Source organism: Chelmon rostratus, chromosome 10 (genome assembly GCF_017976325.1).
Source record: "Chelmon rostratus isolate fCheRos1 chromosome 10, fCheRos1.pri, whole genome shotgun sequence".
Taxonomy (NCBI): Eukaryota; Metazoa; Chordata; class Actinopteri; order Chaetodontiformes; family Chaetodontidae; genus Chelmon; species Chelmon rostratus.
This window is the reverse complement of record NC_055667.1, coordinates 6424437-6543035: the sequence shown is the minus strand read 5'-3', so window position 1 is coordinate 6543035 and position 118599 is coordinate 6424437. Positions and strand designations below refer to the sequence as shown.

General features: G+C 42.4%; 4 protein-coding genes across 10 annotated transcripts; 3 read left to right on the top strand and 1 right to left on the bottom strand.

Moving 5' to 3' along the window:
• The first annotated feature begins 5088 nt into the window (after nt 1-5088).
• Nucleotides 5089-21032, top strand: cdk11b (cyclin-dependent kinase 11B). Of its 5 annotated transcripts, none has more exons than XM_041945442.1 (20): nt 5089-5116; nt 6146-6276; nt 6570-6709; nt 6899-7026; nt 7790-7931; nt 8743-8918; nt 9195-9320; nt 9446-9544; nt 10354-10485; nt 10568-10642; nt 12675-12910; nt 13022-13112; nt 13199-13320; nt 13418-13523; nt 13672-13793; nt 14957-15064; nt 15442-15558; nt 16384-16532; nt 19602-19791; nt 20260-21032. In XM_041945442.1, the coding sequence occupies exons 2-20, from the start codon at nt 6166-6168 to the stop codon at nt 20350-20352; spliced, it is 2463 nt and encodes an 820-aa protein (XP_041801376.1). In that variant the 5' UTR covers nt 5089-5116; nt 6146-6165; the 3' UTR covers nt 20353-21032. The 5 variants fall into 5 exon arrangements, with proteins under 5 accessions (XP_041801376.1, XP_041801378.1, XP_041801374.1 ...); XM_041945444.1 differs by having other exon boundaries at nt 5090-5116; nt 8782-8918; XM_041945440.1 differs by having other exon boundaries at nt 5091-5116; nt 7787-7931.
• A 959-nt stretch (nt 21033-21991) lies between these two features.
• On the bottom strand, nt 21992-30510 carry mmp23ba (matrix metallopeptidase 23ba). Its single transcript, XM_041946200.1, has 8 exons — nt 30207-30510; nt 26569-26705; nt 25524-25663; nt 24900-25067; nt 24638-24802; nt 23651-23761; nt 22473-22599; nt 21992-22392 (listed from the first exon to the last, which is right to left on the bottom strand). Exons 1-8 carry the CDS (start codon nt 30339-30341, stop codon nt 22218-22220), a joined length of 1158 nt encoding a protein of 385 aa, XP_041802134.1. The 5' UTR covers nt 30342-30510; the 3' UTR covers nt 21992-22217.
• A 2407-nt stretch (nt 30511-32917) lies between these two features.
• ubiad1 (UbiA prenyltransferase domain containing 1) lies at nt 32918-36848 on the top strand. The gene is made up of 3 exons (XM_041946296.1): nt 32918-33085; nt 34211-34830; nt 35943-36848. The coding sequence occupies exons 2-3, from the start codon at nt 34269-34271 to the stop codon at nt 36428-36430; spliced, it is 1050 nt and encodes a 349-aa protein (XP_041802230.1). The 5' UTR covers nt 32918-33085; nt 34211-34268; the 3' UTR covers nt 36431-36848.
• Nucleotides 36849-38937: 2089 nt separating this feature from the next.
• On the top strand, nt 38938-86048 carry mib2 (MIB E3 ubiquitin protein ligase 2). Of its 3 annotated transcripts, none has more exons than XM_041945928.1 (19): nt 38938-39075; nt 51270-51662; nt 52776-52947; nt 62881-62987; nt 64360-64554; nt 64790-64932; nt 65267-65374; nt 65501-65605; nt 66860-67022; nt 67678-67811; nt 70157-70305; nt 70866-71022; nt 72164-72318; nt 78775-78901; nt 79116-79376; nt 81921-82099; nt 82214-82407; nt 82704-82769; nt 83244-86048. In XM_041945928.1, the coding sequence occupies exons 2-19, from the start codon at nt 51440-51442 to the stop codon at nt 83483-83485; spliced, it is 2880 nt and encodes a 959-aa protein (XP_041801862.1). In that variant the 5' UTR covers nt 38938-39075; nt 51270-51439; the 3' UTR covers nt 83486-86048. The 3 variants fall into 3 exon arrangements, with proteins under 3 accessions (XP_041801862.1, XP_041801861.1, XP_041801860.1); XM_041945927.1 differs by lacking the exon at nt 38938-39075 and adding an exon at nt 40190-40306; XM_041945926.1 differs by lacking the exon at nt 38938-39075 and adding an exon at nt 45086-45196.
• Nucleotides 86049-118599: the final 32551 nt, after the last annotated feature.

The window sequence follows — 118599 nt, the reverse complement described above, 5'->3', positions numbered from 1 at the left end:
CAAATCATTTTTGGACAGATAAAGTTTTGATTACATGATATTTAAACTGTTAATTATGATATTTGACATGACTGATATATATGTCATGTCAATTATCATAATCTTAATTTCTTAGTTTTAATTTAATCTTGTTTTATATGTTATCTGACATCTTACATCTTATCTAATGCATGTGTGTGTTTAATTTTGATCCAAGCAGAGACACTTTTCTTTCTCAGTGATGTAATGAAGCAAAGCAGCCCTTCTGTAACATCATGCATACATGTTAAACACCTCAGCACTTTGCATGGTCTCATAAGAATGTATTTAAAATGAAAATGAGATTGCTTGATGATTTGTGTCTTGTTTTTATTGGACTTTGAACATTGACTGACTACACTGGTTACACAGGTAAGTGTTGCTTTATTACTACCGGGATTATATTTACTTCCTTTATGATCATAATTGATCTCAGATAAGAGAGACTTTCAAATGATATGCTGTCATAGTGATTTGGGCCGGACATAGTGAAGCTGATATTGGCAAACACAGAAATGAACCCAATAACTCAACTGATATGCATGTCAGCTTTTCTAATGTGCCACATAGTCATATTGTAGACTGAGATGTATCTAATTTATGGTACAAGTATTTATTATATACACATGCCATAATATAGATCCACACCAGGCAATAAAAAAATCCTTCCTTCCTGTTCTTTCAGTGCGAATGATGGAGGGAAAAGTATACAACAAGGTTTATCTGAAGCTTATATGACATTCAGCAGTTTGAGCGAGTCAAATCTAGTAGATTCCCTCTTTGAGTTTCCATAGGCTGCGGCCCATTGGGCTGCAGTGGAACGACAATGATAAAAAGATGGAATTTGACACCGAAGACTGTAAGTTTGGAAGATATCCACCTGATACGTCTCACTCAGGCCATTGGAACCTCATTTTATATTCACATGTATGAATGTATTTTTGCAAGAGTCTAGGCCTGTGGATTTTGTCCCCCATCACGTACACTGAGAGCATGTTAGGATCTGATCTCCTTTAATGTCGCTGGGTCCAGGACTGGATCTCAATCTTTATTGTTCAGTCTTATACTTCAAAAGTCAGAATTCACCTCAGTGGTGAATGTTTCAGAGCTGTAATAAACACAAACACCTCTCTGGGGTCAACCTCTGGACCTGGTCTACCACATGGTGATGAAATGCATCAAAGGAAATTAGATTGGATTTATTTGTAATACAGAAGTGACTTTTCATTGAGGAATAAATCCATTTCAGTGATTTTGAACCAATTCTTTAGTTCTCTTTTTGTTGTAAAAGCTTGTTTTCACAGTAGGTGTTGAGCACTCAGCTTAGACCTATTTCATGTTAATGGAGTCTGGGTTTCTGTTTGTAGTGCTTTATTCTTGGTGGGGTTTTAGTAGTGGTAATAGTGGATATGATGTGGTTATCACAGTGGTTGCAGGTGCTGATACTGATTACCCAGTTCTTTGAAAAAAGCTGTAAAAATGGATTGCCTCCTGATCTGCGTGATTATCCATTAACTTCCAAGTTGCTGCAAAATCAGCCCAACATGGACACATCCTGACTAGGTCAAAACCTCTGACGGGTTTGTGTGAACCGAGACAAACTATGACTGCAACAGCCTGCTGTCAGAGGATGAAGCATTTATGACAGCCTGGAACGTGCTGCTGCTGTGTTAGCAGAAGAAGTCAGCCTCGACCAAAATGTACAGTATAAAGTCCAATAACTGTGAAAATATTGGTTTCATGTGCTGATTATACAGTGAGGAGAAGCAAGGTCCTTCAGGCCAACTCCAGACTCTTCTCAAAGTAGGATAGGAGGATAATCCACAGGAGACTGATTTGATGCATTATTATTATTGCTGCTATCACGGCAGTAACAATACTGTGGTAGCAAATATACAGGAAATGCACATATTGCCCATGCAGGACATCATTTGATATTTAAACTTCACAAAATTCAGTTGACTCTGTATCAATTCGTGTTTGCAACACTGCAGCTTTATTTTCATCATAAGAAGTCACATCAGAATAAATTCATTTACAAACTTGTAGATAATCTTCCCATTTCTTAGAATGACATGGCTTCTGAATCACCGTCAGTTTTATTTCCCTTCAACGTAAAAAAAGCAAGACATTTTAAAATATGCGGTTTATTCAGCACTTTTTCTTTGTCAGCGGGGCTCCACCATCAGCACTTATGGACGTAGTATCCTGTCACATATCCTATGATGTAAATGACCACCAGCGCAACCAAAGCTCCCACTACCTTCACTGCTATTCCAGTGCTGCCGACGCACATTCTGTTGTAGAGCCTGTGAGGGGAAGGGAAGAAGAGTCAGGTCAAACAGCATTTGGTCGATCATACCAACATTATTTCATGACCTGGCTTTACCACGTTATCTCTGTATTTTGACTACAATGGCTTTACAAAGCTTACTAATCTAGCATACTTTAGTGTATTAGATATGTAATTAAAGTATGGAAAAGTCAGTACAAGTACACCTTTACTTTTTGTGCATAATTTTTTTTGTGATCAAATTTTTACGTTATTGGCAGATGCATATGCAGCAATACAGAAAAAGATGACAACCAGTGCCTCTGAACAAGAGCAATATGCATGCCAAGAATAGAACAATAACAATAGAAAATAAGACCATAAAAGGAAAAAGAAAAAGAAAAAAAAGGAGAAACATCCCACCCCACCCCACCCCACCCCAGTCCAGGCCACTACTCCTAGAAATAATTAGTTTAAAAGGCTTTTGAGGTGTACAGACAGTAATTGCCACATTTCTATTGTTTTCTCTTTTGCCCCATGCACTCGGGCTGTTGATACTTCCAGGTACACAATATCTAGTGTGGAGGCTTCCAGCGCTAGGCCACCAGCTTTTTTGCTGCTGTGAGTCCAGCTAATAATGCTCTCTTTTGGTGCAACGTTAAGCCCAAATTGGAGAGATCTTTTTGTGCATAATTTAAAGTATAATTGGCATATGTTTTAAAAGGTGTACTTCTAAATAGTTGTCATTAAGTTCTGCTTTATTGTATTAAAATGAACATACTAATTCCGCAATATGATACTAATAATACTGTATTTCAAAGTAATTTTTACTAAAAAGTTGAGTTTATTGTAAGTGTATTATAATTTTTACTTAAGTGTTCTTTTAAAAAGTGTACTAATTTACAAATACTGTTAATAATAAATTGCACTTATGAGAAGCATACTAATTTTCAAGGTCTTTGTAACAGACTATTAGCATGCTTACTTAAAGTGTTCATTAATTTCACGTAATTTTCAGTATATTCACAACACAATGATATAATACAATTGTACTGCAAGTGTTTTGAACACTCATGAATCATGATTTTCACTGGTGTACTTCAGTTCACTTAAAGTTGGGCCAATTTAGCAACTATTTACACTTCAAGCATACTCAGGTATTACTCAAGGGGTCCTCAAGGACTACTTGACTGCACTTAAGTATGCTTGAAGGTGAGGAAAAATACTACAAAATGTACATCAATTAGTATACCCTTCAAAAATTCTAAATTAAGTATAATATTCTTTTACCGGGGTCACCCTCAGTGTAAACAATATTGTGTACTAGGATATGGTTATACTGCATCCACATGTTCCTATAACTCTGTATTCTTTCTTCAGTAGCATCAGAAACTTTTCAACAATATGATAACTTATATATACTGTATCTTTTTTATATTTTTTTATTATTGCATCTTTTTGTCAGCCGTCATTTGGTCTCACCTGCTCATAGTAGACTGTGATGCCTCTACGTTCATGTTGATGTTGTTCTCGTTCCAGCGGTCATATTGCACGCTGCCGGCACTGTTGGATTCCATGTGGGAAGTCTTTCCTCTCCTCTGAGCTTTATCTGCTGCCTGGAATCACTGTTCACTCACTTCTTCACTGCTCAGCCTGGACACATAAACTCTGTGCTCAGACACACTGAGGATGAACAGTTGTCTGAGTGTAACAAAATGTCTAGAATGCATTATGAGGCATCTCGACCACAGTAAAGACAAGAAAAGGTAGAGTTGATATATGACCTCATTGTGCGTTGACCTTAAAGCTGTTTGATTACTTTGTACCTTATTAATCTACTTGTAATCATAATCACACCATAATGCACTTAAAGCGTTACCAACATTTAAAATTAGTTTCGGTGCAGATGAATTGTACCAATCAAGCAGTCACAGTGTTTAATCAGCCCAGGAGCTAAATCAGACCGCACTACAACTAAAACAATCACAACAATTTAGACTCAAGCAGTGATATGATTATTGTCACCTAAAGCTGAATTCACTTTACATCCCCACAGTCAGATAAACTCAAGCTGTGCTCACCTGCACGAGTCAGAAACAGTCAACAACCTGCCTGGAAAACTCTGCTTTCCTGCACTTTTAAAGGCTCGACTGACACTGAGAGTCATGCCTCCTGCTTGGTGACAGACCTTGGCCATAGTTCATGTCTTCACTAAGTCAGCCGGTCATAAATCTGTTTGCTGTACTCCAGCTTTTGTCTTTCACCTCCTTATTATATGACTCTTTCTTAGTGATAAAGGGCAGTTAAAGCTCTGTGTGATAAAAGTGTTATGAAATTTAAATCACTATTTTGTTTAAATGATTTTCTCAGACGATAAACCTCCCCCCTCAGTTTTTAAATGTAAAGTAATACAACAATCTCAGTCAAGCACTCACTGTACAGCTGTAACTATAGGAATGTATCAATGGGGTGATGATTTACTGATCCTAAAATATCAGATAAAGCCCTGTCAGATTCCATGTGGTTTCTGTTTGTTTAGACAGATTACATATGACCATTGAGAAGAGTTAAATACACTTTTGCACAATTAGAGTTTCACTTGATTTTGGTCTTCATGCTTGAGAAAATGAGAAATTATTGTTATAATGTATGTATTACCTGTTAGCTGTTACACTAATGTGAGGCCAAGTGGTTCAAAATATTATATTATATTATATTATATTATATTTTGGAGCAAGTCATTGTTTCTAACCGGAAGTTTTAAAAACGTTACTAACACGTTGAGACTTCCGGTGTGCCATAATACCGCTGCTGCGCATATTTCAGGTTGGTGTGACTATTTCACCTGTCCGCTGGTTAATTTCATCATTTACTGTACCTACGCTTTTAACTGGAAATACGACCACAGTTTTAGGTTCTCCAGTTTATAGTCCTACTAGCTACATTATCTGTTTCTTTCAGAATCATACAGTTAGCTTCAGAAGTTGTTTGGCAACATTCGCCCATGCTAGTTTTAGCTAGCTAACGTTAGCTAGCTAATGTATTGGCGTGAACCGCTTTACCAACAACATATCATGTTTAAAGTGAGAACTAATGAACTCATCCACCATTTTTCTTAATGTGGGGGCATATATAGCTACCTTACTCTTGAACCGTTTGTTTATTCAGAAGCCAGTAGAACATCAGTGGGTTATTGTCTGCCTATCGGGCCTATTAGCTAACGTTAACGTTACATTAACATTGTGAAGCACCGCAAACTTGAGGTAAGCGCAGATAATGGGATACCTCATGCCAAACCTCACCGAAGTGTGAGAACTTGACTCTTGTCCATCTTTAATTATACTTATATGCCAGAATATTTGTCGTAAACATGACTGCTGACCACGTTTGTAGTAAAAGTGTGTTGGTCTGCAGACATTTCGGTGGGAGAGCGCTGGGAAAAAGAAGCTTGTAGTTAGCTTTTAGAGCTGAAGTTTTATGAACTCATTGCTGCGTGAATGTCAATTTCTATTTAAAGATTTTATGTCATTCTCTTGCCGATATTATATAACCGCTTGCAGCTGATTTATAATGTTTAAATGTTCATATTTACTGTATAAACCAAGAAAGTAAATTCCAGATTATTAAAGATGCTGTAAGATTCTAATAATATAATTTTCCAGTGGTCTTAATGTGACAACGTTAGTAAACTGGATGACAAATGGAAGAAACAGGGACACACAAGAGGCAGGCTCTGGATCGTGGATCTGTTCTGCATAAGCCTGCCTCTTTATGATTCAAATGAAGCTGAACTGAAATGACATGTTTTGAACACTTGTGTGTGTTTGTGTGCGTGTGTGATGTGGTGTGAAGCAGGCGGTGGAGAGCGGCTGCTGATGGGGGACGAAAAGGAGACCTGGAAAGTAAAAACTCTTGACGAAATCCTACTAGAGAAAAAACGCAGAAGAGAACTAGAAGAGAGAACAGATCCCAAGCGCCAGAAAAATGTAAAGTATCTCAAACTCAGTTAAAGACCCATAATATCTACATGATAATACAGTGTATAAAACAATTGTGAATGTCTCTTTTATTTGTTGTCAACTTTTTGTATTCAGAGCCATCATGGTAAATTTCAAAATACATGATTAGAAATGGCAGATTGTATAATGTGTATATATATATATAGCAAGATTCCAAATGTTCCGATGTTTGTATTAACTCTTTTATTCCTCATCTGAGGACATTTTAATGATGTCTCTGTAGCTCTAACCTTATATTCTGCCCTTTTTGTCTTGCACAGTTCACACAGGGCCTTGTTCCACAGGCGGATGATCGGGAAGCCAAACGAGACACTCCGGAGGAAGGAGAACTACGGGATCAAAGGATGGAAATAACAATTCGTAATTCCCCGTACACACGGGAAGACTCAACAGAAGACAGGTACGTGGAATTAAAGGAAGGAAACATGAGTAAATATGTTTAAGTTGACTGGAACATGTATTTTCATGGTTGGAAAGTGAGCATGTAATAGTTTAACTTCAAGGTTAGTATGTCATGGTTTAAAAATTGAATGCAACACAGTTGCTGGCTCTCTCAGTGTCTCACAATGTTTTCTTGACATTTACACAGGGGAGAGGAAGACGAATCACTAGCAATCAAGCCTCCACAGCAAATAGCAAGAAAAGACAAATCTCACCACAGAAAGGAGGAGAAGAGAAAAGATAAAAGACGTCATCGTAGTCATTCTGCTGAAGGAGGTGAGGGACTACTGCTTAATTACACAATCACAAGCATATGTTTTACAGCTGAATACAACACATTTGGAGCTGCTTTATATGCCTCCGTGCTGGCGACTGCTGTGGCTGTATGAAATGATTAGACTTTGGTGCTCAAAGGTCACTGTGACCTCACAAATATGTTTTTGACAAAATTCCACAGAAATGTCTCGTAGGATAAAATAATGACGTGAGGACATTTCATAACCAAAAGGCTACGTTACATCATGACATCAGAATGTTATGGAGAAAGACTTTTCTGGCCATTGTTGAACACCGTAACTCAGAAACAGGAGGGGAGGTTGTGACCATATTTGACATTTGGTCAGATACTGAACTGCTCACACTAATCTTGGGTGTCCACCTTGAAACTGTGGTGATTGTATAGATCAACTGTGGTGACAGGTTGAAGATACAATTGTATCCGTATTTGAACATTGTGGTTCAGCACAAGCTCATTGCTTCTGCTGATATTGAGCTTCAAGTGATTGTCGTTGCACCATGTGATGAATCTCTCTTGTCAGTCCTCTGTACTCTAAGTCTCTAAGTGAAGACGACATGTTTCTCACTTAAAATTATCCACTGGAATCATACATGTCAATATAGTGAAAGCTTCCATTTCGGCAAAAAATACACTACCTTTCTGTAAAGTCTTTTAAAGCATTAATTACATATATGAGTCTGTGAGGCGGTAATTCCTGGTTTTCAGATCTGCTTCAAGTTAAGGTGTTTTCTCCCACAGCAGGGAAGCATGCGCGACCCAAAGATAAAGAAAAAGAGCGAGAAAGTGATCGCAGGAAGCGACAGTGGGAAGAAGACAAAGCCCGGCGAGACTGGGAGAGGCAGAAACGAAGGGAACAGGCCAGAGCTCATTCACGGAGAGAGAGGTGAGCACTGATCCCGGTGAAGCACCACATATTATAATATGAATAGCTTACATCAATTCAGGCACGGAAGTATTTATCATTTTGATTATTTCTCATGTTTAATCAATGTGCATTTTTTCTCATGCAAATGCCTCTTTTGTTATTTTTCTGTTTTGTTGTAATATTCCGTGTGTCCCCTAAGTTCTTTTCTTGCCAGGATGTTAACGCCTCTAAGCAACATGATCTCAATGTATTTTTTCTTTCTTTTTTGTGGTTTGCAAGGGTTGAGCTAGCTTCATGTGCGTTCAGCCAAGCCCTAGATGATTGTCTAGGTGCACCTGTAGAGTAACCCACAGATAGGGTGACTTATCATGCATGACTTATTTTGCACTGAGGAACATCCAGCATGGACTGGAACATTTACACTTCTGCGCTCCATGCACTCTGTGTGCAAGAGCTTTGTTGTTGCAATTTAGGTGTACATATGCATATGATGTCCCACACAAAGCATGTGAACTTAGACAAAACATGAGTTGTTAGAAATGACCATAGTTGATACAAACTTTTCTTAGTCAAATCTACATGTCAAGATTGTAGGTGTGTTTTCTCTTACAGGCAAATTAAGTCAAGCCCATGCAAACAATTCAGACTCAAATGGACACTCAACAACAAACTGTGTGTGATTGTTATAGCAATATGTTAATGACTGAATACATCTGTGAAGATAGCAGAGCAATCCTGCAGCCATAAACTATATGTTTGAGAAAGCTTTAACAACCAACCTAAACATGACCAAGCAATGACAAGATTGGCCTTTTGGTTGTCTGGACAGACCTCGATTGGATTCTCCTGGGTTTTTTTTGGACCACAGGGACCGGCTGGAACAGCTCGAACGCCAGCGTGAACGGGACCGAAAATTGCGTGAACAGCAGAAAGAGCAACGCGAATTGAAGGATCGCGAGAGGAGGGACGAGGAGCGACGCAAAGAGCGAGGTGCTCGACGAGAAGGTCAGTGAATGAGCCCAAACGCCTTTTATTTTAGAGCCAGGTTAGTTGTGTTCCTCTGCCTTCAGTCTTAGTGTTAAGCTAGGCTTAACATGTCCTGATTCCAGACCTTCTTCTCTCACTCTCATAAAAAGAGAAAATAATATTTCCCAAAAAGAAGAGCAAAATCCAAAGCATCCATAGTTTCTGTCGTATTGCCAGTCATACTTGTTTTTTTAAACCCTATGAACTGTGATTCTAAATCTGCAGCAGTGACTAATCAGGCTTTTCTGTCTACAGTCCCATCTCACCACCGGATGCTACCTGACGAGTATGATGACAAGCCAAAACAAAGTCACCGCAGCCGAAGTCCCATGCGCGTTTCCCGGGACAGATCTGAACACAGTGAACCACGCAAAAGTGCAAGTGAGTTTACCAGTATTTAGCAACCTCAAAAAAATCTCTAATTTGCTTTTATTATGTTCATGCTTAATTGTACTGTGTCCAATGACTCAGTTTTAGATTATAATGTATAGTCATTTTGTCTGCAGCTTCAAAGGAGGAGAAGCCAGAGGGCAAAGACCTGCTTGCAGACCTTCAGGACATTAGCGACAGTGAAAGGAAGACCAGCACAGCAGAATCCTCCATGGGTAAAGGATGATATAAACTACACTTCTAGCAGCCAACAGACATGATCATTATACGACAAAGATGTAGTACTGGGGTTATCCATTTACTCTATTACTGTAAATGGCTAAACGGTCTCAGGAGAATTCTTTGGTACAACACTTTCAGTCTGGATCATGATCAGGAAGCGGGGATAAGGATAATCACCCGCTCATTATAGCTTTGAACTTTACAAGAGGGGATAAGTGGATTGGAAGCACTGCCTGAGTTCTCTGGTGTCAACACACAATGCAAAAAAACAACGTTCAAAAACAATGAAAAAAGCAGGAGAATGGAGCAAATATTACAGAAAATAAGAAAAAACTATCTGCCACCAGAACAGGACAATTTCACACACAGGTTTTTGAAGACAGGTAAAAATATGTAGTCTCAAAGAACCCACAGTTATTTTAGAAGCAGTGTAACCAAGCTAAAAAACGAGTACATTTGTCTACAAGAAAGTACAAAGATACGAAGAAATTCTGACATCGACAAAGCAGTTTTTCTTGTGTTGCTTTATAATCCTGAAGATTGTAGTTTCAAGCATAAAGTCACCTAGAACCAGTAATGAAATCTCACTACTACGAAACTGTAATATGTTCTTACAATAAATGAAATGCTCTAACATAAAAACTGTCTGGTAAGAAGGTGTGTCCTGTCAGACAACAAAGAAGCATGCATTGCCTTGATGTAAGATATTTCACCTTAATTAGATTTAGTTTTTTAGTTTGCAGAACCACTAGAACAGCCACAGATTTTTTTTTTTTAAATGCATCTTATTCACTTTGTCCAGCTTCAGGATCGGGCTCTGAAGACGAGGAGGATGACGATGATGAAGAGGAGTCTAGCAGCCAGAGTGAGGGTGAAGAAGAGGAAGGGGAAGAGGAATCTGTCTCAGGCTCGGGAAGGTCTGAGCAGAGTGCAGGTAAAACTGTGACACGCTGTCTCTGTGTTAAGTCCAGCTATGCAGTGTGGCCGTTTTAACGCAGTGGCTTCATCTCTTTCAGAGGACGTGAGTGAGGACGAGCAGTCGGATGATGATTTTGAAGACGAGAAGGAAGATGGAAATCACATACCTGCAGGTGGGTGAACAGGTGTGATGTCTGTGAAGGTAGTTGTGTTTCCAATTCTAATGTGAGATGAAAGTTATTCTCACGATTCAGATGTCCTGCAGTTTGACTCAATTCTAATTATTTGTGTTGAGAGTTCAACATTTTTTTATGTAAGCAGTTTTTATCTGGAAATATTTTAGATGGAAGAGGTGCACGGCCACCAGACAAATAGATAAATCATGTTTCGATCAGTAAAAGCTGAACTTGGTCAGCTGAACATTTGAGAGTTTTGTTTCTACGCCTTGCCAGGACTCATCTCTGCTACCACCAAAAGCTCTGAACACAGGACCAAAACCTGATGTCAGTAACAGGGAGTACACTACACTAGGCAACATGTAAAGACAATTGAGTGTTAAAACAGTTACTCCACGGCCCTACAATTACATTTTCCATACAGTGGAGAGACTCACAAAAGACAGATCAGGTCTGTTAAGGTCAAAATCAAAGCGACAGAGGTTGAGATAGCATGCCATTTAGCCCCAAGTATTAGGTTTAGCTCCAAAACACTGGGTTCTACAGTTCCCATAGTGCCACTCAACAGTTTCTTCCCCTCCTAGCTGCTAAATATTCACTTCTTTCAAGTGCCAACTTTCTGTTTAAAATGTCTCAAGCCTGAGATAGCCCTCATCACATTTAAAGTGGTTTCTTGACCTTGGAAATAATAGTTTGACAAAAAATGTAATGTAAAGTCCAGTTACTGTGTTTTTCCAGATATTTCTGCACCTTCTCATTGTCTTCATCTCAGTGGATGGAGAGTCATATGTGACCGCTGCAGCTGTGCAGTGTGCACGTCTATATCTTAAAAGAGTATTTGTCCAGCACCACTGTCTGTGTGCTTGATGATATGAAAATGAAAACAGAACTTTTTGTTAACTATGTAATTTGTCAAAAAATATCAGTCAGAAACAAGACAAAAAGACCTGGCTATGCAGAAGTGATCATGATTGCATGTGATGTGACAGCTTCTCCTCAGAAGGGAGAATTAGAAAAAAACACATGGCGAACGCAAGCGAGTTGCTCCCCAAAAAAATGCAGCTGCTGCAGTTTGGCAGCATTTAGGACGAAGATGAAAATTGCAGTGTGTCGGACACACTTTTAAACCTGTTTTCGATACTGCAGTTTAGTAGTTTTATTGTTATTTTGTTGTTATTTAATAAGTATTGGATTGTCGCCATAGACAATTTATTTCATCCGTTTTGGTTGAGAGATGCCTGAGAATGAATGTCATGTCCTTGACCTGTTTTTTAGTTACCTTAGGCTAGTAGATTGGTGATGTTATTAACATTTGCTATTTCGTTTCTGATGTTCAGAGAATGAAACTGGAACATATATCACATTTTTGTCATGTGATGTATGAATAATAGTGATAGACTTTAGCTACAGTTAAAATGCTTTACAGCAAAGACATTACGTGCACTAAATGCTTCACTGAAAATCAGACATAGAATTAACATGCAAAACATGTTACAATCAGTAATGTAACATAAGATGGGAAACCACAGTTGAAGTGCACTGTTGACACATTGAGGTAGGAAACAGTATCACAGCGATTGGCAGCTCCCTGACTGTCCATCACCATGACAACTGAGCAAACTTCAGCTGCTAATGAAGACAATAAAATTTGGTTGAAAGCTCTAGAAAAAGCTGGCAAGCAACAACATTCAGATTTTTTTTATTGTCAAATCAACTAAAGGTAATCATTCATGTTTTCTTGCTTTCGTAGTCGTTGCACTCTGTTTCTGTCTTCAGTGTGACTTTGCTTCCACTTTAGCCAAATTCTGTAGGGGAGGAAGATAAAATTTTCCCTAACCTATCACATCTGTCTGAAGACTGGCCATCCCATATCCAAATTCAAACATGAACAAAGCCACAAGACAAACTGTGTTGGTCTCAGAATAAAGGTCATCTTCCGGGTTGCTTTGAGTTTTGACCTCTCCATATCTAAACTCGTAGCTCAAATGCACTTACTAACGCTAAACTGACTTCACCTGTCGCCTCACAGTGCCAGAGTCCCGTTTCGATCACGACTCTGAGGAGAGTGGTGAGGACATGGAGGAAGAGGAGGAGGAGGAGGAGGAGGAAGAGGAAGAGGAGGATGCAGGAGAGGGTGACCCCACGCCTCACTCTCAAACTCATTCTCGCTCTCCAACGCCTGAAGAGAACTACATCCCGGACTCCCCCCCAATTTCACCTGTGGAGCTTAAGAAGGAGCTGCCCAAATATCTGCCTGCTTTACAGGTCGGGACCAACATGTTCAACCATCTAAGCCACAGACTATGTATATTTAATCATCTCATGCAAGTTAGCTATATCTTGAGGCGTTCATTTAAACTGTGTGTTGTTTTTCAGGGTTGTCGCAGTGTTGAGGAATTCCAGTGTTTGAACCGAATAGAGGAGGGAACCTACGGTGTGGTGTACAGAGCCAAAGACAAGAAAACAGGTATGAAAATAAACACGTAGGCCCATTTGCTTTTGCTGTCACAGATGTGTCTATTCTTGAAACAATGGTTACGCTTATGTTTGCAGATGAAATTGTGGCCCTAAAAAGGTTGAAGATGGAGAAGGAGAAGGAGGGCTTCCCCATCACATCTTTAAGAGAAATCAATACGATCCTGAAAGCTCAGCACCCAAACATCGTCACAGTGAGGGTGAGGGAACTTGATAACGACTTATTGCTTTGATGGGCTAATGTGTGTCCTAAAGTGTTCTGGTTAAACGTAACCCTCACTTTGTCTCCTGTATTAGGAAATAGTTGTTGGAAGTAATATGGACAAGATCTACATTGTGATGAACTATGTCGAACACGACCTGAAGAGTCTGATGGAAACCATGAAGCAGCCTTTCCTGCCAGGTAACGTGAGATGTTGTTGAGCTCTGGTCCATTTCTGTGAAAAATTGAAAAGGGTATGGTTTGCGATAATCTTGTTTATTGGTTTAGCATTGAATGTCTCTCCTTCGCCTCAGAGCAGCTCCATTAAAGCATGATGTTTGTCCTTCAGGTGAAGTAAAGACTCTGATGATTCAGCTGCTTCGAGGTGTCCGACATCTTCACGATAATTGGATTCTCCATCGTGATCTGAAGACGTCCAACCTGCTGCTGAGCCACAAGGGCATCCTCAAGGTATGCAAGGACTAAAGGGGATAGTGTTTTGTTACCCTGGCTATAACTATCGTTCCTGGGGTCTGTGAGGGCAACTCACAACAATAAAAAGCTGTATTCCACCATAATGTGATGGAATTATGTATATTCAGATAATAATGTAGGTTTTACCTTCACTGTTTATTTTTTTTTTATTTATGTCAAGATCAGTGGTTGAAGTCTGATTCTTAGGGACTAGTTGGTAATCATCACACACACAGCTTTTGATTGACAGTTCAAAATGTACATAGCTCTGGGAGTTGTTAAATGGCTTTCTGGGTAATGTAGGTAATACTCATTGAAGTAGATGAAGCAGACTGAGAGAAGGTGGTTTGGGTGCAATAAACATCACAGATTATTGTACAACAGCAATGCAAATGTGTAATACTGGATACAGGCTCCACCCTCCATTACATGCCACTAGTAAATAAGGTTGTCACATTTCTTGTCTTATGAAAGGTTGATGCAAGAAAATATGCATTCACTTCAATTCAATGGGTCTTTGTGATTTAGACAAGTGGAATTCATATGTGAAAAAGTGTTATCTGCTATAGTAACTATAGTAGTTCTGCAGGGTCAGATTTTTTGTTAAACAAGCGGAAGATTTATCTTTTTTCTGAAAAGTTGGGAAATTGATTATACTCTGTCTTCCAGCCCTGGAATTATGATTTGATTAAATACTACCTCAAGCCTGAAATAAATAAAACATGTTTGCTTTTTAAATATCTGTCTATAGTTTGTAGAGCATAGAAACTGGAAAAGTTTTTCTTTTAATCCATCTTTCGATGATTCACAACTTCCTCCCAAGCTAGCAGCAGTACAGCACAGTTGAACAAACAACACATGATTACTAAAAGTCAATCAGAGCATGAATTTCTGGCTAAATGAACGGCAGACAGAGTCCATGTGTAAATAAACCAGGTTTTTACAGACGTTTGTCAGTTGAATTTAATACAAGCTGACAATAGAAAATATGAATCACACTGCATCTTATAACTTTTCAGATGCAGAGTGTATGGTCATTTGATCAGGAGGATCAGGAATTAAACAGCTTCGGAGGAATCATACTAATGCTGGGGCATTTTTCTTTTACCCCAAAATGAAATTTAATGGTGTTCATGTGAGCCAACTCTCTCTCACTCTAGATTGGCGACTTTGGTTTGGCCCGAGAGTACGGTTCCCCCCTGAAGCCCTACACCCCTGTAGTGGTGACCCTTTGGTACCGCTCACCAGAGCTGCTGCTTGGAGCCAAGGTGAGAACACAACTTCACACTGCTTCCACAGTTCAGAGGAAACATACCAAAGCAATAGCTGAAACTACAGATATTAAAGCTGATCTATTTTTCAGAGAGGTGGTTACATCATCTTGATTGACTGGTTTACCCAAAGACATTTTTCTAAGAAAAGATAACATCTGTGAAGGATTCGGTTTATAAGATACCAAATATCACTGAAATGCTATTTGAGTTTTACAGTAAATGGTTTACACAGCCAGACGGCAGAAGTCCAGCAGCCCATCAGAACACATCCACTTTCACACACGAGACAGACTTTAGTGTAGAGCGTGCCAGGCAGACTGTCTACTTTATGTTTCTGCGGGCTGCCACGGTGTTTGTTCTTCTCTCCGCAGGAGTACTCCACAGCTGTGGACATGTGGTCAGTGGGCTGCATATTTGGCGAGCTCCTCACCCAGAAACCTCTTTTCCCTGGAAAATCTGAAATTGACCAAATTAACAAGATTTTCAAGGTAAATGCCTTCAGCGCTCTCATAACATGAAGTAAATCCTCACCATAAAGGGTAAAGCTCTTCTGTTTACAGCCTGTAAATCTATTGACTGTGTTGACTGACTGAGTGGGTCAGCATGGAGTTCTGCAGTGCACCACAAGGTGGAGCTGTTGGCAGATGTTACCCCAGCTGAAGAAGTTATTATGAAACTGAGAAACTCACCATATAGGGTTTTTCCATAGTAGCAGAGGTAGTCGTGCCGGGCCATGCTGTGAACGGCTGCAAGCAGTCAGGCTGTGCTGGCACAGTTTCGGGTTTTTCACTGCACAAAACAGCAAGGTAAAGATGGTGAGGACGTGTTGGAGGTGTACTAGTCACCAACCACAGTAAGAGCCTGTCTCCTGCCGTCCTTTTCAGCTCACCATGGCTGTGTTTATATTATTTCTCCCTGCAATGTTTCAAACCAATCCCTAGACCAAGTAGAGCAGAATATGTCCATATCTGGTTGATTAGACCTGTTTTATTGAAGAATAGCAGTGAAATTAAACTCCAAGCCACAGAGATTCAGGTAGAAGCTATAAACTAAGAACCAAAAACCATTAGAAACCTTTAAAAACAGAGCTGTGTGGACTCCCACAGCTGTGTGGACTCCCAAGTCGTTCTACAGTCTTTACCAGTGAAATATTAATGTACTTAAGGGTACTTAAGTACATAAAGGTATCTTCTTAGGACTGGTTTATGTATGTCTGTGGTTGAATACTGTTGCCAAAGTGGGAAAATCTCATCTCCATCTCTCCTTGGACTAACAGTTTGCTGTCTGCTCTCCTGTGTGTGTGTTGTCTGTAGGATCTGGGTTCACCCAGCGAGAAGATCTGGCCCGGCTACAGCGAACTGCCCGCTGTGAAGAAGATGACTTTCACAGAGTATCCCTACAACAACCTGCGAAAGCGCTTTGGAGCGCTGCTCTCAGACCAAGGCTTTGACCTCATGAACAAGTAGGATTCTCGAAGGCTGTCTCATTCCACAAAGCATTACACCTCAGTTACACTGCACTGCGTCTTTACTGCACTACAGCCAGTCTGACTGTGGTTTTCTAATGCTTTTCTGTCTGTGTGTGCATGTGACTGTGTAGCTGTGTGTAGATAACTGTATTCTTGACAAACCACTGTTACTGTTAAGGCATGAGGAGGAAAAATCACTCGCTTTAAAGAATCTGGTTTACTGCTTTTAGTATTATTTGACATATTTCACAAATTTTGTGAGAATGTCGAAAATATTGAATTAGTCTTTCAAAAAATCTACATAGACATTGTATTGTCCTCCATCTGTTATTGATAGAGCACAGACCAATATTAATGAAAGGCACATATCAACTACTAATATCAGCAACAGTAAGCCTGTGTCCTACAGTGGAAATTGCCTTACTTGGATGAACGCATTGCTCCCCTGTCAAATTCTGTTACTCTTTCCAGCTCTTTTTATTCAGTCAGTGCATTTCTGGCAAGCTGACTTAAAACATGACAACGGTAGCGGACTGGTAATTCATCAACATGCCTCAGCAGCAGTCCCGTTCCATCTCCTTGTTCCGTTTCTCTCTCACACACACGCACACACATGCTCACCATGGTGATGCTCCACACGACAGGAAAATGTTTTAGAAAACACTCATTTAATATGGAAAAAAGCATTTTCACACAGAGAGTGATGCGTTCAGAATTCTTTCTTGCACATTCCGAAGACCAGCGTTGTTTAGCAGCTGCGAAGAGCGGAGACGAACTTTTCAGCTCTGTTCTCAGATCTTTACCCACCCACGGAGCCTTTTTGCCTACACCTGTAAATGACAAAACCATACCGCTCTGCTACCTCGCAGCTGCAGTGGATGGTAACAGCATGTCCGCTGTGCTGCCGCAGGGATCACGGTTCAGTGGAAGCTTGGCGTCTGTCCAGTGCAGCTGAAACCTTCCAGCTGTCAAAAGACTCATGAGGCGTTTACCCAGGGACAGATTCAGACTGCAGGAGGTCAACACGTAGAGAGGTGCTGTTTGAAAAGAAACTTCAGGCTTTGTAGTAGCTTAGAGGTACAGTTTGGCAGGTAGACATCGCAGAGCTGTTTGGAATATCACACCCTCCTGTGTAGGAGAGTGTTTGAACATCTAGGCCTTAGTTATTCAAACTGAAGTGGGCCTTCAGCACACAGTCGATTTCTATGCAATGCCAGATACAAGATCTTGATTTTAATGCTGCTAGTTTTCTAACCTACTAAGAAATTAGTTTCCATTAGCTTGTGTCCCAGGTATAAACAGGTCTGTGTGGCTGGAATGAGGAGGAGGAACTTCACAGGTGCAAGGAGAGAGCACATTCTTGGAATTCTGGAAGAAAACAATGATCTGGACACAAGTGCAGCATTGTCCCTTTCATTGCTAGTATTGGCCCCATGTGTCATAAAACTGGTATTAGTCTGATCCCAGTCAGCAAAAAACGATGTGTTTGATCTTTTCAGTCTGGTGTTAATCATTTACCATACTGACTGTGCTCATGCGTGGAAGATTCCAATCAGACACGGTTAGAAAGCCAATTATCACAATTGAGCAGCTCCGCATTATGCTGTGTTGAGCCTGTCATATACAATTAGGACTCTGTGCACAAACCCACTGGCCCCTCATCTCAGGGCTGCATCTTGTGTGCAGATTTCCTGTCTAGATGTAGTTCAGTTAGCTGGGGTTGCTGACATTGGGGAAACCAGCAAGAGTAAGCTGGATTTTGGAAGTATCCAACCTAAAAATCTCATCCTCTCCCTTCAAGCCTCCCTCCAGAACCACCCACCTAGAACACATGAACGCACACTGTCTGACTACTCATGAGAGAGATCTGGGGAGAGGAGTAGTGATGAGAAGACTGGTTCTTTTAATAAATACGTAAACAAACAACTCTGTTAAATGCCACAGTCATATAAACACGAGCAAAATGGCCATCAGTCTTTGAGTCTGAATCTGCCTGGCCTGGCGGTTACTGCTCACCGCTGTGGCCGTGTGCTTTGTGTTACTGGGCTAGCTGCTGAACGAGTCTGTCACTGCTGCAGCGGCTCACTCGTTCTCAGGGGTTTGCACATTCACACGTGAGAAAACAGTTACGGTAACATTATGATAATGAATGGAAACAACAAATGTGGCTATTGTACTCACATCTGGCAAGCTAGCACGTTAGCACTGGGACATTTTGGCTGCACTTTCTCTGCCTTTCTTGTGTGACTAGCTTGCTATAGCTTTAGCACTATGTCTGCCTGGCCTTGTGAAGACTCCGGTTATGTGCAATGAAAGCAAGGGCAGATTTTTTTTTTGCGTTTAATATATTGATTCATGTCTGGATGATTAGAGAACTTCAACAAATTGAACAAAAAATGCTTCTAAAATGCAATACCGAACCAAGCTTATACCCACAGCTGATGTTCAAGTGACACCACTTTGCCTTATATTTTCAAACTGGATTTTTCTGATCTTAACAGGGATTTGTACACATATCACATCATCTGCCACTATTTACATTTTACACAATTAATTTAAAACTCAGCTAGTTCATTCGCACTCTTCAAATGTACATTTCACAACAGATGCACATCGGACAGAACCATTTCAGTCGAGACAGAAGCGGTTTGTGCGAGTGTTAGCCAGCTAACTTGCAGCAGCTTGTATAGCTGCGTTAGTCTCATTCCGGCTTGTGTCATTTTTGGGCCATTCTGTTGTCACTATTTTTCTGGCTCTGGCACAGAAAGATGACACCTCCATAGTTAACCCCTCTTACACAGCCCTGATTGGTTTTCCACCTGGGGAAACGGCTGTCAGTGAGCACAACACCAGGCCTATTTCAGTTTCTGAAAAAAACGGAGATGAGAGCAGCCACCTCTGTAAAACTGAAGCTGTACAATTTTTAAGCAGCACTCCACACACAGTCTTTCATATAAAGAATAAAGGTCCACACAGCAATCCGAGCTGCCTGTTTAGCTGTGCATCTTAATTCAGATGTTTTTTTGCATCTCTATATGAACTCAATCATTGACTGTTTTCCAGGTTCCTCACCTACTGCCCCAGTAAGAGGATCTTATCAGACGAGGGGCTCAAGCACGAGTACTTCCGCGAGACGCCGTTGCCCATCGACCCGTCCATGTTCCCCACCTGGCCGGCTAAGAGTGAGCAGCAGAGGGTGAAGAGAGGCACCAGTCCTCGTCCACCCGAGGGAGGCCTGGGCTACAGTCACCTGGTAAGGACATTAGGCTCCACTTTCTCCATTACATACAGCTACCAGGCTTTCTGAACGCTGTCTGTGTTAAATAGATTACAGACCTACAGGCCTCTGCTTTGTGTCCGGGTATTTCCTCCTTGTGTTTTCCATGATGAGCGCCTTTTAGTCCATAATGTTTTCAGCAGTGGTCCTACCCACCCAGAAGCTTACGGCTGATATTGATATTTTTCAGTGAATGCTAGCGTATTTACCGCCTTACTGACGAATTAGGCTGTTTCATCCCAATGCCGTTGTTTGTTTAACTCAGCTTTACTCTTGTCATTCTTGTAAAATAGATCGCTGTAAGGGTTTTCCCAAAGGTAACCAGTGTAGCATGGCTCAGTCAGTTCTGTCATAAATATGTAAGAAATGAAACTCCATGACATGAAAAGATTGATGAATCTGGTCAGAAACCATGAGTTAACTCTGTTTCCATAATCTCTCCAGGGTGACGACGACCTAAAGGACACAGGCTTTCACCTGACAACCAGCAACCAGGGAGCATCTGCTGTTGGTCCAGGATTTAGCCTCAAATTCTGAGCCCGAAACCTGCAGGACACCTGGCTGTCTCGTTGAGAAAGAGGGAGCTAAGAGTTCTGGGACTGGTTGTTCTTTTGGAACTGGACAGTGTCACTGGTTTACAACTGTAAACCTGATCATTACAACTGTTACCAAATAGTCAGGACTGTCTCACAGCAAGACTAGTGGCTCAAACACGTTGAATTTCCAGAATTTCTTCTCTTTTCTTCTTCTTCTCTATATTTTCAAGCCATTTCACCATTCTAATGTGGCCATTTTAGCTCTTAAAGAGGAGACACAACCATACATCTGTTAGAAGTTTAGCTCTCATGTTTGACTTTTGTTTTATTTTCCCTTTTATACTTCATGAGAGAGGACCAGATTTTATAAATGGTTGGTATTTCCTGGCTGCCTGAGCTACTGTATAATGATGCAGCGCTGGCCGTGTTTTCAATCCAGCATTATGTTAGAAATTTACTTTAGACTGTCAGGTCTTTTGATGACAGGGGGACGATGCCTTTGCTAGAAATAAAGTTTGAAACTGTATTTTGTCTGCTGCTCTCCCTGTATTTACAAACTATGTCCAAGCTATGCAAACACAACCGCACGCTGCCAGAGGACCACAAAAAAAAGAAGGGAAGTGGAGCCTTAAAAAAAAAAAAAAAAAAAAAAATCCAGCCTTGAACCCAACTTGGTAATCGCTGTCCAAGAGTGATGTCATTCTTTGCACTGCACACTTTGTCTCAGTACTTTGTTCTTTCGGGGAAAAAGAGGCCCAGATTTCACTCTGCCTTTGTTTTTAAATGGCTCTGCGACTTCAGAATTAAACCAATAAATTCTTTGATTTTGAGCCGAAGAAAAATTAACAGTACAATTTCATTCCCTGCAAGACCGCTCGCTGCTTTCACTGGAACAGGCGCTGAAAACTCCCCTGGCTTTGGACGTCTAGAGCCAGCACTAAATGGAAATGTTCATTAATCAGTTTTATCTATCCCCTGCCCCCACCGGAGCCCTTCTGCAGATTATTACACCTGATGTGTTGAATAAGCTTGGACGGGGAACTGCTAGTGGAACTGACTGCTCAGTCTCTGGAGGCGGACTGCTGGCTTCACTGCGAGGCTAGTAAAGTAAGCGAGACGTCTGAGGTGTTCCATATGCGGTTTAAGGTCCAAATAGTTCCAAAGGCTGTAGACAACATTGCTTATTCTGGCTGCCGTAGCTTAGTTTGGTCAGTGCGTAAATTATTCAAATGGCATCCATCTAAGCAAAAGCTTCTGTTACTTTTTCAGGCTCTTCAAAAGAAACTCATTAGGTACACGGGTATTTTTTGGATATCGCTTTTCCCCAGGGACCTATAGAGGAAGATTTTGCGCTCATTGTATGTGAGAAGATACATTCTCCAACTTGGCTAATATCTTCTGATTTGAACCACAGTAATCTCTGATTAGTTTCCATTTTGCTGGGGACACCACAAGGACCCACGAGTGGCCTTGCACCCCTTTACTGCCTTAGCAGCAAGAGCTTTGAAGAACTCCAGACCTGATGAATCCAGAGCAGACGCTATTGTCCCGAGCAGCTGACGGGGGCTGCGAGGATCTTTCATCACCAAATAAAATGTAAACCGCAACATCTGTCAGGAACAGCTTTCACAGTCAGGTAGTATTTTCACTAGAATTGTACTTGTCACGGAACATTTATTATTTGCACATATTCAAACGCCTTAAAACAACGACAGTCAACAATAGACAGTTGTCTGTTGGAAGATACAGGAAAGACAGTATTAAAAAAAAACAGAAATATGTGCCCTAGTGAGTGAGGTCTCCTTGTGACCGTGTTTGTGAATGCGTCCTGTTCAGTGTGCAGAGGAGTTGGCGCCGGCGTGGCCTTCAGAAGCGCACACGTACTCTCCACGAGTAGTTTGTGAGAACTTTGTCTTTTTTCTTCACAATGCAGGTGTATGTGCCTTCGTTGATGGCGTTGGCCACTATGGTGATGTGGTCATCTTTCAAGGAGATGTAGTTCGGGTGAGAGTACTCCAGCAGCTCCCCGTCTTTGTACCAGCTGAAAGAGGAGTCAGACGTTAGCCGGTGCTCAGTGACAACATGCCGCATCATGGCTGCGCTGAGGTGGGAGATACTCACTATACTTTGCCTTTCTTCGATGCTATTTTTTTCCCGCATCGAAAGGTGAGCTTCTTGCCCTCGACGACCAGCTTGTGCTTGGTCCTCGGGGGTGTCGGGGTGGGAGCCACGGTGGGGAAAGGGAACTCTGAAGAGAAATGAGGGGAGGCGTTTAAACTGATGCTCCAGAATAAGACATGCAAAGATGAGCGCTTTAATGATGTTACAGTGATCCCGACCATGCAACAATCACCTGACAGCAATCTGCTGGAGACAAAGAGAGATAATCCCATACCTCAGTGCACTTCACAGTCTGGAGATGTCTCAACTTCCCCTCACAAACACCTCGCAGACACGCTGATTAATGTCAGAAGTTTTGATATAAACCCCATCATGTCCCACACTTAATACGCTTTTCACAGCCCCTGACCTGCCGGCGCCGCGGCCGTCTTATCAATGTAATATCTCCCATCTGGCTCCTGACGAACACAACAGGCCGCCTTGTGATCAACTCAAAGTCTGCATAAAAAGCAGTCGCTCTCGTTAATGCCGCAAAAATCCAAATTGACCTTGTGTGTCTCTAACCCTCAAGCCACAGTCTGAAATTCCAGCGGTTTGGAGTCACTCAGGAATTTTCCACAGCCGTACAACGTCTCCCAATCAACAATGAGGAACAGATTACTGCGAGCCAGGAATCGTATCCTCTTGCCTCTCTCCACACTGTCCCTTGTTGCTGACAAAAATCTCAGAAAGCCGCAACAATCTATGGGCTGTGATGGTTAAGAGGAGCCATTTCCTGTTGTGCAACAGGAGACCTCGGGACCAGCGCGTCGCACAATAAACCTAGAGGGGCTTAGGCTGTCAGATTGCTAAAGTGTTATCAATATTCAGCGTGGAGACAGCCAACAATCCGCAGGTACCTGCTCTGCTCTGTCAGCGTTCTGGGCCAAAACACACACCGCCTCCCTGGGGACTCTGGTATTCTCCAGATCTAAACACAAACTCCTCCAGTGGCAAGTGTAATCTCCCTTCAAATCAGATTCTTGAAAACCCCCATCGCAGCTCTGCATGGCTGGACCTGTTGGCTCCCGTTGCTCCATTGGCAAACGGTTCACAGCAGCTCCTCGCGCTGCTCAATTGAGAGAAACCACCACCACCCCCCCCCCCCCCCCCCCTCCTAGACTGCTGCTGCATCTTACCGGAACAGAAATCACAGCTGGAGGGGCAGTGCTTCTGCATCAGCTTACGCTTGCTGTCGCAATAGCCTTTCCGAGCCCAGGCCGGGCAGATGAATAACCGGTCCAAACATCCTGGAGGAGAGGGGGAGATGGGAGTGAGTAGGAGGAGGAGAAGGATCAGACAACAGCACTCGGTCAGCAGCAAAAGAATTTGGATGCCTGATCTGCTTCTTGGTCCAAAGAAAATGACTCACCATAATACACGCTAATGATGACTCATGAGTAGTTTATACAATATTCATTAATGCCACGTTGGCTTTCAGTGTCAGACGAACACTGTGGTCTGCGTTCTGGTCGACGGGCCACAGGTTTTTTACTACCGGTTCTTTACAAGTGCATCTAGATGTAATTCTTCTAATATCGGGATCAGACCACACAATATTTTTGCCTTTTGAAGTGCTGCACCCCAGGCCGGACCTCGACTAATCATGGCTTGCCGTCTTTCATGAAATGCGCAGGTGATCGGGAAGGTGGTGCCAGGGTCAAACTTCACTGTTCCACCTGCCTGCACCAGCGTCTTTCCTTTCTCACTTTGGCATATTTAACATGTGACAAGAAGTTGTCAAACTGGGCCAGAAAGGGCAGAAGAGTTCTTTTTTTTTTGTTTTGTCAGGGTGTTGTGAGGCTTCTCAGATGCTGCGTCAGTTGTCCTCCACTATGACAGACAACACAGGACAAAATGAGCAATGTGTTTTCATTCATGACACCCCACGTCTGTCAGGCCATCAGGTAGTCTGATCCCAGCATGAGAACTGGATTTTCTCCATTCATTCAAGAGGCTTCAGTGGTTCACCTTTTGGGTGAATTACAAAATGTCTTCATGACCAAATAAGTCGATTTATTTATGTATTACTTCTACACATCCGGTGTCTTGGACGACAGCGTTGTCAGGCAGATTGACAATAATCAAAGCTCAAAAGAATGTAAACGTAAGGACTGTGAATGTACCGTAGAGACGGTGCAAACCCCACACCTCGTCCTGCGTGATCAGCTTCCGCCCTGTCAGAGTTGCATTCAGGTGCATTATAGCTTTCGGGTTCATGGAGTGCATGAGTCCCAGGACGTGGCCGATTTCATGAGTCGCCACATGGACGAGATCTGTCAGCCAAACCCCTGCAACACAGAAACTGTTGATTAGTCTCTCTTTTCAGCTGTCGTGCACCTACGGTTAAATATTAGTAGTTTTAACAAACATGATAAAGACGCATGCCTTTCTTCCAGCTAAAGCGCATGTTTCCCAGAATCCAGTACTCATGGTCGTCGAAGTGGATTTCGCCAGTTGGCGGGAAGAACGCGTGAGCCAATTCTCCTGTGATGCCGTCGAAACAGTGGTGCAAGTACGACTGCAGACAGTCTGTGTGGTTGACGGGGTAGAAACCTGCCAAGAGAGAGAGAGACACATACCTCAGAGCCGAGGAGGGAAGCCCTCACTCTGCTCTGCACCGTGTAGACTACAGCAGGCCGATGATGAATTACAAAAGACAGAGCGTTTTCTTCAGCCTTCACTCTGAAGGATGACAACCATTCCTCTCACTGTCAACTGAGAATTTATGCAGGACCCTGGAGTTTGCACCCAAAGGGACAGATAAAGTATAATTTAGACTGCTTCACCATGGGCTGACATGTATGGAAGTTGTTTTTTTTTCATTTAGAATTATGAATCGCGCTGAATATAAGCTTGGTAATATAGTTGCGGCAGTGTGATTTAATAAGCTTGGAGGCGAACACATTTCAGCGATGACAGCGCAGAGAGAAAAACGGTAACGACAAAGCAGAAGTTTGGAGCCCGGAGCCAAGGAACATCTGTTGGGGACTGATGGAGCAGAGTACCCACCGATCTTTATGTCCGCTTCTTGGTCCGCTGGCACCTCTCTGAAGGTGAACGGCGAGACGTCGCTCCACATGCCAAAAGCCTTGGCAATGCCACGACGCGTGTCGCTGGCATTTATCAAGTTTGTGGGGTAGGAGAGCAACCTGCTCAGACACAACAGCATTATGTACAGTAGTTAATACTGGACTCTACACACATTCCTCTACAGAGGAGGAATCTGCCAAAACACAATGGCTACTGTTCAAACAGACCAGAATTCCCACAAGCACTGCAAGTACAGCTCCATTACTGAGGCTGGATGTGCCTTTATATCTCGGCTAAGGTTAGACTGATATGGGTGCTTTTAATAAGGATCAGATACTGATCAGCTGTCAAATTGAAAGGGATGAAGATATCACTTTACTAATTCAGCAATGACTGAAATTTGGCTCATTATCTACTTTTTGTCCACAAGTTTGTTGGATCACCAATGATCACCCGGGGATGGAACCTCTTTAGTTCAATCCAGTCTAATAAAGAACTTTAAGGGATTTTTTTTTTTTTTTTTTTTACAGCTTCAGGAAGATTAAAGCATCACTGGATCTTCTCCAAACAGTTAATGCAGCACAGTCCAAATGTGTTGCAGCCAAGCAATTGCAGTGTGGGTGCAAAGGTCCACCATATTCTACTTATTTGGCTCTCTGACAACTGCAAGCAGAGAGCTCTACAAGGCATCGCTGTCAGACGATGCACTTTGAACTTTTGTTGGTGCTACAACCTTCACTGGACGTCTTGACTGACATGAGATGAGGAGATACTGGCAGCCTCTCCGCTTTGGACTAAATGATTCCATCAAGGTGCAGCTAACCCGCACCAGCAACAGTCTGATTTCAAGATCTTCGACTTGGCCGACTTCAACTGAAAAATATCTGCGCTTGTGTTTTCCTGCCAAAACCAACATCAGTCGAACTCTCTCTGGTGTTTTGTCAGAGGATTTGTTTTCCTTTTCCTCTTTCTAAAACTGTACTGCGCTGCTACGTTGACTACAGGTAGAATTGCAAATGAATACTTGTATGTCAGCTTGAACTTGTCCCATTTGAGCTGCTCCGGGGTGAGGGTGTAGCGCTTGTTCCTGGAGACGTGTAGCACGTGTGTCCGGGCCTCTTTGCGGATCCCGATGAGCAACGCAGTGGTGTAAGCTTCTTCCTTGGACAAAGAAAAACCTTTAATTAGTTAGGAACTGAACCTCGAACTATCTGAAGCTACTATCTGGATCCAATCTGATGACGATCAGCGTGGATGGAGCTTCCAGAAGGATTCAGCTAGACACATGATTTTTGTGTTACATCCATGCATGCTACAAGCCCCGGGAAAGAGTCTGACGTTTAAAGCTGCAGGCATATCACTCCACTTGTTGTTTTGACAGCTACAACCGCTCTTATTTGCAGTGCCTTAATGTTACGTATTAGATTTTCACGCGGGGGCATTTCCATCTCATGGAAACAGGAAGCGGTCAGTAGTAAAAGTGCTTTCCAAACATAAAGTATGATCCTTTTCACAGATAGCTCGTGTCTGATGTCTCTTTGGGGATGGGCAGCATCGGCTCCAAGTGATCACACCTGGATTCTGTGCTATTTTTATAGCTCTGAAAGGCCGTCTATGGGCGCTGCTTTCATAAATATTCTGTTACTGAAGAGAAGTTGTGGTTTGCTTTGGCTGCGATATTTAGTGATCGCACCAGTTGATAAAATCTATAACTTTTTATGGAGATGGGCTTATGCAATAAATCCCCTTTCCAACACTTGAAGTCAGTCGGGCCGTGCTTCTGACCCAAGCCGCCCGTTCTGCGGTGGAAGCGGGAAGGCGTCCCGTCCTAACTCATACATTTAAGGAGGATTTAAGGAGACATACATTGAAATGGAAACACTGCTGAAGCTACGTGCAGCGCATGTATTGTGCATCAGGCGCAAGATGAGAGAGGATGAAGCGAGCCTGCAGAAAACATGCAGGCTGCAGTGATAAGTGTGAAGGCCTCAGCGGGCTTCAAACCATCTTCTCGTCAGACTGTCTAACAGTGTTGGAAACGTCCTTTTGGAACGTCAAAATTCCAACTGTTCTATCAAGCTCTCTTTTTTCATTGTTTTCGCTGCTATTTGTGTCACTTGTGTCGTTTGCACAACCACGCACAACACCACGACCACCTTCCAGGAGACATGTCCAAACGTGCTGTGCTCTCCGTTTGTGCGACTCATTGTATTGAGATTACAAAGACGCATAAAAGGCAGAGTCCTCAGCGGTAGGATGCAGCTAAGAGGAGGCTATGGGTTTCAGTATGCATCAAAAAAGTGGCTGACAGATCATCCATCTGAGCATCCGCTCCACCTTCTCTGAACAGAAGAACTGTGGGGGCTGCGTCTGTCAAGTTTCCTAACTTTCCGAAAACAGAAAATCGGACCAGCGCGTCCAGTTTGCGCAGCTACTGCAGCTGTCACGCCTCCACAGCCAGGTGTGCGGTGGTGTGGAGGCGTTCTTTCAGCCATTTTTCCCTTCTTCACACAACTACCGCCATCACCTGTTGGGTGAACGACCGAGCGCAGCAGCCCAGTGTGGACTGTTATCTCCATTTCAGCTGACTTTTCTTAAATCTTTGCTTTTCTATTGTGAATTTGATCATTTCCTGTCTCCAGAACACTCAAAATAATTCAAATATAGCCTTAGCGAGGAAAGGCAGTCTGTTGTAACTGGCTACAGTCAGTAGACCTATGGAAGCCATACCCCATCATTCTCTCACTGGGGGAAAAACACTGAAGACGGAGAACAAATATCAAAGCCACTCCCTTCACTTTGTATTCTACACCCTATCCTCTAGTTCCTGTTTCTACTTCGCCCAGTCAAGACAAATAGATCCAGTACTTCCTTCATTTCCTTACCATAATAGTGAACCAGGGGCGGGCAGTCTGGCAGATTGTCCCATACGGCTGTCTTGACTGAACTTGATGACGTCTCTTGCTCTGATGTTAAATATAACGTGCATTGCATTATATGCACTGGTCATTGTTTTATACAACAGTTGCATTCGTGACCTGATCTCAGTGATTTATGAGGTGTTTAATGTACTAAGGCCAGCGTAGTTCTTTCCCTGTCGTGTCTTGTTATATTTACTGCAAATCTAATCTCACACTCTGGCACAAATAAAGATGAACCATGAGCCACGCGGGCCGAAACAAGTGCTCTAGACTAAACCTTGAAGCCAGTGGTGAGCGCTGACTCGGAGGGCAAAACATCTGAGGACAAATCCCAGAAGATCCCGGCAAGAGTCTGGAAGAGTTTAAGGTCAGTCCTGTAGACTGCTAAAACAGGGATTATCAGTTTCATCCTTAGTTTTAGAAAAACTCAGCATTGGCTATTTTTTGCATAGAATTCAAAACACACACTGTCAGTTGACCTTTTCCTCAGCGTCCACCTTTACTTGACAAACTGAAGCTGAGTATCAGGTAAAATCAGTAATAGATGGTCAACATTGACAGAAAATGGGTTGATATGACATCGTAATGTAGAACTACTTTGTGTATTTCGTTTTGCATATTTTGAACTATCTCTACAGTTTGAATCATACAAATACTGCATTATTTCCAGTGTACATACAACACATGGAAAATGCTCTTTGACTGCAGTTTGACAGAACTTTATTCTCTGACTGATACATTTATACTCCAGTGTGTCTCCTACGCCTGCTGTCACTCATTTGCAGCCTCAGTTATGTAATCCTCAACAGCAGACTCCTTGACTGACACATAATGAGAGTGTGTGGCAAAGGAAACGACACAGAGCTATCCCTCAGGCTCTGTATCGCAGTGGGAGTTGCATGGAGGAACACATTTATCCAATTCACTGAAGATGTGACTGTACGGGGATCCATTCCATAGCCTAACCTCATTGTGGCATTCCTCTGACTTCTCCACCTTAAACATTTATTGAATCTAATGCATATTGCCATGGGCAAGCTATAACTGAGTGATTTCATCTGATGATGTCCTACTAATGATACGTTTTAAGAAACCGGAGAAATGATTGAAATTGCATGGACAGTGGCTCCCTATTAAAAGTCTGTCAAAGCTGGAAGTTCTGCATCATTACAATGAAAATAATGAGAATGAGACTTGTGCTGCTTTGAAAAATCACTGACTGTTCACTCTCTACTAAAAAATGTTGGAATTAAATTTTATGTTAATGTTAAGTGTGAACAGCTTGTACAACACACGATGAGGCAGGTTGTTAATCTTTATGTTCTGGTGCAGAATTCGGGGTATAAAGGATCCACCAAGTGTCCATTCATTTCAATGTAATTTAAACTTGGATGGCAGGAAGCAGGAGTTGAACCGTTTACTTACAAAAGTTACTGTTTCAAATAAGTGCTGCCTCGTCAAATACAACACTGTACATGCCGAATTGAAAAGCGGCTTTTGCAAAGTAAAAATCATTTCAAGCCAGAACATTACTTGTATGAAGCTCCGCAAAAAACGTTGCGCAAACGTTAAGACAAGGAATTATGAATGAAGTTTGGTGTTGCGCTTTTTTTTTTTTTTTTTTTTAATGATAAAGGCAAAAACTTACTAATACGACTTAATCACTGCAACCCAGACAAAACGCCGGACTCGCAGAGCTGCCACGGCAGCTCTTGCGTGCCGTGAAGTGGTCAGAGCATACCTCTAACCTCCAGGAGGGAAACGCGGTGGCTTGTTGCATCCCTGCGAACAGAAGGCTGAGCAGCGCGGCAGCCGCCAGAGGAGCGAAGCCCCGGTCGCCTCCGCGTAAACTTCTGGGAGTCTGACAGCACACCATGGCTGCGATATCACACCTCCAGGAAAAAAAACAAACAGATAATCCCTCAGAGAAGACTACATGGGTTGACCATCTAAACCCGTGCACACTACTTGTTGGCCATTGCACGGTATGGTAATGTGTTGCTAGGGGCTCGGGTAGCTTCTGCAGCTGTGTGCGGCAGCGCAGTCCTGCCTGCGGACCGAGCAGTGAAAGCAGTGCAGACTGCATCGGCTCTGCTCGGCTCTCTTCCGCACAGTGCGCCTGCCAGGGGACTGGTTTCATATTACTGTAGATGGGGCAGGGGGTCAGTGTCGAGACAATCTAATGAAAACCAAACGCGCTCCGTCCATCAAACCACTTGTTGCAACTACCAGAGCTCAGTCAAAGTAGAATCAGATGGCTTATTTTGAACATGATTTTCTGAGGTTTATGTAATGCTACTGGGGGAAAAAAAAAGTAGTTTAGTCTTCTCCTCATCCCACTGTGGCATGCACACTTTCCGGGCAGGATTTTATTCTGTGACCCATCTTGCCAACTCCAAACGACCCAGGACTCCAAACAAAATCCAGTGTTGCTGTTCATCTCATTAAACAGCGCAGGGTTTCAGTTAAATAGATGTATTTTCTGGTGCACTTCCTTCCAAAGAATTACATTTCTTATTGTTCGGAAGTTTGTAAAGTTTAAAAACTTTCACGTCATGTCTCCTCTGACTGTGACTTGCCAACATTACTGTCCATCAAGGACGGTGTGACATGAGCATTGCAGGGGCCACAGACAGTGTAGGCCCTGCAGATGTCTGGCTATCTATCTAGTTGATTTAGTACCGTCAGTTGTAGAGGGGCTGAATGGGTGGGTGTTAGTCTTGATGTACTTTTGCACCTATGACACCTGAGCCCTTACCCATACGGTTTTTCTTGGCCCATGGAGTAAATTGCACATGGGCTGCAACCAGAATGTGGATCTTGCTGAAGGTGGGGTGGAAAATGTGCTCTGCGCGATTTTGGGTCTGAAACCGGATAAAATGGAAAAGGAAATGAAAAATGGAAAAGGAAAGCAGAACATTGACCAGTAGCTGAGAAGACATGATTATTAATTGGACCCAGGGTGGTCAGAGAAAGGTTCAGTTTAGGGATTTCAGAGATGATCTGTGTGTTTAATTTCTTAAAACCACCAACATTCCCCCAGTTACAGGATGTTTTACAATTACTTTTTGTCATTACATTCTTAGCAGTTTTCCCACCACCATAATAAACCAATAGATAGATAGCTAGATAGCTAGATAGATATACTTTATTTATCCCAAGCTGGGAAATTGCAGTGCAGCAGCAGCATTACACACAGTGAAATAAGTGAAAATAAGACTATAAAGAACAAACTATACATAATAAAAATATAAAAATAGCGAGCAGTAAAAAGACTTTATACATAACAAAATAATAAAATAGCCAAATAGTAAACAGTAGTAAAAAGTATTGCACAAAAGGAATATCAAATACAAATGAATATCAAAATAAGAATATCAAAAGCAAATGGCAGTGAAAATAAAGTGTACCGTGACTGTAAGAACAAACTATATATAATAAAATATCGAAATAGCAAGCAGTAAAAAATTATATACATAATAATAAAATATCAAAAGCATACAGTAGCAAATGGTTAACTATACACCATCCTAGAGTCAAGTCAGTGAACCAAAGCAGCCATATGATGTCCTACAGTTGTCCTGCAGTGTATTAAAACATTCCTGATTGATGACAATCTGTGCTCTTTGGCTGCTTTTAGGAAAAATCTTGCTTGAGCATCCCTTTTTAGTCTGATCATTAACACAAGATCAAGTCAGGATTCAGGGGTGTAACCCAGCTGATATGTATAGTAAAGTCATGGCAAGCAGTGGTGTCTTTCACAGCGGACAGCCCGACATGTAAAAAAGCAACAAGAAACAACAACACAGGTGTAATTAATAACAGTGATGGCTGCATGTAATGTTAATTTCAGGGTATAATGTATGCTGCCTGGTGTGATTTATTGGACACTTACAGACTGAATTTAATAACACATGTGCTTTTCCTATGAGTCAAAATGTCTGCTGTGAAAAGGACTTATCAGCCTTAGCAGAAATAATGAACAGGTGTTTTGCTTGCTGGAATGCTGCAGTTGAATCTCCACCAGCTCATCAGCATCCCCACCTGTCTATTTGCTGAAAGAAAGAGAGATGCTGTAGTTCCACTTTTCATCCCACAGAAAGCCCAGGTATGAGCCACCCTGCTTCAGCCACTCTGAGAAGTCTTTTTTTCTTCAGCGCTCAGAATTTTATTTCATTTTTTGTCTTCACAGAAGACCGGATTATTTGAAAAACACTTATCTCTGTGCACATTACAGCAAGCCCTTGTTGTTGATAATCTACTGAGTAACCTTTCTAACTCATTTAGCTCTAGTATTTAATGCCTCTCTATAAACTGACTTTTTAAAATGATTATTCTGCTATTTTTATATTGTGCCAAAGTGTTTGTAGGAATAAAACACTAGCCGGAACCATTGTATCAGATGCGGTTTCCTCGATCTCCTTGCCATGTTGCACTTCTGGAGGAGGAAATGGCGCCTGTCAGGTACGGAGCGGTTTATAGTGGCCAACCAGTCAAATACCCTCGAAGTTGACACGTAAACTATCTGACTGCCTCTCACCGTACCGGGCTCAGCGGCACAGAAATATGTTTTTAAGAGGAGAGAAACCCAGTTTGTGTCGGTTGGTGAAGACGTAACGGGTAAGAGCTGCTGTCAGACATTTCCTCCCTCTGCCCCTCTACAGAGAACGTTAGCTCAGTGGCTAGCAAGTTAGCTTTAATCCCATAATCTCAATAGTTACCCTGAGGTTCCTCCCGGCTGCTGTGCCCTTATTTAGATGGCAAGTGCGTTGGTTTCCCCGAAAGTAACTATAGTGTGTGCAGCATTTGAGTGTGGGTGGTATTCAGCAAAATGCCACGTGTATTGGCAAGTAAAACAATTATCCACTGTTTGTTCATCTTTTAAACCACCCACTTTATCGTGAATCTAAAGTGGCTGGAGGGACCGTTACTGCAACTTCACGTCAGTCGGTCAGTTTCTCACGACCACACAGGACTGTCCCCCCCTGACCCGGGGGCCTGCTTTGATCTGCTGCAGCAACAGTATCGTTATCCACCATGCAATTACTGCTCAAATTTAGGAGTAAGTACTTAGTAAAATAATTTTAACTAATGCTACAGATAGCCATTATTTTCATTGGTGATTAATCCGTCGATTATTTCCCCATTAATCGATTAGTTGTTTAATCTATAAAATGTTAAATGTTAAAGAAAGCTAAAAACTTGAAATCTTTATTTTAGCCTTTAACTAACCATGACTTCCTGATACAGATCTGAAACTTTTGTGCTTTGCCCTTCACCTATGCACTGCTGAACTTCTTTTAAAATTGTTGTATCGTGTAGTGAATGAACTCAATACTTTTAGTCAGTGGTTTTATTTTCCATCTTGTGTCATGCATTGTCTTTATTCTTTATTTTCATCCTTTTTCTTTATTTTTTACAAGTGGGTCTTATTCGCCATCGTATTTTACAGTTTTGTTAAGTACTTTGTGCATCTGATTTCTTTGTTGTAAAACACTTTGAGCTGTATTTCTTACATAAAGAAGTGCTATACAAATAAAATGTATTAGTACTATTATTATTAATATTATTTAAGAAGCTGGAATCAGAGAATTTTGACTTTTATTCTTAAAAACTCAAAGTATTGAAGTTTGCTACTGAGCCTTATTTTATGTCTGGGCAGCGTTATAGTATGTATCAATGCTGTGGTGTGTTATACACTGTCAGTTGTCTTGTAATTTTGCTGATACACCTCTACTGCTACAGGTACACCAGGCGCTGACGTCTTGAATTATTGCTGGCACAGTAGACGCCTACCGGAGGAATGGCCAAAGAGCAAAAACAGAGCAGGGCGGAAACATTTGTGCTGGCTGGATCAAATGGTCACAGTGGCCAGCAGTGGCAGACTGGCATGAATAACTTGGCCAGTCACTCTCCAGGCGCTAACCACATGTCGAGGATGGCCCGCGTTGCCTCGGATGTAAGGCATAAGTGTGCAGCCTACGTCCTGGCACTGAGACCGTGGAGCTTCAGTGCATCGCTGACACCGGTGGCCCTCGGCAGCGCCTTGGCATACAAACTGGAGGGCTCTGTGGACTTGGTCATCCTGATGGTGTGTGCAGTGGCTGTCCTTGTAGTCCACGGGGCAGGCAACCTTGTAAACACCTACTATGACTTCTCCAAAGGGATTGACCACAAGAAGAGTGATGACAGGACTCTTGTGGATGAAATCTTGGAACCGCAGGATGTTGTTATGTTTGGAGCATTGTTATATTCATTGGGGTGCTTGTGTGCCACTCTGCTCTACTTCCTGTCTACACTTAGACTGGAGCACCTAGCCCTTATTTACTTCGGGGGACTCTCAAGCTCTTTTTTATACACTGGAGGTGAGTAAAATATGCCCTTGAATCTTTTGGATTGTGCTGCACAAGGCAACATTGCATGTTGGTAACTCCACGTGTCAGCCAATGTTTGATGCTCTGAAAACATGAACTCAGGAAAGAGGACACAGAACATTTATGTTTACCATCATGGTCTCACCATAGTGGGTTTTTACCAAAGGGCAAAAAAACAAACAAATACTGGTTGGTACATCTTTCCCTGGACACAGCATTTGATCGATGCAGGTGAACCATTAGTTCACTAAAAACAGAAAATATCTCACTTATCACTTGTGGTATCTAGTCAGACAAGTAGTTATATGTCTAAAGGTTTTGAGATAATAAAATGTATTCCTTCACCCTAAAAAAGGGCGGAGATGACATTCATTTTTGCTGCTCACAGCACTCAGAAGTGAAAGGTGAAACACTCGGTTTGTCTTTGGTGGCAAAAAGCGACAGGTATTCTGAAAACCTGCGCACACAAAACAAACTATCCGCTAGATAGTAAGTTAGAAACAGTTATTACTCTACATTTGGTCCACGCTGCTGTCAGCATCAACCGTTCCCCTTGTGTTTAATCACCGACCCTGTTGTGTGGCTCTATTAAGTCTGAGATAAGGGTTGAATAAGTAATTGTAATATTATCTATTCTCAGCATAGCCAAGTTTAATATTCAAATTGCAGGAGCTGCTGTTTTTTGATAAAAAGTAAAATGTGTAACAGCATCCCATTGTAACTGAAGCATTGTGGTGCTACAGCGATGCCCTGGTCTACAAGGTCTCAGTTTTGGCTTTGAGCCTCCAAATATTGAACAGAAACCCTACGACCTGGGAGCTGTGGAGTTTGAAAGACTGTGTTTACCAGGCAGAATAAAAAGATATCTGATGCATTATGGGAAGTGTAGAATCCAGTGTGTTTTAAGTTTGACCCATACAAAGTACTACATGTCACCATATCACAGTCTCTGCAGCATTGTTTTTGACCAGTCCTTTTTTTTTTAAATCTCTATTGTCCACAAACTCCACTCAGTTCCCCTATAGATTGGGATTTGATGGCACTTTGTTGACAACCACTAATTAAAAGGTTCAACATGGCTCTCTCTTTGCGCTTTTCCTCAGGCATTGGCCTCAAATACGTGGCCCTGGGAGACGTAGTAATCCTCATCACCTTCGGTCCTCTAGCAGTCATGTTTGCCCACGCGGTGCAGGTTGGCTACCTGTCAGTGCTGCCGCTGGTGTACGCCGTCCCACTGGCCCTCAACACAGAAGCCATCCTCCACAGCAACAACACCAGAGACATGGACTCTGACAAGCAGGCGGGCATCGTCACCCTGGCCATCCTCATAGGCCCCACGCTGTCTTACGTCCTGTATAACCTCTTGCTTTTCGTCCCCTACGTGCTCTTTTGCATCCTTGCCACCCGTTACACCATCAGCATGGCGCTGCCTCTGCTCACGCTGCCTATGGCCTTTCCCCTGGAGAAGCAGTTCCGCAGCCGATGCTACGCCAAGATTCCCAATAAGACGGCCAAGCTCAACCTCCTCATGGGACTTTTTTACGTGTTTGGGATTATTCTGGCACCTCCTGGCAGCTTGCCGTTACTGTGATTAATTGGCTTTGAAATTTAGTTGTTTTAATACAGACTAGTTTATGTACCTCTTTGTATTTGTACAAAGCTATTTGAAGGCTTTCACTGGCTTTAATTTATTGACTAATTTATATGTTGAACAGAGGTTTAGTTTAGGTCCTCCTCTCTGACACTGAAGGCATAATCAGATGGTTTTTTCAGTATTAAGCCTGCTGTAATGTGTTGGTAAAAGTAAGAAGTGTTGGTGAAATTTTTGTAGAAGTACGCAACATTTTTATCATACAAGGAGATACAATAAACCTACAGTTGCCATATTTGTTCTTCAAGACACAAGACCGAAAACCTAAAAACATCAATAAACCATTATTCTCATAACACTCTCAACATTGTACCCTCTGTATGGTACGTACTGTTTTGTTGTTTTTTTTTGTTCTTTTTTTGGGAGAGCCAAATAGTATTTCATTGGATTGTAATAAAACTCACAGATGCTGATGTCTCTTATGTCTTCATTTTGGACTTTTCTTCCAGCCTTCACATCTAATCCTTCCTTTAGAGTACATGTCATCGTTTTGGATGTAAAGCTGGTGGGAGACATTTACATTATTACAGCTTACTGACTTACATCATTCTAACTCTCCTCCAGAAAGAATTTCATTCAATGTCCGTTACATTATAAAGAACCTTTTTTTAAGCTTTTATCCCCACTAAATGTCACATAAAACAAGCACTTAAAATGCAGGCAACTTCTAAGGCAACATATGAACTAAAAATAAACTGCACAATGTATAGGGAACTATAGGCTCCTATATTTTGTCCATAAGAGCATTCCCAGACCAATATAATATGTCCTAATGCAAAAATGACACGAGCTATCATAGAGTATGATCAAATATAACAAATATAACAATACAATATAACATGCAAAGAAAGCAGTTTGAGCTCAAATATTGATTTGATGATGAGTGTTCAAATATATTTATAATAATAATTATATAATTTAGATTTACATTAAAAAAGATTTCAAAATATTGACTGAAGTCTTATTTGAGATATAACAGTACATAAAGAGATTAAAGCGATACGGTGGCTATCAAACAGGTTAGAAATTGCAAAGTGTACTGTGTGAATAAAAAAATAATAGTAATAATAGTATTATTGTTTAACCAAATTGTAGGCCCTATTTTCACAGTCAAGTTACATATCACCTGCGACCTAGCGTGCAACCCCCCCCTGTCCTTTTTCAATCAAAAGATAATGTAAGAAAGTATAACGTGTTTTCTCAAAGAAAGTCACAGCTTCAGCATTTCAAGAGTCAATTTACAGAACACTCTGGATTTGTGCAGCAAGGTGCTGGTCAGCAGGGGGCGGTATTGGAAAACCATTAAGATAACGCACAGAAACCTTCACAGGCTCTGTCACCTGTTTAATGCACTTTTTGTGGGGCTGTAAATACCATTCAGATGGAAGAAATCTAAAATCTAAATTTGTATTAATAATAATTCACATTACATTGTAATTGGATAAGACTTTATACCACAACTGCGGCACAACTTGTTCATTAAACCATTTTTTTTTTCATTTGTTCTTGACCTATTTTTTTTTTTACTGTCGGGTCACATACAGTACATAATTGTTTGTATCATCTTGTGCAATCTCCTAGAAACTCTCTCAGAAGAAAGTTATTTTGAAACAAAAGAGCAGAAAGCCATATCTGACCACAGAAGCCATATCATTAACTGATGATTTAATATTAAGTTGCATGCCACCTCTGTGCCTTGTCCTATTCATTGGCCCTGATTCATATGCACAAACTTTTGCCTTTTTACGATAGGTACAGTGTTTGATCACTTTTAGACTCCAATACTTTAAAGAGGTTTCACTGAGAAGCTTAATTTTAATAATTACCTGGCTTCTCTCTGCATCTGTGTGGGTGCACCGGGTTGGAAGAATTGGGAATTTCCACTCCCATGCTGTAAATATTGTTAATGGTTAATCAAAATTCTGATAAATAGCTTCGTATCAGCCTTTGTCTGTGTTGCAACTACTGTTCGTATGAAGTACTGGCCTGTAATTGTTTAATTGTGTGGCTCCTTGCAGACATGACTAACACTTTAAATTGGATTTTAGATGTTACAGTCATATCTAATGTTTAAAATTATGAGCAATGAGAGAGTCAAGGACGAATTTCAGCCCTGAGGCACGAGCAAGCTAAATGGATGACAGCTGAAGGCCTTATGACCACCAGGGCTCGACAGAGACCTAAGCATTGTGATATGTTTCAGTGCTGTTGTGTTGGTATTGCACTGAAAATGCATATGCAACAAAAATCTACTTCCATTTACTTTGTAACTGTTAATTGAATTTAATCTAAAAGTGGCGCAATACACAAGCACGTCTACCTGAGAAGGTGTTTTTTTTCTGCGGCTGGTTACATGAGACCAAACGTAGCTGAATTCAGGGTTTGTTTGGTTAGTTACGAGGAGCACGTGAAGGCAGCATTAGTAGTGACGTTACGCATGGGCGTGTTGTCATGGCTGTGTGCTGCAAAACCTTTCAATATAGTAAATTCTTATTTGTCCTAAAACAAGCCATGTCAGCGATGGTGGTGGACAGCGACATGGAATTATATTTTACCACAAAGTAAACATACTTGACAAAGGCCCGGTAAGTAGCTACACCACGGAAGACGTTTTTTATACCAATAAAGGATGGCCAAACATGAGTTAGCTAGCTAGCGTCAACGTTGTACAAGCTAGTAGTACGCACAGTCCCACCATACTCTATAATAAAGCCACGCAGAATTTAGTTCACAATTTTTCCACATTAGCGTTACCCTGATTGTCCTTACATGTAATAACACATTGCTGGCTAATGATATATTTGCATGTGATCCACCCAGTAGCGATTCACTTCTATAGAGGTTAAATGTGTCCAGTTAATTTGCCTGTGAAAGATATCCCTAGGTCAAAATATCGCTATATTACGATGGGCAACAGGAAGCATCTTGAGCCGATTATTAACGTAAGCTGTTAAATTTAGAAACTGACACTTTAACTGCGACAACAACAACAAAATGCTGCATGCTTTGTTTGCCGATGAACCAAATACTTTTGTCTATCATTTGTTAAAGTCTGTCCTTTGTATGTCGTGTAAGTGCTATTGACAGTAAGCGATTTAATTAAAGTGGCAAATTTTGCACCGCGTTTTGGTGGTGATGTCTCAACCTAAGTCAGCAGACAGTAACGTTAGCTGGGCTGGAGTAGCAGCTAAGCTAACTTCGACTAACTGACTTATGGAGTGTCGTGGTTCTTTTACTGTACCTGTCAGAAATTGTCAGTCTGTCCTTCACATCGTGTTGGATGGTAGGAACAGTCGTTGTCACCTGACTTTAGCTGAAAAGGACAGAATTTGGGGAATAGACGGAGAACATCTAAACTAATTTCATCAAGCGCTGTCAGAAATACAACTGCCTGCAGTTGTTTCTTGAGTTTGGTGGTAATGTGCTGAACTGACATGTGGTAGTGCTATGACAGTAGTCTGTATTAAGAGCTGATGTAGCTGTTAAACGAGACCTAACCCTTTGCACCTGTCATCTTTCTGGTCATTTGGTACCGACGAAACAGAGCCCAGCTGCAGCTGCCACACACTGGAGCTGCAGCTGGTCATAGTCAGAATTGCTCCCAGCCACACCTACTTGGGAATTTTAGGTTTAGTCATCTCCTGTTTCTTTGTCTTGTTGCCCCCTCTCTGCTCCACAGATCTAAATCACAACAATGAAGCTTGAAATGCGTGCTGGCTTACTTAATAGAAATGACCAGTGGTTCAGAGAAACAGATTTGATCAGTTGATTACAATTGAGAAGAAATGGGGAAAATATTGTGTGGAAATTCTCAAGGTAAGACTGAAATGCTTGGGATAACTGTTGGAAAGGGGTTTCCGCTCTGATTGTAATTAAAGGCAGCCTATGCAAAGTTAGCCTTAAGTGGTTTGGGGCATGTTTGTGCCTGTTTGTACTTTAGTGCTTGGTCTCTGAATAGACCTTGTCCCATAAATTCTTGGTACGCATTTGTCTCCGAGCACGTTTCTTTTTAGGAGACTGAAAGGCTAATAACTACTAGATAATTTCTCCAGGCTCTGTGTATCGGGGACAGTTTTACAGATTCTAATGTTGATACATTTAATGTATAATATAATAAAGTTTGTGGATTATAGCAACCTTTTGTCTGAATGACAAATGCTAACAGCTGATCACTCTTCAAACATGCAGTTTGTTGATTAACCACATAACTGGACTCGAGTTTAAAAGAAAAAGGCATTCCTGGCTGACAGACAGGCATGATATTCAAATGTGGAGTTTGACACAAGCTGTGAGAGTACAGTAACAGTTTTCACATTTACCAGTATGGTTAGCCACAAGCCAAAACCAGTGTTGTTTGACTGAGATCGCAGAAAGCAAGATTGGTGACAAATAACCACTGGCTTTAAGTTTGATCATTTTGTGTTATTCAATCTTCCAGTGGAATTTGATTCCAAAAGTCTCTTGAAACAGTTTGAAGGTCATAAATTGGAAGCACTCGTATGAAACAAAATGAGATGTTTTGGAATCAGACTTAATTGATAAATAAATGTAATATTGATTTAGTTGTACAATATGTAATCAGTAAAACTCCCTCATATCCGTGACATCTCTCCTGGATGGCATTGATGGGTTAGTATTGTTATTATTGCAGAACTTCACCTTAAGCTTTCATACTACCAACCCAGCCAGACTTGCTACTATTGATCAGTGGAGAGCTGCACTGTGCTTTGCCTAAGGTTGGACAATATGATGATATAGCCTTAGACGATAAAATGTGTGGTGTTGATTTATACCGAGGTACCTGTATTATTCTCATCTTTGGAAGACAGTGATGGTAATGAATGAGCAGGGCTGCTGTATGGCAATATTGTATTTACAATGTTTTTTACATCAGTGTGACATGAAGTACATTGATTTGTCTCATTCTGATCCTGACAATAACAGACATTCCCATTCTGTTATTTTACCTATGATCCATTGCCCAACTGAATTTCCAGTAAACACACCATATCACGGTATATATCAATATCACAATATAGAATAAAATTTATGCTGTTATCTGTATCACCTGCCCCAAGCTTTGCCTACTTGCCAGCTGACACAAGTTGAAGAACGGAGACTGTAATTTGTTTACTGTTTACCTACCAGGATCTTCCCAGCTGGACAGAGGATTCAGACTAACAGCCCTCTGGCCAAAAGCCAGTCCTGTAATAGTTACAAAAATGACAGTTTGAGTTGCAAATGTATCATGCTGTCCTGAGAGAGTCAGCACCTCTGAGTCATTCAGTTTGATATAGACTGAATAGGCGTCATTGATCTCTGTGAGAATATTTGGTGCTCATGGCAGCAGTTTGTAAGAGGATAGGATCCATTAAGCATACCTGCAGTTGAAGCAGCAGGTCTGGATTTGTTTCTTTAAATTAGGTTCTCTGTTGGACAGAGTAGCGTGTATATACAGTAAATGAGGTAAAGGTTGGCATGCCATAATGGTGATAGTCAGGTGTGAATTCACAAGGAATAGATGATACAGGCTTTAGCCTGAGCACTAAGGATGTCTAGCTCAGGTAGTACAGAGGACTTGTGTTTCCTGTTCCCTCTTATCTTTTTAATATACTAGCAGTTCTAAAATATCTGCCAGAATGATTGGTTGATGAGACACACAGTTATATCCCAGTGTTTAATCTGGGTTTTTCCTGGGCTGCAACAAGCCCGTATTTCAGCAGTCCTCCTAGTCTGATGACTGCCATGTTCATGTGTGTGAGGGTGTTTGTGTCACTTTCTACTGGAAGAGGAACAGTGTGAATGAATGCGTCCTTTGATATTATCAAGACCAACAAGTCTAATACATGAACAGCAGCAGCTTTGTTTACAAGATGGTAGAGTGCTGTAATGAACTACATAATAATCCTGTGTCTCAACCACTTCCTAAGCTCCCATTAATTCATTGGTTATTCATGTCATGGCAATACCAGCTGTACATTCATGTGTGTTCCAGCATTAACAGAATGCCGTTTGGCTGGTTTTTGGGACCATACTGTTGATGTCTCCCGCAGCTGTGTTCACATTGAAGAGTATTGTCCATGGCTATGAAAGCGTTGGGGAACACACACACCCACACACACACACACACACACACACACACACACACACACACACACACACACACACACACACACACACACACACCTCCCTCTTCCCTCTTTTCTGTGTGAGCTTGGAGGAGACTCTGGGCTGGTATTGCCAGCTCACCAGCAGCGGTTGCACAAACCGACTGAAAATGAGGATCATGGCAGATGCCCATTCATCAAAATCTCCTCCAACCCCACCCCTCTTTTTTTTTGATCCCCCCAACACACCGAAAAAAAAAAATATCAACACCCAGACCCTCCCCCTGAAACGTATTGCCCCTCCCCCTCCCCTCTGTCCCGTTCTTGTGTCTCATTGGCAGTAGAGCGAATAGTGTCCCTGCAGGCTGTGAAAGAGAGGGCCGTACATCCTTATGTAGAGCTTGGTGCGCATGTGTTCGTACATATTGATCAGTAAACACAGTGTGTCAGCTTCACACGCGTCTTACTGACGCTCGTGTTCCCGGTAATGGAATATAGCATCAGAGGAGTCCTATGCGGAACAAAGCTCATTGGCCTGTTTTTATGTGAGAGCAAGGGACCGTCAACCTGAATGCAGCGCTCGTCGCACACTCGCTCTCCCCGGCCATCCTCCTCCCTCTCCTCTCTTCTCCTCGCCTCCTCCACGGTGGTAATCCTTGCTGACACAACGCACAAAGGACTAAATGTTGGCTGCATCCTCCAGCAGCAGGGCTCTCTCTTCTGCCTCCTCCAGCTCTGATCCTCTACAGCCAGGCTGCTCCCCTGGACAGCGGGACGCTGTTTCTGTGAGACTGCTCGCAACTGTATATCACATCTCTGGAATACCAGCCTGGCTGCCCTCCTCCTCCGCCCCCTTATATCCTCCTCCTCCTCGGCTGGTTCATTCAGGGAGCGCATCAGCACAGGGCTTCAGCCCTGAGGAGGCGTTTTTATAATCTCGCTGGAAGCTGGTAGGGCCACTGGTAGCTTTTTTTTTTTTTTTTTTTTCACCATCTGATGCGTTTATGTAGCAGGAGGTAGGAGCTGCTTCCTCTCCTTCTCTATTTTTGTCGGTCTCTCTGTTCACCCTTCTGCACATCACTTTACCAACAGGTAAACCAGCTAAACAGGACATGCTTTATTTATTTATCAAGTGATGCAGTTTCAGTCTCGGCTGTTTGGGTAATGCTCGCACGTCTTAAAACAGTGCAATCCATGTGATGATGCTCGTCATATTTTAAGGTAGAGCAGTGTATATTCTTGTCAGTTTGAGTCTTCTGCAAGATTATTCATGCAGTGTCCTTCTTGTTTAAATGAAACATGGCTGCTTTTGTTTTCATCAGACTGTCATAGGGGACAAGTGTGCTTATTTCACTGTGTACTTCCCAGTAAGGTTAAACGCTCATGTGCAAAGACAACACATGCAGTCAGCATGCATTCATGGCCATGCTCCTACAATTGTGCCACATGTCTTTGCATTCTGTAGCAGAGCTAGTAGACATGCTAAACAGGCAGGCAGACATCTGGCTGGCTTGGCTGCTGCCATTACTGGTGACGATCAGACAGACAAAAAAAATGTTCACTGCAGACACTGTATCGTAATAATCTTACAAATTAGGTGATGTCAAAGTTGTGCAAGTAGTTTTTGGCTTTAGTTTGTAGATTCTTGATTGCAGGTAGCAGGTAATCACAGCATATTTAGTGCCCAGTTTAGATGTGTCTGAGTTAATTAGAAGTAGCTATTACAACAGTAGTTATCATATCATATCCTACAGACAGTGGCTGTAGTGCTGCAACGATGGCTATCAAAAGGATTTTAATCATAGTGTTGGTGTAGGACTCCTTTAAGGTGGATTATTGTGTTGCTGCTGAGAATATGGTATTGATTTTCATCTCTCAAGCACTGAATGAAATAACCATATCCAGGCACGCGCTCAGATAAGATTGATTTATTGGTTTTGAGTGAATTTGGTACAAATTGGGGTTGAGCGCTTAATGCGCATGTAGCAACATGTGACTCAATATTGACTTTTGAAATGACATTTGACTTGAGGTGTAAGCCTGGGCTGATACAGCCCATCAGTTTGGATTTACACTTGAGTAGATCTAACCTGTTTTACAAGACACTAGCCTTAGCAAACACAAGTAATGATGAAAGCTTCCCCACTCCACTGCTCATGTGACTTTACAAAGCCTCATTGTTGCTCAAACTAATGTATTTACCTGAAACACGGTCCTCTTGTAGCATTAGCGCTGCTCTTTTGTAAGTTATTTCTTTACCCTATTCAGCTAGTATGTGTTTTTTTTCCAGATAAGCCATCAGGCTTTTCCAGTCCTTGAGCAACATCTATCAGACAAAAAAACAAAATCAAGCAAGCAGAGGAGAAAAGAACCACATGTTCCAAAACAAAGAGCAAAGTTCACAGCAAACCAAATACTAAGAAAGTGCCAGAAAGGGTTCACTCCCCCGTTAGTAGGATGACTGCCTCATAGCGCTCAGGATTTCAGATGGTCCTACTGGTTGACCTGGGATAATAGCAGTGCAAAGCTCCTGGTGTCACGGCACACTGGAATCACACAGCTGCCAGCATGTTCAAAAGTGGGCTGAAGATCATGGGGAGTGAGTATGATAATCCACTCTAATTTGATATGATAATCTCAGCACAGTGTATGTGCAGTACAGATGTACAGTAAGTGTTCTTGGGGAACATTGTTTGCTGTTGTAGAGTTTTTATAAAAGGCTCCAGGGATAAAGGTAGCTGAAGGGACAATTCTGCTGGTATCAAGTTGGTTTTTAAGCCTGTTGTTGCTAACATTAAGCTTTGTGCGGATGCTTTTGGACACAGCTGACAAGAAATATTTGAAGATGTCAAAGTAGCACATAATTGGATTTGTTTGAATAGATGTATGATTATTAAATTATCTGTCATCATTATTAGAGTCTTATTTTAGACCTGTTGCCCACTCAGAAGATTTTTTCTTAATGGTGTTATTTGCTCAGGGTCCCTATTGATTTTCCCGTCAGTCCTCTGGCCACCAGATGTTTCTGACATGAACCAGTTCCAGCAGGCTTCTACTCATTTGTGAAATTAGGGCTGATGAGGCTAAAGTTATAGGGCTTTGTTTGTAGATTGCACTTTGCAAAGCATTTAGGTCCAGTGGCAGTGGTATGGGGAAGAAAAAAAAAAAAGACAGCACAAGCAAACAGCCTCTTCTTATTAGACATTAGAGCGAGGATATAAGCCGGTCAGGACACGTGCCACAGGACATACAGCCCAAGTAGGCCTTTGCTGCTTCGCACAGTAGCACATATCTGATGGCACTGGGTTCGCCTGTAATAATACTCTGAAGCTGCTCTGTGATTATAGTCTGTGTGTAGATCTAGTTCTTCCTGTACTGTATATTGTTGTGTGCTGGGTAGGTTTGCATTGTTATGAGATTGTCACAGCACAATATCTGTTTAGTGAAACATCTGTGTCTGCAGATAGTTTTGTAGATGATTCTAAAACATTTTGCTTAATTACGTCAAGTCAACCAGCCAGTCACAGAGTCGACTAATGGCAGAGTTCTGTGATGGACTGTTTTTCAGTCCTGCTCCCACAGGTCCACTGTCACACTTCCTCTTGCCTCTGTGGAGATTCTGATCAGGGCGGATCCCGGTCCTGTTTTAACTTCATTTGACAGTTTACCAGCGCTATGCTGCATGTTATATTGTGTGGCCCTAGGCTGGAGCAATTATGCTGATGAGCATTACATCACAAAGACAGATCATAGATAAATAGGTAGGTGGTACAATTTCACAGTTGCAAATGGACTATAAGCTCTTACACTTAATCCTGATTGTGCATTATACAGTTACTTTTTTTGCTTAATTTTTATTTTTAAGTTTGCAATTTGATTGGCCGTCATCATTTCCATCCAGTTATTACAAACTTGTAAAACTCATTACATTTTTGAATACTAAGACATTTTCCTCGTCTTTACAGATAATTTTATTTTGAAGTACGTTGGTTTTAAATGATTTTTTTTTTCAAAAATGTGAAATGATTTTGCTGTTATGTTGCCAATTGTATATTGCTGTTTAAAACGCCATGTGTGGCAGTAAAAAAAAGCTTTCAAGTTGAACCTTCAGTATCATAATACACTTACTTTTTGGACATTAAATAATATTCCAGATCATTTTTTGAGTGTGTGCATTTGCTTATGGTGGTGTGTTTATTCGTGTTGTGGCCAAACGCCTGTCTGGTTGTTTGTGTGAAGGAGGTTGACGTTGCCCTCCCAGATTGGCCCTCAGCAGTGTTGTATGACGGAAGCCAGCCCATCTGTTATTGCAGGCACAGAGCTGTAATCCTGCCTCTTTTAGCCCTAAGCCTATCTATAAACTATGATTTGTCAAATCATTGCGATTTCAACTTCCTGGTAAACTATTTAAACCAGCTGACCATCTCCAGCTCACGCTACTTATGAGTTGGATAATTCATTTTTTGTACTTTTGTTCCCATCATTAAAGTTCTTGGGAATGCAAAAAAAATTTCACCCTCTCCTAGAGGTGGTGACATCATCAATTCACTGCTCTGCAGAGAGGCATTTTGGATTCATACTCCTAACACAGTGGAGCCGTATGGCATAAATGAAGAACTCTCATTTGTCCCATTTGACGGATGTTTGTACTTGTGCGTTTTGTGCTTTTATCTTTGTGACTTGAAGAGAGGTCTGTGCTCTTTTGTTCTTTTGTTTCTGACATGGTGTCAGCCCTTTGGCGTAGATGAATTCCTGAATTTGTCATGTTTCCTCAATTTGTCATGTTTCCTCTAGTTTATCAAATTTGACGGATGTTTGTACCCATACGTTTATCTCTGTAACTTTTAGAGAGGTCTGTACTTCTCATAGGGGTGCAATGGATCACCAGACTCATGGTTTGGTTTGTATCACGTTTTGGAGTCATGAATTGAGATAATTAAAAAATGCGCTAATTTGACTCTGGACTGCAGCATGTTGCCTAAGTTGCAATAAAATTGCAATCTTATGACGCAGTTCTATCATGACAAGCATGTCTAGTTTCCCAGTTACACCAGTGAAAAGTTGTTGCCTGCGGGATTTCACTCAGTGGAGGCTGTCACTACCTGGTCCATACCTGAAACCCTATTTGTTCTAAGCATGTGCAAAAAATGTGGCCCTAGAACGTCATTGGTTGGACAATGGTTAGGGTTAGAATAACCCATAGGTCAGCTATTAGGACCTGACCTATGCCCACGCACAGTACTGAGTGGGGCAGGATATATTGATTTGGTAGTGACAGAGGCAAAAGGAATGGCTGTGAAATCAGTCATTTTTCCCTAACCCAATCACTGTGTTACGGAGTAAAACACAGCACACATCTATCTCGTCTATCTTTGCAATCATCAAGGAAGAATTATGATCCGTTACAGCACTAGTTTAGTGTTAGGGGTGTGGCACCTGGACACTGACTATAACTACTGCCACCTTTGGATTCACATTTAAATTCCTCTTCAACCAATTATGTAATGATAACTGTACCCCTGGTCTTGGTTGACTGTATATTTTGTTTGTCTTAAGCCTTTGTCCACTTTGACCCTGAAGACTCAGTGGTGTTGAAACATTTTGCGGAAAGATGCGTGGAGGACCCTGTTTCTCATATTATTAGTAATAGTTGTTGTTGTCATCTTAGTTTAGCATTTTATGCGTTCCAGTTTGTGAACTTGTAAACAATCCAAATAAACTTCGTCATGACTCCGTTGGCACGGTCCTGGAATGTGGCCTGCTGTTTGCTGCAGATAACATTTCACACAGGAACACAAGATATGGAAATGCATAAGTAAACAGAAGTGTAAATACAAAAACTGAAATTGGAGTACATAAAGTTCAGACCAGAAGCGTGTTTGGGTTTTCTTAGTTTAGACTTTTATTAGTTTTTTGTTCTTACAGCTACGCTTCTAAACTTTATCAACAGTCACTTTGAATGCTTTGAAAGTTTTTGTCAGGTATATTTAGCATGTCTTTCCGTGACATCTGCTGAACTGATTTTCAGAGCTGGTGAGGCTGCCTTGCTTTATGCATTGGCGGCTCCAAATGTCAACAAGAGGTAATAATGTTGTTGGTACAGTATGTAGTAATCCCTCACTGCTCTTTAGGAAGCAATTTTGGGATTCACTCTTCTTTTCTGGCAGTGGCCATCTGTCAGCACCAAAAAAAATCGTGCATTTGGACTTAAGAAGATCAGTGTTTTTACTAAATATGTTTGCGAAGTGCGGCTTAAAGTGTGTAGTCATCCTTTTACTGGACCGTGCATTTGTAAATGGTGTTCTTGCAGAGACAAAAGAGAAGGCTCACGGTAAGCAATGGTGGATAGGAGCTTGTTGTATAGGTAGAGTCAGCCCCTGAATTCCCCTGTGTCGCGTCTGCTTGTCAGTACCAGTCCTGGTCTCTTTAATAATGATAAGATAATCAGCCTGAATTCTCAGCAACACAATGTGGGGGCTGCAGAGTGGGAGGCAGTAGGTATGTGTAGGTAGTAGAACTATTTAAAATAGTATTAAAGTAGTTTTTTCTGTCTGTGTCTGCAAAACAGTTCCTTAACCCAGAGACTAGATTATGGGCTTACTTCAGTGTAAAATTATTAAACAAAGAATTCCCCTCCCAAGGTTTCAGTGTGAGGGGTTTTAGGTCAGTTAGAGATTCATCATATACATACACACACAAGTTTGCATGCTGAAATGTTGATGATTGGCTGGGATATCATTTCAGTGCATAAAAGAGGCTAAGCTGTCATTTTGGACAGAAAATGGAGTATAAGCAGCCTGCTTTCCCTCCTTTGATCCCCTACATCGCATATGTTTTCGTGCTTGAGCAGATGCCTTTAATACCTAAACGACATTGTAATCTTGATAAGCCTGCAAGTGTAATCTCAGCTGCACTACCGACTCTGTCCGCCCTATTATTGAAAGATTTTTTTAAGTAACCCTGTGACTGAACTGGATCCATGCTCAGAACACATTGGATGAAAATGAGCAGATAAATGGAGGGCATTTGGTGAGTTCAAGGCTATATTCACACAAATGTGGATAGACTTTAGAACAGCATTTACGTGTTGAAAGTTTTGTGTCTACACTAGCATATACAGATCATTTACTAAATATTTACTGTCCACAGAAAAAGCTTAAGTCTCTTCATCGCCCTTCCACTTTAGATTAATGGTGGTTGTAAACAGGGAAATGATGGATTAACACCACCATCTGCCAGGGAATGTAGTCAGATGTATCGGCTCTTTTGACAAACATGGCACTTGATTTCAGGGTAAGCTGTGTCCTGTGACCTCAGACTACCTGTGCATTCACAATATGTGTTACAATCACATAATACAGCTGCTGTTACTCTGTTGATAGCTGTGCAAGAATAAAATAATGATTTCAGTGAGGGTCATGAATGCAAACACTAGTGGTAAGTCCCTGGTTTTTGGCTTCTTAATATGAATGTATGCATGTTTGTGAAAGGTTTATCACATTACAATCATGTGAGGCCTCCCGGGTATTAACTACTTGTATGGGGTGTTCATACACAGCGGCGCCTGTCAGGGTGAGTCTGTCTGTGTGTTAGCCTTGTTTAACAGCACTTACTTGCAGATTATTTATCATTGTCCGCCTTCCATATGTGGCATATGTCAGATCTCTTCAGTAGACTTTCTTCTTTTCTCAAACACTGATTTAGGAAAGAAACACAGGCAGCTTGTGGGCTGTTATTTAAAAAGCTATAGTTAGATTTTTGGTACTGCATTTATGGACAAATGCTGTCCTCTGTCCTTCAGTTTTACAAGCCTGCAGCTTTCCTTTTCTGCAACCTCATAAAGATTCTCTTGTTGTAGACACAGAAATAGCACTGCAGTATCAACAAGGATTGCTTTCATTTTGTTTGAAATCCTATGTCAGTGTATAAAGAATACGCATGTGACTATTAGATGTGATTGGATGTCTACTGATGTCATGCTCCTCAGCAAAAGTTCCTCTGTTTATTGCTGACTCAAGCTGGCACACAAACGCTGCTTCCTTCCTGTGTTCGTTCTTGTTGCTAGCACCCAGCGGCATTCATTCAAAAAGACTGGCGTCATCACTCAAGGGTGTGAATGTGTGAGTTCTTGCGCGTCTGTTCTTGTGACAATCTTTTGACTGTTTCATGAGAATACTTGAGGATTTCAGCTCAAGGTTTTCAGGTTAATATTGTAATTATAATGAGATTCAGGCATGTGTAGACAAATGGATGCGCGTGTGTGTGTGTGCGTGCGCTTGTGTGCGTGTTTGTGTGTCAGGTCAGGGCCTGATTAGCGCAGCATGGCGTAGCAGTAGTGTCCAGCTGCTCTATCCAGAAGCATGCCATGATACACAGCAAGGTCTCCACTGAATGATCCACCAGCAAAGAGGAAGACGCTGCTCTGACAATTAGTGAGACATGTGGCGTGTTGCTTTTCTAGTCCCTCAACAGCTACTGACAGACACGTAGTCAGACAACATGCAAGTTGTGTGATTTCCTTGTTTGAAAGCAGGGGAATTAACGCAAAAGGATCTACAAGTTAGCAACTATCAGCTGTATTTTTGTATTGACAAGGTCATTTGTACTTGCAGAAGCCTATTGCTGCTGTATTTCCCCCCTGTTTCATAACCTTTACCTTCTCTCACCTCCAGTCACCCCAGATCTGTTCCCGGAAACATCCCTGGTGCCGTCCCTGACCGCAATATCGTCGGCGCGAGCCAGCTCCAACCCTCAGAAGCCCCGGAGGCGCAGTGTAAGTGACAGCGCTGCCAGGCCCCGGCCGTTGCGCTCAGCCCCCAGGCCAGGCCCCAGCAGAGGCAGCATGGAGGTGGGCATGCGCGTGGTGCGTGGCCTGGACTGGAAATGGGGAAACCAGGATGACGGCGAAGGCCATGTGGGCACCGTGGTGGAGATCGGACGTCAGGGCAGCACAACTACGCCAGACAAAACAGTGGTGGTGCAGTGGGACAGCGGCACACGAACCAACTACCGCACTGGCTACCAGGGTTCCTACGACCTGCTGCTTTATGATAATGCTCAAATTGGTAAGCACCCACGACAAGAGTCAGACTAGAGCATTAGGTCAGCTAGAGCTGCTTCTATAATTGAACGTTTTCAATACTGATGCCAATATAATACCTTAGTTGCAGTATGAACGATGTCTTCATGCAAAGCCTTTTTACAGTTTAACTAAATAAGCTCAATTCCTTAAATACTATATTTTACAAACCTTTTCTAAATAAAATAAAAGTCCAAAACCAGCTAAATGTTGAAAAAGTGTCAAATCTAACAATAGATAAACAAGACTAAAAATCCATTCAGCCACCCATTTTCTTCCGCTTATCCGGGGCTGTGACCAAGTATTTGATACTTCCCAGTTACCCACAGCATTTCAGTTTAATCAATTTGGAGCTGCCTGCATGCTCTTGATGGACCGTATAATGTGGTCAACATTGAGAACTTCAAATATGGAAGTTCATTTTCAGCACAGATTATCAGCTTTTAACACCAGCTTTTTTAGAAGTGTAATAAAATGGTCTTCTCATTCGTTCCTCTCTCAGCTGCCATGGTCACACGCTTTTGTTGAAAAGCCATTTCCACTCGTTTATCTTTAATATTTTTGCCTGCCGGTCGTTGTTGTGGCTCACGCAGCTTTCGCAAAGCTCTTTTTGAGTCAGCACTATACAGTACCATCTCTCATCGTCAGACATCCAGCTCTCTTTTGGACTTGAATGACACACACACTAATGCAGGACTCATTAGCATTTTGCTCCATTTAAAGCAACATTTTTTCTGCCTCAAAAGCTTGCCCTTCAATTAATGGAGCGAATGAAGAGGAGGAGAAGAGATGAGGAGCTAAGGGGGTGGGGGCATTTTTGTCATGCTGTTTGTGCCTCAGTTTTTCCCCATCTCATAATATTAGCCTTTGTGATAAATTACATTGATAAGGACATGACATGTACCTTGAATGCTTCAGGTCAGGTCAGACTGCGACCTTGCATGTGGGAGATGTATAATAGAATAGCATCTTCCTATACAGGACATGACATATTCCTCAGACACTCTTTGCAACAAGACACAGTAGAAGTAAAAACCTCAGGCATGTTGAATTTATGACCCCGCTCACTTTCCTTCAACCGCTTCTCCCTCCCCTCCAGGTGTGCGCCACTCCAACATCATCTGTGACAGCTGCAAGAAACATGGCATCATGGGAATGAGATGGAAGTGCAAGGTGTGCTTCGACTACGACCTGTGCACCCAGTGTTACATGAACAACAAGCACGACCTGAGCCACGCTTTTGAGCGCTACGAGACAGCGCACTCCCAGCCGTGAGTACTGCACTGCTACCTCCTCAGCAGAGATCCTCATTCCAGTTCTAATTATGGTGTCGTCTGTTACAAAGTCTCTGCTCAGCTAGCTTGCTTTTTTCAAATCCAGTTCCTCTCACAGGAGGTAAGACCTTTTATTAGTGTTGTTTCCGCTGATTAACTTCCCTTAGTCTGGTGTCTGACTATACAGGCCTGCAGGTGTAGGCAGGGCTTTTACAGCAGTGTCGTCAGGTTTTCCACTTCCGTTCAGGTTTGCGTGCTTTCTACTGGTAAACTAGTTGCGTGGCTGTGGTGAGGATCTCCTCTCAGCCACATGGTCAGATATCATCAGGGTTTATATCCAAAAGACTGTATTTTTCAAGTTAATGGTTAGCCTGCAGCTACCTACATGCTAGTGTTAGCCTAAAGTATAAACATAGGATAGGCTAACATTGCTGAGAGTGGGGTATTAGCATGTTAATATCAGCTCAGCCTAAAGCCTTGCTCATGAGCAGGGTTGTGGTCTCAGGTCAAGTAACCTGTGTTGACCCTATCACACCAACAGTAAACGCAGACACGCCTGAGTCATTGCTTTATTTTGAAGGGATTGGAGAGAGCTAAAAGAAAAGAGCAGGAAGTGTCTTGATTTTTATTCTGCATTTTCTTTTTGGAAATCATCTTCCGAACAACAGCCATTGAAAAATGAAAGTAAGGCTCTTCTACCAGCTATCTACCACATGTTCCCTTGACCCAGTTCCTACCCCCCTTTTTACATTTTTCACAAGTTCTGAATCTGAAGACATCCCTGCCACAGTAAATCACTCCCTACAGCTTGATGTCTTCTTCACTGATTTGAAAACTGCTTTGACTACTGTGACGCTCTACTTTCTGGCCGACTGAAGAATGCGATAAATCAGCTACAATTAATTAAAACTTCTGAGCAAAGGAAAGCACACAGGACTAGAAGGAGATTTTAAAGCCTTCACACTGGGTACCTACTATTTTTCGTACTGATTTTAAAATTCTTTTATTAGTTTGTAAGGCACTACCTGGACTTGCACCACGCTATCTCTCAGATGACCTCTTTTGGTTTATGACCCAGGGATGCCTTTCATACCCTCTTGTTCTTCCCTTTTAGCTGTTCTACAAAGCAGAACAAAAAATGTGGTGATGCTGCTTTCAGTGATTGCGCTCCAGGAACAGCCTTCCAAAGGATCAGAGAGGAGCTGAAAATTATATGTTTATACGTAATCTAAAAACCCACCTGTGGCTTTTATATAGTGTTTCAGAATTTTATGGTTTTATTATCTATACTTACTTTATTTATTATAATTATTTACTTTATCCTATTTAACTTTGTTAAGCTCTTACTGTTCATCAGTATTATTTTTTTTCTATTCTATTTTTTGAATACTTTGCTGTTTTGCCATAATCAGTTTATTTTCTGTTGTATTTTATGAATTTATTTAGTATTTTTATTGCTTTGTATTGACTTTTTTATTGATCTTTAGCTATCTTGAGTACCCATCTTCTATTTTTATCTTATCCAATAACTTTTTTGCTTTTAAACCACTTTGAATTGCATTTGAGTTGTTTGAACGGTGCGATATAAGTTAAGTTTGTTTGATTGGATTGTTTGATTTATAAGTAAATTGTGAATAATGTTTGATATTACTCAACCAACTCTTAAGGTTGCTGCCACATCTTTGCCGTGTTGGCTGTTTGTGTGTGTTGAGTCAGCTCAGGCGAACCACACTTGGCTTTGCTGTGGATAAATGTTGAGTGAGCTGATTCCAAGCGTCCTATGTATCCAGAGTGAGTTCTCCCTTCAGAATCCACTCTTCTGCATCAGTTCACAGTAAAGCTCCAAACTGCTTCAGGCACTGTCTGAATGTCAGCTGGATGGCCTGTTCTCGTTTTAACGAGGTGATATGTACGACCCAGATTTTGTCTATAGTTTAGCCTGGTCCAGGTCCTACGCGGCTCCATTTATTATCCTGTGTCTGCGGTCCAAATGAATGGTGCAAACATTGGTGAGAATCATGACTTGTCACTCTATCTTTGATGTGGTCACATCTTAAAGTTAAGGTTAGATAAGAAGGTTCAAGCTTCTAGTGGCTGTATCAAAAACAGCATCATCACAGACAAGACAGCACAACAAAGTCCCCCTTTATCTGCATGTCTTTGAAATGCTTCAAGTTATGCAGCAGGGCAGCAAACTAATTGTTACACCCCTAGCTCAAAAACTTGACCTGATCATGGCTTGAACCATTCCTGTTATCATTTTCTCTCATCACGTTCTCACTAGATATGAGAGATGTTTTTATTTCTACGTCTCATTTTAGATATAGGTTGTGTAAACATTTTGATAATGAGCCATTTTGACTCGGTGGAAATGGAGCTGCACATCAATTTCTTTCAATTTGTGCTGCTAGAGGTCTCTCTCAAAGCAACAACAAAAACCGAGCTTGATGACGTTGTGAAGTAGCGTGGGATCATGGGACTTGTTTTCTCTTCATTGTCAAACAACCACCATTGCTGATGGAAATGAACAATGTGGTTCATCATGAGTAAGCAGCGCAAACAATGGTACGCAAGTTCGCCGAATTCCTTCCTCATTCTCTGACGTATCATCTGGTGTTTCCCCTTGTTTCCCTTGAACTTATAGCAACTAGAGGCAAGTAGATCGATCTGTGGACAAACAGTACTGCAGGATACGCCTGCTACATGATACGCCCTTGAAAGGCTCGCAGTTTGGTTAGGTTTAGGCACCAGAACTACCTGGTTAAGTTCAGGAAAAGATCTCAGGGGGTGTGTCGTGTAGTAAAGTGGATGTGTTGTGCTGTTGTGTGGAACTCCTGATAGGGCCTTCTTGCTAGAGAAGGTAATAAAGGGGATATGATGCCATTTACAAACAGCTACAGTAAATGAAACACACCTTTACCTGGGAAAAGTACAGATTTGTCTGTTTTTGAACATTGTTGGAAACATTTGGGATAACGTAAGTACACAACTCAACAAAATATATAATGTAGGTCAAGTCGTTTTCAGACATTTTAATGCAGAAATAATACATAAGTTACGAAAGTGAAAGCTGGCCTCAAAATAGCGCAGTAATCATTTAGCATTCTCACATGAGGAATCTCGTTTCCTCTCCCGCCTCAGTTTCTCTCTAGTGGTACTGATTTGTCATTGAGGCCCAAATGTTGTTTGGCTCAGCCGTGTCCTTCATTAAGGTGTTTGTGACCCTCCAAAGAGGCCACTGCCTTCCATCTGTGGACACTGAACAAATACTCATTCATTCTCACTGACAACTCCTCAGAAGATCAGATGTGTGTTGTTATTGACATTGGTGAGAACAGATACAGTGTAATATATATATAGCAGCCTGCCTTTGTGGATAGATTTGTCAAATACTGCTGCTATGAGCGTCTGTATCTTTAATCTGAGTTATTTAAAGGTTGTTTGCAACTGTGGTCTGTAACATCTGAGTTAGACAAAGATAAATCTGGAAAACTAAAAATATGTCAAATGAGATTTTTTTCTTTTTTGGGTGGAGACACTTTTCTTTTAGTACTTCCATTTAAATGTGTAATACAGCCAAAGGTGTTTTAAAGACTCTATCCTATAGTAAGAATTAGCGGTTACTTGGTACTCTTATACTGTAGGAATTTTCTTTTATAGTTTAAGCATTTGACATTGGTAGAGGTCACAAGAAATGAACAAGTAAAATGTAGATTAACTTGCACATTTTTTTGTAAGCACAAGCTAAATTGAAATGAGTCAATTAAAATGCCGATTGTAAGTAGTTTAAATACTGTGAATGTTTCATACAGAAAGAATCGCAGATTAAGATTTGAAATACTACTTGCTCCATTTTTTTTAAAGGGGTGGCTGAGACTCAGCCGGTAGAGTTCTCGGATCTTTGGGTTGGCAGTTCGATCCCCGACTCCTCCTTTCTACATGTCCAAGTGTCCGTGGCCAGGATGGTCAGGCCAATGCCTTGCATGAGAGTGTGAACGAGTGAATTAGAGGTCAATTGTAACGCCATATGTCGGTTAAGGTAGAAAAGCCTGTTGTAAGTGCGGTCCATTTACAATTTAAAGGGATGAATATTGCCTTTCAGAATGCTGCCACCTCTATAATTAGTTTCACTAATCTGAATGATATTGAGAAAATGGAGCTTGGAGCTTGTGTGCAGCACTTTTGAATGAATCAACGTCACTGATAACACACTGGGCCTGTCTCCATAATGCCTCTCAGGGAGATTATTTTAATGCAATCTGAAACATGAATGCTATATTGATGTTCATAGGAGGCATAAAACACTGAGACTCAGCTCAAGTCAGCCAGCCATGCTGTGAATGAAATCTTAATCACGGTCCGACTTCTATATTGAGTATTTATGACTTTTTAGACAGTGTTTGGGATGTTGGTTTGGTGTCCATCATTGACCAAGTGAACAAGTTCTGTACTTGGTTAATGACAGTAGTGTTGTGAAACCATTGAGGCAGATTTCGTTATGATTTGTGATATTTCATCAAGCCTTACATGTTTTTCCCCACTCAGTATTCCAGTCAGTGCTTTAATTTGTCCAGTCCATGTCCTATTTGCAATTCTACACCCCCTCGAGGTGAAATTCCAATAAAATTTCAGCTTTGAGAAAACATATTTTGCTCGAGTATTAGACATTAGTGAACAAATTGACTCTTACACTGATGTTAAATTGGATTGAAATTTAACCAACAAGGTCAAGCCGTCTTGAAACTGTCCTAACTGCAAATATTAAAGAATTTGTTTGCGATTATTCTTTATGTCTTTTTTAGCTCTCTACACAAAGGCTTTTATTAGGATACTAGTTTTTACATAGGAATTTCATGGTTAATCTACTCTTGCATTTGCGTTGGCTGTCACCACATTGTGAGTGTTGAGCTTGCCTGGTAGTGAAGACGAAACAAGTCAACGTCTGCTGATTACATATAAACAAATCAAAAGAGAGATTTTGATCAATATAATTCACAATTAGCTGCTCATCACATCAACTTGAAATTATCCGTTCACAAAATTGAGTCTGTGCCTTCTCTCTTCATCCTTTTATCAAAGACGTCTTTGCATAATCTCACAGTTCACATTGTCTCTCAGCAGTGGGACAGAGTGTACATCTGGGAGAGAATCACATGAAAGTCATTTCTTTCTCGTCAGATGAATGAAATAGAGGAGCACTCTACAGTGTGTGCTGCCAAACACACAGTACTTCTTTATTTCCAGACCCATATTTTGCTGACAGCATTTCAGAAGACTAATTTATTATCTGGCAGTCATGGGACACAGTTGATATTTTTCTGGAAAGGCAAATTTAGCTTGGTTTCATTATGAGTGGGACTTCTTGTTGTGCCGGCAGTGATTTATGTGAGGGGACTTGGATTAAGGCTCAGCATAGTTAAGAGGGACTCCTTTCATGTGGACCAAACATGTGTTAGGGTTTAAAGATAACTTAAGATGGGTAGATCTTTTTGTAGTCTATAGACATACTGTAGGCAGTGTCCTGAGGGGACAATGGGAAGGTGTCAACACTATAAACTGTCGTGTGTGCTGACGCTGGAGCTGCACAATCACAAACATGGTGTGAGACCTGAGCCGGATGTACTGTACACGAGTGTTCCATTGTAATTACGACATCTTTAACTGGATTAGCATCGTAACAATCTTAGCTATGCGGATTAGCATATTAACATTTTCAACTTCCTCTCAGGTGTCAGGCAACAGGTGCTGGATGTGGAGTAAATAAGGGTCCGATGATTTGTGCAGCTCACAACTCATTAAGCTGTGTGCACCTGTGTTGCATTATTTGGCTGTTGTGTATTTCCTCAGCACTGATTTTGGCATTTTTTGTCACTTTGTGTTTGATTAGATTACTTTCTGATCCAAATGCTATAAGTACAGGCGGGTGTCAGTGCTCTGAATGGCTCACAGTGTCCTGCATTTGGTTGAGACTCGTATGTTTACTGGTACATGGAGACATGTGTGTGCATGCCGACAGTGCTTAGGGCAGCATATGTGCCTACCATATGTTTACGAGGAGTTGGTTGGTATGCAGCTGGTTAATTGGCTCTTCGACACACAAACAACACACACGCTGTTCCTAGAAACCTGTCGGGTCATCTGAATACCTAATCCATCCTGTGCACATCAAGCTACACTGCCCCACCTGACCTCCTCAATTCTCCACGCAAAACAAGCCCCACTACTGGCCTGCAGTCTTTTCCAGTGCTCTGCCTTCTAGCCAGAATAGCCTGGAATTTCTCTGCTCACTTCTCTGAAATGTTGTATATGGGTCCATTTTTGCACGTCTTCCTCTTTTCCACAGGGTTTTGGTACTTTGGTAGATGAAGTGTGAACCAAAGCAAAATTGCTTGACATGATAAGAAAGTGAATTGAAGGATGTGTCTAATTCAGGGGTTTCCAAACTTTTTCAGCTCAAGACCTATAAGACTAATTTGATGTCTCTCCAGGACCCAAACGTACAAAAATAAACAATGAATTGCCATAACATCCACTTTAGAAACTACTGATAAAGAACTCAACACACCATTAATTTAAAATATTAATTACTTGTTGTCATGACCATATTAGACTCGCACACACACAGCAGTTCATTTTGTGTATCATGGAAACTGACACGCATGCACATATAACTACTACAAACATAGCACACACGCATTAATACCTCTTCCACTTTCAAAACAATATTGGATAAGTGCACTGCGTTAATCTGCATTAAGGACAAGCCTGCGACTTGTGTGTGTTAGCTAGCTGGCAGCACACTAGTCACCAATTAACAGACGCACGAAGCCAACAATTCAAATGTTACACAAACACATGCCTGACTGACTTTCCACTGTCAAAGCACTGTCTCTTAAAAGTCTCTTCTTTGCACAGGAAAAAATATTTTGATTTGACCCAGTGCTGAAAATACGGACCAACAAAATAATGTTGGTCCGATTTGTTCATTTTTAAGTTTTAATTATGACATCACATCTATGAGTATGTGTGAAGCCTACTCCTTCTATTTCTGTGTCTCTATTTCTAGTTTTGTATTTTAATTAGGAAAATTAATACACATATCATTGCATAGTCTACGTTTGGGAAAGGCTAGTCTAGTTAAACATAGTCTGGTCTAGCCTGTATTTGTGTTTTCACAGTAGTAAAAGTACCACAGGCACATTACAATAAGTACAGTAAATGCAAAAAGGGCTGACATTGTAAATCAGAGTCATCTCACTTTGAGGTGAAAGCTCCGAGCCATCATGCCAACTGGTGTCATTACACAGAGTTATAGCCTCAGTGTATTTTTCTGACAGCCGCTGCTTTTTATGTGAATTCTTATCTTCTTGTGAGCTTGTTGGTGCTTTTGATTTCTGCAAACAAACGGTACTGCTGCACATTGCATTGCCTTTATTTCAAACAGCAGGGCTAACCCTTGTCTGACTGTTGACCCAGCCGTCGTGTCAGTAGGTGTAGGTCTCCTGTCCTCATCCTGTCTGGGAGCAGCGTGACATTTGGCCGAGCAGGATTAGAGATCTTGATCCCTTGAAAGAGCTGTTGTCTTTCTCAGAGAAGCAACACTGGTCAACAACACTGAGGTCAACACTTTGTCACGGAATAGAGACGTCTGTCAGTTTACATCCTCTTTACCGCTGAACTTATTTTAGATTCAGGAATAGTCTTTCCTCTGGGTGGACTCTCTTTCCCGTCATAAGCAGTACCACTCTTGGTAGCTTTTCATGCAGGCCATCAAGTCTTAAGTCCACTTTGAAAAGGAAAAGGAAATTGGCACAGCTTGCTGCATTCTCTCCATGACACTTAATACTATGAGTTTAGGAAGTCTGTGACTATAACCAACATTGTGTTGGTTAGCCTTATCACAGTTGTACCATTTATATCCTGAATTCCTTGAAAAGCTCTAAAAGCACAGCAACACAAGCACTTGAATGCATTGAAGCAATGCAGAAAATGTAATTGTACTAAAAAGTGCACTCTATGTACAACATTTCTTCTTATATCTCCATTATATATTTGAAAACAGGCATTTATACATGCAAACGCCTACACGCTCTATGCTTTGCCCTGAGGTGGCCTGCTTTCTGATAGCTCTGCTGCCCAGGGATTAGACACAAAGCTCTGTACTCACACCATTCTCAGAACAGACCTGTCCAGGCTCAGTCTCACACTGAGATTTACTGTTAGTTGGCTCAAAGAGCCAAATGTGCTGCTGTTTACCCAGGAACCTAAAAAATCTGGCCCGTGACAGGGGATGAAGTTAGCCAAGGTTAACTTTAGGCAAAACCCTGCGCTAGAAAGACCGGTGGGAGCCGCAAAGCCTCTACAACGCTCCCTGAGGACAACAGCTCTCGCAAGGCTCTTTTCCTTTTGATCACACTGGATTTTATATGACTTTGAGTCTGTCCAAAAAGTTGTTGGCTTTAAATGGAAGCTGGGGTTTGATCTCGGCAAGAAAGTATGGGAATAGGCAGCTCCTTTGCACCAAGATCTGATCAAATCTTTACTATAAGGTAAGGATTGTGAGGATATGACTTCTCACCTGAGTGTCTGAATCTAACTGCAGTTGAGTTGCTGGTCACTGTGTTAGATAGTAGAGTGTTAACACTGTTGTTGGTGGCTATGTAAAGATAACCTGTGTGTCTTCTTTGTGTTTTAATGATCACAATCCTAAAATCTCATCACTACTTGTGTAAGAATTATGACAGAAGAGACAGCAAACTGATGACCCCAGTTCCAGAAATGCTGGGACGCTGTGTAAAGCATAAATGGAACAAAATTTGATAACTTGCTAACAAGTATCATAGTTGAAATATAATCAACTGAAAACAATATGAAGAGTATGTATTTAATGTTCTACCTCATCAGCTGCATTGATTTTTGTAAATATCTGCTTATTCTGAATTTGATGCAGCAACACGTTTCAAACAAGTTGGGACAGGAGCAACAACAGACTGGGAAAGTTGTGGAACGCTCCAAAAACACCTGTTTGGAACATTCCACAGGTAAACAGGTTGATTGGTAACAGGTGATAATTTTATGATTGGGTATGAAAGGAGCATCCTGGAAAGGCTCAGTCATTCACAAGTGAGGATGGAGCGAGGTTCAACACTTTGTGAACACATGATTGTAAAAAGGACATTACTCCTACTAAATGATTGCGTTCAGTTTTTATTTCTATTTTACACAGTGTCCCAACTTTTTTGGAACTGGAGTTGCCTCTCAGTGTGAGAGTATTAGTCATGAAGAATGGTTATCATTTAAAATGTGTGTGTGGTGTTTAGAGGCTGTCACGTTCTACCTGCATACGCAGCAAGATGCACTACTGTATCTCCGGGTGACACGAATACAAGAGGAAAAGAGCAAGACTAATAGAAACAGTTCAGATTTCAAAATATTCTAGAAAAGGTTTTTATAAAGGTTTTATAAGGGAGGAAGCGCTTTCAGCATGTTGTGATACACATGCTTTTTAAAATGAAAGCTCCACAAGGTATGTTTACGTCAGAGATCCCAGCAGCCTGTTTCTTTCGGCACTCAACTTTATCCAAGTCCTGCATGTTCAATCTTACGTGTATGTTCATAAGGTAAAGCTTACACAAGAAAAAGTTGTACAAGATTAGTCTGTTGAACTTGGTTCTGTCCATCTATTCATGGACTTTTTGTGCATCTGTTACAGGATTTTTTGTGACAACAGAATTTAGTTGATTTGATTTATGATTCCTATACAAAATTTATATGGGTTGTGAAGAACATATAGCCTATTGTCCATCAGCCATTAAGGATGTTCTTCCTTCATACTTGGACAATGTTTTGCATTAATGACTTCATTGCAGCGTTGTCTCAGATGGTCTGCAGAGCAGTTTGTTCAGCTGTGTCTTCATGCTCTTATCACAGAGTGAGCTTGGCACCGAGGCAGAACCTCCCGAGGATCATCCTCAAAGGAATCTTCCAGGGGGTTAAAGTGGTTCGTGGACCTGACTGGGACTGGGGCAACCAAGACGGTGAGTGATGTGTGTGTCTGTGTGTATGTGTGTGGGAGGGGAAGACTGTTCCCAACCACTAACTTGGCGCTGCCAACTCAGCAGGCCCCCTACCTTCTTGAGCCATGAAGCTGTACCTCTTCAAAGTGTTTCACCATCCAGAACCCATAATAACATTCTAACCTCACGTCTCATTAACCCGTGAAATGTCGTGTTAGTATGTGTGTGCTTGTACTTATATTGCCGGTGACTCATCTGAGTCTGTTCCACAGATGTGCCTGTCTGTGTGTGTCTGCAGAGTCCTGGTTCAGTAACATTTGTGTTCTTTGTTTTTCTTTTTCCAGCCGTGTAGTGGCATAAACTGAGAAACCCCTTCACTTAAAACACAGTGTATGTTGCCGGTGTTGAGAAAGGAGAGAAAGTATGTGATTGTGGTATGAATTGTGTTTTTGTGACTTCCATGAATGTCTGCAGTGTCACACACAACAAGTCTGCACTGTTGCTGTTTTAAAAAATGTGTTCTTTCACACACTAGCAGCCCGCACTGGTTGATGGTTGAAATAGTTGAAATAGTAATTGAAAGCAATCTTTCACATCAGTGGCTAAATTAAAGCCCTTGACTGTTCCCTTCAGGGAAAGAGGGAATGCTAATATGTCTCTGTGTTTCGTGGTCTGGGGTCATCGTTGTCTCTGAGAATAGCAACGCTCCCTTTTCTGGGCTAGAGCGAATGAGTCAAAATGTCCTTTTGGTGTCTTTGAAATCAATGCCCTGGGGTTTGGTTAAGTCACTCGTCAGGCTTAAATGGTGTAAGTGCATACAGGATGCTCTGAGCATGCTCAGAAACCCCCAGCCCTCCATGTAGTCTTACGGGTCACTGGTTTAGTTGGTGTGGTTAGACAGTGAGGCAGCTTGATGACTTTAATGGCTTAACAAGGGCTTCCTTACATCATAAAACGTATGATACAGGATGCGCACAAATATTGCGGCTTGGAAATGTTGTATTGTTTTCATGGTGATTGTTAGTCGGGTGTTTGATTCATTGAATAACCATTAAGGACTGCGCTGCTTCTTGGAAATGGAAGTGAATGACTTTGACACTTTGACAGCTTGTGTCCCAGCAGAGAAAATGTTCGTCACTCACCTCTGTGTCTGTAATCTCATTCGTCTCATGTGTCAAATTTGACTGCAGGTGTTTACATGTGTACTCTGTTGACATGTTGTTCTCCTGATCAGTACATGCCAAACTCCACCGTCTTTATCTAACGACGTCTCTTTCTCCAGTGAGCTGATTTTTCTTTCATTGACTCTGTCTCCCCTCCTCCCACGCACTGAGGCATTGTTGTTTCTTGCATATCTGTTTGTGTTTGTTTGTGTGCTTTGATGTGTGTGTAGGCGGGGAGGGTAAGGTTGGGAAGGTAGTGGACATTCGTGGCTGGGACACAGAGTCTGGTCGCAGCGTGGCCAGTGTCACCTGGTCTAATGGCACCACCAATGTCTACCGAATGGGACACAAGGGCAAGGTAGACCTCAAATACGTGTCTGACGGCCAAGGGGGCTTCTATTACAAAGACCACCTACCAAAATTAGGTAAGACAGACAGACTCCTTTTTCTATGAATGAATTTAAAACTTAAAGTCATTTATTTCTCAGTTACTTGTATGTATTTGTTTGGTGGTATTTTTGGTGTTTAACATTTTTAAAATGTGACTGTTTGCAGAAATTATAGACATGCTGACTTCAAACCCAAACTGTTCTTCGTGTTTGCTTTAAAAGTCCCTCCTAAGTCTCTGCTATCTGTTGATGTTAACGCCCGTCCATCCAGGAGAGCATGCAGAGCTGCAGCGCCAGGAGAGCGCTGATGGCCACTCCTTCCAGCAGGGTGACAAGGTCAAATGTCTCTTGGAGGTGGACATCCTGAGACAGATGCAGGAGGGCCACGGAGGGTGGAACCCAAAAATGGCAGAGGTATAAGAGTCAGGCGTACAAATCACACAATTCTAAACATTTTAACAATAGACAGCGACAAAGTGAACCTCCCTTGTTACCATGAACGCTGTACTTTGTGTATAGTATGTACTCTGTATGTTTAGGGCAAACATGGCCTCACAGTCAGAACACGTGGGCCTCTTGAATATGTCATAGAGAATATTTATATAAGTGGCTCAGATGGACGTTGGCGTGCAACAGAGTGAAGGGACACGGAGCATCCAACTCTCAAATCACAGCTGCTAAAGGGAACGTTAAGGTCACAGCCGTGCAGAGGGAGACACAGGGTGAAACAGCCTATTTGTGTTTGCAGTACATTTGCCGGATCGGGACTGTTCATAGAATCACTGACCGAGGAGATGTCAGAGTCCAGTACAGCAACAACATCCGCTGGACTTTCCACCCTGGGGCCCTCACCAAGGTACAGAGTTACTGCCAGAGGATCTTAGTTCAGAACTCCATTTTAGTTGGATTATCGGTATGTTTTCATCTGATTTTAAGAGCGGAACTAGTCCGTTAACAGTTTGTCTGTCCTTCTTTCCACTAGGTGAACACGTTCGGAGTCGGCGAACTAGTGAGAGTATTGGAGGACATGGAGAGTGTGAAGAGACTGCAGGCTGGCCATGGAGAGTGGACAGACAGCATGACTCCTGTATGCTCATTTAGCCTGATAATTCAAACTCTTTATTGTATATTAGCATTAGTTATTACCAATGACCAATACATCAGTGACTCATGACCTAACTTTGACTTGGAATGGCCAACCGACAATTTTATGAAGAGAGCAACAAAATTTTAAATGGCGTTAAATTTGGTGAAGGGAGAACAAGTGCTTGTTTTGGACTTGAAACATAAAACACTGCGGCGGCTGCAGTGATGTGGTCGTTGTACCGGTCTGTTGTGGTGAAGAAGGAGCTGAGCCAAAAGGCAAAGCTCTCGATTTACCAGTCAATCTACGTTCCTACCCTTACCTATGGTCATGAACTTTGGGTCATGACCGAAAGAACGAGACCTCGGATACAGGCGGCTGAAATGGGCTTCCTCCGCAGGGTGGCGGGGCGCTCCCTTAGAGATAGGGTGAGGAGCTCTGTCACTCAGGAGGAGCTCAGAGTAGAGCTGCAGCTCCTCCACATCGAGAGGAGCCAGCTGAGGTGGCTCGGGCAACGATATCGGATGCCTCCCGGATGCCTTCCTGGGAGGGTGTTCCGGGCATGCCCCACCGGGAAGAGGCCCCGGGGAAGACCCAGGTCACGCTGGAGGGACTCTGTCGCTTGGCTGGCCTGGGAACACCTCGGGGTCCCCCTGGAAGAGCTGGAGGAAGTGTCTGGGGAGAGGGAAGTCTGGGCATCCCTGCTTAGACTGCTGCCCCCGCGACCCGGTTCTGGATAAGCGGAAAATGATGGATGGATGGACATTAAACACGTGGACTTGGGACTTCACTCCTGACTTGCTTTATCTTGATGTGCGACTTGTCTTGGGATTTCATACCTAAGACTTGAGACTTACTCTTGACTTGCAAAACAAAGACTTTGCCTCACCTTTGCATTCTGATACTCAGGTTCCTTCCTGTCTGTGTGCATGATGTTAACTGTGTCACCTACTTAAGCCTTTATCTGGCAGACATCCTTCTGAATTGAGAATGACCTACTTGTTGAAAATTGGGTATACATCAGGAAATTATCAAGTTTAGAGCCTTTTCCTCAAATGCGGCCTCGTTATAGACCTAAAATTAAAGAGGCACAGAAATTGGAAATTGTAAATACCATGAATAGTTCCTGGTTGATTCGTTTTTCCACTTTTTATTTCTCTGTGTCTCTGTAAACCCTTTCCCTTGTTTTTTACCCTTCTCAAAGACCCTTCCTAACCCACCCATGGCATCCACCTTACTCACTGTGTTTCTTCCTAGGTTCTTGGCCAGGTCGGGAAGGTGTTGAAAGTATATGCGGACGGTGACCTACGGGTGGCGTTCGGAGGCCAGACGTGGACGTTCAACCCAGCGTGCCTCTCGGCCCAGCCCGTAGAGGTGGATGCCAACCTTATGACAGTCGAAAACCCCAACGAATCTGGAAGTAAGGCCTCTGCCGGGACGAGGGGGCTTCATCTTTAACGCTCCAGCTACAGCCTTTACCTTCTGCATGCATTCATTCGCCCCCCCCCTGCCCTCATTCCAGCTCTGTCTCTGCCATGCATGCTTTCACATACAGGCTGCAACTGTGCCATTCATGGCCACAGTCGTGGCCGTTCCCTGTCTGTCTTTTTTCAGCAGTGTGTGTACCGGGTGTCGTTTCTTGAAATGTTCTTCTTTATAGCATGTCATGATCCTGCATGTTGACAGCGAGAGGCTCTGGCAGCACAGCAGACATTTGTCCTCACGTCAGATGTTCTCAGCAGTCTCATAATCATGATTAAATCTATTCTATGCATGTGTTCACCTCAACAGATGGGAAGTGGACAGCAGAGAGATGTGTGTGTATATGTGTGTTCCTGAATGTGTGTGTGTGGTCAGATTTTACTGCATGGAGGGACATTTTGACTCATTCCTGTGGTTTTGTACTGAGCTCAGCCATTAACCAGCGTGCGTTTTTGGCCCTCTGGAAGGCTTTCTAACATCATTTCTAATCATGTTGTTCACATTAGACTGAATGAATCATTTTGTCTCTCTTGTCTGTCCCCCTTTCCTCTCCCTCTCCCCTCCCTCTCTGTCTGTCTATGTCTCTGTTCCAGGTACTGTCATCTCAGTGTTGGAGAAGCTGCTGTCTCAGTCCACAGAGCAGGACAATCCCAGCCGGCTGGTCATCGAGGCAGCACACGGCAGTGCCAACAAAGTGCGGGAGTTGGTGCAGAAGTATCCTGACAAGGTTAGTGCAGCACTCCTTCTCTTTGCTGCAGTCCACTGCCCGTTCCAAGAGTTCTTTCCACCAGGACACCAAGACTGGGGGTGGGGAATTCAAGGGCCAGAGTGACTTACTGAGCCAGATAAGGCAAGGGACACATTATACACTGGTATTTGCCAGTCTGTCCAATGAAGCTGAACACTTTGATACTGCACTATCCAACACACCACACACTGCTCCAGTATCTCTCCACACTGTAAAACTCTGTGCCATTATGATACAGCACAGCAGCAAAACTTTCACTCCACTTCTCCTCATAAATTATGAAATTGATTCTCATAATTGAATTGATGTCTTTGGTTAAGACACTGTCTGATCCTTAAAGGAGGGAGAGCAAGAGCGTGATCAGTGACAGTTTAGAAATACTACTGCATAAAGAAAGAAAAATAATATATCTCTACGCAAAAGAGGTTTTTAATCTCAGGCAGGCACTTCTGGTTAAATAATGTTCTGTTTTATGTCTTACTAGATATAAATTTGAGGGTAGGTTTCTCAAAACTGGTATTATTATGCTATTAAATGACACATCTAGCACAGTGGAAATAGAAGTTATATTGTCATTAATTATTACTGCTGTAATATATGTAAGGGATATCATTTAAACACATGAAACATGAGTAATATGATCACACACCAAGTATTCCAATACGTCAAATTGTGCCGTTGTCATCACAAATAGGTTTTCTGAGGCTTAAGGCAGATTTCAGTAGATCTTTGATGGAAACACTTCTGGATTCTCTGTTACTTGGTTTTATGGCAGAGGCCTGCAACCAAGAAATGCCTTTGAAGCTGAATTTAATGGAAAAGAATCCAAACAACGGTCTGTATGTGTTTTCATATGTTGTCCTCGTCTGTCGTTCACACACACACCCACGTGTGCACACACACACACACACACACACACACACACACACACTAACATCCTATGGGGTACTCTTAATGAGGAGAGTTTGAGAGGTGATGAGGTTAGATGTCTCGCTCATTGAGGAACAGAAGAAGCAGGCCCCCTGCACTACATCCTGTACTTTTTTCCTTCTTGTTATCAGCATTTATTGGCTGCCGGCCATTTCCATTCAGATTTCAGCAGTAAGCATCTTATGCTAAAGAAACATATCGAGATACCAAAAACAAAACCAAAACAAACAAGATATTTGTTACAATGATGATTGTTCCAAGTGGATGAAAATAAAAAACAACCCTCACACACATCACCTGTAATCCAAACTGGTGTTGTACCAAAATAATGTAGAACATAAAAACCTAAGGTGGCTGGAAACATTATTAATTAGCAAGAAAAGTCACCACTTGTATAAAATATACCGACATCATCAGTATTGGCACGCACATAAAAAGCATTGAGACAGATGAGCAAGGTAGAACAAGCTTTCACTTTCTGGCTTAAAACATACTTTTCAGTTCTTACAAAGTCTTTTCACTTTTTACTTCCTTTTTTTTTTTTTTTTTACAGTCTTTAAATACAAACTTAAGCTTAATAAATTCCAAAAATGCATTTTTGGAATTTGCATGGAATGCATGAACTGCTCCTGGTACGTGTAATTTACCAGCTAAAAATTTTTTGTATTTATTTGTAATTTTGTATGAAGTTACTATTTAAGGTAATCCTGTCCCATGATTAAGTCCTTGGTTTGATGCTTTAGCCCTAAAAACATCTGATGCTGTAGGTTATATTGCAATATAGGTAATATTGTGTGCAGTTTTGTCTTTAGCCAAGTATCAGTCCAAAATGTGCTTTTATCATTCATTGGGCACTACACAAGAGTGTATTTTTGCCATTCAGTTAGACAGGAGTGTGGGTGATATCGATAAAAACTTCCGCCATGTTGCATGTAATTTTATAGCAATATGGTACATTTTCTGGAATTTTAATGGATAAGCTTTTCTAGGTAAAAGACTACTATTGTGCTGCACCCACAATGAAACCCACCAGCATTATTGTAATACAACAGATCATGATAATTGCCTTTACATATGATTAACTCATATACTGTACTTCATATAATGTATAGTATAGTCTGAGATGTATTTTTATTCTAAATTAGTGAGAAGTAATAACTTGCTGCAAAAGTAAATCAAAGTAAATATAAAATGTTTTTTTTAGTTACGGTCTTGACAACATTTCGACTCAGTGATGACTACACAGCTAATAGGATTATGTCTGAGGTGTGCGACGAACATGGTTGTTGTTCATGCTCAGATTATTTCCAGCCAGTCTGTGTCCAGATCTGTGCACGGTGTCCAGGCCATCACTGTCTATAATGAACCTTCGACCGTGTTTGTGTTCCTGGCAGGTGGATATAAAGAACCAGGGCAAGACTGCACTGCAGGTCGCTGCTCACCAAGGCCACATGGAGGTGGTGAAGGCCCTGCTGCAGGCCAACGGCTCCATCGAGATCAAGGATGAGGATGGAGACACAGCATTGCACTACACTGCCTTCGGGTGAGGACACACACAAACGCCGTTGTCCTGCACGCATACACACATCTGAGTGTAGAAAAGGAGAAAAGATAACACACACACTGTGCTCTTTGAGGCTTAAGGAAAACCCGGACACAGACGGATATACAGGATTGTCCTGTCTGTCTCTTTCCTTGTTATGTGATAATCCATTCACAGAAATGACGCCTAGCAGCCAGCCACTTCTCATCCTCTCACCACATTAACACGTGTTCAGGAAGCCAGCATTTGACAAAATCTCTTTGGGAACGTATACTAGTTGAAAACAACCTTGTTTTGCTGCTGGCCTGCAGCAGTGGTAAACCATGCAAACACAATGGCAGCCTTTAAAAAGGATGATATTTGTGTAACTTAGCATGAAACCCTCTAGCTTTGTGTGGCTCCCAGTATGTTTTCAGAATAAGCATTTGAGTTTTTATATGCTGGTTTGAATTAACTTAATTGGAAGCACCGCTCGGACAGGTTGAATCACTCAACAGAAACAGATGCTAATGAGGAATAATCGGTTTGTGTGTCTTTTTCTGTTTATGTTTTCCCTTCAGTAATCAGGCAGAGATTGCACGGCTGCTGTTGAGCAAGGGGGCAAATGTCAACCTCCTGAACAACTCCATGTGCACGGCGCTCCACATTGCTGTCAACAAGGGCTTCACTGACGTAGTGCGAGTGCTGACCGAACATTCAGCTGACGTCAATCTTCAGGTGAGAAGACCTAGAATGCCTTAAACTACAGACAGGCCTTTGATTTTAACATTTGTCCCCCTACAAACGCCAGTGAAGATCATTGTGTGTTTTTCACATGTTTTTCACTCCTACATATTATTTAACTGCATAAACTGATTCTGCTCTGTGGCACAAAAAATAAGTGAAAACCAGCTCTGTGCTAGTATACTTTCAGTAGCCGTTCAGTGTACCATTGCCTTTGTTGAACATGAAATGATTAGCCAGTTGCTAACACTTGTGTCACAAGTCACACAGCTGTGATAAGAGAGGGTTATTTTGAGACCATAAACCACAGGAATGACACAGTCAATCCAGTTCACGGCTTGGCCTGTTTTAAAGTCAAAGATGAACATGCTTTACTTTAATGGGATCTAAGCAAAAACAACAGAAAAACAATATTGATATCATATTTTTCATATATGTCTAAGTAAATGGCTCCTGCAGATCCTTATCATACTGCTCTTTGGCTTGGTCACTGTCAGGAGTGATCATTGCATGAGCATCTGGGTAGCCAGTAAGTGAGCTTCTCTGGCAGTATCAGTCATTCGTTATTCACATGTCATCAGCAACTCACACACTGCCCTTTCAAGCAGTTGTAAACACACAAATGCCAACATTTATGATATTTGACTGTGACCCTGCTTCACTTCAGCCCTCAGCCTCATTAAGGCAATTAAGTGTCTCTTCTAGGGCATTTTCCAGACTGTCTGACATGCCTGCAACCAGGCCCGAAATTCACTAACTGCATATATTTTCTGCTTGAGTAGAGTTGCTACTCGGCTAAAAACACGGAGTAGCACCCTCGAGTTTGTTTTTGTTTGTGCCACATACAATCAAAATGTACTGCAGCATCTATCACACCACAAATGTAGACCCAGAATGAGTTGACATAGTCCACATTTCAGGATTGCAACACATTTTAGCAAACAAGTCATGTCACGGTTACAGATTGTGTACACGTGGATGTATATATGTGTATGTATATGCATTTATGTATGTCTACGAGGACTGTGCCATGTCTCAACACGCCTGAAGAAAAGACCCAAAAACCTGCAGAACTAGTTTAGTTCCAATATGTGCAACATCCTCACTCACTGTGCTGCTTTCCTCCCACAATCAGGATTCATACGGGGACACGCCGCTCCATGATGCCATCGCTAAAGATTTCCGCAATATCATCGAGATCCTGGTCTTAGTGCCCAACATTGACTTCACCCAGCAGAATCACAGAGGCTTCAACCTGCTGCACCACGCTGCCCTCAAAGGAAACAAACTGTGAGTGGAGATCACAACCAAAACTTTCTGCAAGTACTTTTTAGAGCTTTGATGAGGCATCGCACATATTATAAGAAGTGAAATTAGATATTAAAGCTCAAATTCATGGTAGAGTTTATTGACTTTTTCAAAGGAAGTTGGGTGTTTACCCAAGCACTTGAATATAGTTGGGGTTTTCTTGGAGTCTAGTGTGATTAGAAGAAGTGAATGTTATGGCACTTTTGTAATGGCTCACTCCAGCATTCAGCCTTGCTGCTTGTCACTTGGTATTAAGCTTAAAAAAACATTCCACATGTGACTTAACCATAATTACATATTGGTTAATAATGACAATAATTTTATATACGGTAAATAATGGCCAAAGTAGGGACAAGTCAGCACTGAATTGGAGTGGTGTAATTTAAATTTATTTTTGAAGTGTTCAATCAGACAATCAGGATCATCAGTGTTATTTCAAATATGTCTTTAATCACACAAATCTGGACAGTCTCCTATAATGGGAGCTTGTTAACTACTCAGTATGGACACACACTCAAACACTCGCACCCAAGTATAGTATACGTGCACCAAATACACCCAACTGCTTGTCAGCGGTGCAGGTCTCTAAGATGCGCAGTGTCATGTGTGTTATTTTCAGTCTTCTCAGTTCTCAGTTCTTGGTAGTTTAAACGCCTGCATCTGATGTGAACACTGGAAATGATGGTTATGGGCGTATGTGTGTGGGAATCTCTCCTGTGGGTTCAAATGAGGCCTCAAAGGTCAACTCTCAGCACTATTTGTTACAGATAGAGAGCTCATCTCCCACACAGCTCCTGCTGCTGTCAGCAGGCTGGCAGTCAATATCAGGCAAAAATGCAGCAACATTTACTTTTGCATCTTGTTTTCCAACATATTGACGGGTCCTCCACATTTTTCACAATCTACATTTAGTGTAGTCATTTTTCAGCAATGCAGAGCCTGGGATCCATGAGTGGACAAAAATTCAAAACATCCAAACAAACTGTGAGCAGTGGTACAAAGATCTGCTGAACACAGCTTTGATGACTGGCTGTGGGTTCTGCCACTGCTGTGTCACTGAACTTATTGAGAGGGAGAAGGAAAACATTTTTTATAAAAATATCAAAGATTTTGACTTAATTCCTCCCAAACTGGCTCTGTGTATTATGTTCCTCTCAGTGACACCAATAGGGTGCTGGTGACAGATCAGCTCAGCCATTTTACTCTACACTGAGGTGCTTGGGGCCAAACATCAAGGCTGCCTCGCTGACACCTGTCACAAAGGCTCCATTGTTCACTGACTGTGTTGGTTTTAGGCTGGTTGACACTGGAGGTGCTTAATCATGAGCTGAGGCTCGACGGCGCACTGACCAGGCAGGCAGAGGCGCGGTGCATAACTGAATGTTCTCACCATGATACAGTTTCATCCCTCAAACGCAATTCGTATTTTTGGTGTGCCAGTGTCCTCCTCTGTCCACGTTGCATCACACCAGCTCCCACACACCACAAATAGCCTGGAAGTGTAGAGGCAACACACCAGAATGAATGGATTCTTTTTAAAAGTTAGGATAGTTCTCAGTAGTACTCTCACTTTATTTTGTTTAAAATGATTGATTGATAAATTTTAGGTCTAAATGTGAAGTATTAATGCTATACAAATTATAGATGACGCAAAGCAACCTCTGCAGGTATTTGTCTTTAGATAATGTATTCAAAGATTTTTTTTTTTATAATGCGCACCATCAGATACCCTGTTAAGGCACTGTCATAGATGTAATTCTAGTTATTTAACTGCTACCAGTGTTTCCTTGCTATTTTCGGCAGCATGATTGATTCTTATTAGCAAAATGCTCCAAAAACCATCATAACAGGTGATATTTATTTGCATTATTTATGCATTAGTTGTTATTGTTTGAGTTGTTTCCAGAGCAGTCAAGGTCTTGTAACACATTAGAGTAAGGCAGATCACTGTGCAAAGATCAAGAGACATTATGTTGTGCACCATATCTGAGAAATGAATAAGATAGTAAGTCTCCTCAAAGGTCTGAGTGACTTCTTAAGAGTCGGTATTTTTCACTGTGCACCAAGTCTGCCTGCCTGACCACGGTGAGGTCCCGCTTCTTTGCTTTTACGACCTCTTGTGAACTTTCCTTTCTAAATTGTAACAAAAACACGTAATTGACCTTGGCTCCTTTTAAAGATGTGCCATGAAGGAAAGTAAGCAAGAAGGAAAAACACCAGCTTCACCATAAATTTCCTCCCTGAAGCGATGCCATTTCGGTCAAGGTTTCACTTACAGATTTTTAAAGTGTATTTGTGTGTCATTTGATGGATAATATCTTGGTAATCTATATACCAAAGAGTGGGAGCCCTGTTACTGTCATTAGTAAAGCTTTTCATGCTGTGAGTAGATTACCATAGCTTGGTCCTCTGGTTTTTTACCCGCAGACTCTCCACCATTTACTCAGTCTGTCAGCGCCAAATACTAAACCAGTCAGGAAAGAGCATAAGTCAATCCATTACTCTCATCAAAGGAAAACTTTAAAGTGCTAAATTCTCACTTCCCAACCTCACCTCCAGGTGACCCATGTTTCCGCATCACTTCAACAACCACCCCCTCCTAGCTCATATTGTCTGCACCTTTAAAAATATATCTCTAATGTCAGGGCAGTCCTGTACATGAGTGCAATATGGGAAAATATACTGTCTGCAAGCAATAACTGCAAGTGAGAGAGGAAAAAGAGCTGGAGTGGAGGCCGCAGTAGACAGTCATTAAATAAAATGTCCGATCTGTTCTGGCAAGTGTCATATGTGCAGTGCTGGGAGTTTAGGCTGCGCTCCCCAGCATTCATTTAGCCTGACATCAGCCGCTGCGCCAGAAGTAGAGACGCAGGATTTACAGTGTTCGGGATTAGCCCGGTTCACCACTTGGTTCATATATCACCAGCAGGCCTACACAACATTGATGCGGCCCAGGTGTGTTTGTTCTGGCTTCAGGGCAAATTAGAATATACAGTTTGAATGTGTGCAGGCATTAGATTGAGGGTAAACACGTCTCATCACAGTTTATCTCCAGTTTAAAATGAGATTAATCGTTGTGGAATAAATCCAACATTCATAGAATCCGCTGGAGTTTATCATTTTTCCTTCCTGTTTTTTTCTTTAATATACTCTTGGATATTCATCCACCTTTTATTTACAGCTACCAAAGTACCGTATGATCTGTACCACTGCGTGGGATTTCCCCCCGGTTCAGCTGATGATTGCTTTACTGTCCTCAGCTTTGAGAGTAAAGATCATCCATAAAACTTGAAGTTTTTTGTCTGTATCGACTGTTGTAACGTTCCTGCGAGCAGCTGCTGCCCTGTGTTGTTTTGTTTTTTTTGACAGAAAGATGAGAATGTTTTGTTTATTAGACTATTTATTTATTGTGAGGAAATGGAAAAAGAGGGCTAGAGTTCACAAACAGTCCTGGGAAAGAAAAGAAACAAGGCAAGCAGCCAGATTTCCTCTGGAATTTTCATCTTGACAGAAAAGGCAAATGGATGTACAGGACGGTTCGCCTGTTTACTGTATTTATTGAAAAGAAAGAGTACTTGGCTGGATTTCTTCCCTCTTTCCTATAATCTGACCTCCTCGAAACTCCTTTGTTTTCTCCTCGCTTTCACCAGATCCATCTTGTTTCCCAGCATTTTCTTCTATTCTTCCAACGCCTCCTCTTTTCACTCCTGTCTTTTTGAATTTACATTCTGCCTTTTGACAGTACAGTGTGAACTGTCTGGCACACTCCAGTTCACTGCATGCTCACATTCATAGCTCATCATACATGAAATGAAAACCCTTTACTTTCATTTCTTTTGTCATTTGCAGAGTCAAATAATTAGTACTCATAGTACGTTTCCTCTGCTTTTATCAAGCTTTGATCAAGAAGCAAGTTGCAAAAAAGCATGATGTGAACTCCCAAAAATAACCAAATGATGACTCCAGTCTGCAGAAAAGTCATTACCAGCCTGCCCTCTAGCTGATGCCCTCTAGCTGTTGTGTGTAAAGGCATGTTTGTACAAAACTGCCCGGAAATGTCAGCCCAAGTCTGAATATTCATGAACACACAGGAGTAACGATTATGGAAATAACGCAGGGAAATGAGGCGGAGTGCGCACAGCTCACGCGGCCGTGTCTGCTTCAGATCTGCAGGGTGAGCTCTTTAGCCAACGACGGTGCTCTGGAGACGACTCAAAGGCAGGAACGATATTTCCCTCCATCAATACTGTCACTACGCACACACACACACACACACACACACACACACACACACACACACACACACACACACAGAGCTGCATTGCAGGTACCGGTGACCTCCAGCACAATGTCTTCCCAACAGCCTTCATCCTCAGTGATCACCTCCCAGAGGAGATCCCGACCATTCTCGCTGCACATGTAACAAAGGGGCCTGTGCTGTCAGCGGTGCAGACCTTAGTAATGCATGTTAGTACATATGAAGTGTATCAGCAATCTGCTGCTTGTGAGGCTGGAGCATTTGTACAGGGTAATACAAGAATGATGACACCACTAACATGCATCATTCAAGAGAGTCTATGATTTTGTTTCTATTTCTTTCGATTTTAGTACACTGACGGAGCCTTGAAGTCACAAATTTACTGTTTTGATTGTGTTTTTGTTTTATTAGTTGAAAAATGATCAAAACTTCAGCCAAAAGAGATTTTTAAGATGTTTTGTATCGTTGTCTAACTTAAACTATAAGGTAGGAAGTAAGGATGCATCTTCTCCAATTCATATTGTAACCATAACTAATAGTTTGGTCGAACCTTGTACAGGGGAGACATGTGAACACAAATTAGGACACACATGCATACCACATGCTGTACATAGCATGCATGTCTGCCAATTGTAGGTGAACAAAATGCAAATTAATAGAAAAAATACTTGAGTACTTTCAGTTGCTGGAAGAATAGTTCTGTATTGGTACTATGGAGGTGCTAGGTAGAGAGACTTTTTTATACAAATTACGTAATGAAGTAATCCTAAATCTAGGGAAAATTCTCTTACAAGGTAAATTTAGTTTCTAAATAACATTTTTATGTCAGTCATCTACATCCCAGCTGCAAAGTTTTCTAAATACAAATACCTCATGTACTCTGTGTTCACGTTCTTTTCTCCCTGCTGTATGGATTGCTTATTTATCAGCAGTGTTTCGTTATATAGTAATTTACTCTTTATTGCTAGAGTTGCTACTGTATGAAGTCGCTTCGACTGTATTTTTGGATGGATATCACATTAATTGGTTACTCAGTGGTATAAAATTGTATGAATTTTACAAATGTTCTGGTCCATTTCTGTATGCTAGTTGCGGAGCGATGCATTAACATCCATAGTTTTTGTCTTTATTGATAAGGGTTACAAGAAGCCCTCTGTCTGCTCACCAGCCCCGTGTCATCATCATCAACACCAGCGTTTCCAAATCTAACATTAAAATTAGCCTAACATCCATAGAAAGGTTGGGTCACGTCGCACCCGAGCCTCAACAGCCAGCTTCCTGGGTGCTGCTCACTAAGGCTGTCGGCTCCAATTTCACACGTCATAAAGCACGCTGAGCTACCGAGCAGAGGACGTCTCAACAGTATAGCCCAGCCTTACACTGCAGCCTCAGCCCGCTTCATGAAGCGCAAAAAGTTCTAATAGTCCCCCTTCACTGAATGTGGTCTCATCCTTCAGGGGAAATAAACTTTGTGAACCTCACCTTACTCATAGATAACACAGATAGACGCCAAAGAGGATGCCTCAAATTTTTGACCTGTGAGGTGTTGATTGTGCTGTTTGCGATAATCTGTCAATGCTGTAGCACGCTGGCTAAATGCTGAATATGATGGAAAGCCACACGGCTGGTAGAGATCTACTGTTATTTAAGGCCTGAGGTGCAGCAGTATTAAAGTATTAAAGAAACATCAGGAGGTCAGTTGGCTGTATTTGGTGAGAAGTGGCTGCCTGTTGGGCCTCTGTGTTTTCTTATTAGATCGGCTCGTTAGCAGCTCTGCACCACCTGCGTCTCTGTTCAAGCACGTGTCAAGCACACTGTGGCACAGGCTAAAATGAGCTTGAGAGGTTCATGCTTTGCGCATGTTCTACAGTCACCAGTGCAGTGGTGTTGCTCTAGATGCACTGCCACTGTGTATGAGCAGGTTCAGGCCACTTTCATGCCACTAGATCTAGATATGGGTGTCTAAGTGCCTTCGACAAACAGTGTCTGAATCCTTCTTAATACTGCTGGCCAGTCTGTTGTTCTTTCTAGCAATGACAACACTCAGCAGCCTGCAAAAGTGAGAGATGGTGAAAAGCACCGGGGGCAGCTATTACAGATGTAACTGTTCTTGATTTAAGCCACGAGGAGTGTTGTGCACTCTTCCTAATTGATTCTCGTGTTGTTTGTCCTGGCGGCAGGGCCACAGAGAAGATCTTGGCTCGAGCGCGGCAGCTGGTGGACGTTAAGAAGGAGGACGGCTTCTCCGCGCTGCATCTGGCCGCCCTCAACAACCACCGCGATGTGGCCGAGATCCTCATTAAGGAGGTGAGCTGAACACTGGAGCGAACCAGAGTCATTTAAAACTGTTTTCATACATCTTCACTGCTGCTTTTTATTTTTATGATTGATTTTGACTTGGAACAAGAGCAGCAGCACAGAATGCACACACAATTTCTTTTATACAGTTGATTAAAAACTTGATTTTCTGTTTCTGGGAGCAAAAATTTGACTTTTTTTTTTTCAACCCCTCCCTCCACAGGGTCGCTGCGACATCAACATCCGCAACAACCGGAACCAGACGCCGCTGCAGCTGGCGGTGACGCAGGGCCACACCGACCTGGTGCAGCTGCTGGTGGCCGAGGGCGCCAACGTCAACATGGAGGACGAGGACGGCGACACGGCCATGCACGTGTCCCTGCTCCGCCCGCAGCTGGCCAACGTTATGCTCAACCCTGCTGTGGGAACCAGCAGCACCGAGGAGAGCAGCGAGGGTTGCTCCTCCACATCGCTCTACTGCAGGGTGAGAGCTGACAGGCAGGGAGGCAACATGCTGTTGACGTGTTACTTGTTTCTGGTTATCTAGTATTGATTTTATTCATTCATTCAGGATGCTTAACTGATCTAATTCTGTGTTTATTGACATAGCTCATAATGAGAAGGAGTTACAATGGGGCTACAATGAGTGATGCATGACCAATTTTGGATATTGTTGGGACTGAATGAGCTGAAGAGAGACAACTCAACTTTCAAAAGATTTGACCGCACGAAGAACTGAGGGCTAAATAAAGAGAGGGTGACCAAGGAGACAAGCTACAATAAATAAAGGACTAACGGAAGAATATGAGAACATTGGAAGAGGAGTAAATATAGGCTGAATGAGAGGTAAACAGACACTTAAAGGTAGGTAGATGAAGGCTGAAGGTGGGAAGAAGGATTAATGCAGTCTTGCGGGTAAATAAAGGGTAAATAAAGACTTGAGGGATAAGAATAGACTCAATATTGAAGCAGGGAGGGAATGGTAAACAAGAACAGAGGGAAGGAATGTAAAGGTCTGTAGTCTGGGGGGTTAATCTAAGATAAAGGAGTAAGTTGGCTTTTCCAGGTTAATGATGAGAAGGTAAAGGAAGTCAGGCGGGATGACTTTAAGGAGAGGGTTACCTGAAGAGAAAGGGCTTTGCTTTCTTGTGTAAACAGGGCAAGAGAGTTAACGGAGGAGAAAGGAGTCAGATGGGGATGCACAAAGGTGGTGCTATATATAAGTTAAAACAGGCATTACGACTGTTTGTTGTTCCTGGAGAAGAGTGTAGAATTTGCAGTTTTAGTCCAATACGTCCCAACATTTAGGATTTATTTTCCTTAGAAGTAAAGATAACCTCGTCTTTGACTTTAATGTCATATCGCTCTCTTGCTTTAAAAGAAAGTGCTGGCAAGAGACTAAGAACGACAGTGTGATGAAGTGCTGATGGGAAAGAGGAAGTGCTGAAGGATTGAGACGTGAAGAGCACCCAGTTAGTGTAGCAATATGGATTTGGCAAAGAGGGAGCTCTGGTTAAGATGTCTGTTTTTTAGTTTGAATTTAAATTTAGGAGTGCAGTGTAAACACACCATGTCATCTTTCCCCAGAGGATGACTTGGATAGGATCACACTCCATCAATCCAATGAATCTAAAAGAAGCCATGTGGTATTACTAATCTCCCGAAGCGCAGAAATTACTGACTGAAACCTCAGGCCTCCCTCTACTATGTCTGACCTTATTGCGACACTTTGACATTTGGAATTGTCTGTTTTTCTCTGTAAAGTCACGTCGTACGGGGAAGATCCCATGAATCACCACTGCAGTCAACATCAGTGACCAATGGAAATGTTTATATTCATTATGGCAAGCAACGATAATGCTACTGCTAGCAGAAAGACATGAATGAAGCTTGTATGAAAATGAAGGCAGCATGTGTTTATTTCCTGGAGTTTAGTAACATTAAACCAGTTGTCCTCTTAGGGGAAGCCCAACACGCTGTAAACACAACATTGACACATTACCACCTTATAAAATTGTTGGAGAGACAGAGAAGTGTTTCAGGGGACCCATAAATATAACTCTGATGTTCCCCCTTAGCTCTACTTTGGTCTCCACCAACTCCTGAGAAATATATGTGGATCTTTAGCTGCTAAATGCTCCATTATGTTGGACAGCTACTTGCTAATTGAGTCTGGTGGGTGTACAGTGGGTGTATATAAGCTTTTCTCATTGAAAAGTTTGCCTGGGGGGTCACAGCTGGGTGTTAATTCTCTGTGGATTCATTACTGCAAGCGAAACCTCTCACATTATACATGGCAATGAAACCCAGTGTTAATCAAGGTATCGATCAGAGCAGCTTTCAGCACTTGCTGAAGGAGTTGTTCACCAGATGTTAACATTGTAAAGACGAGATCAGAAATCACAGCTTCTCCTGTCATCTCCTTCATGCTTTTCAGAGAGCCATTTACTCACAAGAACTAGTTCAGTATTCCTCTGTAAGAGACCTTGACTCCGTGCTGCGTGCAGCACTTTTTAGATGAGCACTTAAACCGCCGTTACATCAGTTGGTGTTGATATCATTGCTCCGATGAAGAACGTCCTCTCTAGTCTACTTGACCGCAAACACTGCAGCTCCACTCAGCATCCTGGGCGCCTGCCAAGCCAACACACACACACACACACACACACACACACACACACACATATGCATGAAGGTGGCTTGAATCAGTGCTCAGGCCTGTTTTGGCTACTGTCAGCAGATGAGTTATTGCTGGAGCTCTTCAGTGCTGATTGGTTTCAGATCTGTGTATCAGCCTTAGCTGGATTGTGCTGGATTTACCTCAGTTACCTTTTGGTTGCTCACATTCAGCTGCATCCTTGACTTAAGTTCAAGTTGTTCTCAAGTTCTGCCATTTCCACAAGCTCAGTTCTTAGCCTTCTTAGTAGGGGGGAATGTTTGCAGAACTTCTCAAAATCGTTTTAGTTTTACCTCGGTCTTCTCCCTCTTACCCATCCTCTCTTCCCTTCATCGTCATGTGTGTCCACAGCTGAACGCGTCAGGTCTTCTCGGGAATACGGAGCTGAGTGTTGGCACAGCCATCGCTTGTTTTCTAGCACAGGAAGGGGCCGACATCAATTACGCCAACCACAAGGGCAAGAGTCCTCTGGACCTGGTAGCAGACAGCGGCATGCTGCAGCTCATCAAGAGCTTCTCTGAGAAACACAGGTAGATGTCTGCAAAAGCTGTGCTAAAATTCATAATGCCATTAGACAATGTTACTAAATATGTTGGATCGGTAAAGCAAAGAGATTTTTGTTATAGCTGTGTGTTGTCTGTCAGGTTGCAGCGTCTGCAGGCCATCACTTGTGGACAGGGTCTGAGCAGCGCCAGCCTGCGGCGGGTCCACACTACGCCCAACACCATGACCAACCTCGTTCTTCCTACACCGCCAGGGCCCAGCGAGTGCCTCATCTGCTCCGAGCTGGCTCTGCTGGTTCTCTTCTGCCCCTGCCAGCACAGTGTGGCCTGTGAAGGTGGGTGGTTCTATCTATTGAAATGAAATCACAGGCTGACTTTCAGTCATATATAATACTACCAAAACAAAACTTTCCAGTACGTTGCATTGTACTCCAGGTGTTTGAATATCCTGGCCTATTGTATATCACAAATGTCCAATTTCTTCTCTCCTGTTTACTTCACTTTTTATCTTGATGTTAAATGATGTGGACAAATTCTTTATACTGTAGATGCACTTTTTTGTTTTTTACAAATCGTATTCTCTTTGTCTCTCTTCTGTATCTCATTACTGATCTTGTCCTTATTTAAACAGAGTGTGCCCATCGAATGAAGAAATGCATCAAATGTCAAGTTACAATCACCAAGAAAATTAGACAAGGTAAGAACAACCCTCTCTCTCTCTCTCTCTCTCTCTCTCTATATATATATATATATATATATATATATATATATATATATATATATATATATATATATATATATATATATATATGTATATATATATATATATATATATATATATATGTATATATATAACACACACACACACACACATATACTGTATATAGACACGCACACTATTCAAACCAGTTTTACATTTTGCTTCCAGTGTTCATGAGTTTCATGATTTTAAAGTCACATATGCACATACGCACCTTTGTGAAATGGTCAGATATTTTGAGTCATGCTGTGCCCGTGGTCAGCTGCTGTAGTGCACGGCCTTATTATCTTTAACCAGTGGCACCAAACTGCACAGCCTTCACCATTCTCTTAACATCAGAAAACAACAACTTATGGTTATAGTCTAAGTTGATGGATTCAGTTCAGCATTCCTGTTGATCCCCCCACGCAGACCAAACAGAGGTGGACTGCAGCCCCGGCACCGAGAACTCGGAGCAGCACAACCTGCTGGAGCAGCTGCAGTCTCGCTACCGCCAGATGGAGGAGCGCATCACCTGCCCCATCTGCATCGACAACCACATCAAGCTGGTCTTCCAGTGTGGACACGCCTCCTGCATCGACTGCAGCGCTGCGCTCAAGACCTGCCCGATCTGCCGGCAGACCATCCGCGAGCGGATCCAGTTATTCGTCTGAACTTCTCCGTCCTCTACGCTCTTAATGACCCAAAGAGGATGTCGGAGGGGACTGGAGAGAAGTGCAGGTGAGAGAGAGGCAGCTGTTGTCTTTGAAGACCCAGTGACCTAATACTGCCTGTCGCACCTTCCTGCTCACCGCCCCTCCCCCCGTGATCAAATACTTACTCAGCCCATAGGTTGCTTCACTATAAGACGCTGTGTTACATCGCTGAGAGTCCTCTGTTTGTTACATTTTGAGTAGTTCCCCTCCCGAGCAGGAACACGTTGAGAACCTAATGTTCAGCGTCAGAACTGATGTTCCGCTGAGTTTGACGGGAAGCAGACGAGGCTGTGGGGTGGTGCTGCCACTTCGAATGCTCTGATCGGTAATCTGGAAGCAAAAGGTCCCCCACCTCTTCTTTTCCTCACTCCCACCCGGCCTCCACCTCTTGTAATCTGTCCTATCTTTGCTGCTTTAAGTGGATGTCTGTTACCCATCATCCTCTCTGGCTTTCTGGCCTCCTCTGTTTACAAGGCTGCAGAGAATCAGCCCCCGTCTTCTGGCCCCTCAGCCTGTCCTGTGAATTATGTTTGCTCTCATTTGTACCAATCTCTTAATAATCAGTGTTAGTCTCTGCAGAGGGAGTTGGTATATCTAAAGGCTCTCTATATAGTCCCCAACCACTCGCCTGTATGCAAGGGGAAATACACAATATATATGCATGAATATATGCATATTGTAAGGCTGAAATGACTGTGTTGTCATGGGTGATTTGTGTTGTTGTTGTTGTTGTTGTTTTATTTCTCTCTGGTTACATTTGTGGTTTTAAATGTACCGATAAGTACAGATTTTTATTTATGTGTGAAAGGTGGTATTACTTAGTAATGTCCTTTTTTTTGCTTGGCAAAAATGTTTCTGTTTCTACTGAAATTCACCCCAAGCCTATGTCCTCTACTCAGGGTATCAACTCATTGATAGCACTTGTGATATCCAGAAAAGGTATTAGACCCTCATCCCTACCCAACCCCCGCAAAAACACCCACACACCATTGCAGGACTACAGTGTATCAGAACATTTTAGTGGAAGGTCACTGAAAAAAGAAAATAACCAGTCATAAAGTTGTGCATAGTGACTCAGAATTGCAGAAGAAACACTCAAAATATCATCGTCATTAGCGGAATGAATGTTTGCAGAAGAGCCTCTGTAACAAAACTCACATTTTCTTCCAAAAAACACAAACAAAAACAAACAAAAAAAAAGGTTGACGAAGCATCCCAGAAGCAGCAGTCGGCTTTTATCTCTGTGTTGGTCTGCCTGTTTGTGTCTGACGACCACAGTCTGTCATCTGACCGGTGTAGAGACGCCAACGAGCGGCGCGTTCACAGCTTAAAGGAGGAGACATGTGTGATTTATCCACCAGATGTATTGTAAGATATAGAATCAGAAGGGCGAACATGACGTTGTTTCGTTGCACCTCTTGTCCCACGTCTACCTTCCTAGTCAAGTCGTGTCGTGTCAGAAAAGCCCCCTCTCTCTCCTCTGGAGTTCTGGATTGTACATCATCCTCATCCTCTCTAATGTTTTGGTGTGTTTTCTTGAAGGGCTTACATGCATATGAGAAAAAAAAAATCGTATCTATTTTAATCTTTGTTTAATTTTTATTTTCTATAATAAACTTCCAGAGACAGGAGGGTTTTTTTGTCTTCATTAGATCCCAAATTTTGGGAGAGCCAATGTTAAAGATGTACATTTGAATGTCGGGGGGAAAAAATGTATCCTGTCTCACTCTGCCTTTTTTTATTTGTAAAGAAAAAAGATGTAAGAGAAGGAGCTGGAGAGACTTGAGACGAGTATACCAAGAGGTTTACTCTGAGGAAAGAACTTTTACATCAGTGCCAAATCGCATGAGGATGTGCATGGGCATGCACGCCCGAATTTATCTCGGCGCACTATGCTAAACCCCTCCAAGCTCAAGTGAGGGTTCAATTACTCCAGCAGTGTGACATAACTAAAAGCAAACTTTAAACATGGATATTTCATTTAGTTCAGAATCAGAAGTATTATCTCGGCACGTTCAGTTGCTGGTGTTAGAAGTCGAGCTAATGGTGTTAGCCTCCTGACTTTAGCTGCAATGCTCTGAACCTCCTCATGTTCAAGTGATGCAACACTCACTTCAAAAATATCAACAGTCCCATATTTGGAGCTTTTTACAAGTATATATATTTATATTTTCTGAGACATTATCAATCAAGGGACAAGTTTCTTACAGAAATTTAGACATTTTAAGGATTGTCCGTTGGTGTTCTTAGTTGAAGGTTTTACAGGCAAAGGCAATAATGTTTGAGAAAAAGGGGAAAGATGTTTTAGTTCTTTCTTTTTCTCCCCCTTAAGGTGGCGGCTGTGAGGGCGGGAAACAATTTATGTATAAAAACACTATTAAAGCAGCAAATGTTACTATTGGTGTTTGTACAGTTCAGCTCTTGGAGTTCTGATGTTGGCCTTACTGTCCATTCCTCCTCTGTTGATGTTTTTTCAGTTGTATTCTGTACAAAAATATTTTGCAATAAATATGGAACTGTTTTCTAAGGACTTGCTGTGGAGGGTTTTTGTTTTCCTTATTTATTTGACATAAATAAAGAATGAAAAATCACTGTCACTGACAGGTGAATGTCTCCTAAGTTTCAGCAGATACCTGCTGTAAACAGATAAGACATTGGTGAAGACGAGATGATGATGTAGCTTCTATCACACTGTTTTTAATGTTCACATTGTTAATAGTGTTTTTCAAGAGTGAGTCTTTTTCCCCAGTGTTAACCCCTCTATGAAAGGATTATTCCACCAAGTCTCACAGGAAGAGCGCCGGCTTCCTGCTGTGTCCTGTGAAGTAAACAAGCAGCATTCTGACCTGGCAGCTGGAGAAGGCAGCGACGAATCCTGTAATCGCTGCAAACTGGCTTCATTTAGTCAGAAATGTATCTCAGAGTCAGTGTGGTGATTATTGGTATTAGATTCTGATAAAAATCAAGCTATATCCAGCTTTAGTTAAGCTTTTCTGTTTGGGTTAAAGTAGAAACATAAAATGATTGACAGGAGCATCAAAATAAATGTTTTAAGATTTTACATAACAACTGTAATACATTTAACATTTCTCGACCCATTTCACATTCACACCTCCACTGGAGATTCTCCTCAGTTCAGGAAAGCAGCAGGCGAGCAGGTCGTTTGCTGTAACCCATTTAGGCTGCCTGGTATCTGAGCAGTGTCTCCAGTTAAATGCTGCTGTGTGCCACTTCTTAGCCCTAATTGTCTTACGGCTCACATGGCTCTGGCATATGACTCAGCACTTCAGCAGTGACGTCCACTGTGAGGATGAGGATGACAGCTTTGAACACTGGGAGTGCCCACGGTGCCACAACAATCTCAAGCAAACGTCTCATTTTTATTCTATCTATCCAAAACTAAAAAGAAATAAATGATGAAAAAAATTTGAACCGATGCAGCTGTGTTGTATGTTTTCATTTGAACTTTTGAATTATAAAAATCACATGCAGATTTTAGTAGAAGGAGAAGTTGCTGAACTTGGAATACGACAGGATCGTCTCATACATACGAATGAATTACAATGACAGATAAAACATTAAGGTGTGACCTCTCACGGGCAGAAGGAATAGCTACATGTTAGTGCAAATAAAGTCTCCAGAAGAAAAAATATATGACAAAATTAGGCATTGGCTTTAAAAATTTTAAAATGTAAAAAAAAAAAACGATTGAAGTAATGTCAACATTTTTCCTTGAAATATTCAAGAATTATTTCAGATCAGTTTGGAATTAAATTGTTCTGTTTGCACCCCAGAACCCATCTAATATATATGTACATAGTGCAAGCTCTTGTTTACAAACCATAACCATATAACTTTATTAGTTTTCTTGTCATTATAAAGATTTGTCAGTAGATATATCCATATCAGTGCCTTTAATCATTAAGTTGTACATATTCATATTATATATAGCCTTCTGTCATTTGTCATATTGATGTTGTTTTCAGTTCTGTCTTCTCTGTCTTATTTTACTGTTCTTTATCTGCTTGTGATGAAATTTACAAGGCACACTAGTAGTATATCATAACACATTAAAATACAGTCTAATAAAACAACACCATAAATAATTGAATTAGCTTCTCTCTGATTCTATGAAAACATTTGCAACATGAGCTTTATTAAATGAGGTTTTGCAGGTAAGGTGTTCCTATTATTTTGTCCACTTGGCATTAGCAGAGTAGCAGAGCTTTATGTGGGCAAGATGTGAGGAGAGCGCCATCTAGTGGTGCATGTAAAATCAAAGCAATGGATATTCTTTCCTGTTGTGTAACCTCACTGATGATGATCTGCCCGACCAACAAATCAAACCCACACACCACAGTCTGTCAGAAAGCAGGAATATTCATAGAGGCCAGCACCTTTAATGAGCATGGCGTTCTTAAAATATGTTTTTTTCTGACCTTTTGTCCATTCTATAGTTGTCTGTCGAATCATTTTCACCCCCACATGCGCACATGATGATTTATATCCGTGTTATGTTGTAGTGGACTGAAGGTGGAGCTGATTTTCAGCAGGTAAAGAGAACAGAGGAGCATCCACGCCTCACTCTCAGGTGTCCCTCAGGGGGCGCCCTCGCTCACAGAACTGCACACTGGGCCTCATGTTTGCTGAGGCTGCTTCTCTTATCGAGCCACTGGCTCATTTTTCCTCAGTATTTGGCTCGCGCCCTGGTATCAGCATTTACTGCTCTCCTCCACCGTGCATCACATCAGCGCTGAAGCTTTTTCCTCAGCATCAGCCTCTTTGTGTCCTCCTCGCCATGAATTCCTAGTTTTCGGCCTGTTGGAGCTGCATGGCGCTCGCTGGTTTGCAAGCGGACAAAGGAGGGTTTAAAACAGGAGACCGAGTGTTGAAGATGAGGCTGTGTTTACCAGCATATTTGGGTTGAGGTGAATAAGGTTTCACTTTGGGTCAGCAGTTTGGACGGGCTTCAGTTCCTGACACTGGGTCTCAGGCCCGTTTGGACGAGCTGCCTCCCTGTGGATGACTCAAGATTCACAAACATATTCTGATAAAATTGTTTCCTTTAAACCTTCCTGCATTTATTAACATACGCTTTTTTCTGCTTCCTTGCTGAGAGTCAGATGAGAAGACTGATATGACTGACTTGAATATGAAGCTAGAATCAGGAGATGGTTAGCTTAGCTTAGCACAAGACCAACACATTGTACATACACATACACATGTGAGCTTTCTTTTTTTATTCATTTACTTTTACAATTAGAAAATGCCAGGTTTCCCTCTGCCTCCATCTATGCTAAGCTAACAGGCTGCTTCCTGTACACAGACATCTCTTCTAACTCGATAGACGTATTCTGACGCGTTTGAGCGCTTCTCACCCTGGGACTGTGATTATGATGTTTTTATTTCTGGAAAGCGTTTCCTGACTGCAGCACACAGTTACAGTAACACATGCGGTGGTGGAGAGAAGACATGACTTCTCTGCACCGCGCTGAATGTTGAACGATATCGCAGATTGCATTGAAATCCTGTGATGTGGGTTAACTGCCTGCTTTTGTTCTGTCACTTGTTCCTCTTTTTTTCTGAGAAAAAACTCCAACATGTTGGTGGAGACAATGAGGGGAATTAATTTTGTTTCTACGGCTTTATAACAACATCTTCTCAGTGCAGGTGACCGTAGCCCACTGGATGCCACCAGGTTTCAGGAACCACTGGCCCCAGTCTGCTCGTCACTGTCAGCAGCTCTCTGCTCTCTGGCTCTGTGCCTGAACACTTCAACCATGCAAGTGTTCAAGTATCCTGTTTTCAGGAAAGTTTTGGTGATGTTCTTTATTTCTTGTCGTGAATTAATCTCGTGATTACAGCAAACCCAACAACTGATCCCACAAACAGATATTGTCTGTGGAGCCAAAGCCTGGTGTGTCTTATTCCTGGGTGCCATAGAGCTCCATTGTAAACTAATAAAAGCCAGCATTGGGCCACACTGTTGTTGCTCTGTTCCTTCATTACCATAAACACACTGTAGGTTATATCACAGCACAAAATAATCCCCAACAAATACACCATTAATTACTGTTTGAGTAACGTTAGCTAAGAGCTACAGCGCCCAGCTGTTGGTTCAGATGCTCAGTCTGTTTACAGTGTTATTACCTGGTTACAGTGAACAACAGGTACAGCTAGTTTGCATGTTGTATTTATTGTTGACCTCAGGAACACATATCTGATATGAACTATCCTGAACTTATAGTTCACTTGCTTGAAGAAGGCTGTTGCAAATGGTGGAAAGCTCCAGTAAGTGATCCTTGAAGTTTTTAATATTTTATCGCAGGTTGCAGATGAAAGTATGATGAGATGAAATGCTGCCGTGGTTTGTAGTCACTCGATGTCACGCACAGCCCGACCGGCTGCGATTTGCTGCAGGGCTCGGTTCATGTTTGGCACCACGGAACAAGAGCAGGAAAATATTCATTTTTCACTACGGCAGGTGGTGATTTGTCTCACAAATTAAAAACACTGATCAAAAACTTGTTTGGCACATTGCGGTGAACAGATTAAAGGTTTCAAACGTGATTCAGAGAGAATGTTTCTGCCTCTTGAGTACAGATGTGCTGATTCCTGCTTCCAGAGCAAAAAACAAGGGAACAAACCAAAAACGAGGAGGGCATTTATGATTAAGGCAAGACTAATTAATAAATTAATAAGTCTTGCCTTAATCTAGTTAATACACATAAATGTGCTGAATGCTAAAGACTAACTGCCACAAAGCTTCCCGATCCCCTGAGACTCTGCTGTTTGTTCCAAGGTGTGGCACCGTGAATGAATCCACGTTTACTCCTGTGGTTCTGTCACTGCTGCACGAAACAAACATCCAGCAAAATGTATGAAATCTCTGCAGTCTAAAAATCAGAGTTTCCTCTCAGATCTCAGGTTGACTATTCATCACGCTGGCAAAAATGATGTCTTTGCTCCCCTCTGTCCTCTGAACTTTACACAGATATCAGGTTTAGATGTTTGGACTTGTCTGTGGAGTTCAGTGAATCGACTCTGCAGCAGGAAGAAACCAGCCATTCAAGATGAGGTGGCTTTGTTTACACTGTCACTAAACACCTGTTGTTCCATCAACAAGATGCGCTGCATCAGTTGCTTTTCATTCCAAATATGAACGAAAAATCGGCAGCAGTCAAACAGTTGCTGAGGACTTGCTGATGTGGTTTTTGTCATGAAACTGGGTGGTTCGGGTGGAGGGAGATGGGGTTGTTGCCATTGTTTTGTGAAAGCAGCAGCCGAGTGTTTCCCGAGTTTCAGCTTACAGCGACCCGTCTGAGGGGAGAAAGAGATGCTGATTATAAAAGATGGAGGTTATTCTTTCATGAGCGTGATTTTACAAAGTAAGACCAGCCGGATAAAAACACCCAAAACCACACCAACAACAGCTTCAAGCCAAAAGAGATAATTATGTGCTACAATTATCTATTCCACTACATTTATAGGCATTTTTACGCCATAATGCTGATTTATTTGTATCAGCATTTTCAGCTCATCATTACAATTGATGTTTGTGATCGTATACAATACTTCAATTAGCCTACTGGAACTGAGGCAGGTACTGAGATTTATGGGGTTTTTAAAGATCATTACTGAGGAAAGGCTTTAATCCTTAAGTCCACTAAAAGTTTAGTATTTAAACCATCATGACATTTAAAGGGACACTCGATCAGTGTAGCGGAACCAGCGTGTTAAAATAACCTGATGATATCATTAGGATGAACCTGTGATACAAAGTGCTGCAGTGCAGTTAAAAAGACGAGTGGATTAACCAGGCAGGGAGCTTTTAATGCAAGATGCTGCTGAATTACATGATGTGGAGTTTGGACCTACACTGGTTAGTAAAGTCATGATGTCTCAGCCTCTGCTGCTTCGATTTTAACCATTCACTTTCATCCAACTAAATGGTAGGATTAACCCTTAAGTACCACACACGACTGTCACAGGAAGACCAGAATTTGATTGAGAGCTGCTAAACAGCCACAACGTGAAAACTAAGGAGGGGTTTATGGCTGCAATATAGAGAAGAAAATATGATAACAAAACATTAGTACAAGAACGCAGTGAATAATATTCTTTAATTTCCCACATCGCATCACCTGACACCAAAGGCCAACATTACAGCACAGTCATTTAGAATTACCCTTTCACCTTCAAGACGGGGGTAGAAACGAAACCCTTACTTCCTCTGTGACGTCACATGACTGCCCTACACTGTGGTTACTTGAGAATGTAGAGTTCTGCTGTTGAAGCATCACGACAGCGTACGGCCATGGGAACAAATGTTCTGTACAGACAAAAGGTGCGTGAACATGCTATAAAAAATATGTACGCTGCCTAAAGCAAGAGCTATTTATGACCTTGAGTTTATCTTAACCTTTCTAGACTTGTACTCCTGCTTTTCCAACTATTGGCAGCCACGGTCAATTCTTTGCCATTGGTGGTTAATGATTAACGACAGTCAGGTTTCGGGTACTTTGTTTTACCACATTGTATTACAATCAAAGTACCGCTACTATATCAGAAACTATACGTGCCGTGATAATAGGAGCTTTGGTGCACGATGTGAGGCGTACAGTAAGCACCTTGTTTTTCTCCATCTCCCTGCTCCCTCCATCCTCCCAGGCTGGCTGCAGGCACCTGGTTGCTATGATGGATTCCCACTGATGCAATATCAGCCAAGCTCGGCTCAACTCTCTGGGTACGTGGGCATAGTCTAATTTTGGTCGGAGGTGTTTTTGGCTTTCATGATGTAAACCAGTGAGGAGCCAGTTTCTTTGTCCATTGCTGTAAAGTACATACCACACTTTTCTTCCACTAAAACTGCTCTAACCTGAGAGTAAGTCACCTGGGCAGCCATGTTTCCAAGCATAGCCTTCTTTTAACTCCCTGCAGACCAACCCCACCTTTGTGTTCCTGCTTAACACTTCAATAGCTCACCCATGCCACAACTTGTGAACCCCTCCCCCCTCCGCCAACCCTGTCCTTATTGTAGTCAACCTGCTGTCGCCTCGGTCCAGAATTCATCCGTTGCTGCAGATTTGTTAAGAAGGTGGTCATTACATTCCCTATAGGAGAATACAGCCCATATGTAGAGGGACTTATCACAGCAGATGGGTAAACTGGATGAAAAGCTGGTTAATTAAGGCCTGATGACACCCAGGTGACATGTGTTGCCCTTTCTTCTAAAATTACCAAATTTAAACGGAAGTATGCTGTTCGGATTTAAGATTTCCTTTGCATCCTGTCGCTTTGTCTGGCCACCTTCGGAGAAGGTCGGCATCGTTCAGTTCAGAGTCACCTCTGTCGGTTTCCTTGTGCAAACTGTAGTGGACAAAAGGTGTCTTAGTAATGTCTGGTGCTAAAGCCGGTTTTGCATCTTGGTTTGATTTGAACAAAACAGGTCAGGAAGAGACCTGAGCACGACAGAGAGGCCTTGTCTCCTGCAGCTGGTACTGCATCTGCTCAGTGAATGCAAAATTATTTGCATAGGAAAATACAAGTGATGTCTTTGGGAGTGGCTCAGGGCGTTGGAGGGTGACCCATCACTGGAGGACACAGTTTCCAAACTGAATTTCAACAGCAAATCATACAGTGCAATACAATGCACACTGATACTCCATCTTCACCGTGCTGTGTAGAAAGAGCATACATATTGTTTCACTGTTGTATTACATGTGACTTCTACTTCTACTACTAGTTTGACTTTGGCCATTCTTGTGGCTAAAATTCTACTTTTAGGAGCTTGATAAATCCAAGTCGTGATATACAGGAAAATAATTACTGTTAGTACTCAATTAACACAAACAAACAGTAGCAAACAGGTTCAGAATGACGGCCATATTGCTGCTGCTCCTGCTACAGAGCATACGGCCTCGTAAGTGCAGCACTGCTGGAGGACACATCATTATCTCCACTCACAGACTCCGACTGATTTGCCTCTGATGCAAATACCAACTGAAGACGTGCAGCAGCCCAGACAGCCGAAAAAAAGTTGCTTCAAGCAAAGTAGAGACAGATTTGACTTTCGGATCAGACGCAGATTTTCTGTGCAGCTGGTGCTTCTACTGAACGCCTGGTGTCATTATTCCACGGACATTTTTCAACCACTTCCGTCACTTTCTGTGTGTAGAAATATTGAAAAAAGTGCATTATCCACATTAGTTTGATTCCATGTGTAGACCTGGCCCGCCTCTACGATAATATGCTTTTCATGCTGCCTTCAAGTGCTGCCGTTCAGAACAGGATCAAACTATTTTTCTGAATGAGTGGTCTGAAGTCAGTTGGTAAAAGCTGTTTTGTTGTGAAGGTACTCAGTTCTTGGACAGGCGCAGGTGTTGTTTGTTGAGAAATACTGAAGTTTCGGTGGTGCAACAGCCTTAAAACCCTAATCTCTCATTTTTTACCTGTTTATTTCCACGTGTGGTAAATGAACAAGATGTAGCACGTATGTAGGCGCTAACTGAGCTGCTTCCCGTCTTTGTGCTAAGCTAGGCTAACATGATCTCTGTGCTGGACACACAGAGATGAAAGTGACATCCTCTGAAGCAGGACAAGACAACAAACAGGGGTATTTCCCTAAATGTTGGACTGTTCCTTTAAAGTGTGGGGTCTGTCTGAGCACAGGAAGTAACTACAGCACCTTGCAGCAGAGAGCGCACCGTCAGCTGGTGTGGGTGTTACTCTTTCTGCATAAATAAGACCCGGGTGAGGTTATGTGAATAGATACGCAGTTCTGATTACTTGAATAAAATGATGTTCTATGATGATAATAACAGTGTGAACCTGCAGAGGCAGCTCTGAGTTACATACACACACACACATCCGTGCACACACCTTCCTTTGAAGTGTGTGTGTGTGTGTGTTGGCGTGGTCTCTGTCTGCGGTCCCCCCACATGAATAGAGCCGGGCCTTGTGCAGTCGACAGCTGTCTCCTTTGAACGCCCAAAAACAAAAAGAGCCTTAAATCCAGCGACCTCCCTCTTTCATGTGTTCATCTGATACCACTCTTCCTCACCTTACTGTCACTCCATTCAGCTCTGTGGCCCGAGGCTGCAGCTTGTTACCACGCCGAGTTCAACCTCTGGAGCCCGTGGACTCATTTGCTCCCTCTGAATTTTTTCAAGAGGGGGGAAAAAAAAGCTTTCAGAGAGAACAAAGTGCAGCTGCTTTAGGAAAATGAGCAGTACCAACACAGTGCATCTTAGCTGCCTCCGATGGAAGAAAAAGACGCCCAAACAAAACTAAGACACAAATTTTACAGTAAAAGAATTATAGTCCACACACTTGGTGCAGGTTTTTCCTGATCATATATCCCTCTTTTCCACAGAAAATTCATCATAAAATGCCAATATTGCATAGTTATTACACATTTTGTATGCAAGGACACTGAAAAAACACATTGCCAAACTTGATTCACTGGCAGGGAAGGAAAATCTGTCACATGCGGCCACTTTGGAGCATTTTTTGGTAGTTTGAGGTCTAGCTGGTTGGGCAATCTTATGCATCTCTGATCAGTTGCGTGCTGCTCTGCCAACCCTGTCTCCTTTAAATTACAGTTGTGTATTACAGTTCTTTTTCAGAATTACGTTGTGGTGACAACCATAATCGCTGCCTGGATTGTGATCAGAGACAACCTCTGTGTGAGTGACTGAACCCCGCGCCGGAGCAGCAGGGAGGTGGTGGGTGGGTGGTGGACGTACAAAGTGCAGGACTGTGACACCAGAATCCAGTAAACGTCCAGACTCCTGTCTGTGGTCGGGCGAAGCCAACAAAAACACTTGATGAGATGATGATTTCAGTGAAATGTATTTATGTATTCAGGCCTTGTCTGATATCTGCTGAGCAAGGCTGGATTACCAGCTGCTAATACTCCACTATGGGACGAGAGCCCCAGGTTCACTGCTTAATCCAGCCATGCAAACGCACCAGAAAAAAGGTTCAAATATCTTATATATAGTCACATGTTTGTCAAGTATAATGGTCCAAATGAACGGGGAAGCTTGCAGCAGCACACGCAATACAAACCTCTCTAAAACTGTAAAGTTTTGCTCAGCATCCAACCACTAAAGAGACGACATGAGGGCATATAAAATGGATTTCGGGAAACCTCATAATCATTGAAAAAAGTTGGTTTTCCTTTGTGTAGCTAACTTTTCAAGCAGAACTTGATAACCTTCTCTTTGATTTGACAGTGTTCGTTCCTAAATGTTTCAATGTTTCAGCGCTAGCTCTTTCTGAGACGTTTACTGATGACTTCCCAGAGAGAAGTTTTTATTTTGGCCCGGGCTGCAAAGTTACACTTGAGCGACTTCTCTCCTCTCCGTGCCTCCCGTACACCTCATGCCCTCTGAGGGAAAAAAAAGCCATAGATGAAAGCTAAAAATAGGATGTTCTTAAGAAGCATGGGGAGTCTTGGTGGTGTGTGTGATAACCCAGGTGGTCAGCCCTCCTCGTGTCCGACTGCCTCCCATTCACTGAGGGTAATTAGAAAATCTTCAGGGTCTGCTTGGCTCTCTCTCTCTCTCTGTGTGTGTGTGTGTGAATACCAGCATGCCGTTGAGTGTGTGTTTAGCCTGTGCATAACGAGGCTGAGGCCCAACACTGTACCAGGCAAAGGTTTCCACCGAACCGTTCTTGCATAACTCAGTGAGTGATAACAACGGTGCATTCCTCTCAACACACATCACAGCTGCCAACATCTTTGCCTCGGTTTTTCCCACTTCACGTTTTAAATACAGTCTGTCTCGCAGCCCGGGATGAGCTGGAGAGCATGTTCCCATCCTGAGCCACCGAGGAGGAGAGCTAAGGCGACACATGTGGAGATTCCCCCTTTGTCTGCTTTGTCTCGAAGAGATGGAGAGATTGGGTGATCCTCCGGGGCAGGGGTCACGTTCATCAAGAGGTAGGTCAGCCGGGGTTAAAGCTGGAGGTGTTCCCACATCTATTGAGTGTCTGTGCCTTCCAACCTGATGGGAAACAGACTGGAAACAGAGCAGGGACGTTTGACTGATGAAAAATGCACAGACGGGGGCTTTGTTGGCAAACTCTGCTCATATATTATCCTAAAGAAGCTGGGATGAAGTGGAGCTGGAGGCACAGTGGATAGATAGTGAGTGCATTAGTTAAATGGAAGCTGTTTTTATAGCACTGGGTGTGTTTTGTACTCTGTGGGCTGCTGCCTGTTAATATCCAGGATGTTGATTCACAGCCTTTTTAACACCAGCCTCTTCCTAAATGACCACAGATTACACGCTATAAACACGCCGCTGTGAACAGTGCACTGGCAATAAAACGCCAGCATCACTCCGGGTCAGTGTGTATGCTCGGCTTACCAAAGCAGCATCTTTACCTGCACCCTCAACACTTCATTACCTATCAGTGCTGGATGAACAGCTGGTCTCCATGGCACCTGCTCTCCCATAGGCTCTCGTGGGACCGTGTCGCACCTAGCTGCTTCTTTTTGATTGGCTGGAGGGGCTCGATGAACCTACTAGCCCGGCGTCTGGAGACCGCAGTGTTGACAGAAGGGCGCCCGAATCCAAAGGGTGTGTTTGGAGGGTTGTAAAACCCTGGCTGAGCTTTGAGAAGGCCGGTGTGCTCGCTGTGTTAATGTGTAGCTCTCTTACAGTGACAGGTCTGTGTAGCACGGAGGCCGTGGACTTTGATACTCATTTCTTCCTGATTCATACAAAACAATGAAATCTGACAATCATTTACTTGCATACTGACCCGTATGAATTCAGAACAGATTCAGAGTCATTCTGGGGGGCTGACGTTTAGATTTTCCACACTGAAATACATGTATGTAGCAGTATTCAACTTCAACCTAACTTCTATGCACGTCTTCATAGAAGTGACATATTTTATTTGGAGCTCATGTAAATACGTTACATTGCTGATCAATTTGACATCCAGACACTGTTGCCAGTCAGTGTGACAGAGCAATCATGCACATTTTATTCTCTGTGTATTGGGTAGTGTTATAAATGCTTCTTCACATTGAGCTGAGGACTCGCGGTTATCAGATATACAGTGACATAACTGCGCAAATCAGTACGCTAAAAAATGAGTTTCCTCTAACTTTACAAGCCTTTTTATCATCTACAGTTGAACCTGAGCACTGGCTGAATGAGGAACAAAACCACAGATGTAACCGAAGCCATTAACTTTATCTGCATTGATAAGCTATGCAGCACTTTCACTTCAGGCGCTAAATGAGTTAGCCAATAACAATTTCCTTTAAGAGCTTGCATAAGACCTCAGTGCTCCCTGTTGCTCAGGTCAACCATAGTAACAATCAGCATGATCAGTTTGAATCTTCCTCTCTTGTGATATTCTCCTGCCTCGAATGATTCTGTCCTTTGAGTGGGCAGGTTGAAGCTCTTGGTATCTCCCTCCCCGCCTTGCGGCTTAGGTCAGATGTATATTTTGGCCGTGGCCATCAGCATTACCAAGAACACTAAATTTCTCTCAGCAATAAATCTCACTTAATTGCAACCTTTCCACATTACTCAGCAGCAATTTACTGCCAACAGACAGTGATGAGAAACAATGCTTTCGTGATGCTTTTATATGCTGCCGTCCTGCAGAAACGTTTCACAGTGGAAAAACAGCTCCAGTAAACGGGGATGTATGGAAACGGCAAGCCGCCGCTGATGAGCAGCGTCTCTTGCTCTGTGTTTAAAGGGGCAGCTGCAGCCTCTCAGCAGGCCGAGAGATCTGATGAATTTGTGGGAGTTTCACTTATTTTGGATGGTGCATTAAGGACAGTGCTGGACAGAGCGTGGTGGTTGGAATGTGAGATACTCCTTCATGCAAATTCAGTGGGAAAAGTATTTGGAGATAGCAAGACAATATACACGACAATATGTGCAAGCGTTTGATAGCTTCTACCCGCTCTTACTCTGTGTTATGTGCAGGAAAAGTGAGAAAAGGGCTGTTTCACGGTGAAAGGTCACTGGAAAATTTGTTGGGATTTGTTCTGTTTTCAGTGTTCGGTTGATTTTTAAACTTGCATAAACTTCATCCACATTAAATTTCAGTGAGAGATTTCCTCTTTCCTTAAGTTTGATTTTGTTTTTTTCTTGGCCCTCGCCCCGAAACACAGAGGAAGTGGAGAGGAGCAGCACGGGTGAGGAGCGGCGAGAGGGGGCCTGTGTTTCTGCCTTGGTAACAGGTCTCAGAGGGCCGCTTCCTGGCTGCGCCTTCACCTGAACCCGGCCTCCCTGGAGAGCCTCCACATCACAAACACATCTTGCATCATTAGCAGGACCTGCTGCTACCCTGCAGCCAGACCCCATGATACACTCTGTGGGAGAGATCAGTCGTTACCCAGCACGCAGTGAATGAGTGCCGTGCATCTGTGAAGACAGAGACGAGATCGAAGGCTGAAACATTATAAAGACTTTCAAGAGAGTTCAGATCACCTTAGAAGATAATATGTTAGCGTCTTCAATTGAAAAACAGTTATATGACCCCTTTATAACCCCTTATAAATGCAGTGCATAGTTGTTGGCCTGCATGTCATTTCATGTCCCATCATGGAGATCTGTCATGGCCACCTGGGTCAAGTTTCATAACTTAGAATATAAGTGATATATTAAGCCATCAGTGGTGTGTATGCAGTATACAAAGCTGCCACATATCCAGGACACCTCATAAATTTATCACTGCTGTTTAAATGAATGAAATCCATCCTTGATTTCCCCTGAGTCAGATCTAGCCAGTCCCAATTCGTCTGTGCCAATACTGATTTCCTTTGGAAATCCTGTACAGCGGCGGTTCCCAGTCTTTTTGGCTTCTGACCCCCTGAATGAAGCAATGTCTACTCAGAGCCTTTGTCACCGGTTGCATCTGTTTACTGGTTGTGGCCAGTTTAACCCAAAAATGGCCTCCCTTGTTCTCTCTGAGTGCTTTTAGAGGCTAAGACCAAATTATTCGGTTATTCACAACAGAACAAAAGCAACATTAGAGTAAAGTAAATCATGAAAGAAATCAGATGAAAAAAAAGCCTGATATATTTTTTCATTATTCTTGGTTGTTTGGGATACAAACAACTTGTGAAAACTGACACGCTGCTTCTGCACATTCAAATTAACCTCGTCCTCTTCGACCTGTCTTACCCACCTGTTGATTCTGCAGATGAAAAACCTGGTTGAAACCATGTCGTCAGCGTTCATGCGGCCGGACGCTCAGACTGAAGTGACAGCTGCTACAGTTGCCGTTTGTTTTACAGCAGAGCAAAGATGCTCAGTGGCTTCATTTACGTGGCCGGAGTGTGGTGAAGGTGTCCAGGTGGATTCTTTACAGGAACTCGGGGAATTTGCCCGCACATCAGATGGAGGAACCAGGATCTGAATGAGTCTCTCTGCCATGGTTCTCCACTTTCTGGAGTGCTTTCCGATGGCTTGGGAACTATCCAGGTGCAGTTTGCTGCACCGAGTCCCTGAGCGATCAAACATAAAGCTTGAAGCTGTAACAACAACAGTGCATTCATTCAGGTGGTAAGACAGTAAATACTGCCTGTCAGTAGTATCAATATTGGGACTAGGGGAGGGAATGTCTTGTAATATTGATTGAGATTCAAAAATCATGAAGTCGACTTCCTGTCAGCTGCAACAGTCAAATACAGGAGTAATGTGACGGCCTCCAACAAGGCGTCTGTCACGGTTGTTCAAATGTGGAGGAAATGCAAACAGGATTGTACAAGAAGGTTTTAGTTCCTGCTACCATGTGGTTGAAAAGAGCTAATTGTTACCTTTATTACAAAACACAACAGGATATTTCCTCTCTCATTTCAAATGAACAGTAGCTTGTACTGAAGGGAAAAGAAATCCAACCTGCAAAAACCACCTCTCAGAATGTATGACAAATGAGTTTGACAGACAGTGAAAATCAAGTGTTTTCATGCCTGGTCACCATATAGGCCAAACCAGATGACTTAACCGTGTTTGTTGCAAGAAAACTATACTTTTATCAACACTTTCATAAGTTATGATTAAAAATGTTTTTGCATGAAACAGTTTACTGGACTGACATGAACCTAAATGAAAATACAACTGTAAAACTCTATTGCTAAATTTCATAAATTCACACAGGCAGCTTTCTATTGACCCAAATGATTATCAGCTGTATGCACAAATTCAGAGAATGATCAATAATCTCTGCCCTGATGACTCAGAGGGTTCGTGTAATGGCAACTCACTTTCTGTTAATGCTATTCAACGTTCTTCATGCCTGCATGAATCCAGTATACACATAAACTAAAGCATATATAGCTGCTCCCCTGAAAATCATTGTCATTCCCTGCATGCTAATGCTTTAGTAAACACATTACAAAACGAGCTAATTACACCAGACCAAATAAAAAGTACTTTGGAAGAAACGGACAGGTGTGTTTGGAGATGGTACGCTATCATAGCACCTCATAATGCCCTCAAAAAGAACACACACAAGCCCTTTAAAGCCTGACAATGGCGGTTCTGGCTGCGAGGCAGGCGAGGCTGACGTGCTGTTTGAACGATGACCTTGAGGTCACATTTACGCTCATTTCCTAAACAAACTGCAACGTCTCCACTGTGAATGACTGAAACTTGACCCGGTCAGCAGCTCTGCAGCTGTGTTTGACAGGCAACAAGAGTCAGACGTCTGAGTGTGTTTGTGTGTGTGTGTGAGTGCACGTGTAGTGCGCTTAGGAATCCATTCAGAGACATTGAACTTATCCAGCAGAGATATGAGAGTTGCCTCTCTCGTACTCGTACAGTGACAACAGCATCTGCACATTATGCAGTGTTGACCTGAGCGATGACCGATATTTGCATGAATTATGACCAGTTTTACATGGACCATTCCTTCTCTCCCATCGGCTTAATGTTCTTAGTCCAGGTAGGTGGCACATCATGCGTGACCTCTGACCTCCAGTTAGTGGTTATTATCTTTAGTTGTTTTTTTCTAAACTTTTTGGCAACATAAAATGTGAATCAGTGCTACGAGAGGACGAGATTACATAATAATTAATCAAGCATCTTATCTCTGATGTGATCTGACATCACAATGCCTGCTGCTTGTCACTTAAGATGCCGTTTGAGTGGTCCACATGTGTTTCTATCAGTCAGCTGATATGGTGACAGAGAGGCTGTGAGGCCCCTGTGTCTGGACTTGAAGTGTTATGGTCACGTGCACAACTGGCACCTCTGCTCCTTTTGTTCTGTATTTGTGAATGTTTTGCCTGTAATAGAAGAAGCTGATGTATTCAAAAATCACATATTGTCTTGTTTGATCATTTTTTTGTGATGAACAGTCTTTATCACTTCATGCGCATAGAAGAAATGAAGCACCTCGCCACTCACTCATACGCCAAAACCCATCCATAATCTCACCGACATCAGGAGGATATAATAAATAAAACCACAACAATGTAAGATTAGAAGGTCAGTGAAGCGCTATTAACAACTTTAAGTAAAATAGACTGCCAGGCTACAATGGTCTCAGTTTCAGCACTGTGCATTCTTGCTACTGAAATGAATCACGTCAAGAATAGTCTTGATCCACTGGGTTTTAGTAACTACATGTGGAGGTTTCCACTGTAAAGCCATCTTTTTATTTTTTTGCTGCAGTATTTCCTGCTTTTTCCTCACATATTGAAAATGCAATAAAAACAGGTGGATAGAAATGTACCTAATGTGAACAAAAAAATGACTTTATTTCAGAGAATATGGCACAAATGGATGTTTTTGCACAATTCCCACAAACAGTCGCATTCAACGCCTCTGTTCTGTGAGTAGTGTGTGGAGCAGTGACAGTGCGTGGAGGTCTGGGTGGTGCTTGCCTTGGACACCAGCGTCCTGAATCACATCCTGTTTAAGACTACGTGTCGGTGAAGTCGGTTTAGTTCCTAATCTTCACGTAACCAAAACATCCTTTCATTATAATACATTACCACTGAAGGCACAGATTATTGAGTAATGTAAACAGTGTTTTTTTTTCCACAGCATGAACATTGTGTCTGATATGATCCAGCAGTAATACCTCTCCAAACATATTCAGCTCATGCTAAAGAAAAGCATGTGAATGTAATTTCACCAGAATGGGATGTACACTGACTTTCTAACCTGCCAGTATTAATACACATGTGTACGCTGAGGTGAGATTCGATCATGTATGGATTCTGTATATTACTTGCGTCATCTCTTTGCATGTCACTGATGTCAAACTGATTACAGCAGCAGTTTGTCTCTAAATCAGCAGATGAGCCAAACAGGTGTGTTGTGGAATAAGATGCAGTAATAATTGGCTTGCCTCGCTCCTCTTCTCTATGGCAACTGCCCCATTGGAGATTATGGGATACGACCGCGCCATCCACACACACCATCCCGCCCTAAATCCTCTGGGGCCAATTACCCGCTGCTGGTGGCGGGCCGCAGGTTGGAGCATGGCCGCGGCTGCTAGACAGAGCACGCTGCTCCCCTGGTGATTCTCTGGCTTTGTGAAAACGATTCAGGCTCGTTTCCCATCACAACCAGGCAAAGACAAAGGCTCGATGATTTTAAATGTTGTAATGTTGAAAAAGTCAAACACCTTCAAAACTCCGCATTCAGTATTTTCTTTATTCACGGTAAGGTGGCGAGGGGGCTTTGCCGGCCCGGCAGCGAGGCAGACGGGGAGCTAATTGGCGAGAGACTTGGTCGAAATCAGTGGTTGAGTGCTGATCAGCGTAATGAGGGGCCTTTAAACATCACACCTGGGCTAAGTCCTCCAATTTCCTCTAAGACAATGTAAATCTCTGTAATTATCCTATAGTCACCTGAGCAGGAGGGCAGAACAAGGAGACAGGTGGATAAAACAACAGAAGAGATTGAACAGATGCTGCATGTTAGGTCATAAGGCCTCTAATTTGGGAAAACCTATGAGAACGGCAGCTATTCATGGATTTACATTGTGTCTACAACCATTCAGAGACCATGGAAAGATTGTTATTCATTATTCATCACTGATGAATATGTTAGAACACGCAGGTTATTGTTCAAGATCAGTTTCATGGGCTGTGTGGTTCACAGCACAATGTGTGTATTTACTACTAGACATGCAAAGCAAAGTGTCAGCATACAGCCTCATCAAAGGCTGTATCCATTACATCACACATTCACCAGTTTAATCATTTTGATTCATGTGAGACCATCTGCATCATGTTTTGTTATGTTGTGAAAGTCCCTGAATATGCAATATGTAATAACCTCAGTGTGCATGTGAGGAACCATAATATCCCTCGTGCTGCTAAAGAGACAGAAGTTGGATGATGCAGGTTTCCCAACAGCAGGGCTGCAGCAGGAGAGCCGCTCAGCACTAGTTCAGATCAAACTCAGCCTTGTCTCGGTGTTGTGACTCAGACTTGTCTTTATCCTGTGTCAAAGTGCAGGTAATGCTGTTTTTCCACAGCGTTTCTTTGCCATGTATCAATGAAGTGTCCTCATTTTGGATGTGTAATTTGATGCATACATGTGTAGATTGATGTCATACTGTGGTAGAATACTTTCTTTCTAATAAATTCTATGTTCGTCCTCAGATTTGTCGTCACATTTTAGCCACACTAGCAGCAGGACTCATTGTCAGTCTGACTTTCAATTGGTCCCCAAGTAGTGTGTTTAGTGCTAATTAAAAAGCTCACTGCTTTATCAATGCCAGCCAATTTTACAAGTAATACAGTGTTTTACATATTTCACTGAGCTCCTTAATTTCAGGTTTCAGTTCATTAAGAACGGTATAACTTGAAGAGACTTGGACCTCACTCCAGAACATTCACAGACTTACTGATAGATACGGATCAAAACTCTATACCATGAGGGAAATTAATAATCCGGCACACCGTCGATCACTTCTGCTCACAAAAATGACAATATTTTGGTACCCAAACCTTCATCAGGAATACATGTTTTTACCTGGTGATAGTCTGAGGACTGCAGTGTTAGACAGTGTGCAGCATTGTTTGGTTCCTTTTCTGTAATACCTTTGAAAGCACACTTATTTGAAAAGCCTGACTATGCTGAAATCAGGTGACATTAGGTCACATGTGATGATGGGACATAGTGATTGATAATCATACCTTCACATGTTGGTGGTCATATCATGACAGTGTGCTCAGACATCCAGTTTTATGTCCAGGTCCAGTGTGTAGGATTCAAGGGGATCTATTGGCAGAAATGTAATATAATATTCACAGCGACGTTTTCATCAGTGTGTGATCACCTTTCATATCTGCAGAGAGTGCAGATCCTCTTCCAGGGTTCTGCCATTTTGCACCACCATGTTTCTACAGTAGCCCAGAACGGACAAACCAAACACTGGCTCTACAGCACCTTTCACCTTTTTCATGGCCTCCACAGGGGGAGGGTGAGATCAGTCATTTACAGTCACAACCTCACTTGCCAGATGCAGCTGAATCCTACAGAGTGGACCTTTAAATGATTAATTAATTGTTGCTGGGTATGTTTTATGAGCCTACAGCAGCCACTTAAAGTCCTCCAAGGTCACCTCTTGTGTACGTTGTGATTCTCAGTTGGCCAAGCACCATAAAAACTACATCATGACTTCAGTTTAAGGCCTGCGGGAAGATGCACATCGAGCTTTACTCGTCACCATGGATACATGATGCAGATTAGTGAAGGGCTGCATGGAAATGTTCTGCAACAGCACATGGGGAGAGATAAGACAAACATGAGTCATTATTTTCCTTTTCTCAGTTGACAAGCTGTGGTGTAGATCCAGACTGTGATCCACATGACTGCTGTCATTTGTCACAAAGACAAATATATATATACGTAAACCCTGCAGTTCAATCGCTTGTTAAGTCACTTAAAGATGTTAACAGTTTTACAGTGAGTGAGGTTTTACTTACCGCAGGTTTGTCCCATCTCATCACATAATCCCTGGAATAACTGGTACTGTAGGTACACGTGGTACAGAGGCCTGTTCAGGATTACTGTGTATCAGTCGAGATAGAAAGCCAAGAACTGAAGCTGTGGGAGGTGAGTCAGAGAAATGTCCATTATAGGACATAGGCCATAAGTATGAGTTATGAGAATAAGTATGCCTTAAACAGAAAAACAAAAAATCAATCAATCACTCAGCCAGCCAATGCTTTGAGGAGTCTCAAACACAGTGTTAAATAAAACTGCATTAAATTCAAGCAATCCTGAGCCAGAGTGCGAAAGCTACACACAGGACAAGACGAATGCCATGAAGTTATGCTAATTCTAGAGCACAAATTGTTCAAACACGTTTTCTCCCACATGACAACTCCCGGCCTCTCTAATTTTAGGGGGTTTGTTGCTTGAGCTCTTTGAGTGCCGGGCAAGCCCGCGTTAGCAGTCGGGAGGTTGTGCACGTGCATGTGAGCAGATGGATTTGTTTCTGTGTGTTTGTAGTCTGAAGCTGTTGGGTCAGTGCCTCTGATGGATGTCCTTGCGTCCTGCCTTGCGTGACCAGCCGGCCAGATAGCCATCAGTACCCAAATAAGTTCAGGCCAGGCCCCCGCGCTTCACTCCAAACCTCATTTGGTATGCAAATGAGAAGCCTAAACAAAGCCAACCTTTCAGAGCACAGCAATTTACTAACTGCTCCCTTTGAAGAGCTTGAGCTTCACTCAGGGTTGACTTGGTGAAAGACAAAAAAAAGCTAACAGGTTGCATTTAATGCTTAAACACAGACTTTCTGTCTTTATTAACAGGCCTCAGTCTGGAGGGCTGGGGAAGCAGTAAATGACTGAAAACTATGTTTACTACAGATCAGTTGACTAAAGTAGGATTGTTTTGCAAGAAGCAAGAGATACCGTAGGCTTACACATAACTTATCATAGACAGTGGGGATTTTCTGCTTTTTTGGGACACTGTGCTGCAGTCTGGATAACTGCTGAGGAAAGATAACCACACAGCCTGAATCAGCTCATTATCAACAGTACAATGTGGACTGAGGCTTAACGTAGAGCTTTATTGTAATAACGCTCAGAATTTCAAGGTAAAGCTGATTGATTGGTGGATAACGAGTGATTTTATTGCAGTTTGGGTCCGCTCATTCACAGACTGCTGTTTGTTTTACGGCTTATGGATTCAAACAATCGGCGTCTTCCATCTTTGCCAACATAGTTCTTCAGCAACCTGTGCCACGCCCCTGCTGAAACAGGACACGGCTCTGGCATTGTGCTCATTGTTGAGAGACTAATCCCGACAATTACACCTCGAGACCGAAAGTGGCTGCCTTGCCCAGCATCCAGCCAAGCCCCGTCCAGGCTTCGGATTAGGCCCCTGTTTGGCCCCCGGGGGCCGAGAGCCCCTTGTCACAGCTCCCCCATCTTCCACTGCTCCAGCTGGCCCCAAACTGCTGGTGTGTCTTACTCAAGTTTTGCTCACCTGCACTTTGCTCACCTGCCGCTCTCGCCGTAACTCAGCCGCAATATTGTCAGGACAAAAAAGGTGTGTGGACACAAAGAGAGGCAGAGGGAAGGCATGAGAGCAAAGGGCAGGTATTTCAGGTTATGGCGGGCTTATACAGCGCAGAAGCAGGCAAAGGTTAACGCATGTGACGCAACCTCGCGCATACGTGTTTTTGGATACTCGGCCCCCGCAGTGCGTCGGCCCCACGTCGCATTTTCTTTGCTTGGACAGGATGGGTGTGTTCGGCAGTTGAGGATGATGGTGGTTTAGCAGTTGTCTGTGTTGTAATAGGAACAGCAGAGGTCGTTCCCACAGAAGCCTAAGCTGACATCATAAAAACACACAACAAGGTACCTGGGGGCTGATTTAGGGGGGGGGGGGCTAGGAGGTGAGCAAACCGGTGAGGTGGGAGTCGAAGGGCAGGAGGGGGAGGTTTCGTCTCAACCGCCATTGGCTAAAGACAGCGCGGGGGACACACCTGTGAGCGCCAGAGGCTAAGGAGATTGGCTGCGACCTGAAAATTACACCTGTGGGGGGAGAGGGGAGGAGGGGGGGTGAGGCTACATGTAAACCAAGCCCTTTACAAATTCAGCCTCTGTCTTCTTGAGGAGCTTAACCGCCTAGCAGCGCCGGCGAGAGCTCCTGGAAAAAAACAAGTTCTGCTCGGGCGGCAGGAAGAGAGCTGACGCGCTTCAAACTGGTTGGTTTTGTTCCGGGGTTTGGCTCTTCCTCTGACTCTACGGCTGCATCTACCTGAAAGGGACGGCTTTTTTTCCCTTCCTAACCGCCGCTCCAGAGGTCGACCGTCCTTCAGCAGGAGCAGGAAAGAGGAAGACTGGCCAACGGGGCGTCAAGAGCCCTCATACAATGATGCCTCTTGTCTTGGGTTTCTGGCTCGGTGACCACACCTGGGAACGACCGGGTAAATTCACGAACGCCATCCCTTCTTTGTCTTCATTCTCCATCTTTAACCTCGACTCGAGCTGCCTTCACAACCTGTCGCCCGGCGACGCTACAGGTAAAACTTTAAGGACATTTGCTCATCGGCAAAGATCGGGAAATGTGCGGCAAGCGAATTAGGTCATCGCGCGAAGCCCACTGCGAGTCGTGTGATGGTAGAGGAGGGCCCGGGTAGTTTCGATGGGAAGCGAAAATAATGTGTATCGAATTCCAGCTCCTTTTAAGCAGAGAGAAAGAAGAGGAAACAATAGAGGCCAACACTCATTCCTAAACTGGACAGACCAGTTGGGGCAGGTAAAGGCAAACTGCCAGACTTGTCAAAGGATATGAAGACAGAGGCTGACTCATTCTTTTAGAGCGTCAAAATGCGCTTTACAAGGAGACATCCACGGTATGAAACGGCTTTTCAAATGAATAATATCGCAGTTATAGCTTTCTTAGTTTGACAGCATGTTAAAGCGTTAATTCATGTGAGTTCAGAACTCATTTGGCAACTTTTCTCTACAACCTGTTGAGCTGTAAAGCCTTGGTTATCTGCTCAGAGATTCTCTAATCTTTATTACCTGTTACTGCTTTTCTGTTTGGCTGTCTAAGGTGGAGATCTGCTTGAACAACGTCTGCTTCATGCGCTTTCGGAATGAAAAAAAAAGGGAAGTGTGTTGTGAAGTGGATGTGTGTCGGACGTAAAATGTCTGCTCATCCGCCTTCCTCGCCTCTGATCTTTGGCTGCACGTTGAGACAGACGGCGGACTTATTGGAGCAGAGAACTTTCAGCGGACAGACGGCGCACACGATTGCGTTGTCGAGGCCGCTCTTGAGATGTTTTTAAGCAAATGGGGGCCGTTGCAGTCTGGGAAGGAGAAAGGGAAAATGGAGGGAAAATGTCGACCGTGCGCTGTGCGGCGGCGACAGCAGAGCGAGGTGGAGGAGCGTGATTGGTGGAAAGAGTAACATTTGTTCATTTCTTTCATACACCTGAATGGCAAGTCACATGAGTGCTAGTCACTGTGCCGGTGTATGGCAACAGGGCGGGAAGCGCAGAGTCGAATTTCCACAGACACGGCGAGCTCATGAGGGAAGCGGTGGACTCGTTTTATGCTGTTTGTTCGTGTTTGAGTCACAGGCTTGAAATGAAAGGGGACTGTACGTCTTATCGCCTCACGGGGTGAGAGGTTAAGTTAAAGGAGCAGTTTCATTCGGCTGATAGGGTGAATGACAGTGCATTATGGGCCAGGGCCATTTTAACTTCATGCTATGCTAACGTTTTAAGGATGCTGTTAACCCTTTTCATTAAGAGGCCCTGATGACTAGGTGACATGATTCAAATTATTTCCTTCTTACACTTAAACAATTTTAACCAATTTTCTCCTTTTTTTTTTTTAGCATTAATCAGCACTGGATAAAGTTAACAGACGCAATGTTGTCATGTGACCTTCAGGGACAGCAACAGTATGAATAACAATTTACATTTATTACAGATTTCCTTGGGAGGTGGGGAGGGGGGAATTAAAATCAGCGTAAAGCTTTAAGAAGAAAGGAACATTTCCACCTGGCTTTTGATAGTCAAATGTGTTGAATATTGTAGTCTTTCATTTGTAATATTCAAAACAGGAAGGTGAAAGCACACTGAATGAAGGGGAGGGGGGGGGGCTACGAGCTAAATCCATCCCATCACAAAGTATACATTTAGAAACACAACCAAGTAGCTGCAGCGCCACATGGATGATAGGCTGTATCGCGGCCTCGGTCACCTGGCTGCTCCTCAGCAGTCTGAAGGCCCAATTAGGTGGCGCTGAGATAAGGTCCTCAGTTAAATAAGGTTTTGGGTTTCCCTGCCTTTGTTTCCTCTCAAAGACAGCAACTATTGATTAAGGGCCAGGCCAGTTTACCTATCGGGTTGTTGACTCCACGGTGGAGTCACATTCCAGCACAGAGGGCAGAGTTACCTGATCACGCCTCACTTCCAGCAGGCAAAAAAAGCGTGGGCAGCCGTAAGTGGCTGAGACTCCCACTGCACGGAGCGCCATGCGCAACAATGGGACACACTCTGCAGTATATTACCACGAGAGGAGCAGGAGAGGAAGTCTCTGGACTAATGGAGGACAAAGTGAGATGAAGTTTGCTGGACGTTTGGGTTGGTTAGATATTTGGGAAGGTAGCGTGTGACGTGCTCCACTTTTCTAAGGCACTGTTTTTTTCTTCACAGCTCGTCTCCACCAGCTAGAATTGTTTCTGGGCTAATCTTTTTTCACTCTTTCTTTCTCTCTCTCCCTCTTCTCTTCCTCAGAGGGCCTGCAGCACTGGTTTATAATGCTGATGATTAACTAAATAGAGTCTGGGAGAGCAGGTCTGCTTGGCTTTCTCATTTCATGGGGCCTGACTGACCGGGAGGAAGACGGAGCGTTCTCAGGCAGCGGGCTGGAAATTCAAGATCTTTTTTTTTTTTTTGCCTCTTTCTTTTTCAGCCCCCTCCCTCCAAAACGTACTCACTTTACTTTGGTTTTGTTACATTCTTTCCTTGGGGTACCTTTCATGACGGTAAGGTTACAGGTGCATTCTCCATTTTCCTTTTCCACCTTCTTTCCCTGAACTTTTCCCTCCCTTGTACTCTCTTTTTTTTTCTCTCTCCCCGTCTCCCTCCCTCCCTCCCTCTCTCTCGTGCTCTACTTTTGCATTGCTTGCAGGGTGACTGGAAACCTGTTCTGTCTTAAAGAACACGGTCATGTCTCGACGGTTAAATCTTATTAGTAGGGGAACTCTCCATTATTAACGCTATTTAGCAAAGAATATTGTATATTTAATGCATCTACATGCACAGCGCAATGGCTGCTTAGGATAACTGCATGATGCCTCGAATACTTTAGCTTTCAACTGAGAGAACAGTAATGTAAATGAAAATGTCAGCACGGGGTGAGAGGATTTCACGCGGCGTACCTGTGAATGATCCACGTTATTCAGTAAACGAGGGCTGTTTCAGTGACCTTCTGCATACACGGCGTCGGCTCGGGTCGAGCCGAGCAGCATTCCATCAGCCTTTCATCACTCAGCAAACACAAAGACAACGGCCTGAGAGGTCCACCAACGGAAAACAGACAAAAAAAAAAATTGGCTTTTCCTTTCTTCCATTCCATAAAACATCTGTTGAAACAGACTTGACAGGGCTGCTTTATTAGAGGCTGAACAGTGCGTTGCGACATTAAAAATCCCTTCTGCCTGGATATGATGTGAAACAGAAACAGCTCCCCGAGGCAGACGTGCTTTGGACTCGGTGGCATTTTTTTTTTTTTGTAGGGGATGTGCGCGACTTGCGGTGTTTGAAATTAGTAACTGCCATGTATTGTGTGGAAAAGCAGGCCTCTCAGCCTCGCCGTGCCGTAGATTTAGACTAGTCGGAACAAGTTTGGGCAATCATTAACAACTACTGTGGCCCAGTCTTCTGTGACGGCGAGTTTAAGCTGAAAACCCCTACCACAACAAGGGCTCGGCAATTATACCACGGAGTGGTGGTCTCTTAATATGGACTTCCCCACTCCTGTTTACAGTGCTGTTTTAGGGCATTACGTATAACAGTTTTAGACCTTTACACCTATAAACCATAAAACTACATAACTGCGTTAGTGGAGAGGAAAAGCTTCATATTTTAGCCTCTATTTGTGTCAAATGCTTATTTCACACCTACACACAAACATTTCCTCTAATCATTCGAGGTCGTGTTCCCCTTTTTTCTCTTAGACAAAGGTGTTTAAGATGACGTGTACCGCTCACACCCAAATCTGCCTCAGTCGATGCCACATTTGTTCTTTCATTAACTGCCACTGATATCGCAGATATCCCGCTCCTTGTGTCAGTAAGCGCCCCAGGAGCGTCGTAATGAGACGTTTCGTGTTTGGGTGATTATCTCCATCTTACGAGGCAGCATTGGATATCATCACTTTCTCTAATACTGCCTGGTAATGATGATGATAGTCATCTGCGGACTGCAACCGGACAAACCGCTTTAGCAGCATTAGCAGTAAGGCGCCCCCGGCCTGGGCCCCCGGACCGGCTCAAACGCTTGAAGCAGCGACAGAAATGGCGCTCAGGATCCATCTTACCTGACAGTGCTGGATTGTACAACTGTTGTTCTAACACTGTCTGGTAACGATGTTTTCTGGGTGACTCTGTGGTCTCCGTTGAAACCTGCAAAGACGTCTTTGATGTTGTCGTTGAAGGGCGAAAAGTGGGGTTGTATTCTTTGGTGGGACAGCTGGAAAATATTTGTTCTCACTTTTTACTCTGAAGTTAATTCAAAGACAAAGTTGGCTGTGTTTTGTTTACACTTGCCTACGTAGATGCCCTGGGCTCTATGGCGATCCGTCAAAAAGGAAGAGGAAGAGGTGATGCACGCTGATGACAGACAGGCTATTAGTTTGTGTAAAAATACATGAACGCTGACATCTGAGCCTTTTATTTTAAGTCCAGTTTGAGATGACTATTAACAAAGGATTCCTGTGGGAAATGAGTAGATCCTTTATGCATAATGGTCCTAAAGGTCAGCATTCATGCTCTTCACTTACTTCCCTGTCGTTTTTTGTTTTGTTTTGTTTTGTTTTTTTGCTTTTATGGCAACCCCACCCAAGTTAAAGAATAGCAGTCGGTTGATGGTTCCACCGGTCTTGCAGGGCCTCATTTCCTTGTTCCCTCCCCTGATCTCAAGCGTTGGTCTTTGTGTTGTGTGGCGGTGATTGGTCCAGCTAGCCTTACCAGCGTGGCACATCCTGAAACTGACACATGAGCTCACCTGAGAGTGCTTTACTGGTAAAAAACTGAGCTACGGACGCTTTGGCCTCCTCCCAGCTTTCCAAGCTTTTCTCCACAAAGTGATAATCCAATTTTACCTGACGTAGACACAAAATGGAGTCTCTACAACAAAACTCACTGGAAGTGTTAACATGTAAAACTTATACAGAGTTCTTGCACTTTTGATTAAAAACAAAAGAGGTTCCATATTGCTGAAGTGAAAATGTGAATTTAAAGCCTTCCAACAGATCTGAGAAACAAAGGCAAACAATAGACACGGAGCCTGCAGAAACCCAATGTTTGTTTAAGGAGGGAGAATTACCCCGCAAATATTGAGCCGCACCTTTATTTGCCCACCCAGCTCCATTATCGAAGCCACGAAAACATGAAATTACCGCCCCCCCACCCAGTTGTCCCTTTTCTTTGTCTTGCCGTCACATATCTGTCTATTAATGTAATTACGTAGAGAGATTGGAGCAGAAACAGGTTACCAAGCTTACATTGCTTCTTTCCTCGGCCTGTTTACTCGTGGCTTTCTCTGCATGCTTGGCCATTTTAAATGTACAAATGAATGAAAGTGCAGCGTAGCCTGTGTGGAGTCCGTGCCGCTAAAGAGGAAGTGCACTTTTCAGCCTGTTTCTGCTGCGCTGTTCTATTTTCTTCCAGCTCTCCTCTTCCTCTCTGCACAGGTGAACGCTCAGACGTCAGCCTTCCAGCCTGTTGATAGGCGTCTTACCAGACATGGTTAGATGTAATTACTGGTGTCTAATACTGTCTGGTAATGCCGTCCATTAAATGGCATTACCTTCTACTCTCTTCCTTCCCCCTGTCTCGCTCTTGTGCAGCTGACACGCGGTGTACTGACAAAGGGCAGTCCAGGGAAGCACATCAACACATTTATGGTAGTGGCAGATGGGGGCTTAACGATGATGACTATGGAACTATGATCCTCGCACTGGAAGAGTGATTGATTTGTTGGGGTTTCTTCCACGTGACTTGAGTCAGAGTTTCTCCTTTGAGCAGCAGTCGGGGAGAAGACAGTAGCCTTCGCTGATCAACGCTGTGCTGTAAATTGGCTTCCAGCAGGAATGTTAATGTGAATGGCATGTAAAAAAAAAAAACAGATTACAGAAACTGCCGTGACTTTTATCTGTTGAAAGATCTGCTTTCTTCCTCTTACCGCAATAACTGAATTCCTTCTTTGGACTTGGCTATTCTCCAGGTACAGTAGAACAATGCAGTATTTCAGACATTATCTATGACACACTCTGTACTTATTAACTGAATTAACGGTGATATGATGTTATGAAACGTGCAAGAAAAGATTCAATAAAATGTGATCAAATTTGAAACGTCTCTCTTGTTCATTTTCATCTTTCTGAACACTTTTTCAGAAGCATTTTTTAAAAAACGGTTTATTCTGATCTCCTGTGCGCTGGCCCTTCGCGGCAGTTTCTCTGGTCATTGTGAACTCTTCCCTTCGGCCAGACCGGAATGCCGAGCCCCAGTCAGGTGTGGATCAGGTTACAACTGAACAGAGCTTCTTTTTAAATGCCTCAATTTACCCATGAGGTCCCCCCCCATCGCCTAAGCCCTCATTGTGTCCGGGTCTGTGGCAGCACACAGGAGGCTAGCTCGATAAACCGAGAAGCACAAGGCGTGTTTTCACTGCCAGGTCCTGGGCGACTTACACTGGGCTGCTTCTGCCTGCTGAAATCCACACGCTTAGTCTACATGTTCACTGGTTGCATGTGCAGACTTACAGGTTCTTACAGTTCTTTCCCTGTCTCTGCCTCCCACAGCAACACACACACACACACAGAGTCGATAGCATGGCTGTGGTGTTTAATTAGGCCTGTTAGCTCAGAGGTTCAGTTGACTGGTTAAATGCAGCTCTGATTTTATCAGTCGGAACACAAACACAAAAACTATTTAACCGTTTAACATAACAAGCCCCAGGCCTCATTGATCTCCCATGCTAGTGAAGCTCACGTTCATGCTTTTTCACAAAGAAAGAGTTTGCCACTCCCATAAATATTACATCCTTAACGCAATATATCACCAAACATTAGCATTTTGTGTGTTGTCTTAATCATATGGGAAAAATATTCTGCAGGACCCGTCAGTCTGCCCTACTCAAGAGTTAATAAAACATTACACATTAAAACTTCTTTTTAAATCGTGACGCACTCTGAGATTCAAAGATGTTTTTTTTTTTTCTGTAACAGCAGGAATCAAATCCTGAGAAGAAAACAAAAGCCAACTTAATCATTAATCTCTGTCCAGCATTCACAGCAGAGTCACAGGCCGTGACCGAATGACAGATGACGTCTGTTTAAGAGAAACTGCAATGCAGAAAAAGAAAAAGAATCAGCGGAAGATCAAAAGGTTACAGGTGTGCAGCCATCTTGAATGCATGTAATATTTCCACGTGGAAAGAGCACCAAAATTCAGACTGAAGAAGAGCTAACTGAGGCAAAAATGACATTTTTATGTGAGCTTCTAAAACACAAGATAAAGAACAATTCTTAAAGTGTAAGTATCCACTTCCAAAGTATGTGAGTATTATCAGGAAAATGTACTTGAAGGATTAAAAGTAAACTCTCAGTGCAAAGAAAAGGGCCCTGAGAATATATATAGTTTATCTAATGAAATACTGAAACTATACACATTAGATTATTATTACTCAGTCTTTAATGTTTAAGCAGCATTTCCTCTTGTAGTTAGTTGAGGTGAAGCTAATTTATGAAATATTTTATACTGGGCTGCAACTCATGATTATTTTCATCATCTGCTGGTTACTTTTTGATCAGTCCATTCATTCTTTATTATAGTCACAATTAAACAAAGCTCAAAGTGACACCCTCAAATGTCCTGTTTCGTCCAATAAATGTAAACAAGGAATTACAAATAAATTAATTGATTAATTCAAGAATCATTTAAGGTAAATTCTTATATACTGTAGGATCATTTAGGTTTTTTTTACAACGTGTCATGTTCTTCCCATGCTTTGTATCAGAAACAGTACTTCCCTCAGAAATGTTGTGGACTAACAGAAAAAATGTCATGAAATGGAAATATTCAAGTAAAGTACAGATACCTCAAATTTGTACAAAATTACAGTACTTAAGATAAGATAAGACTTTATTAGTCCCCTACTGGGGAAATCCGGGTGTTACAGGCAGCAGGCAATAGTAGCAGGAATAATAAGAGAATAAAAACTAAAAACTAAAAAGTTGACTATATATATTTACATTTTATACAAAAGAACTATAAAAAAATATTGCCAGTGCACAAGGTATTGCGTGTATGTACAAGCAGGATGAAGTAAACATAAATCACACATTAGTGTAAAGACAGTATGAATGAATGTGGACAGTCTGAGCCGCTGTAACAAGCTGCCACTCGTGCTGTGCCATCATGACAATTTTTGTATTTTAACTTGGTTATATTCTACAATGGCTTCTGAAATTTCCTTATCAAATTCACCTTCCATAAATTGAACTTAAACCTAAAAAGTCATTGCTGGGTCTCAGTTAGTTCTCTGGTTGTCGTTTACTTCATGAAGAACATGGTTTCACACTGCAGCCACTACAGTCGAAACATGTGTCTTCAAAAAGTCCACTGTCCAATAACAGGAGGTAACTGTAATTAGTTACTTCCCCCTTTGGTGACGTCACGCCACTGAATCACATTCCCGACTGGCAGGGAGCCTGTAGAGGATTCCTGCGCTGGTCTGTGCATGCTTGGTGCAGTCAGACCAGATTCCTGCACTGCTGTCGGCGGTGGACGAGGAGGCTTGATTCACTGATCCGGGTTTGCCACTGGGCTGGAACGGGAGCACAACAGAGGCTAAACGGCTGTGACATACCAAGTGTGCTGACGTACAATAAAAGAGAGGAGCTGTCACACACTCAAGCATGCAGGAAACTCCTTTAACAGTCACAGAGGAGTGGAACTGATTATAGGTTAGCACAGAAGCATTATTCAGAATTCGATTTTATTAATCCTCGTGGGAAAAAGGCATTTTCCACTGCGTTTTCTCCATCCCAACAATTACGGCCAGTGGTCTGACACAGTGCAGCGCCTGGACTAGTTCTTAGGCTAATGCCTTTGTCAAGGACAAAGGTAGGAGTATTAACAAAGCACCACTGCATCATACACATGTTGTGCTTGCAACACTCTAGTCACATGCATATAAACTAGCATAACATGTAAAGCATATAAACAAACACCGGTGCCTCCAAAATGCTGAATCATGCCACTACTTGGAAAATGGTTTCACGGACACGGCACACATAGTAGAAATGTGTGTACACACATTCTGTCCTGAAGAACACAATCTATTTGCGACTGTCAGATCATTCAGATTATTATTACAGAAACTTCCTCGTTGCTTTCAGTGCAGCAGAGAAAGTCTTCTCTCAATCCTGTGGAACCTGTTGAAAAGTGGTCGATGCAAAAAAAGAGTGCTGCAGGGATGACGTGTTCCCGTCCTGGCTCCCTCGACAAAAAGCCAACTGCACTCTTCTCATGGATTTTGGAATATTGCAAAAATAAGCTCTGTGGCAAACAAAAGTTTAAGTTTACAGAAGTGAAAAGCAAACATTAGGCCATAAATGACCAGGACCACAGTGGCATGGCATCAATGTCACCACTACTAACCTCACACACACTGATGAATCTGCAAAAGTTGGAAAGTTTGAGTCACAATAAAGAGCTTGAAACAAACACAACGAGGCTGTGAAGGTGGGCTAGTGAGTGTCCCCGACAATCTCTGTAGTCTCATTTAGCCATTTCTTAGCAACCCCCTTTTTTAAGACATGAAAAAGTTTCAAACGTCATGAGCGAGGTATCTGTTGATCCGTTTTTGTCATAGAATGAAAGGTGAAACTCTCTTAAACTCTGGTAAACCACAGACCTTATTTCATATCAAACTAAAAACCTAATCAATAAACCCATCGACTTTGACACAAGGGAACTGGAAGTGCAACAATGCTGACTCATTTGCAGGTTTTAGGACTCATTCCTGCAGCGCTCAACATGTTTTCCATGCAAAACCAACTGCTCATTATATCCCATAATTCTATTCTACTTCATCTAAGGTATGATGTGTATTATTTGTTCAGCTCTTCTCGGATATTTCTGACATGCATTAAAGGCAGCATGGTAGCTGTTTTGATGGCTCAGTCAAAACTGTGTTGCAACATAATCAGTCGTTGCCCAGCTCAGTGTTGGAAGAAAGAAGCAGCCAAGAATGAGATGGGATGAACTTATGACACCCCGTACACACACGCAGTTTGCCAGGCCAAGTTTAGCAGGATTTAGTTTGGGAAATCAGAAGTAAACAATAGCACAACTAATAGCAAACTGCCTCAATTGTGTAGAATCAGCTGATGCTCTAACTAACAGAAATTATGAAAGTGGATTTGAACATTTACCTGCGAGATCAGCAACACCTCTCTGATGATTGAAGGGAAGCAGATTCACCTGTGTTCAGTCACTTTACTTGACTGCAGCTGTAACGTGAGTCGGAGCAAGTCCTACGTGTATTTCTGTATTTCTGTTCTGCTTTAATCAAACTGGGCGCCTTTTCATAAAACTTGTTGATTAATGATATTTATGCTCATGTTAATGCCCACGCTGGTTGGTCATACTGTGAACATCTCCCCATTAGCAATACCTGCAAAATTTTACTCAATAGGTTAAAATGTAAACATTTTATCTCTTTTTAAGGTGTAAAAGAGGAAGTAAAGCAGTGCTCACGTCCAACCCACGGCAAACGTGCAAGAAAATTCGGCAACTTCCGATGTCATTCGAAACAATGAAAATTTTGCTGCTTACAGTTGTTAGTTAGCAAAA

Coding starts and splice junctions, on each gene's coding strand:
- cdk11b (XM_041945440.1), top strand. CDS start 6,166: ATGGGGGACGAAAAGGAGACCTGGAAAGTAAAAACTCTTGACGAAATC. Junction 12,911..13,021: donor AATATCTGCCTGCTTTACAG/GTCGGGACCAAC, acceptor GTTGTTTTTCAG/GGTTGTCGCAGTGTTGAGGA. Junction 13,113..13,198: donor AGCCAAAGACAAGAAAACAG/GTATGAAAATAA, acceptor TTATGTTTGCAG/ATGAAATTGTGGCCCTAAAA.
- mmp23ba (XM_041946200.1), bottom strand. CDS start 30,341: ATGGTGTGCTGTCAGACTCCCAGAAGTTTACGCGGAGGCGACCGGGGC. Junction 26,706..30,206: donor TTCCCTCCTGGAGGTTAGAG/GTATGCTCTGAC, acceptor TCTTTGTCCAAG/GAAGAAGCTTACACCACTGC. Junction 23,762..24,637: donor GGGTTTGCACCGTCTCTACG/GTACATTCACAG, acceptor CCTCTCCTCCAG/GATGTTTGGACCGGTTATTC.
- ubiad1 (XM_041946296.1), top strand. CDS start 34,269: ATGGCCAAAGAGCAAAAACAGAGCAGGGCGGAAACATTTGTGCTGGCT. Junction 34,831..35,942: donor CTCTTTTTTATACACTGGAG/GTGAGTAAAATA, acceptor GCTTTTCCTCAG/GCATTGGCCTCAAATACGTG.
- mib2 (XM_041945927.1), top strand. CDS start 40,276: ATGGGGAAAATATTGTGTGGAAATTCTCAAG. Junction 40,307..51,269: donor ATTGTGTGGAAATTCTCAAG/GTAAGACTGAAA, acceptor TCTCACCTCCAG/TCACCCCAGATCTGTTCCCG. Junction 65,606..66,859: donor GGACAGACAGCATGACTCCT/GTATGCTCATTT, acceptor GTTTCTTCCTAG/GTTCTTGGCCAGGTCGGGAA.